Consider the following 144,179-nt stretch of genomic DNA (forward strand, 5'->3'; position numbering starts at 1 on the left):
TATTCGGGTGAATTAGTTAATTAATTGTACATTTGTAGATGTAAAAATGCATGGTTGTTATGTATTACCTTTACCTGTACTGTCTTTGCTGTTGTGGCACCATCATTTTTTTCATTGTGGGACTAATAAAGGATTATCTTATCTTATGAGTACATCTGCACTGAACAAAAGGGCTTAATGAACTGCAGTCACTACTTTGTACCTTGGTCTTAATTGTATCCAATGCATTCAGAACTTTCTGGAGTCTGGGGTTTGCAGCACCAATCTACAGGAAATTCACACAAAGATCAGAAGCAGTGCATTTTATGTTTTCTAGAAATACGCAAAACCTAAATAATGCAATAAAAAAACGGGTAATGGAAACAGATGTGTCAGTATAAAAGTTTATCACAATGGAGTGGCGTGGAGTCTTTTTTACTTGAAAAATTGGATGTTTGCTTGACGAGAATGGCAATTGTACGTGTTGGTGTCAGAATTTTCAAAATATCACTTTTATTTTGCAAAAAAAATGATGATAACTCATTTAAGTTTCACCTTGAGAAAGACCCCGACCACAGCAAGTCCATCAGGCTTACTGGCAGCCTCTCCAAAGCTCGGGTACTTGGTGTTCCAGTGAACCAGGTGAAGCTAATCACAAACAAAGGCAAAGTTGACTACTCAGAGTGTGGCATATTATCTAACTTGAGTGTCAATTAGAAATATTAGTCATTTTTGCACACACACCAATTAGTGATAGTGAATTTGTCCTCTGTATCTAACCCATCCTAACTACACACTAGTGGGCAGCAATGGGGGATTTTGTGCCTTGTTCAGGAGCACCCCAGCCCTTGACCTAGCAGGGACTCGAACCAAAAATGTGTGGGCTATTTATTTCTTCCTTTATGTGAGCAGAATATGCATCACACAGTATGAGCGTGATGTTTTTGAAATGGTTGGTTATGGTAAGGGGTAAATGCTTTAGCATACTGTGTTGTTCATGTGTGTTAGTGGTTGAACAGATGTAAAACTGTGTCAGCCTGGCATCATCATCTGTAGATACTCAATAATAATAATAACATTATTAGAAAAAGTGGTATATCGTAAGATTTCTGAAGAAGATTTTTGGCATCTCTCAGGAAGCTGCAGAAGCTTCAGTACCTCACAGGGGAAATTGACACCATTGACAGTGTGCTCGGAGCCTCTGTCATCACTGGCTCCCCAGTGGAAGTGAAACTGTCTCAGACGGTATGTTCCAGAAATGGGACCTCCAGTCAGGGCTGCTCATGAAAATACAACACACACATTAGAGTAACTGACTGAGGAAAACTGAGGAAAACTGAGGAAATACAAATAACGATTAAAATAAAGAAAGAAAATCTCTTAATCAGTAACCAGTTGTTTTGCACACTAATGGTCTGTGTCGCCAATATGTTTGCACTGCAGTGCAATTAAATACAGTATTTATTGACAATAAGTAATAAAAAATATATGAGATAATATAATCTAAATGATAAAATAAAAAACCTTTAAATGAAGAAATCAAGTTTTACTGAATTTTAATGACAAGAACACACATTCATAACTTGTAATAATTGGCTAATTCATAAATTGTTTATATTATAAACAAATCCTATTATTTACATTAAGTGACTGGTTGATCTACTTCTATCTGTTACTAAATCTATGCTCAAGATGAATTTTCTTTTACTTTTACTAATTCTCTTTCTTAACTATTCTCTCAATGCAATAATAGCCTTTTTGTGATGTGTCCTGTCAAGATGGTGATGCAAAACTTTCCTTATCATCTGTCCCTAGACTGTTGCTACAGCTTTAAATTACACAGCAATTGCATATAGTATCATTTATGAATTTTTTATAGATCATAACAAAATAGGTATTCAATTTCATTTGCACTCTTTAATGAATGTTGCAAAAAGCCTGTCAGTGCAGCAGGGTGAGGCTATGCAGCTGATTTGTCCACTTGCAGATAATGAAGCACACACTTATCAGCTGTGGTGCATACAGCAGGGTGGAGACTCAGATAAAGTTAAGTTGAATACATACACAGCTGAATAAAACTAAGAACACCCAGTCGGAACAAGCTTGGGTCTTTCTGCATGGAGTTTGCATGTTCTCCCTGTATGTGCCTGGGTTTTCTCTGGATTTTTCGATTTCCTCCCACAGTCCAAAAACATACAGATTTGGGGATTAGGTAAACTGGTAAACCTTAGGTGTGAGTTTGAGTGAATGGCTGTTTGTCTCTTGTGTGGTCCTGTGATGCGCTGGATCTATCCAGGGTGTGACCCCCCAACTTCATGTGGTGGATAAAGATGAGTTGAATAACAACTGCTATGATTAAAAAGTAAATGTGCCAGCAAATTAACTGAGCTGTACTTACTGGAAGTGTCAGCGTCATCCATGAAATCCACCTGGAAGGAGTGTCCATTGTTGAGGATGCCCTGGGTGTTGCAGGGGTCATACCTGAGTTTCAGGGCTCTCAGAGAAGAGTCATACTGAGCCTCGTTGGGGACAATGTTGATGGGCGACTGTCTGGCCCCATTGGCGACCGGAAAATCTTCCGCCCATTTGTGAGGTCCTACAAATATGTATTCAAATCATAAATGTGTGTTTCGTGTAGACCATTAAGGTTTTAATACCACTAGCGAAGTGCCCATAGGAAGTATGTGCACACCGCAAATCAAATACGCCTTGTAGATTCCAGCGTAGCTGACAGTCACAAAACAGCTCGCTATGCTAATGCTAATCGTGAGTGAGTGTTTTAAAAATGCATGGATGTGGCCACAATGGCTCTGCAGGTCGCGAATAGCCTACTGCTCTCTTCATATTGGTGAAATACCCTGCAATAATGTAGACAATAGCCTACTGGTAACAAATGATGTTTGTTAATATATTGACGCATGTCATAGCCTAGCCTGACAGTTTTCATTAGCCCAAATAGCTCGGCAGTTGAATTTTTGAATTCATTTTACGTAGGACGTGTATCGCAGAACGTCGCTGTTTCCAAGGGAACACGTTTCAGGGGAGCGCCACCCCATGTCTAATTGTGTAGATAGGTGCATAGGTCTCACTTTGGTGAAAGTCACGCCAGGAATACACTATCAGTAACCCAAATTGCTCTGGATTTCCATGCCTGAGTAATCTCATCTCATCTGTAAATCTATTAACCCTACCTATCTTGCGAGTGGTTTGCTGTTCGAATAATATTTGAATAGTTTCCAGCGAATATCAGTGTTCAAATGTGTTATGGAGCTGCAGACGTTGGCGTGCTAATAAGAGATTTAGCTTTAGACGTTGTAGTGGTCTTAGCAAGCGGAGATTTAGCTCCATACGGGCACTGCACTAGGCTTATTAAATATGAATATTTTCTGGTTTCTTTGCTCCAAACAACAAAGAAAACTGATTCAGTTTAGTTTGTAAACAAAACAAGACATTTGAGGTTTCATATGCAGGTTTTGAAAACACTGATCAATATTTTGTCAACATTTTCAGACATTTTATGGACCAACTGATGAATTTAAACGTAATTGACAGATTCAACCATAATGACAATAGTTGTTAGCCCTACCCAAGTGCAATTAAATTGTTACATTTTGTAATTGCTAAACGTGTTATCACTCCCCTTTTGTTTTTACTCAAATCCTCAGTCTCGTCTATTCAAGTCAAATTAATTGCTGGTAATTGGACTCTGGGCTCTGCAGATATTGATAATTATTGTGTGTGTGTGTGTGTGTGTGGAGCCAAAGACAATATACCGAATAATGGGCAGTAAAGTTTAGCCTAATCTACCCAACCTAAGCTATACTGGCCAAACCAACGTAATCTTAACTACAACAGCTTGTTGATTTCTGTTGGAATCTTTGCTCCATGAATTAGAAACAATTCAGAAAACAAAGTCTGTTGCCAGCTGCTTAACACAGACTTGCTCGTTTAATTTCTGTACATTTTTGTGTATGTGAGGTTGACATTTATCTTGCACTATAAAAATGATCAAAGTGGTACAAACCACAACTAGAAGATTGGCTTTGTTTCAATTAACAAAGTTAAAAGTTTGTTTAAATAAATGAAAATTAAACAACATTTCAGTGACATTTGCTACAGTGGTGCTTGGGAGTTTCTATGGAATGTAACAAGTTGCAAATTAATTCCAGAATGAGGTAAATTGTCTGAATGTGAAAAATGAAGTCTGAATAAAGCCTGTGAATCCTCACCGTTAGCTGCTCCGTATCCCCATCCATGAGACATGGCTTTTCCTTCTCTTCTTTGTCCTCGCAACTCAGGAGAATGATAGTACAGCTTTGTGTGCAGGTCGAGAGGGTGGTGATCTGGGGACAGCCAGCCCTTTATGAAGGAGTCATACAGGTGGGTTTGGCTTCTACAGCACTGGTACATCAGGAGAGCAGAGATGTGACGGTCAAGTATCCTCCTCTCCTCTCCTCTCCTCTCCTCTCCTCTCCTTTCCTTTCCTCCTTCTACCCTTCCTCCCCCTTGTGCTTTTTTCGGGAATATTCATGCTTTTATATTCAGATAACCTTCCTTGTATTATGTTGTACAACAAAACATATAACTATTAAGTCCAAAAATGGGTCCAATAAAAACATTTCTTGCTCATGCATAATATATATTTGAAGTAATACAGTGAGATAAATTGTGTGCAAGAAACAAATCTCCATTCTATTCTGTTTTGTTCATTAATACATTATTTTTTGAGCAGACACGTGACATGGAAGTGCAGCACCACTGTGACCATCTCCTATGTAAAAGATAGGCATTACAATGAAAACGGCATTATTTTTATGAAATCATGGCTATTGTTTTAGCGACTTCGCTACTTTCATGTGAGCGTGGCTACTCTGTGACTGAAGCAAGCTTATGTGTGATTAAAGTGCTCAGAAACCGATGATGTGATTTGTTGTTTGAAATGATCACAAGCTTGCTGCCACTTTTGTCTTGTATTGTTATACACTGATAAACTCAACCACAAGATGGCCCTATAATGAAGAGCAAAGATAATTGTATCAAGATACATGTGGATTTTTTTTCCCTTCTTAGTTTAAAGAATAATTTAATAATTAAAAAATCAGTTTAAAATAGGTTATCAGAATTAACATTATTCTCAAGTTATGATCATTGATAATATTAACTATCATAATATGTCATGTAAATGTATTTATACAGCCCTTATTTATTTATGAGCCAACAACATTAGATTAGAAAACATCAGATCCACTCTGTAAACCCTGCTTCAATAAATGCATGAGAGATCACAACTACCATTGGTGGTTATTATTATTATTATTTGTAGTAGTAGTATTATAATTATAATACTTCATTAGCATTATTGTCATCATACTATCATATCATTATTGTAATAATAATAGTACTATAATAATAATAATAATCATAAAGATCACTTTACATATTAAATAAGAACACAAATCAAAAGTGAAGATACAATAAAACAGATAGCCGAAAAAAGTTAATGGTACAAAGTGAAGATGTAATAAAATGGACAAGACCAACACAGTAGATAGAATAGTAGAAAAAATAAAAAAAAAGTGCTTAAAATGGTCATGATGGGTAGTTAAATGGTAAGCACACACATGTCTTAATAATGGATAAGCTGTTTAAAAAGCGTTTAAAAAGGCTTTGCGCGTGTGTGGTGTGAGAGAGAGCGAGAGCGAGAGAGAGAGTCTGTCCATCCTATCTGTCTGTCCATTCATCCACCTACCTATCTGTCTATGCACAGTTAACCCTTTAACACAGGGAGGGGCTACTTGAGAAACATAAGATATTGTTGAGGGCTGGACCAATGGGCTGAACTAAATTCTGCTCAATATTCATTATATCTCTTTATAAAAAGCAGTAAATTGTTTGGTTTTGGTGTAAATTGGGAGGCATACAACCACACAATAAACTCTATTATTGGAAAGGAAGACTTTATTGAATTATTACAAACTAACTTGTAAGTGATTATATTGTCTGGATGATGCTGTTGGAGGACCAACTGGCTGTGGGCAGCATTAGTGTTTACTGTGGTCTAGAACTTATATCGGGCCCAAAAAATCAAGCCCGACCCGGTGCCCATGCACGTTGTGTCCGAGCTCGGCTCCGACACATTAACTGTAATTACGTTATTAATTAAATACTTGAACCATAAATGTACACGTACGTCCACGACCTCCTCACAGTGGGAGCTTGTTGTAGCTGCTGCCACAGTCTAATTTACAACAATAACAGAGCCGCTGTGATCCGCTTCCATGAACGCATATGCTGTTAATGACGATACGCTTCCTGGTTTTTAAATGATGTATAGTTACAATTGTTTAACACACACACACATACACGCACACACACACACACTCAAAATGTTTTACACTCATGGCTGACTACATATGCAGCGTGATTAACAAATGTGATATTTTAGTTCTGTAGACATACCTCATGCATTCATCGCTATGAGCTTTTATGTGTGCAAAAGGAAACTCCTCTCCGCACCCGACACACTTCTGAGGTGGTCCAATTAGCTCATTACTGCAATCTGGTCGACTTTCCTATAAACAGGATCATTTTAAAGGTTCAACAAAAGCAATGACTTTGTGACTGTCATTCACAGTCTGCATTTTTTAAAATGGGAACACCAGTTGAAAAGTGAGGAACTCACAGGGTCCAGATTCACGTTCCTTTGGAGTGGTCGTATGAAAAGAGTGGCATGACCAATCTGGGTTTGGGGATCTTTCAAGTGTCTTACATGATAACACTCATTGGGACAGGGGATGAGGATCAGGTGGCGACTGCGTGTTGTTCCAGAGATTTTGAGCAACTCAAATCCACCCCCTAGTCTGAGTTTTGGATAGGCTTCACACAGAAATTCTTTAAATGCATTTGCATCTGTATGGCTACCTGAAAAGAGAAGATGATGATAAAATAAAAGGTCGAACTAGACCGTATGGTGTCAGTAGTCATCATGATGTCTGAAATACCTCGAAATGTAAGACGTTTTTCCCCTAAACCTGCTGCAGCAAGTCTGTCTTTGGTGTTTCGGTTGGGGACTAAGTCCACGTTTTTGTCCACAAGACAGCAGAATGAATGTGTGTAGGAATGAAGTTGTGCGGGCCCAGTAACGGATCGCCGTCTTGCTGTCCTTGACCCCCCTATGTATGGCCCAAACAGTCTTGAAACCTCGGCTAGGATCAAGTGAAGAGGACATGCTCAATGTTAGAAAATAATATAGATTGCAGGGGAAATATATTGGCTAATGTTAATGTTAGCATCGCACGCTATAGCAATGTGATCTGTAAAATGCTAATGCACAACGCCACTAAATAAATCACTCATCACTGGCGATAGTAGTTTTGTCTATAGATGGGATTTACAATCAAAAACTGTTCCCTGCAGAAACCTACTGTCCACTGGGTGTCATGCTATGTGTCGGAGGAGGTGGTGAACACGGCGCGTTAGCGGTCGTCGGTGCTGTAAAGTAGAGCTGCAACTAACGATTATTTTCGTAATCGATTAACCTGTCGATTATTTTCTCGATTAATCGATTGAATGGGTTGGTCCATAAAATGTCATAAAATGTTAAAAAACGTTGATCAGTGTTACGACCCGGCTCCAGGGGAACAACATGTATTACACAAACAAGGTTAGATGCAAGAAAACTAAGTTTATTGTAACCAAAAGTAACAAAATGGTGTTTGGATACCATGCTGCTGGTCCTGGCTGCAGGCAGAGAGAGAGTGGGTGGAGCCACACAGGGCTTTTAAGTCCAGCAGCAGGTGTTGAGTAAGGAGGAGGGGGAGGAGAAACTCCAGGTACCCTGCAAAACATGGCACAACAGGTCTTGGCATAACACACCCCCCCCCCTTAAAATGGTTGCTCTAATGCAACCTTCCAAACTCTACAAGGTCGTACAAAATTAATGAGTAGCTGTATGAGAAAACGGAGACTTACGACCTTGAGAGGGCATCAGCGAGAACATTGTTCTTTCCCCGGATATGCTTGATGTCTAAATTGAATCCTTGCAGGAACAAGCTCCATCGCATCAAGCGTTGGTTTGGAGTTCCTCATCCTGCTGAGGAAAACCAGCGGGTTATGGTCTGTGTAGACCACCAGGGCCTGACTGGAAGAGACATAAACACTAAAATGGACGAGAGCAGAAATGAGGGCCAAGGCCTCTTTCTCAATGGTAGAGTAATGTCTCTGATGTATGTCAAACTTCTTGGAAAAATAGGAAACGGGGTGCTCGACCCCTGAAGAGTCATCTTGAAGAAGGGCAGCCCCAACCCCAGCGTCGCTGGCATCGACGGCCAGTTTAAATGGCCTGTTAAAGTCAGGGGCAGCAAGGACTGGAGCACTAGTCAATAATGCCTTCAGATTCTCAAAGTTTTCGTCAACCCTGGAATTGACGATGTTCTTGAATGTCTTGTTTTGTCCACAAACCAAAATGATTCAGTTTTAATGATATCTATCTTTGTTATGTGGAGCAAAGAAACTTAAGAAAATATTCACATTTGAGAAGCTAAAACAGTCAGAAATCTTGTTTTAATCATGAAAAAAGCTTCAAAGCGATTATCGATTATCAAAATAGTTGCCGATTAAGTTAGTAATCGATTAATAATCGATTCATCGTTTCAGCTCTACTGTAAAGTTACACAAAAATAACAAAGCAGTGAAAATGACATTGGTGCCAAGTTCAAATCTTATTAATGCTCAACAACTGCTGTTTTTAGTTATACTTGTCACAGACAGAAGAAACTCACAATTTTCAAGCTGGCCGGCCACATCCCGCAGCAGATCTGCCAGTGGCCTCCCGGTCGAGGCCATTGCACTGACTGGAGCTTATTTGCAACGTTACAGGTAGCACGACTCGGGATGGGAATTGTTTGCTTTTGTCTGGCCCTCCGATTTGACCAATCATGCTGTCTGACTGAGGTTAGCATATGGACATTAACATATGGGCACAGAAATAAATAAATAGATAGGTGAACAGAAATAAATAAATGTAGGTGAACGGAAATGTAGAAATAAATATAAAGCATTTATTTTTTGCATTTCTAGATTTATTTCTGTATTTATTTATGCATTTATTGGTGCATTTATTTATTTATTCCTGTATTTATTTATTTATTGATATGTCAGGTATCGTCCTCCATACACCCAACCTGCCTCCTCGAAGTTTATACCAAAAGCATAATACGAAAGGCCATATCATGTGTATATATATATACACATATATACATACATACATACACATACATACACATACATACATATATATATATATACAACTCTGTCATACATACATATATATATGTATACAACTCTGTGCTTTTAATCTGTAAATTACCCTCCTTATTCCGGTGTCATCCTGGCTCACTGTCGTGAACTTGCTGCAGCGCGCACCGCAGCCAAGCGCCACCTAATGCCCCCACATTTACGCAAGCACGCGCGCACACAAACGCACACACACACACACACACACACACACACACACGCGCACACACATTCCACCAGTGATTGTTCTTGCAGCGTCTTGACGTGCGCTTGGATGTAGCAGTGAGGCTCCGCGCAGCGGTGGTGTGAGTGAGGAGACGCTACAGGTAAGCTGAGCTCCGACACGACCAGTGCCTGTTGACCGATGACTCAGAACACCAGTCTTTGTCATTAACAGCCGTATTTGCCGCTGCAACGCAGCTGCAGTGCCAACCCAGCGGCGAAAGCGGCTGCAGCAGCAGCAGCAGCAGCAGCAGCCCCCGTGAGCAACATCCTCGTCACATTCCTCGTCACGCGAACGAATGTCTCATAATATGTCGTGCGAATTATTCGAGCGCTGATTTTTAAAGCAATCAAAGTTCACGGATGGATTTTGACGCGGTGACAGTTCGGCGTTTACCGCCCCTGTTTTTGCGCAAACATGTGGGAGAGCGCGCAGCTGACGCGGAGTTGGAGCACGATAAGCGGAGGTGTGCAGCTGCTGTGCGCGTGTGTGTGTGTCTGAGAGAGAGAGAGAGAGAGAGAGCGCACTCAGGCGTCCAAGGTTTGTGTGTGAGAGAATGGTGGTTTGACATTTTGACAGTCTACCGGGCCGAGGGTCTTGGTACTGCAGGACTCGATGTGCATTCTGCACAGCTGTCTGCAGGAGACAGCTGTGATAGAGCGATAATTAGCACAGCGTCGAGAGAGAGAGAGAGAGGTAAGGTTCGTGTAATGTCATCGGGGAAGCTATTGCCGCTCAGAGCAGGGGGTTTGTGGGTGTGCGCTGAGTCTTCCGCTTCGGTGAGAAGTTGTGAGCGTCAGTTGTCGCCTGTGGCTGTGGATGAGCGCACACACGCAGACTACATAGGTTTCTAATTCAAGATGACAACAGTGAGCACCTTGTCATCGTGTGTGGCAGAGCTTCAGCAAAGGAGAACCATCTATATAGTAATAATGATACTTAAAGGGACAATGTGTAGTATTTATGGGTTTATATAACCCAAAATCCACCTTTTTATACATATTATGTGCTCCTGCATTGTCTAGTCGCTGTATAATAGTTTTTGTTTCATTTTCGTAGTGTTTCAAAAAGTCATGTAAAATAACATGGTCGCGGGCCGCGGTTGCATAGCCACTGTTAGCAGCGAGACGCCATGTTTCTACCGGAGCCTGTAAGGACAAACGCGAGAGAACAAATCAAGCGTCTCTTTACTTGTAGCGGAAGTCCCGCCTCCACTCTCTCTCCGCTTCGTCTGCTACGGCCGCGGTAGCTCCGCCCTCTCCCTCAAATCTCACGAACCTCATCTGCTGACACGGAGAAAGACGACGAGGACGACATTTGACCGGCTGCGGATACCGTAGCGCTCAGGGAAGGGAGGGGGTGAGCAGAGCAGCAGTTCTTTGTTGTAAATGTCAGCCTCTCCTCTAGATGGCACTATAAACTACTTACTTCACCTTTAATATTTAGGGATGCACCATTGCCATTTTTTGGGCTGATCTCCAGTTTTTCAAGGAGTTTTGCCTGCCGATGACGATTTTAGCCGATTCCAATTTAATGTTATGTGTGTGTGACCAGCCATGGCAAAACCGGGAACAAGCAGGCCGAGGGACATTTTGAGCTATTTACAGATTCTGAATGTGTGATGATTAATAAGCCTTTCCAACAATGTCTAACACATTTACAGTTGATAATATTTGAAGAAGATGTGGTCATTTTAATGGAGGCACTCCTCAAACGGCTTTAGGGAGAATTTTAGCCTCAAAGATTTACACCTTCTGGGAGCCAAGACGACAGCATCTTCACATTTACATGGTCGAGCTGTCAGTGAAAGCACACCTCTCTGTATGAGCTACACAGAACAATACATATAGGGATGGGGCCGATCCGATCCAGTATCGGTATCGGGTTCCGACACAGACGTAATTGACGGAATCGGAAATTTCCGATCCAACTATAGAGATTTCCCGATCCGTCTCTGTGTGTGTGTCTGCTGAAATGTCTCCACAAGTGATTCCCTGACTGTTCCGGTAGCTGGCTGCAAAAAGGGGGAATGGGTTTCCTGAACTGAGTGTCTCAATGGTACGCGGAGTAATGATGCACGACTCCTTTCAGGAAATCCATTCCACAGTTTACAGCCAGCCAGCAGGCGAGCATGATTGACCAGGAGTTTACCAGGAAGTTCAGCTCCGCCGACGTAATCACAGCCGTCACCGTTTTAAAATGCCTGCTCGCTGAGGAGAACAGTAGTGACAGCGGCATGAAAACAATGAAAATCACAAGTTGTGCAGCAGTGCAAGTAGATTGGTTATTTTTTTCATATATATATTACTCACACTGCTGTAATATATCTATTTTGCACATGGCACTGTATATTTTAATAAAAATAAACTAAACAATTAAGTTCAATATTCAAAACGTGAAGATATACATATATATGTGTATATATATATATTAGGGCTGTCAAAATTAACGCGTTAACGCAGGATGATTAATTTGTTGAATTAACGCGTACATTTTTTTTTACGCATTAACGCACTTTCTCACTTTCATCGCGCTACGGGTAGACGTGCAGTTTATGAACAGGCAAGACAGGCATCTGCATGGGGGCCAACACTCGGAGCCAAATTCCCCAGTGAGCAGCCACAACCCCGTCCCCCTTAAACAACAATGACATCTCAGTAGGAAACCCCCCTAACGGGGCCCCACGTCACCTCACGTTAACCTGTGTGAAGTTATTTTCTGCAAGTTGTAAATGATGCTGAAGGAAAATGAAGAGGAGTTATCAATCAGGAAGTTAGAAGAGGAAGAAAAAAAGAGGATGAAGAAAAAAGAAAGAAAGAAAGACACACAGTTGTAAGTGTCGCTGCTGGCGCAGATAATGATATAATCATAACATTAACTGTCTTTGTCTAACTTACGGGGACACAGACAGCAGCTAACATTAGTGTCAGAATGCTAGCTGACGCTAACTAGTAGAAGCAGGTGCTGATGAGGAATTTACGGCTGTGGGTTTAGTTCCCCCAAGAAAACTATTTAACTTCTGTACTTTATATTTTGTTTATAATGTGAGTTATTTACAGTGCAATGTGTTGTTTAAAAAAAAAAGTTTTTACAAGTTATTTACAGTATTTTATTGTTCTTTACATTTATATTTTCACATACTTTATTTATCTCACCGTTCTTACAACAATATAAGGAGAACATTTTAATTTTTTCTGGCATATTTACAATGGTAATTAATCGTGATTAATCGTGATTAATCCACAGCTACCCTTTGATTAATCTGATTAAAAATTGTAATGTTTTGACAGCCCTAATATATATATATATATATATATATATATATATGTATAGAAATATATATATATATGTATGTATGTATAGAAATATATATATATATGTATGTATGTATAGAAATATATATATATATGTATGTATGTATAGAAATATATATATATATGTATGTATGTATAGAAATATATATATATGTATGTATATATATATATATATGTATATATATGTATGTCTAAGTCCAATATATGCAGTACTGTGCAGAAGTCTTATGCCACCATTAGATTTGTTGTTTTAGCAATGCTATAACGTCAATTGAGGATAATTATTTCTATTTCACTTTACTGGAACACATCCAGAAAATAATAATAATTATTTAAAAAAAATCCAGAAAAATAAAAAAAACCTGTTCAGGTGCCTGTTCAGCGCGATTACACACACGATCAACAACAAAGGGCTTGTGAAGCTTGTGTGGAGCTACAGTGGAGCTGTGAAGTAGTCTGCCTGGCGGGGTGCCAACATTCACGGTGAAATGTGTTGCTATGTCGTCATTCCGAGGGAGGTTAAAACATTGCGTGTTTTATCGCCTATACTTACACAAAGTGGAACCACTTAAACATGACTGAGTCTTGTTTTTTTCACATTTTGGGGACTGGTATGGCCCACTGAGTCCCAAATATAAGTACTAAAAGATTAAAAAGTTGATTTTGCACAATAGGGGATCTTTAAAGAAATATCTGTAACAAACATCTATTTCGGCAGGTTTATTCAACACTTGCTTGAGCATTACATATTGAACTCATTGGCAGCTCGCTAATATATAAGACCAGCTTTAAGTCGCATCACTTCATCCTTCACTTATTTGTTCCACTACATGAATGCTTTAGTAGATTTTGAGCAGTGTTTAGGGTCGTTGTCTTGTTGAAAGTTCCAGCCCCGGTACAATTTCAACTTTGTCACTGATTCCTGGACATTGTTCTCCAGAATCTGCTGATGGAATTTAGTGGAATCCATGGGACCTTCAACTTTATCAAGATTCCCAGTCCCTGCACTGGTCACACAGCCCCACAACATGATGGAACCGCCACAAAATTTTACTGTAGGTACCAAGTGTTTTTCTTGGAATGCTGTGTTCTTTTTCAGCCATGCATAATGCCCTTGTTTTGCCCGAATAACTCTATGTCCTTTTGACTCGCAAATGAAGTAATTCACCCGCATTTGGAGACTGGGGTCTGCTTCTACCGGTTTAGAGGTTTAAAACGAGCTGTCAATCACCCAAATTGACTAAGGAAGGCCAGAGCTATGGCGCTGCGTAACTGAAGACGCTGCAGAGTCACAGAGTTTTTATTACGCACCGCACAGAGAGCATCCATTTACAGCGAGTTTTCGTTTTTTCTTCTTCTTTTTTTTGGTATTTTTAGACCAATAGTGACTTTGGGTTTTAATAATTTGGTACCTAAGAAATACTAAAACCTCTGTAACTTTACTCTGCTTCACTTCAACAGCATCAGACTTTGCACAGCTCATGCCCACGTTACGTGAAAAAATCCTTCAGTTATGCTGTGTGTATGCATTTTTGCTATGACACTTTGGCATCTACAGTGAAACTTACACCTCTGGTGGAATCTCACAAGTGTTATCTGTAGTTTGATACCAAGATAATTCACATAGAGCTTGTAACTGCAGAGGTTTACGCTATTTAGTTTGGGCAAATCATTTTCAAGCAGGGACTCCAAAAAGAGGGTCAGGGAAGAAGAGGTTAACCAACTTTGGGAGAACCATGGGCTAAGGTAGGGTAGGGGTTTAGTTACACTTTAATATTATGTAATAATATTATCTCTTCTAACTCTCTTCTAACTAACTATGCAGAGACTTATATATGAGAAAATATGTTAAAATGGACTCCTTCAATTTCTCTTGTGGTTTTGTACTGAACAAGCTTCCTGGCTGCTGCCTTTCGAGTCTTCTGTTGCCATCACTTCTCCTGTACCACCCACGTCTAAACTTAAGCGGGAGTATTTTGGTGCACTGTGATGAATTATACATGACCTGTAGCTGTGTGTTCCAGAAGCATTCTTGCATTGTATATTGTGGCCTTCATACTGAAAATGGATTTCCCTGCCTTTATTGTGTCCACAGCCTCCCAAGCCTCTGTGCTACACTTTAGCTGTCACTCCACATTTACTCCATTTTAATGTTTTTCTGATTATAGCCAACAATATTGTGACCTTATAAAATTATAATGCTCCGTTCTGTGTTAAAGAAATTAGTGAGACACAAACTTAAATCAGCCCCACCAGGATTTTGTTGGTTGTTTTTGTGATAGATGTGACCGAAAATGGCTGATTTTGTGGCAGTTTTAATTCCCAAAATGTTATTTTTGATATAAAACTTCCGTTGTCAGTTTCATGAGGTTATGGATATATTCCAAGTCTAAGTAAAACTACTTCAAACTATGTTGTCGACATATGTAATGTTGATTATGGCTAGGATAGCCACTGTGTCAGAGAGCTGCAGCTTGCATGTTTTTGAGTCAGTATAAGTAAATGTAAATGTTGTTTTTGGCGATGTATATTGCGATATAAAAAAAACAAAAAAAACAAAAAAAAAAGAATTCTCATAATATGAGGCTTATCTGTGAACAAACAAGATTGCTGGTAATAAAGAAAAGTGTTGAATCGTAATATAAATAGAGGAGAAACCAAAACCTATTATAGAGCTCTGTGACTGTGTGTGCACTGTGCTTCCACAGTGCTTGTGTGTGTGTGCCTCTCTCCCCCTACAGTAACTTTTTTGGTGATGCATTCATCTCTTGGTGTCCTCGCTGTAATGTTATACATGGGTGTGAGAAAAAGCACTTCAGTAGTTCTAATGAAGGATTTATTCACCTTTTTTGTCTGGTGATCGATTAACACACCTGTCAAACTCAAGGACCGGGGGCCAAATTTGGCCCCCCAAGTCATTTTATGTGGCCCGCGAGGTCTATGCTGCTTTAATGCGTGTGTTGACCATAAACTACATTTCACGCAATGCATGGCGATTGTGTTACCGTGAAGTCACGGCATCCTGCCACTAGATTTCAGTGTATCATTGTATATGCATCATGCGACGAATGAAATTGAGATTGAAATATCCACAAATGATCCCAAAATATCCAGGAAGAGAAAGATTGATGCAGATGGAAGGCAGTTTCAGCGTGCCTGTAGTTTGGTTTATGGTGTAGCTAGATCCGGTGTTAGGCCATAAGGTGAACCCTGTTATCGTTTCATCCCGAACTAGTCCCTTCACGGCGTAATAAGATCTTGGTCAAAAGTGGTGCCACAGTTCGTCACGTGAATCGTTCTGGATCAATTGGGTGGCTGCATTTTGTCAACAGAACTGAAACATGGCGGCTGCTATGGTTACCGATATCGAACCAAATGGATTCTAAACAGTGTTGTATGCTTGTTTTATGTCATGTTTGTCATATGTCTATAATACCTCGCTACGTCCGATTTATATTTGCGTTATATAGGCAGTATTTGTGAGAGGTTTTACTATCTGTGCACTATGCTGTTGTCAGTTGGCTGATGCAGTGCTAGACCTATTTCGCATTTACCTTGAGCGTCTCTCAATATGCCATCAAGCTGAATTCATCTTAAAGCTCACATAGAGTGATCCTGTTGCACATATATGTAAGTTATGGAGGTCTACTTACATACATTCACTTGTTTTTATGGTCAAAAACCTCCTAGTTGCTGTAAATGAGCTGATAGAAATCCTTCTTTTCTGACGCTGTGCTGAGCCGTGATATTTCAGACATCAGTTTGACAGACGAGTTTGACAGATCTCGTCTGTCAAACTGATCTGGCTCATCTATCAGCCTCATTGCGACTCCTGCCCGTCTGACCACCATGGGGGCCAGAGCCTTCAGCCGATCTGCCCCCCGCCCCTGGAACTCCCTCCCCCCCGGCATCAGGAACATTGTCTCATTTATTTTGTTGTTGTACGGCGACCTTGAGTGTCTTGAAAGGCGCCTTAAATATAATGCATTATTATTATTATTATAATAAATCTCACCCCCATAAGACAGAGTGTATTGTGATTGGCCAGCCAGCGCAGAGCCTTCCCAACTGTCTTGTGATTGGCCAATACCGAGAAGTTACATATTAAGCACTTAACCGGACCAGGATTTTTTCAGAGATCTCGCTGAGCCCGAGATTACAATAAAACACAGCGTTCTCAGCTATGGCTGAACTGTTTCGAAAGTTCTGGGCTTTGTAAACAAGGTAATGATGCAGATACACACTAAAAAACAGTGTTAATTGGAACCTCCGGTCTAGGTCCTCTTTAAATCACCTTTGAGGCCTGAGCAGACGTGAGGGCTACTGAACGGACACCACCTGAGATGCGAAACATCTGTTGCTGCCCCGTCAGATACCCACCGGGCTGTCGTTAGCTGCCATGCTAATTCCCTTCACGGAGGGTACAGAGTTGATTATCAACATTGGCCTGAGTTTATCAGTGAGAACAACATTCCTGGACTACTATTCGCATTGCTAGGTTCATTGACTGAGCTTGTGGATTATTCCATCAGACTGAGGACTTTTTTGTCTGTCTCTCTGTCTACATAGAAAACTGTACAAAACAGAATAAGGACACTCCTATTCCTCACTGTCAGTATCAGGGCAGTCATCTTTCTCTTCCACTGTTTCTTTTCTGTTTTGTTTTTTGTTGATGTGGTGTTGTAGTTTTTGTAACACTACTAGTTGTTGCAACAGCAAGTGAAAAAAAACTACTACAAAGTTTACTCGGCCAAAAAGAACATTAATGTTGCGATAAAAAATTGATGCTGTTAAAATGGGATGCCGTTAAATAAATAAAATAAATATTGTTTAAATGGCATTGAATTACAGCTTTCTTCATTTGATTTGAGTCCTTGACTTCACACAGTGCAGATATTGATACAATGACAATGCTACTTCAATACATATTTAAATTAATTGTAATGTATAACATAATGATAATGCATCTTTAACATGATGCTGCAGACCTGTTCATGAGGACATTTGTGCCCAGCCATGGAAAAACTAGGAAAATGTACGCTGAGGGGCAGTTTGAGTTATTTATTTTATGATTCCAAAAGTTTGATTTCTAAGCTTTTCCATCAATGTCCAACAGATGGAAATTTTAAAATATTTAAAGAAGATGTGGCCATTTGAATGTAGGCACTCCTCTTAAGTTAAAGGAGACATATTATGTAAAATCAACTTTTTAATCATTTTAATACTTATATTTGGGACTCTGGAGGCCCTATGAGTAGGCAAACTCATGCTTTTGTGGTCCACCTCAGTCTAAGTACAGGAGATAAAACATGCAATGTTTTATGAGACATTCCGTGAATTTCCACTGTTAGCCTGTATCGGCACCAATGGCGGTCATTGTTAACCCAGGGCACCCTCCTCCCTCCCCCCAATTATACATAGATACAATACTTGATACAATACTTCGAGAACACCATAGATAGTAGGCATTGTTGTTGTTTTTAATAAGAAATACATTTTGGTCCATTTGGTCCTGTCACGTCACTTACTGATTATAGGCATCAACTTATTCCAGTTGGTTGTATTAGAATGTTCAAATGTACCTTATTAAATGGCCACAGTGTGTAAAAGTGTGACTCTTGCAGTGTGCAATGTGGAGTGTTATTTATCTATGTGAAAGATGTGCGAGGTTCAGAAAGCACAGTGAGTGAGTGTGTGACAATGTGTCACACATTAATTTCACCATCCAGAGACAGGAGTCGGGTGGATAATCCAGTGAGCTTTTCTTAGATGTAGATCAGTAGTGTCAGACACGCGACCATATGTGGCCCGAGGGACGATATTTTGTGGCCCCCCACCTGATATCAAAGTTTAATGTAAGTGCCGCCCGCAGTGACGATAAGGAAGAATGTCGCAAGAGGGAGAGAAAAAAAGCTGCAGACTGTAGCAGCTGCTGATTCAAAACAGCAGTTACACACACACACACATCTATATCACAATGTGTCAGCTGTTGTCAAGTTACTAAAGCAGCCTATATGTGATTCTGTTTGACCTGTCAAAGGACATAATGTAAATACTATATATATATACATACACATTAGGGCATTAATGACTTCAGTTTTTCTCAAGTCGACCTTTCTGTCAATAAAGTCGAAGTCGAGTCGACAAGTCCTGGCGCATTTGCGCTGCAGGTATCCACATGTGCTGGATGAAGGCTTGCGCGCTGTCTGGTGATGGTGTTCCCGGCCAGAGAGAACACCCTTTCGCTGGGGGTGCTGGTGTATGGAACAGCCAAGTAGCGGTAAGCCAGTTTGGCTTAACGAGGAAAGTCGGCCTGGTTGCGGGCCCACCACTGCAGTGGAGTCTCGCGCCGGCCGGAGATCTGGCAACACTGATTCTGTAAACAAGCGCACAGAGAGAAAGACAAAAAACACACGACTTGTCGAACCCTCTCAGGGGTCGTCGACTTGTGCTACTGACGTCTACAAGTCGACAAGTCGACTTTTCTGTTAATGCACAGTAGAGGTTCGGTTCAATACAATATATACAACATATTTCACACTACATTTCACAAAGGCAAACAACAGTATTTCATTTCAGCCCATCACAAAACATTATCAAAACTTTGTATAGCGGTGCCATTAGATCCACTCAGGAGCAGCACTGTACTCAGTGCCATGGTCTGCTTATGCCGCTTTCAGAGCCAATCAGAACGTCCCTGAGTTTCCCAGGGTGCAGAAATAATGGCGATGGAACAAGAAAGTTTGAAGAGGCACGGTCTTCATTTAAGTCTGTTTAAGTATGGGATTATTTCGGATTCAGCGCAAACTACGATGAGAATGGGAAAAGGACTGTCAACAAACAAACTATGGTGTGCAAGCATCGGTTATGCACTGCAGTGAAGTTAGTTTTAAGTTGGCTATTCGACAGACATTCGCTCCGGGTAAACGTCTTCCTCGCATCACGACGCTGAAGTTAGCTTCAGAGAGTGTTCCCTCAGAGTTGCGTGGATTTTGGGACAAAGGCTTGTTCAGTTGTGCACACATTAACCACTTCTTCCATGACCCTCTTTCTGGAGTCCCTGCTGGAAAATGACTTGCCCAAACTACAGTAGTAGAGTACATCTCTGCAGTTACAAGCTCTATGTGAATTATCTTGGTATCAAACTACAGATAACACTTGTGAGATTCCACCAGAGGTATAAGTTTCACTGTAGACGCCACTGTGTCAGAGTAAATGTACATGGAACACAGCATAAATGAAGGATTTTTTTCTCTCGCCTAAAAGAATATTGCATTTTAAAGCAAATATCACCTTTAAAATATGTGATATTTTAAAAACACATGGAGGTCATGTAACAACATGTGGACATGAGCTGTGCACAGTCTGATGCTGCTGAAATGAAGCAGAGTGAAATTACAGAGGTTTTAGTAAAGAGATGTCTAGGTGTTCTCTCAGTTTGGCACCATCTGTGCTATTTGAGACTATTTGAGAGGTACCGAATTATTTAAAAAAAAAACATTTAATTTTATTTATATGTCACTACAGATCTAAAAAGTTTGTTTTTTCTTGTTTTGAAAAAAACCGCGGTGCGTAATAACAACTCTGTGACTCTGCAGCGTCTTCAGTTACGCAGCGCCATAGCTCTGGCTTACCTTGGTCAATTAGGGTGATTAACAGCTTGTTATAAACCTCTAAACTGGTAGAAACAGAACCTGGTCTACAAATGCGTGTGAATCACTTCATTAGCGAGTCAAAAGGACATAAATGCATATGACACATTTGTGCGGTCATTCGCCTTTCTCTAATCAGAACGATCTAGTTGCTCTGTAATGATCAATCAGACCGGGATTTGTTCCCAAAGCATGCTGGAAAGTGTAGTTCTTCATTAGAAGTGGTTTTGTTCCAGTGGAAATAACTTGTTTTGATAAACAGCAAAGGTAAGACAACATTTCTGCTTGTATTTCTTGAAAGTCAGTTGTTGTTTTGCTCTTATTTTGGGGCTGGATCCGTGAATCTTGGTCGTAGATTTCCACTGGACGCATTACAGCCGCGGAACGTCAGCGGCGCGGTCGCCCTTGCAAATCGCTTCCATTCTAATCAATGAGAGCATTTCCACTGGGCGCGCTGTGGCTCGTCTCAGCAGCGTCCCAGAAGCGGCTCGCCGCGCCGCAGCGCTATCGATAGGTAGCAGTTCTATTTTTGCCGTTGCCGCTGCTGAACCTCGTAAATTCAAACAGAGCAGTTCGCACCAGATAGGAAACGCGAAACAGAATCAAAGTAAAACATTTCCGCCCCCCTTTCAAAATAAAACACAATACGCAGGTCATATAGCCTGTCAAAACTTCTGTAAGAAAAAAACACTGGAAGGTCTTCTTTGTCTTTCGGATTGATACAAGCCTTAGGTTTATTACGTTAAAGGTAATTACAAATATCGCAATTGTTCAATGACAGCATGGTTTACCCTATGCCTTGCTTAGGCATACTCTATCTGGTGTTGTCTCTTCAGTCCTGTCTGAGTGCACTACTTCCTCACAGTGAATTCTCCTAACTCCACATAGTCATACATACATTTGTATACAAACAGTCAATGAGTATCCCCACCCACATGTGCAGATTGGCTGACTCGATCAGTCCCATCATCTCCAGGTCTGGGACTGAAGTCTCCTCCAACGTGTGATCACCTATTGTCTCTTCTAACAATGAACGTGTGATCATCTTTTGTCTCTTACAGGATTCCGATGATTTAATTAAATTCGTCTGGAGCCTCTTCCTCCTTTTATACAATTGATAGTAGTAGATGGTTGAGTTACCATGGAGACAGGGGGCCCAAAAACATTTCAATGAGGCAAGCAATATAAAATGTCAGTATTCTCTTCCACCATCTTCTGAATGACTGAAAACTGTGAATTTTGTTTTGTTGGATTTAGTATAATGCAGCCCTTTATTCTCAAAAATATGTAGAGAGTGCATTTTATATTACTTTATTCAAATTGAAATGAGTGATCATTTTAGAGGGCTCACAAAGTAATAATAATAATAATAATAAATTTTATTTGTAAAGCACTTTTCATAAAGTTATCTCAAAGTGCTACAGAAACCAAAAAACAAAATAAACAAAAGACTAAGAGAAAAATCAGACACGATTAAAATCAGACACGATTAAAATCAGCAGAAGAAAGAATAGCTAAAGGAGGAGAAGAAAGTGCAGAAAAGAAAATAAAAACATCTAGGAACGACCTAGGAAAGCCTGTTCGAAAAGAAATGTTTTAAGCCCTTTTTTAAAGGCATCGACAGACTGGGGTTGTCGTAGGTGTTCAGGGAGGGAGTTCCAGATGTGGGGGGCAGTGGAGCAGAAGGCTCGGTCTCCCATGGTGCGGAGTCGTGTGCGGGGCTGATGGAGGAGGTTGGTACTTTGGGACCGGAGGTTACTGGTGGATGAGTGAGGGGTAAGGAGGTCTTTGAGGTATTGTGGGGCGTTGCTGTAGATGCAAAGGTGGGTGATGAGGGCGATTTTGTATTGGATTCTTGAGGTTATGGGAAGCCAGTGTAGGTTCTGAAGAATGGGGGTGATGTGGTCGTATTTGCGGGTTTTCATCAGAGTTCGGGCAGCACAGTTCTGAATGAATTGAAGTTTCTGAAGGTGTTTGTTGGGTATACCGATGAGCAGGCTGTATACTAGCCTCTGTTTGGGCTAGTTCAGCTTTGTTTACGATCAAAGTTATACAACTCCAATTTAAGTTACTTTGAGGTGCAATAAGTTATACATGGAATGTCAAGTCTGTCTTTTAGCACAAAAGTGTATGTGTCCAAATACACATACTGAGTAGGAGCTACATGACATATGCTAAATCATTTACATCTCTGGTTCACCCCGAACAAAGCTTTACAAAACTTTACATTAATCACACAAAATTGTGTATTCCAAAAGTATGTAATCTTGTCAGCACCAGGAGCAGGTGACACACAGACTGAAGTGATCAGTCAATTTAGATACGGCTCATATCTTTAAAACACATTAACAGCGGGAAAATTGCCGATGTGAGTCGATATATTTAATAAAATTAAAATGTCCTTTGTTTTGAAATGACTTTATTATCTCGTATATTTGCCACTTTTAATCTCGTAAATCTGCGACTCTGAGATGTCTTATGGTCCTTTGAGCTGTCACTCCAAAACTCAGTAGCCAATCAGCTTCCTAAGGCCCGCCCGCAAACAAAAAAACCACGGCAAAAAGAACAAATCGTATCTTTCTTTTTACTTTACCTATCTTTCTTTTTACTTTTTATACTATTCTGCTCTGTAGCACTTTGAGATTGCTGAATGTAAAGTGCCATACAAATAAAATGTGTTATTATTATTTTTATGATTAAATCAGGGAGTGCAAAGAACAAATCAGGGAGTGCAAAGAACAAATTAATGATTAAATGAATGCAAATGTTGGCAAGACTGTTTTAATATGCATCTTTCTGTTGAGGCTGCTTTTGTGTAATGGGGCACACTGCTAACCTCCTCAACAGTCAGAGAGCTGACAGAGTTGAAAGATGTTGCTGTTTCAGCACACTGCATACTAATATTTCTCAGAGGATATGTTGGCTTGACAGGAGGCTTTGTGGATGATTTCAGGAAAGCTCGGAAACAAGTCTGACTGTTACAGTTCTCCCACAGTGTACACTGTCTGTTTAAATACTGCACAAATACTGAACATTGAAATGGAAGACTCCTGGCTTCTGCTTGTGGAGGATGACAGAAGGCTAGCTTTGCTCTTGCGGCAAGCAAAATGAAGCGTCTCCACATGAGCTGCTGCCTGCTTTCCCAGTGTTGATATATTGTGTAAGTTTGGATATGATATGTACGTGACATATGTACGTCATATGGCGGTGGATAATGAGAGCAGGGAGGAGCTAAAGCACATTTGGACAAGCCAACTTCATTTTGGAATACGGTGCTGTGGACTGATGAAACTAAAATAGAGTTATCTGGGCAAAACAAGGGGCATTATGCATGGCAGAAAAATAACACAGCATTCCAAGAAACCCACTTGCTACATACAGTAAAATTTGGCGGTTCCATAATGCTGTGGGTCTGTGTGACCAGTGCAGGGACTGGGAATTGTGTTAAAGTTCTATTAAGGCATTCATGCAGAGGAACAAATACAACATTCTATAATGGCCATCTCAGTCCCCAGACCTGAATATTATTGAACATTTGTGGTGTGATTTAAAGTGGGCTGTCCATGCTCGTGTAGAGGCTTGAAAACATCAACGGTATGAGTGAGGGTTGGGAAGATTCACCGATTTGCATCGGTATATATCGATATGAACATATACGATGCGGTTGCATCGATGGCAAACGTCTGCATCGGTTCAATATCCGAATGAACTCGAGATGTATCCAAAACATCTGCATCGATATAAACCGAATAATATCTATTATTATAAACCTATATAAACTATAAAAAGTGGTCTATTTCTGGTTTGAGGTGTCTCCGCAGCCCAAGAGACAGACACCCCTTTTTTTGTTAATTTCTTATTTTCCTTTTTTGTTTTATGTAAATGCTTCATCACTCATGTAATTTAATTGCAGATAAGCCTACATCATTCATAGTACAGACGACATTTCACATCCAGGCCATAGGTGGCGCATTGCACTTGGGTAGAGAATAGCATTGCTGACATGCAAGAATAAATTCTCCTGCGACATGTGCGTCTTTGTTATTTTCACCCCGGGTCAGTAAACATGCCTTAAAATGAGTGTACAGTGTAAAATGAGTGTACATGGCTCCTGACGGCTGTGCCGGCAGCGTATGAGTGGGTATGAAAGTGTGAGTGAATGGGTGTGAATGGAAACTGTAGTGTACAGCAGCTTTGAGTGGTCGTCAAGACTGGAAAAGCGCTATATAAATACAAAACCATTTACCATTCACAGAGGAAAATGTTTTACCATCATATTCAAGAGTACATATTAAAATAAACAAGGAGCCAAATCTAAAAGCATGTCTAACACAATGCAAACAAAAAATAAATCGTGAAACCTGTAGATTTTACTTTTTTCCAGGAAACAAAATAAAATAAATAGACAACAGATTCATCTGTCAGCATTATGTTGATGTGTACGTCCGTGTCTTTATCAGCAAAAACAACCTCTGTGTGTGTCAGAGCTTCAAGAGATGATCTTTTTCTTGAAAAAATATTTTTAGTGTTAATTTGGAAATGGAGGGTTGGACAATTTCCACAAGAACATTCGGTACACAGCCGTTGCAGAAAACAGAAAATAAAAGAGGAAAAAAAACACAAAGACAAAAAGACAGCAACAAGGACTGCTGATTCATAGATGTTTTAAGATGAAATGGCCCTGTTTGAAATGTTGTACAGTTTATAGTTGGTGCCCTAAGGTTATCTGTGCAGCTGGGAAAGATGACCTTGGTTCCCAGGAACAGGCAGGGATGGTAATCATGTGTGGGAATTCCTTAGACTACAAGTGCATGAAGCTAAGTTCTGTCAGATGAATACAGTATTCAGGCTTTCCACAGTCCAAAAACATGCACAATTAGGGATTAGGTTGATTGGACACTGTGAGAGAGAGTTTGTCTCCAAATGTTGGCAAATGTGAGATGCTATGATGGACTGGCGAGGGCAAGGCTATTATAGTTAATAATACATAATAAAAACTACTATAATAAAAAAGAAAACCTTTTTGGCCTGAAGGACTGATTAGACGCAAAAGGCAAAGGACTAACAAGGAAAGGTTTTTTTTTTATTATTTATTTAAAAAAGAAGAAAAACTAAAGAAGACTCTTGTACTGGAAGATGTCTTAGCAGGTAAAGAGAGGAGGTAGGAACTGAAAACTGAAGGTCTATGATCTGAGAAAAAATACACCAAGACGATGGGTCACAAAACTGGGCAGAGTAGCAAAAAAGGGACTGAAGAAACTAGTTCTAGTTTTCAAAAAGGCTTGAAAACTAGAACTACCACAATGACCTGACATTCTCTGACACTGGAGTGAAGTCTGAGCTTGTTTATACAGGGAGGGTGAGGAGTAGGGAAAGAAACAGGAAAGAAACACAAGGAGAAAAACCAAACAAAAACCAGACCATCACAGAAAGCTACCTGAAGCTGACTCCCTAAAATTGTAGAGAAAATGAGGACTAAACAAATTAAAAACTAAAAATAATGAAAAATCCCAAACTATTAGGACTTTGGTCCAGGGTGCAACCCTGTACAAGTGCCCCTGAGACCCTCATGTGGAGGATAAAGCATTAGAAAATGGATGTTTTACCTTGCAGAGTCAGGCAGATTTATATTGAATGAGTAAAGGAAACTGCGTGTGAGTGCGGCACAGAACATAATAAATACAAAATGGATGGTGATGAAAACCCAGGTGGTAGTGACAAGAATCACACAAGTAGTATAGAACTACCACAACTAAGGTGGGTGATACTTCACATACCTGCCACTAGGCTGACGAACAAGTGCTATACCTAATTAATTATGCATAAAAATATTTATGACCAGGGGTCTGTGTGTGTGTGTTATACGATGAGCAATGTTTATATAGGGGTACTTTATTAGGGGTTAAATAGATGGTAACAGATCCAGATTTTACGACCCATTTACGATCAGACTGCGTGTGTGTGTGTGAGAGAGAGAGTGTTATAGAGAGAGAGATAATTTAATTAAAAAAATCTTTGTTTGTTTGTTTGTTTGTTTTTTTATTTGCACAAGAAAAAATACATAATATTTAATGCGATACACAATAGATAAAAACAGGTGCAGGAGGAGGGATAAAGCATTTATAGCTTATACTAGGCCCTCTAATCGATCTGTCCTCACTCTTACCGCATCCACTAAACAATTTACTTCTACACACATGCATCCATCGGGCACTGTCGCCTTCCAACAGGCAGCTGTTCCTATCCAGTGGAGGTCTTGTCAAGACTTCTTACAGTGGCCGACAGGGGCAAACGCACTGCAAACCCCAAAACACCAGCAAATAAGAAAACGCCAGCAAATAACAAAACACTAGCAAATAACAAAACACTAGCAAATACCAAAACACTAGCAAATAACAAAACACTAGCAAATAAGAAAACGCCAGCAAATAACAAAACGCCAGCAAGTAAGAAAACACCCGCAAGTAACAAAACGGAAGTGCTCCGGGTCTGTGGGGGCGCTGTCGTGTTGACACATATACACATATACAAAATACCTCAAAGGGAATATGAAATTGTATCTCGTCCATCTATTTATCAAAACTAAAATAAAATAAATAAAATCTACAAGGCTTTGTTGAGAATAAATACAACAGTGAAAACAAATCAATCACAACAAGGCAATAAAGGCAAGGTTACAATCGAGGTATCCTTTCTAAATGACGAGATGCAATTTAGGCAACAGCCCTCAGGCTCCGAGTGTCCGGTGCCCCCTATCGGCTCGGGGCCCCAAGCAGTTGCCTGCCTTGCCTGTTCATAAACTGCACATCTACCCGTAGCGCAATGAAAGTGAGAAAGTGCGTTAATGAGGAATAAATATATTAGAATCTTATTAGAATAGCATTTAATAATATTCTAATCTAATCTGACATGAATGTAGATGCAACTGATGCAAAAACATTATGACTGCTGTCAGTGTTTAAACGTAAGAGGCTTCCACTCAGTTGTAGTTGCTCTGTACTGTGTCCAGCTGCATTTCTGTTAAGTTACAGTAAGTGAGTGTATTTGGGGAATAGACCAGACATTTTGATTTACTCTGGATCCAGAGGTTAAGCAGATGACATCAGCATATGATTAGTCAGATGTCTTTCTTCAAGACGGAAGAAAGAAATCCTGTTTAAAATATGATGATTTATTTTGTGTGAAGCTTTTTAAGACTGTCGTTGTTGTTACTCATTTTATAGCCACAGGGGTTATATTTTGTTTAACATAATAATTGATGGCATTAGTAGTTTGATATTCTTTTACATGGTTGAAAACATGTGGAAGCCATTTTGTTTTTCCTCCAAAATGTCACTGGTGTTACTCGCATCCTCGGTAACACAAGTAACACCAGTGACATACCTGTAGAAATAAACCACGTAATATACAAAACCAATGAAAATACCTCCCTTGAATCTCACCTGCTTACTACAGAAAATTTACACTTGAAACTTAATCATTTCATCATTGTAGTATGTAAACTCGTTTTTTTTAATAATCTACAGCCTAAACTGCAAGTGCTTTAACCCATTGACGCCGGGAAAGCATTGCCACATTTCTACCATTGACGACGGGAGAGCGGCTGAGCGTTTTTTATTTTACCATAGAAGCCCGTAAAGTGGTTACGTCAATTGTCGGGGGGGGTATAAGGGTTCCCCGCGACATTGTTTTGAAATGACTTCGGGCAAACATGGAGGACTTTGACAGTGAAGAGATTTCTGAAGGCAGTGATTTTGAGGAGTTTGGTCTTTGATGACATCATGATAACTTCGAACGCGCTGAACAAATCGACCGGGATTTATGGTTAAGACATAATTATATTTGAAGACGACGAGGTCGGCGATAATGACGATAAATACCACCGTAAACGACGGAGTGTTTACAACCGCGCAACAGAGGTGACAGTGGATTTACCTGCAGATGCCACAGTGCTGAAAACACTATCACCGTCACATGTGAAGCAGACTGTTACAGTCATTACATGCTGTTCTTGTTCTTCACACTCCATCAGGACTAAATCTAGGCACTGACACAAGTTGATATTACTTTATTTTCTTACTGTTTTTTAATTGAAAATAGTTATTCACTTTAATTTTACATTTGTGTATCTAAATAAACTAAATTTCACAGGTAAGCCACGGGTGCAAGCTCTCAAATACTTTTTGAATTGTGTTCCTATATCTGCTACAGAGGCTGAGAAATCAGTCATTTAGTAGCCATTGAAGCTCAGGTTTTAGAGACATTTTTTTCCAGGCGCTTCAGGCCTTAATGAGTTAAAAAAGGGGGAAAATGTGAAACACAGCTTAAGCTGTAAGTGCTTTAAAAAAAGAAGAAGAAAAAGTCACACACACACACACACATTAACCCGCTGATGCTTCCGTTAGTTTAATAAACTGTTCATGTTTGAATAATTGAATAATTCATAAATTAACCCACCGAACGAGAAACAGGAGAGACTAATGCTACATGTCCTAACTTCCGTACTCCCTTCCTCGTCCTCGACATGTTTTCTTTTTAGGTACTGGATCATCCTTGGTGCTCCCGTGCCACGCCATTTCGCTCTTGCAAAGATTGCAGCTAACACACTTTTTAGGTTCATGAATGGTAAAGTGTTCCCATACTTTAGAAGATTTCGGCCAAACGGTTTTCTCCATCTCCACCGTTTCAAGTCTAAAATATAAGATGTCGCTCACTCTAAAACTTTGGGGTCTAACCCTTCTCCCTCTCCTGCGCCGTTCCTCGCTCTGCGCTCCTGCGTCTCCAAGCGGTCTCTTCCAAAGCAGCCTGGATAATTTCTCTACGTGTTTTATCCCCACATAAAAATAATGATCTTTATGACTATGATGGAGTACAGTCACGATGAAGTGCAGGTGATCGGAGTGAAATGTGGTGACAGACTATGAAGAGCAGAGTGCACTTTTCATCGTTTTCACTCCTTGGTCTTAATCTTTGTAAAAGAAGACGCTTTAACGCTGTAATTAAGGGAATAACCGATGCATCAGATGAGCTGATGTCTTTAGTTAACTGCTTAAAAGAGAGAGAATGTTCTCTGCTGTGAAGTGAATGTTGCGGGGAGTTCATAATCTGTGCCGCACGCAGCCAAGTTTTGCTTTTGCACAGACTTTCTAGCGTTTAACAGGTGCTGTTCCACCGTGTTGTAGCTGTGTTTCGACCGCCGAATTATCGGTGCATCCCTAAATATAATATCTTTATTGACAAGAATGATGTAACCGTAATAATGACGGACTTGATAGTGTGACTTGGGTTATAATTGACACCAGCTTAGCCTGACTGGGTGACCAGCCATACCAGCTGGCCAGCGACTGGCGCACCAGCCTGGCCAGCTTGGTAAACCAACTAAACCAGCCTAAGACCAGCTAAAACCAGCTAAAACCAGCTAAAACCAGCTAAAACCATCAACCATCCTAAGCTGGTCTAAACTGGTCTAAGCTGGTCTTCAGCAGGGTAAAAGCCACAGATCGAGCAGTACAGTATCACCTCCATGTCCTCCATTGTTTGTGTGTTTGTGTGTGTGTGTCCCATAAGAAGATACACAGCAGCCGTGTTGTGATGATCCACATTGAGGAGGTACTATTTTGTAGTGGAAAATCAACCTAAAACATGCTGTGCTGAGCCAAGTCATGGGCGACCTGGGTCCATAGTGAAAAAAGAGCCATAATAATTGGAAAGGGGGATTGAAGGTCAAAATAATAAACTTGTCTTTTTGTGTCTTTTTCCCTAGACAACTTGGGTTAACATGAGGCCAGTTACACAGAGATGTCAAAGCCTTCTAGTTAGCAACAACTCAGTGGCAATGGGGATCTAAAGGAGGTGAGTAATCATGAAATTGTGTGGCTTGTTTCCTTTAAAAAGCTTTGACATAATTCAAAGAAAGGCTACCCATACTTGAATTTCACTGAGAAACACCTTTGTCTTTCATCAACCTCTCCATCATGAAGTGTGAAAGAGAGAGCTGATGTTTATTCCCCATGCAACGAGACAAAGTCAGAGACGTAAAATAAATGGAGTTTTTAATACTCTCCAAAAAACAGGAAGAAAAAAGAATGTGCAAGGCAAGAGCAAAAGGCACAAGACTAAACTGAGCCAAAAAACTGAAAACTCAATCTTCTAGAATCAAAAATCTAGGCATGGAAACAGGATATACGAATAACGCTAGGACATACAATTTACTGACAAAGAACACAAGGAGACAAACAACTTAAGAAGTGAAGAGGGAACCTGGACCAGGTGCTGACAAGCAGGGAATTAACACCAGGTGCAGACACTCAGAGAAATGAGACAGGACCATGGTAAAGACAGCAACAGTGCAGACAAAAATGGAAAGGGAACCCTCACCAAAATAAAACAGGAAAAGACAAAAATGTGATACCCAAAACACAACTAACAAATTTGCAGATGTCTCCTTCCTGGAGAGGAAAGCACAGGGGTGCTCTCTGTTGGAGGGCAACTGTCTTTGGGGTTCAGGGATGTTGAGGTTGGTTGCTGAGGTGAAAAGCCCCTTTAGCCCTGGAATGAGGTCTCTGCAGCGTCAGTCCACTGGAATAGGGAGTGAGGAGAGGTTAAGGCATGTAAAGGTGCGGCTACTGTGCTAAAGTTATTGATAAACTTTCAATAGAAGTTAGCAAAAAATTGCCTAAAAATTGTTGTACCTTTTTTGCGGTTTCTAGGGGTCGGCCTGGACCTTTACCGGGTCCATCTTGACTCTGTTTGGAGAAATTACAAAACCTAGGAACGTGACATAATTTGCGTAAAAGTCACACTTTTCAGCCTTGACGTATAGCTGGCAAACGTGCATTATGTGAGAGTCTAGATCTTTTGAGAAAATCAATATATCATCCAGATACATGAACACGAAAAGATTGAGGAACTCCCGGAGCACCTCATTAATCATGTTCTGAAACACTGCCAGTGCGTTAGGTAAACCAAAAGGCATGACCCAATACTCATAATGTCCTGTGGGGGTGTTAAAACCAGTCGTCCACTCACCTAGGCAAATTCAAACTAGGTGGTAAGCATCCCGTAAATCCAATTTAGTGAAGTATTTGACCCCCTGGAGCTGATCGAAGGCTGTGGACATGAGTAGAATTGGGTGTCTGTTCTTAATGGTGATTGCATTGAGCGGGCTGTAGTCTGTGCATGGGCTCAGGGAGCCATCTTTCTTGGCTACAAAGAAAAAGCCTGCTCCTGTGGGTAAAGATGAGGGGCGGATTAAACAAGTCTCTAAAGAATCTTCAATGTATTTATTCATGGCGACTCGTTCGGGCTGAGAAAGTGAATAAACGCAACCTTTAGGAATGGCTGCTCCCGGAATCAGTTCTATGGCAAAATCCTATGGTCGATGAGGGGGTAAAGTGGTGGCACTGCCTCCCTCAAGTGGCGATAACAGGAAGGTACTTTTGTAAGGTCTGAATCAATGGATTCGGGGGAAGCCAAAACACGGGCGGCATTAGAACGAAAAGAGTGCTGCAGTGCCGCTCCAGTCCAGCGCCACTGCCGTTGCTCGAAACAAGCTCTGCAGAATCTAAAACATGCAGGGCAGTGTTCCCTGAGGACCAGGTTTTGGAACCACTGCTCTAAGGAATGCCCCCTGGACACAGATTTACAACTAGGAAACTCAGAGCAGACTCTGCATTACTAACTGCAAATAATTCACAATAAGAAAGGATGGATTCAAGGAACTGAATAGAAATGTCAATGGGTGCTTTTACAACAGTATAAATATTAAAAGTGTGTAGGGTTGTGTGAGTAAATGTCTGTGTGTGCACAATCAACATTTCACAAAGTTCACACAATCTATCCTTAGCAAAGTCGTGTGATGCTTTGCTAGGCCCAGTTACCTTACCAAGTCCTTGAAAGATTCAAAAGTGTCCTTTTGTGGTGCTATCTGTTGGTAGACTGTAGTTAGTTGACTGTGTTTCTGGTGTCTGTTTCTCAGGTTCCTCCTTGCAAAGTTAGCTAGTTGGAGCTAACTTGGCTGTGGATGCTCAGTTGATCCTTAGTCAGGCTCTGGTGTCACTGCCTCTGATTGGAGGATAACAGGCTGCTTCGAGGAGGCCTACTTGAAGATCAGCAAAAAGGGTTATCTTGTTGCTGGGAGCTTGTATAGCTCTGTACTGAAGGTGAAGAACTGATGTCTGAGAGGACATCAGTCAGTCAGTGTCCTAGAGTGAGATGGAGAAGAGAATGAGAAGAGCAACCAGGCTTTATATTGTTGGTGACTTAGGGTCACATGTCACAAAGTGACCACTGATGTGGGTTTCACACTGATGTGTGAACGATTAAGGATGTTAAGAGACTGAGTTGTATGGCCGTCTTTGTCTTTGTGCAAAGGGCCATGTGGTCTCTATTCCGTGCACCCGGAGACGACACAGAGGCTCTTCGACAGGTTCTGCGTCGACGCAGAGCACTTTACGCAGGAGTATAAATTGGGCTTTAGGACTTTAGGACTAGCACTAATGGATGTGGCTGCTCCATGGCTGGGGTCAATTTAGAGTGTCCAATTAACATTTAGCTGGTTTGAATCACCTGGGGCCTCATGTACAAAGACTTGCGTGGATTTCCTACTGAAACTTGGCGTACGCCAACACCCAGAAACTGTCGTATGCACAAATTAATTCAGATGTATCAAAGTGTGCGTACGCATCGATCCAAGCACGTTTCTTTTGTACATCCCAAATCAATGTGGAATTGAGCGCACATGCAGTGGTGCCAAACTCCTCCCTGTCCACGCCCCCATTTAAATATGCAAATCAATTTTAATAGGCCCTGAGATTCACCTCTTTGATCAAATAACGCACTGAATAAAGGAAAGAAAAGGAATTTCACAGAGTCTGAGCAAGACATTCTAGTGAATGAATGAAGACGCGCAGGGAGATTTTGTTTGGAGAAGTGCACCACGGCTGACATTTCCAATTTTATGCCAGCTTTTACTGACATGAATACTGAACACATGGAGACGATCAGGGGCTTGTTAGAAAGCTCTGTAGCTCTAATTTAACCAGCAGAAAAATAAAGAAAACCAAAAACATGATATTTGAATGTGCACATGTCCAAATAGGCATGGCACTACTGATCGGGTGGGAAATTGCAGTGCGTATCCGTCACCACGACGGAGAAGTATGAAGGCTCGAGGGGTCTCCGTGGTTACGCAGTCGGAGAAGTATAATGTGGCCCTTACTTGTGAGAGTGTTTCTAAAGAAAGGAGATATTTTTCATGTATTTTGTTGTTTAAGAGGACCATGTAAGTTGCACTTTTTATAAGAGGCACAAACTGTTTTACAGAGTTTCTGTAAAGAAAGCACCTCTAAGATTTTTGTTCCTACGAAAAAAAGATCATTTTATTTGGTCATAATTTGTCTGTAGCTCATTTTGATAAAAAAAAAATGGTGTCGAGTCGTGAGTTGAGTGTATCGTTACATCCCTATTTGCAAGGTGTTAAATGTTCCTACTTAAAAGTGTGTCTCTCTGATGACTACTTGTTTTCACAATATTAACAGTTTCCCAGCATCACCACTAAATGTCGCCAAAGGAACAATAGCTGGAGAAACGTGCGTACCATGAAGTAGGCGTGGGGCACCGCATAGTTCCACGGTCATTTCACGTTTCATACATCTGAACGTGAGCGTGGAAAAGGACGTACGTCACGTTTTTGTGCGTACGCAACCTTTGCACATGAGGCCCCTGGTGTAGATTAAAACCGGAAAACCCTCAGACAACAAGCCACAAATTCATCTGACACCATAAACTTGGTGTCACGTCGTTAACTATTGATGCAGATAAAAATAAACCCAAGTTAGAAGAAATCGGTTTGTGAATAATATGACAGGAGAGAGGTGTTAAAGAAATGATTCACACATCTTTCACAGTCAGCTTGTCATTTTGGTCCCCGGCTCCTTCACACATCCCACCACTGAGCTGTTCCCTGCTATCTGTCTGTCTATTGTGGGCTTCATAGGCACAGGATTACATTTCTGAAAAGAGAGAGCAGCTCTGTGCAGAAGGGAAGGAAGCAGGTATGGAGAGAGAGAGAGAGAGAGAGAGAGAGAGATAGAGACAGTGAGAAACAGGTTAAGCCCACGCTCTTCTCTTCTCAACCCTGTGCTGAATCATAACAATCAGTGGGCGAAAAAGAAAGGGAAAAAAAAAAGATTTCCACACAAATTCTGACGTACATCTCCAGTCGGTTGGGGTATGTATGGATAGGATGATAGCAGAAAAGGGATTAAAGGGAGTTGTTCATTGCCTCCAGCGTTAGACTCCCCCGCTCTCCATTATAATGGCTGCTTTGTCTCTTAGTAAAATCTACATGGCAAGATAAAAATCATTACAATCTTATCCAGTGAAAGAATTGAGTCAGAAATACTTCTATTAAAGGAGACATACTGTATGTGGTCCGTCACGGTCAGCCCCGCGCCAAAACGAGTAAAACGTGAATTTTATTCTTCACGAAATTGTTCAAGTTTAAGTCTTCAATAATTATATAATATAATATTATAATACAATATAATAATATTGTCGGTCACAAGTCTACCGACAGACGTTTGGATTACAGATTCTGAAAGTGTCATTTGTAAGCTTTCCAACAATGTCTATAGGTCATTTGAATGTAGGCACTCCTCAAACTGCTTTAGGGAGGATGTGAGGGGTGAAGGAGAGAAGGCTGCTGCAGATTCAGAGAGTGAGACAGAGGCAGGAGTGACAGGAAGGAAGAGGGTCCTCATCCTTTTAAGTTTGTTTTTTATATTTTTGATTGCTTTTTATTTTAGATTTTAATTTTGCTATTAATACTTTTACTTTTTAAGAGATGCACTGGGCTTGTTCCTGTTGTTCATGATAAAACAGTAATTAGTTTTAAAGTATTTTTATGTTTGTTATGTTAAATCCATTTCAATTTGGGGATTCTTGCGTACCGTCCTCCCATGCCACCCTGCCAAGACCTCTTGCCCCCGCTTTGCCACCCCAGCTTCTTAAATGTGAATATTGTCTGGTTTCTTTGCTCCATTTGACAAAAAAATCATTATAACTAGGTTCCAGGTTTGATAAACACTGATCAACATTTTAATACAACTATTTTTTGAAAAAATATTCGATTAATCGAGAAAATAATTCTAAAACTAAACAGTATATTTCATTAAACACTGAAAAGACATCTCTAGCAGTGTTTCTTTGAAGACCACTTTCACTTCAAGATGGAAATTGTGGCACTGTGGCCATCTCTCCCAAGATGAAAGACTCTGTGAGTAGTGAGTATTTAAATTATTTTTAAAATATTATTTAACTCTCTTACATGTAGGCTACTGCACTTTATTTCAATTTTTGATACAATACTATGCCGTCCTTTGCCCAATCACACCCCTGATTGTGTCATCGATAAATTTGGGCTGACTCAGTATGTGATGGAGCCCACACACAACAAAGGTCACACTCTGGACTTGGTCATGTCCAAGGGTGTTAGCATTTCTAAGGTTGTTTGTAATTGATGTTGCTCTCTCTGATCATTCCTGTGTTTTCTTTGAAAGTGCTATCTCATTGCGGACTAATGTTCAAAGAAAAGTTATCACAAAACGCTATATCACAGAAAACAACTATGGAACATTTATTCAGGCTTTTCTCCTCCACACTCACCCTCCCTTGGGTCTCAGTAAATGATCTTGAAGATAATTTCAATGCAAAAATGACAAATATTATTGATGCCATTGCACCCACCAAGGTGAAAATGGTCCCTGGCAAAAAAAAGGTTTCCATGGAGAAATGGCACAGTAAAAACTGAAAAAAGAGAGAAAGCTGAACGTTAGTGGCGGAAAACACATCTCCAGGTTCACTATGACATCCACAAAAGACTTTGAAACTACAACATGAAACTGGGAAATGCAAATCAATCCTTCTCTCTGACATCATTGCCAAAAACAATAATAATGCACAAGCCTTGTTTACAAACCCGCCTGTGTCAGTGGCCCCTGAACTACTTTCCACAAGCTTAAAAAAGAACACGTTAGACCAGGGGTGTCAAACTCATTTTGGTCCGGGGGCCGCATCCAGCCTAATCCGACCTCAAGGGGGCCGGACCAGTAAACTCATCGCAAAATGACATGGAAGTAATAATAAGTCCACTTTTTTCTTTGTATTAATTACTGCAAAGAAGAAGAATTATAAAATTCTATGTATTAAATTAATTATTCTTTTACAAAATGTTTAAGAAAAGTATGTGCAATTTCAACAACACTATCACTCAGTTCAACATTTATTTCAGTTATACCTGAGCACAGTGTATAACAATTAACAAAACATTTACATTTGTCCCTGAAACATGGCGTCTTTTAGCCTACGAAAGTGCATCAAATCTGTACATATAACAAAAACCTGACATACATAACATGTATGGCATTTATAAGAAAAGGTGCATCAAATGTATACATATAACAAAAACCTCACAACATGTATGGCATTTATAAGAAATGATATAATACTCAATCAAACTCTTTGGTAGTTATTCTGTTGCTGACTAACACTAATTTCACTGCAACTATTTCAGTGCTGCGTTCAAGTCAGCTTCGGAAATCGCCTAATCTTCCACTCAGATAATGTTACAAGGATGCGTTCAAGTACAGATTCCTGGTACCGTTTGATTTTATGCAAATACTCTGTAGTACCGACCCAGTCCGGACCGGGGGCTCAGCGGGCCGGACTGGAGCCACTGGCGGCGTTAGACACTTCACTAATGAATAATTATAGACCAATATCAAACCTCACATTTCTCAGTATAATCATTGAAAAAGCTGTTTTTATACAGTTGAACAACTTCATGTTGATGAACAGCTGTTTTGATGTCTTCCAGTCAGGATTTAGACCATACCACATTACTGAGACGTCTTAAATGACATTCAATTAAACACAGACAATGGCAGAATCTCAGTCTAAAGGCCACAGTATATTCTCCGACTGCGTAATGCGTTATCCAACTGCGTAACCAGGGAGACCCCTCGAGCCTTCATAGTTCTCCGTCGTGATGCCGGATACACACTGCAATTTTCCGCCCGATCAGTAGGGGTTGCTACGCAAGGTTGTTGTGCTTCTTGCTACAGTTGACAATGGCGTCAGAGAGAGAAAGACTGTTGTTGTTGTTGCAGCTGAATAACATTGAAACACGCCGTTTATCGGCGGTGATCAACTCCGCCTCTGTGGACCCTCATTGCGCACAGTGGCCGGCACAGAGCAGCGTTATCTTGGCCTGTCCTGAGGACCAGTCGCAGCCCGTGCCATCTCCGTTGTCCCTTGATGGAGTGACGGACACTTAAAAATATTTTGTGCACCCAGAGAGACTGTCTGCCAGCCTCTCCAGCGACATAGAGGGGTCTCTGTAACTTATGCAGAGCACTTTACGCATAAGTAAACATTGGGCTTTAGTGTTACTCAATCTCAGTGCTGCATTCGACACATTCGATCATAACATCTTACTTGACCGACTGCAAAACTGAGTAGGACTTTCTGCCACAGCTTTAAAATGTTTTGAATCCTACTTGAAGGACAGGGACTTCTTTGTGTCTATAGGTTATTCCACAACTGAGCATGCAAAAATGACATGTGTCGTTCCCCAAGGCTCCATTCTGGGGCCTCTTCTGTTTAACATCTATATGCTCCCACTGGCTCAGATAATGAAAAGCAACAAAAAATGTTACCATTGCTACGCAGACGACACACACATTTACATAACATTATCACCAGGAGTCTATAGCCCAATACAAGCACTGAGTAGATGCATTGAGCAAATCAATGATTGGATGGAGCAGAATTTTCACAGCCACATTAAAACAGTGACAAAGTCAGCCTACTACCACCTAAAGAATATATCAAGGATTAAATGTCAATTGATGGGCTGTAAATGATATTGTTCCATTTCTTTCATAAACGCAGAAATAGTTTTTTTTTGTGAATTTACACTTGTGAATGTGAAACTTACTTAACAGTAGAACTGTGTCCACGTTGATTGTGTGCTTCAAACTTTTCTGTGCAGTTATGCTGTCTTTATGTGTATTTCGTGAGAGTAACTTTCATTTTCGCTGACGACGTCAATATTGAACTAAGCGTCGACACATAGCTTGATGTGTATAGCAAAGCTCTTTTTTTCCTGCATTGCAAGCTCTATGACAGTTTCATCCAGACTAACTTCAAAATGTAATAAATGGGTTATTTAATAATAATTATTGAAGATGCCCAACATGTCCATATTTACTGTGGAACTTTGGAGAAAATCCAGATCAAAAATCAACATTTTGACTCTTTGAGTGCAACAATTGCTGACTTTTAGTGTCAGGCTCATTTAAAGCAACTAGGAGGTTTTTGACCATAAAAACAACTTAATGTATGTAAGTAAACCTCCATAACTAACATGTGCAACAGGACTACTCTATGTGACCTTTAACAATGTTAAATAATTAAAACAACAAAACGCCCAACAATTCTGGTCATGTCTACATGAATATATATAAAAATAACATTATATTGTTATTAGTATATTATTATTATTACAATAATAACACAGGATATTTTTGGTGATTATGGTTCAAAAACCAGCTGTGCCAGGGACCTCACCACAATCTGATCCAAATCCAGCTGTAGCAGACAGGAATGAAAAAGCTAAATATGGCACAGTATGGATACTTGTGCACCCAGAAGGGCCTCACACGCACTGTGTCAACATTAATGTGGATGAACAGCTCTTTCTAACAAAGGCAAGATGCAGCTTCATCCCATACATCGTTTCAGCAGTCACGCGCAGATGACTCGTGGCAGTGTTTTATAGTCTACTCGACCTGGCTGCAATAAATGCCTCAGTTCTTTATAAAACAAATGTGTTAATGACACGGAGAAAGTTCATCATGTGCCTCACAAAATAATATTGATAGTTAAATTATATTTTAATTGTCAGATGAGGCTAATAAACTGGTTGGTAATGTAGAGACTGATATATGGATGGCTTAAGATAATGGAGTTTTTAATTACATTAATTACATAACATGTCATTTCGCAGACATTTTTCTCCAAAAAAGCTCAGTGAAGATGAGGGAAAAGTAGAAGTAAAACAAACAACAACAAAAAAGTATTTATGTTATTAAGGTTGCTTTACAGTGTGGTACTGTTGAATTGTTGAAAAAGATTTGGAAACAATGTTTCTAAATTAAGCATCATAATTGTACTCTTTAAATTTGTGCTAAATACAATGCTGCATGGGTAATTATGGACAGGAATTACAGGAAGTCCTGAATTACTATGTCTCGCTGAAAAGACATTGTATTCACACTGACACCACACTGTCTAAAAATACACTACAGTGACTCAGAGGAGGAAGTGATTCACTTCAAATGACGTGTTAGTGAAATCAGACATTACTGTACAATAGCTGAAATATCAGGACCTTATTTTATTTATTTTTTCCCCAGTGAGAAATAAGATGAAATGACTGGGAGAGGTGGGAGAGATTGTCTATCAGAGATACCAGCTTGGTAGCCATTCTCCTCTCTCCCACCACCTCCACTGGGTCAAGGGGACATCCAAGGACACACTGGAATTTTTAATCAGTCTGTCCAGCCTGTTCCTGTCCGCAGCTGTGATGCCACTGCCCCAGTAGACCACTCCATAAAAGATGGCTGATGCCACTTCTGAGTCGTAGAAGGTCTTAACCACATCGCTGGTCTCACCACAGGGCGAAGATGAAACAGCACCAGCCACTCCAGGATCTTCATTAAGTGGAATGTTAGTGCCACCGGCCCCTGTGAAGGTTTTCAACTGGATGAACTGAGTGCGGCCAGAGAGATAAGATTTAAACCACTCCAGGGGTGTGTCAGACATGCCAATAGATGCCAGTCTGTCGAGGAGGGTGGTATGAGAGATTGTGTCGAAGGCTGCACTCAGATCGAGGAGGATGAGGATGGATAATAGTCTGGAGTCAGCTGCCAAGAGTAGGTCATTAGTAATGTTAAGGAGGACTGTTTCTGTACTGTGACATGGGCGGAATCCAGACTGGAACTGTTCGTAAAGGTTATTGTTATGGAGATGAGCATGTATCTGTGAAGCCACTGCTTTTTCCAGAATCTTGGAGAGAAATGGTAGGTTGGAGATCGGTCGCAGATTGTTAAAGTCACTGGGGTCTAAACCGGGTTTCTTGAGTATAGGTGTAACAGCAGCAGATTTAAGAGTGGATGGTACAGAACCAGAGGTGAGGGAGGAGTGAATGATGGCAGTTATCAGAGGTAACAGGGAGGGGAGACAGGCAGTGACTAAGGAGGTAGGGAGAGGGTCAAGTTGACATGGAGATGTTTTAGATTTCTGGATGAGATCCGAAATGTCAGGAACAGAGGGCAGTTGGAAGCTAGAGAATGCTTGGGAGAAAGGGACATGGAAAGCCGGAGGAGATGGAATGCAGAGGATTTGAGGGGTCAGTTGCTGGTGGACCCTATGTATTTTTTCATTGAAAAATAACATTAGGGAGTTGCAGTGATCTGAGGAGTAGAACTGTGGAAGAAGTGAGGTCGGAGGGCGTAGTGTGTTGTTGAGGACTGCGAACAGGGCTTGAGTATCCCCATTACCAGCACTGATTAAACCGGCATAGTATTGAGATTTAACTGAGGAGATGGTGTCTTTATAGAGAAGAATGTGGGTATGATACATTGGTTTGTGAACAGAGAGTCCGGTTTTCTTGAAGAGCCACTCTAGTTGACGTTCCTTGGCTTTGAGTTGTCGTAGATGGGGTGTGAACCAGGGAGCAGAGTTGGTGAATGACACAGTCCTAGTTTTAACAGGAGCAAGTGAATTCAGCAGGGAATGGAGGCCATGATTATAGTGGGTAACCAGTTGATCAGGAGTGGATGAACAAGGCGAGACTGCTTAACTTTCGTTAGTGTTAAGGTAGCGTTAAAAGATATTAACAAGTGATCAGAAATGGGAAGGTCATCAGCAGAACAGTTAGAGGGAGTCATGCTAGAGCAGCAGACGAGATCTAGGATATGGCCTTTAGAGTGGGTAGGGAAATTAACATACTGTTTAAAATCAAAACTATCCAGGCAGGATGTAAAATCCTTGGAGAGGGTTTGGTTGGGATTGTCCATATGGATGTTAAAATCACCAAGCAGAATTATATTGTAGGAGAGTGGGGTAAGATGGGTGAAAAGAGCAGAAAAGTCATCAATGAAATCCTTATTTGGCTTAGGTGGACGATAGACAGTGACTAAAACAGTGGGAGTTGGACCACTCAGTTGAAGAGCCATGGATTCAAAAGATGCATATGTCGTCGGTTTGACAGACGAGATCTTATCGCGAGACCTCCTCCTCTTCCGGTGAGACAGGGCTGACTGGAGTAAACAAACCCAGATGGTATACCTTCATTGAGCTGGGAGAAATCATTAAGTTGTTGCCACGTCTCAGTTAAACATAGAAAGTCATACTTGCGGTCGAGGAGGAGGTCATGCAGCAGACGTCCTTTGCTTGTAAGCGATTGGATGTTAATTAAACCTACTTTGATGTTGCAAAGGTCGTTGGATAAGCTAAGCAGCGGCAGACAACTGCGCCAGCGTACACTCAACCGGTAATACAAAATGGATGGTGATGAATGTTGTGATCTTGTGGAGGTCCTGTATTATCACTTAACGAGCAAGTCTTTGTGCCATTTACGTACGACAGCCCAAGCCCGGAATGATGGAAATTAAGCCAGAACCTGGCAAAGATCTTCAGCTCTAGCCTGAAGCCAGTGTATGTGTCCCTTGGAACAGGATATTTATGCCTTAATTTCCAAACACAGAAGCTTGCAATGACCATCTTCACCCAGGTGACCATGCTGTCAGTAAACAAAGTGTCTGTACTGCTGCTGCTTGAATCCAGGCTCAGGGTTGTAGTCATTGTCTGAATGAAAATGAAGAACAAAACTTTGAATGAACTCCAAATTATAATTGAACACAAACTAGTTTGCAAACTCTACACTCAACTGACATAATGTGGTGATCTATGGTATTTTCAACACACTCAGCAACTGTAGGTGCGCCTGTGAGTCAAAAATCTGAAATGTTGCCCTGTATAACTTTAGATCTTCCCTCTTCCAATGCTACTATAATTAAATGTCCTGATGAATTACATTCCTGACATATTGGTCTCCTTTTAATTTCCATTATATAACTTTTTTGTTAATTGACGTGACCTTGAGAGGGCTTGTGGTTTTGCTTTAACTTTGTCTTGTTGCACCTCTCTCTTCTTGTCTTCCAGAGTCTAGGGCTCTCCTCTCAGGGACATACTTCTGCAGCCCTTTGCTGACTACTGCCTGCCTGGCATCCTTCATCCATATCATTGCTCTTTTCATCCCCGATTTATTTTCCCTGTCATGAAAGGCCTGTCAAGTAGTCGGAGTCACCATCATGTGGTCTCCTATGAACCATCATATGATCCACCGGGCCACCATGTTGACTACAAGCCATATTTGATCAGTCAGATGGAAATGCCTGTGCCCATCCCTATCCCACATCCATCTGAGCTGCCGTACTACAATGCTCAGCGTACCTCGTACCCTTCTGACACCAACAGCATCGTCCCATATGGAACCTTCCCAAGGAGGTGTCACTCAACCTCCTCATCTCACCATCCTGAGGTAAAGGATGAGTGCGTGGCCATGGTTCCATATGTAGGAGGAGGAGGAGGAGGAGGAGGAGGAGGAGGTGGAGGCTATGGAGGTAAAACGCCCACCCGGGTAACAGCACACTTTGTGGACCCGTTTGAGCGTCAGCCTTCATTTTCCAGAGATGGCTACCATACACTGCAGTACAAACGAGGAGTGCTGGCCCACAGTGGGGGGATGGGGGCCAACAACAACAACAATGACAGCCCAGGGAGAATTCGTCACCTGGTCCACTCAGTCCAGAAACTCTTCACCAAGTCACATTCATTGGAGGGTCCACATCACACACAGTCCTCTAAAGGGGGCAATAATGGGAGCATTAATGGTGGTGTTGGTAGTGGTGGAGGTGGTGGTGGTGGTTCAAGGGCCAGCACAGAAGGTGAAACTCCACCAGTTGGAGTGCGCCATCGGAAGCGCAGCAAGAGCCGTGAGCGCTGTCGTTCAGCCGAGCCCAAGCATCGTAGCCACCACCACCATCAGTTACATGGCTCAGCATCTGCTCCGGGCTCTGGATACTGGAGCTCAGATGACAACCTGGAACGGGAGCTGTGTCTCTACCACCCTCACCACCACCAACCTCCACCCTCACCCGCACCCTCCATTTCCCCCTCACCCATTGCTATGACAATGGGCCGGTACCCCAGCAACAACCCTGACAAGTTTCCCCAGGCTCCCCTCCCCAGTCTCTCCTCCTCGCAATCCCAGCAGTACTTCATGATGGACCCTTACGGCACTCTCAGTGAGCACACACACAGTCACACTCATGCACACCATGGCCATACACACCACCATTCTGCACTCAAAGTCTCCAGGAGCAGCAACGATGTGAAGTATTCAGCGCCATCAGCATGTGTGCCAGTTAGTGGTAGCAGCAATAACAGCGGAGGAGGTATCGGTGGAGGAAGTGGCCCCTTGCTGCCGCTGGGTCTTGTGGACGGGCCCCTTGTGAAGAAAGGGGCATGGTCATCGAGCCTAACGGTGAGCAGGGCCCCAGGGGTCTACACCAACACCAGCATCCACAACCAGCTACGAGCCAGCGCAGGATCCGGTAACCTAAACCTAGATAGAGCTCTAGTCAAATCTAATGGCAGTCAGCAGCAGGAGCTCTCTTGCCATTTCTTACAGGTAAATAATTCCTCCCTGAATCCCATACAAAACCAGTCAAAAACACCCTTTTACCCTTTGTTGATCCCCTTTTCTCCAGAACTTTTCTCACCAATGTTTCCTCTAACACAGTGGTGTCCATTCCTGTGAGACTTGAGGTTTTCAGTCCCGCCAAACCCATAGCTTCTTCTCAAGCCATTCAGTACTTCAGACAGAGCAGAGAAAATCAGTGAACATGATCCATTAGTGGATGGAGCGGGGAAGCCATAATTCCAGAAAATTCAAAGCTGCTGTCCTGTCACTATTCTATATAAGTTACTATACTATAAGTTACATGTGATTTTTTTTTCTAGTTTAGCAGGAGTTACCTATCAGTTATTTTATCATCTAAATGCTTAAAACATTTTGTTTAGCCTTTAAAGTCCCCTTTATTCCCCAATATGTGTATTATTCCCCACACAGAGTGAAGCAACATTTGCCTTGCTTCTTACTAGTATCTAATTAGAGTATTCTGGGGGTTATGTAGTGTACTGAAATAATTTCCCAAAGAGAAAACATAATACCTCCTTATCTAGAGATAACACTCATCAAGTTGAGAAGATGGCAATAACCTAATATTTGGTTGAATAATTAGATAATTGGCCAAGAAACCAGAAATGTTCTCCTCTCAATGAAATGTTGGTATATTTACCAAATCGTGAGCTAAGAGAGCCATCAAAGAAAGTAAAAAAAAAAAAAAAAAAGTGGAAATACCATGTAATACAATGTATGAATATTAGGTGGATAAACTTATCCAATTGTTTATAAAGTAAAAGATACAACCATGTTATCAATCTGCATGTGCTATGTGCCAATCAATACAATGCCCATAAATTAGGCCTCAATTTTGTTGACTTAGACTTCCGCTGCTCAGGTAAACACGATAACAGGCAGGTAGTTCCGAAACTATTCGTGTAAACCTGTGGTGTATTATTTGTAAACAAATGACAAAATTAAACAGAGGATATCTTTAGGATATCACTGTAAATACACTCATATATTTATAATAGACCGGACCTCTGTACAATTTCCATATTCATTTTTATATCACTTTTTTTTTACTTATTGTTCTTTGTTGTCCTTGTTCTTTTGAGTTGAATGTTTGTCATGTTATGTTAAGTTTAATGTACAGTGTGTGCAAAGAAAAAAAAAAAAGTCAAATTCCTTGTTTGTGTTCTCATACTTAGCCAATAAAGCTGATTGAATTCTGATTCTGATAAAGGCAAGCAGACATAGATCAGATTTTTTATACTTTGTAACTGAAAGTGAATGACTACAATAAAAATATTATTTATTAATTAATATTTTAATTATTTGTCTTAATTTAACATGTTACCATGCAATAATAATGTATCAGCTTTCGGGCTGCTTATCAAATATATAATGGATTTTCTGTTTATCTGTTTAAAATATACAATGCAAAACAAACAAACAAACATACATTCCCATTCTTTATTTGCAGACTCTCAATAACCACCTCCTCTTTAGACCGCAGACAAAACAAAGCATAACAATAATGGCTGTAATGGGGATTGTTGCTGGACTTCTTCTTAGATTTGGCATCTTCTCATTTTTGAAAAAAAGAAAAAATACATATAAATAAAAAATCAAAACAAAAAAAACACACAGAATGATTCACTCAAAAGTCTTAAACGTTATATACATGCAAAAACAAAAAGACCAGACACCAAAGCGAGTACTGTTTTTCACTGATATACTAGTGGTTTTGCTGGTTGAGTTGAATGAATAAAAAGTGAGTTTCTGCTCAATTAATAACAGATTTAGCAAATTACCAGATTCTTACAGTGCAATAAGTAATAAATATCCGGAAAGTTGGACCATTGCTCCATCCTAACCCTATGTCCATAGTGTCTCCACAGCTTTAGAGGAAACATCCCCTATTACTATTCGATAGTCTCTTACACTAATCTTAAAGAGCCTCCCCTTTTTTCCCACCACTCCTCCCCCTGTCTTTCTTCCACTCACACAACTCACACCCACGCTTCCTTTCAACCCACCCTCTACCACCCACCAATTCACCTCCTTTGCTTCCTCCTGGTTTGGAGAGCCTCCCTCTTCCTTGTCCTCTTCCTCCTTTGTCCTTCTTTTGAGTTGACGAGAGAAGTAAGTGCAGAGTCAGTAGCAGCCTTACTCTCTGAATGCTAGGAAATCACATGAGCTCATGAAGAATGACATGATTCTTTCCTCTTTGTAGAACTCATTTTTTAGTAGTGCTTCTCCTCTTGGCTCTCTGCCAGTATCATGTCTTTCTTCCATGTTTTCGTCTTGATGGCTCCATGTTCTGGTTTGCTGTGCTGTTTTGTCCAAATACTGTAAAATGTAAAATTCTGTAAATGCTGTGCTCCAAAGTGTTGGACTTCTAAACTTAAACTTTCTCTTCATTACTCTATAGTAAACCACCATGACTAGAGATGCACCGAAAGTTTGGGGACCGAAACATATCAGCCAAAAGACTTTTAACACCGAAAAAACTACCTAAACAGGATGCTGTGGTGACACATGCAAAAACTGTGGCCAGCACAAGCCTGTCTCTTCCCATTTACAGTCTGTCCAATATCGGTTTAAACACCAATGAAACAAGATTTGCGTACACAGTGGAAGAGCACCTATTAAATGCTGGAAAGTCTCTTTGCACAAAAGCGAAACTTGGCTGCATACAGTGCAGATTATGAACTCCCCACAACATTTACTTGGATCCCCTGCACTTTGTTGCGACTGTCCTCGATCCTGGTCATCAAGATCATTACTTGTGGGGATAAAACAGCGCATCGAGAAATGATCCAGGCTGCATAGGATACGGAGAGCCCGCTTGGAGATGGAGAAATGCAAAGTGCAGTACTTAAATATTTACATAGATTCTTAGTTGATTTATTCTTTGAAGCATGAATAATCTATATCTATCTATATATGTATATACAGTATATCATTGCAATGCCTTGACTTTAGTGAGGTAAGTACACAGAGTCCCAGCCATAAAAACAAAATTAGATTAAAAAAACAATGGTAAAGAATTTGGCTTTCGGCCAAGTTTTTCCTGATTTTCGGTTCTGGCCAACAATTTTCATTTCTGTGCATCCCTAGCCATGACAGAACTGTATAGGCTTAATTGACAACACTCTTCCGTGTTTAGACAAATAACAACTTTCTGCCTACGTGTCATTTCCTGAAGCATTAGCATTTACCTAGTTAATAATCTGCCAGATTGTTTAAAGTTTCAAACAATCTGTTTCAACGTCCATTGTGACACACATCCACATTTACTAGACACAAGTTCACTCTAAAGTTATTTATCCAGGAGTAATAACGTATATTGTGGAGAAACAGTGCATAGTAGTTCTGTGTTGAAACAGTCAACGGTACAGACGAAGTAGGGATATGGAATGTTCAATCCTGGATTTATTATTGATTAAATACTATTGAATCCCAGCATTAGGATAGAGCAAAGAAGTATTGCTTTCATTTGTAACAAGATCTGTGTGACAAGAGAGCTGCATTTATCACCGAAACACCACTGTTTTGGCCATTGGTCAAGGTAAATTGTCTAAATACTGAGCCGGATAATGAGAAGTCTGATTGCTGGAGAAGCTAAACGATCTCCCCAACACTCATTGCTGCTGTTGCCTTTGCTGTGCTCATGTTGTGCTTGAATTCATACATGCGTGCGTGTTGTGCATTTGTGTGTGTGGTTATAGTGTGTTTAAAGTAATGACATATTAGATATTATATTAGAATGTCCATCATATAAAAATATTTATAGTAGGTTTGTATTAGAGACTAATCCTAATTTTCTTACATACCTGGTCTGCTCTCATTTTAATTTGGTTTATATTCAATGCACAGTCAACACATTGTCCTCAAACTGCTGCCTTGATAAATTCTGTGAATTAATATTCTCAGAAATACAATAAAGTTGAACAATTACACAAAAGGAGCCACAAAACACCACCACTTGTGGATTACGCGATGTGGACCGGGAAGTTACCGGCAGTTGTCTTTCAATTTGGCTGTAGCTTTAAGTGACTTCCTCCATGGAGGAGCTCCCCTGGTCAAAAGTCGTTAGACACCATTACATTACTATGTTTGTTGACACATTTTCAGTTGCTCTTTATACATCAACTGGATCATTGTCTGTTAGAGAAGAAGAATAAAAGAAACACAAAGTCAATCAGTCAAACAAAATCAAATCCTCAAAATGACAAAAAAGGAGATCCCCTCCATAGCCGGTCGCAGGAACAAAATGAACCAAACCACTGCACTCTGATGTGACAATTTGGATTTATACATGAGTGAACAACGTGTTTCTCCCATGGACCACTCAGCTCACTTGGAGAGATGCAGCCATCTAGCAACCCAATTTACCTGTGAGACAGGGAATCACAGAAAATGACCAAAATCCTTGTTTCATTTCAGTCCATATATAGGGCTTAATTGCTGTATGTAATTTGTGAATCCTGTATTCTTCCCCTTTTAACAGACGTATAATCAGGTTCCCCCTCTAGGATTTGGCAGCACTTTTTTGATACCAATACGTCTTCCATGATTCTTCTCTACATAATTACTGGCAATGGCATAATCCATATTGTGATTTCTGAATGAAGCCTTATGTTCCTCAAAATATTGAGTCCTCAGATGCTGTTTCCCTCCTTACATATAAAATAATTGATATAAATAGGCAACATTGGATTAAAAAGAAAGACACACACACATTGAACAACTAAGCATGACAAGGATAGGAATTATTGCCATAAAATGAATGTATATGCTGTAAAATGAAAAACAAGGTAGTAAACACTGAAACTCAGGTAGGCAAATAGAGTAGTGGTTGTGTTGCTAAAACTTAAAAATGCATTGAATGTCAAACAAACAGCATCTGCACTGATGACAGACTAAACTGCCATGTTCTTCAGCCATTACAGTGGAATGAGTGGCGAGCTGCAGTTGAAATGAGGCTTGTGCGTGGGCGAGAGGCGCCACTGCATCAGTTCTGCAGCTGGTCCTTTCCCCGCATTCTCTTTTTATAGCCAAACTGCTCATTTGTGTCTTTGACGTCACATACACAGAGAGACATGCACACACGCACACACACACACACACACACACACACACACACACACACACACACACACACACACACACACACACACACACACACACACACACACACACACACAAAGAGACAGAACTGTTCACGTTCTGTCGGTGATTCATATATAATTAGTCAGAGTAGCAATGCAATTATTTTGCTGTCTGTCAAATTCTCACACTGGCTGAAGACAGCAAAACCTTTACAACACATGGTCCAGCTGTGGCTGATTCTACAGTGGCTTATAAGATAAGGTAAGACAACATAATCCTTTATTAGTCCCACAATGGGGAAATTTACAGTGCCACAGCAGAAAAAACAGTAAAGATAAAGGTAATAATAATACTAATAATGATAATAATAGAATAATTGGGCTGTCAATTTACTTCTATAATTCCATTCGAATTTCATTCCTTATCAGGCTTTTTTCTCCGACGTTGTGCTCATTTTGAGGGGGTTAACATCAAACTCTTGAAATTTGACATGGAGACTGGGTCGGAAAAATGTGTTAGTGGCCACAAACCTGTTCATAGCCCCAAGGCTCTATAGCACCCCAATTCGAATAGAATACTAGTTCTGGTTCTGTGCTATGATGTAATCTAAAGCCTAATTGATAATCTTCAAACAGGCCATTAATGTGCAAATATTCACATCATTGATTAGCAACTGCCTTTTCTAAGATTTTAGAAATGAAGGGTTTGATATAGGAGATTTGACATAGGTCGGTAATTAGCTAAAACATCTGGGTGAAGGGTCGCTTTTTTGAGAAGGGGTTCAAGAGCGTTTTTTTTATTTACTATAATTCCAGCCGTGTAGAAAATCCTATCTGCTTTAACTGAGGTGCCACGGATAATTAAGTAGCGCCAACTGGGCGAGGATTTTTTCATATGCATTTCAAGTAAACTGTTGCACCACTTATAGTGACAACATATAATACATTATGTATGCTGACCTTATAAGCCTCATCACAGCTGTTGGGACCTAAGAGACTATCCTTGTGCACAAAGTTACGAATTATGTTCTTTAGTGTCTTGTTAAACCGATCCACCAGGCTGTCGGTCTGGGGATGGTGCACACTACTCCGAATTGAGCAGACGCCCAGTAATTTGTATAGCTTGCGTAGTATACCTGACATAAATGATGTGCCCTGATCAGTGAGGATCTCTTCCGGGATCCACACTCGGGAGACAACTTGGAACAATGCCTGTGCAACACTCTTCACAGAGATGTTGCAGGGGCACTGCCTCGGGATAGTGCGTTGCATAGTCCACTAGGACTAACCCAAAGCGATATCCAAGTGCGCTCCAGTCTAATGGCCCGATGAGGTCCATGGCAATCCTATCAAAAGGGACCTCAATAAATGGTAATGGGTGTAAGGGCGCTTTTGGGGTGGCCGGAGGATTGAAGTAGGGGTGGAAAATCTTCCATGGGCAGACTGTAGTCATGGTAATAAAGGTAAAAAATTAATTAAAATGTTGTTCACATCCATAACAATGGACTATTTAATTACCCAAACTCAAATAGAAATTTGTAAAACAATTGTGATTATTTACTGTATTACCTTACTGTTTTTGCTGGGAAAGTATAAATAAACAAAACAAAAGTTAACAAATGCTGACATAACAATATAAAATATATCAATCAATCAATCAATCTTTATTTGTAAAGATTACTTATTAGGATATCCTGACATTAAGGAGTTACAGTAATCCAGCCAAGAGGTTATAAAGGCGTGGATTAGTTTCTCAGAGTATCGTCACAATATGATATTTCTAATTGTTTTGATGTTGCGAAGGTGGTATAAGGCTGTTCTACATGTTTGATTGTGTTCATCTAGTGATAAATCCTGGTCAAACAGGACCCCCGGGTTCCTTACTGTATTGCAGTAAGTAGTGCAGATTATCTTGGTATCAAAATAAAGATAACACTTGTGAGATTCCACCAGGGGGTACGTTTCACTGTAGATGCCACTGTGTGTCAGAGTAAATGTACATGGAACACAGCATAACTGAAGGATTTTTTCTCTCGCCTAAAAAAATATTGCATTTTAAAGCAAATATCACCTTTAATATATGCAGTAGGAGCTTAAAAACACATGGAGGTCATGTAACGACATGTGGACATGAGCTGTGCAAAGTCTGATGCTGCTGAAATGAAGCAGAGTAAAATTATAAAGGTTTTTTTAAAGAGATGTCTGGGCGTTCTCACTTTTGGCACAGCTTGGAACCATCTGTGCCATTTGAGATTTCTTAGGTACCAAATTATTAAAAACCCATTTAATGTTATTTATATGTCACTATTGGTCTAAAAAGAACTTGTTTTGAAAAAAAAATGTGATAACTTGCTGTAAATCGATGCTCCCTGTGCCGTGCGTAATAACAACTCTGTGGCTCTGCAGCATCTTCAGTTACGCAGCGCCATAGCTCTGGCTTACCTTGGTCAATTAGGGTGATTGACAGCTCCTTTTAAACCTCTAAACCGGTAGAACCAGACCCTGGTCTCCAAATGCGTGAAAATCATTTCAGCAGCGAGTCAAAAGGACAGAAATGCATATGACGCATTTGGGCATACATTCGCCCTTCTCTAATCAGAACGATCTAATGTCGCTCTGTAATGATCAATCAGACCGGGATTTGTTCCCAAAGCATGCTGGAAAGTGTAGTTCTTCATTAGAAGTGGTTTTGTTCTGGTGGAAATAACTTGTTTTAATATACAGCAAAGGTAAGACGACATTTCTGCTTGTATTTCTTGAAAGTCAGTTGTTGTTTTGCTCTTATTTTGGGGCTGGATCTGTGAATCTTTGTCGTAGAGTGATACATATGGTACCGCTGGAATCTGTAGATTCTCCGCTGTCTAGTCAACACGTGATTTTTTTGTTCACATAATCACACTGACGCTCCGGTGATGGTTTATTCTGCTCCTGCTGTTTGATCCGCCGGTGTTTTAACTGTGTTAATCATCTATATCTATCTATATATGTATATATATGTATATGTATGTTACCCATTAGAGTTCTTTGTCATCCATGTCTATAAGACAATTGGGGGGTTTGGGTCATCTGGTCGTACAGATACGCATAGCTGCATAGCAATGGACATTTATATTATCTTTCCTGATAGCGTTGCCTTGTGGCAGCATGTATAGGGTAAAAAGAATTTGGCCGGGCACGGAACCCTGAGGAACTCCCTAGTCAACTTTAGTGAGAATGGAGGATTCCTCGTTTACACTAACAAATTAAAATCTGTCCGATAAATAGGACTTGAACCAGAGTGTAGCGATCCTTTAATCCCCACATATTGTTCTTGTCTATGTAGCAGGATCTCATGAGCTATAGTGTCAAATGCTGCACTGAGATCCAGCAGAAGCGGATTCTTTTTCAGAAGCTTTTTCAGAGGCTGTAAGAATATCGTCTTTAACTCTTAGTAGTGCAGTCTCTGTGCTATGGTGGGTTCTAAACCCAGATCGGAACTTTTCAAATAAATTATTGCTATGTAATCACAACTGGGCAGCTACACCTTTTTTAAAACCTTTGAAATAAAAGGGAGGTTTGAGATCGGTCTATAGTTAGTCAGAGTGCTAGCGTCTAGAGACACTGCCGCTCAGTAAAGACATATTTTTTTGATCTAATAGGATATTACCAACTTGTGGTAGAGCCTCTCTAAGGAGTCTAGCTGGTATAGGATCCAACTGACGTAGTTAGTTTAGAGGAGGAGACCAGTGAGGTCAGCTCCGGGAGGTTTATAGGTTTATTTAGTACGTGTATAGCTGGAGCCCCGATTAGGTGAAAGTTATCCGTACTAAACTGTGTTTTGGAGATGTTGGAGGTGCTTAATTCTATCTCTGATTGTTTCTATTTTATCATTAAAGAATGTTATAAAGTCATTACTACTCAGAGATAGAGGGATTGATGGGTTTGTTTCATTGTGGCTCTCTGTCAGCCTGGCTACAGTGCTGAAGAGGAACCTGGGGTTGCTCTTTTTTCTATCTATTAATTCTGAGTAATAAGAGGTTCTTGCATGTCTCAGAGCTTTTTTATATCTAACAAAGCAGAATAGGGGTTGGGTGGGCGGTATAGAATAATTAATTGGAGTCTGTTATTTTGTTTAATGTTTGGGTCAGACAGAGAAAGGTGCTCAAATATTTATAAGTACCTGTCGGTCGGGGGGTGAGAGAGAGCGTACAGTTAAATATTGCTGCGATCCCTCCACCTCTGCCATTTTCTCTGGGGGTGTGGGCATTAGTGTGTGGGGGGGGGGGGGGGCGTTGCTTCGTTTATGGATACGTCTTCATTAACTTGAAGCCATGTTTCATGTGAGCTTTTCCCACTCACTGGGGTTCAGGAAGGACGAAGAGATGGCTTTGAGTGAGTACAGTCCGGTTTATTGTAACAGAAATAATCAAAACAAACAAAGGGAGACAGCTGTTGCTGCTGTGTCAGCGCTCTGCTGCGCTCTCTCTCCGTGACTTTTCGGTCTCTTTCTCCGTGTCTCTCTCGCTCTCTCCGTCTGTGTGTGGACCCAGCCTACTGCAAGAGACCAGAACCAGGTTACAAACGTGCTTATATAGCTGACTGATTACCTGATTCTGTCCAGCTGTCTGATCACCGGATACTCCTCCCTTCCCTCCAGCAGCCGCTGATCTAACCATAATCTATGTTCATATATAGCAGTGTTATTATATGTAGCATAATCTTTATCTTCGTCTTTAAAATATATTGAATTATATACATTTACTGGCCAAAAGGCAGTGCAGTCTGAAGCCAGTGTATTTGTCCCTTTGTATCAGGTGATCATGCTGTCAGTAAACAAAGTGTTTGTACAGCCACTGTTATACCTGACTCAAGATACTCAGAGATGAGGAGTAATCCTGTGAAAGACTCTAACCACTGTTACACTGTAAGTTATTCACTTTGAATCAACTAGAAAATATAAGTGAACTCCAGTTCATGTGCAAACTCTACATCATCTGTGGCCAATATCTGTAATGTGACTCCATCCACAACAATTCATTCAGTGTGTCATGTTTAGTGTGCATGTGTAACCGGTGTAGTTTTGTCTGGGTTGTGAAGAATTTCGTCACTCGATGATATCCTTTGGAGACAGTCTCCGTTTATTTCTGACGCAGGGTAAATAAAAGAAACTCCCATCAGCATGTGAACCACGGCGAAAATGTGCCCTCTATAAAATAAACAGGTACAGCGTGTCAAATGTAGCATGACAATCTCCATACGTGCATAATGACAATGCTAAACAATATGGAAATCACGTACCTCTCCCACAGTGTGCAGCGGCAAAAGGGGAGAGGTAAGGGCTAGACACACACATAAGTACCTGATGGGCACCGAAATAAGTGAACGTCCATCCATCCATCCATCCATCCATTATCTACTGCTTATCCGGGGCCGGGTCGCGGGGGCAGCAGTCTGAGAAGGGACGCCCAGACCTCCCTCTCGCAGGACACTTCCTCCAGCTCTTCCGGGGGGACCCCAAGGCATTCCCAGGCCAGCCGGGTGATGTAGTCACTCCAGCGTGTCCTGGGTCTTCCTCTGGGTCTCCTCCCGGTGGGACATGCCCGGAACACCTCCCGAGGGAGGCGTCCAGGGGGCATCCGATACAGATGCCCGAGCCACCTCAGCTGGCTCCTCTCGATGTGGAGGAGCAGTGGCTCTACTCCGAGCTCCTCCCGGGTGACAGAGCTCCTCACCCTATCTCTAAGGGAGCGCTCTGCCACCCTGCGGAGAAAACTCATTTCAGCCGCTTGTATCCGGGATCTTGTTCTTTCGGTCATAACCCAAAGTTCATGACCATAGGTGAGGGTAGGAACGCCTGTCAATCTCACGCTCCATCCTTCCCTCACTCGTGAACAAGACCCCAAGATACTTAAACTCCTCCACCTAAGGCAGGATCTCTCCACTGAACCGGAGGGAGCAACCCACCTTTTTCCGGTCGAGAACCATGGCCTCGGACTTAGAGGTGCTGATTCTCATCCCAGCCGCTTCACACTCGGCTGCAAACCGCCCCAGCGCATTCTGGAGTTCCTGGTTCGTAGGAGCCATCAAGACCACATCATCTGCAAAGAGCAGAGATGGAATCCAGCTGCTCCCGAACCAGACCCCTTCCGGCCCCCGGCTGCACCTAGTCTCTGGATGCTGTAGGGCTGTCCTGGTTGACACGTCTCTGCAGCATTGCGTGGCGGTTGGGGACAGTGCCTCTGGAATGGCAGACCGGGGTGGTGGTCCCTCTTTTTAAAAAGGGGGATCGGAGGGTGTGTTCAAACTATCGGGGGATCACACTCCTCAGCCTCCCGGGGATAAGTGAACGTGGGGAACAGAAAAGTCACAAAGGTTCCACATGCGAACTTAACCTACCCTGTCAGGATAAAATATACAAAATAAAACTTTACATACATTTTGTGTAATTATAACACGAAAAGGAAAAATAAAATAAATATCAGGTGTAACAAATTGCAGTATGTTACAAATATGCTGTAGTAACTGACCCTGTTACACATGATTTACATGATCAGTACGTATTTAGTCCTCTCGTCACTCTTTTCATTATTTAACAACATAGACCTGCGTCCATAGCTTCTATGAGCTCACCTCTAAAATCCGACCACCCTCTTCTGTGGTGAAATGAGGTATTTTCAGTAATTCCATGAGCTCATTATTATACTTAAGAGATAAAATAAGATAGTCCTTTATTAATTCGATATTTACATTATAAACAACGTAAATGTCAATCTAGTGACGCTTCTGCACAGCTACAGTTAAAGCTACAGGTCTGGCTTCAATGACATGAGAGTGGGAAACTGTCTGTAGCTACTGTGTGGTGGCGACGGAGAAGTATAAACCTCTTTTTTTTTTTTACTTTTTTCATATAATAAAATGACTTTGAGATAAGTTCAATTAAAAAAAACATGAACAATTACCTTCTCTGACATTTTCTGCAAAGTTATTCTGATCTGAGGAGCAGTGAAGGTGGAGGAGTGCAGGCGGTCTCTGAGTGGTATTTATGACTGTAGGGGCGAAAATGTTGCCCTGTATAACATTAAAATATAATAATCGACATTATTTACGTCCCAATAGTGTGACCGTGTAAACAGATTTAGGTCCCTACAACATGTGTCATACCTGGAACACAAACACACAGTAATGGAGAGCAGTTGTATGAATTAGCCAGAGAAAAAAAATCAGAATTAACCAAAAAAAGGCACATCCACACACATCCAGACACATACTGTTACATGCTAATTAATGGAGAGACTGAACCACAGTGGTGTGTGAGTTGGTGATGGCTGTGTGTGTGAGATTGATGGATGAAGAAAAAAAAATCACCATTTGAATCTACTGCTACTATGTTGTCTTTGTATTGTGCTGTGTCGAGTCTGCAGGAATTAACCACCAGGACAGTGTAGGTAGCTCGTCATCATCCTGATGGTGTCTCTCTGTGTTGTCTACACGGTGATCAGGTGCCCCAGGATGAGTGGAGCGGCTTCTCTCCTCTTGGAAAGGAGGACGACATCCCCTGTCGGAGGATGAGAAGTGGCAGCTATGTCAAAGCCATGGCTGAGGAAGACAGTGGAGACTCTGATGGAAGTCCCAAACCCTCCCCCAAGATGCAGGCACGTCGGGCCAGCTACCTGAAAGCCACACAGCCATCACTGACCGAGATGACCACTCTACAGTAAGATTTCATTCCCTTTGTTTGGATTTATTCACCATGGTAGTGTATTTCAGGTGTGGTCTTTCTATCATCAGTCTCTGTAGATAAAACTTCTAGTGTCATAAAGCTCCAGGATTAAAACACAGGTGTGTTTTTACTTAATTGTGAACCAACTTGAGTCAAGCTGGCTGCCAGACACAGATGTGACTTTTGGGGAGATTTGATTATTTAATGAGTCGACCAAGGATGGAGTTTCCTGGAGTCAGAGATGAGTGTCAAGTCAAAAAAGCTTTGTTGGAAGCAACTCAGATATTAGGAGAACAGACAATGCCGAACATAACACAAATATGGTAACAGTTGGGCATCCTCTGTCAGTCTGTCTATGAGTCCCAGAGTTGGGATATTTAAAGGTGCTTTCTCTGCTGATACATGGAGCTGACCTTGGGAAGGACTGCGCAATAGCATTGTCAGTCGTCTGCCCCAGTCCGGTCAGGCAGACTGGCAATGCTACAACAGACTGGTGCCAGTGCTGTGATTAGATAATTGCGGCAGGCACCATCCTGAGTTGTTTATGTTTGTGCTTAAGACTGCAAGCTGATAACCTTAGAGAAGCCCAAGTAATATGTTTTTCCCTTACAGTGACGTTACATCAACATCAGTCGGATAATCTCAACTCAGTTGCAATTCAATCAACTCAAACGATGACAGGTTATTCACGCTATTCGCAACAATGCCGAAGTTAGCTCTGTTCAAATGCAAATCAGGAGCGTGTTTCTCCGCGGAAAAGATACACAAGTCTCAGGGAGCCATTGAGTTTTGCTCAATAGATGTAAGTTTTGTAATTACAGATTCCCAGCTGTTCATGGTAACTTTACTATGAATGATGAGATGAGATTTTTTATATAATAAAATAACTTGGTGCCTGACAGTTTAAAACAGTAAACATGTTTTGTATTGTATAACAATATCTATATAAACATCCCCCCCAACAGAAGAGAAGGTTCTACATATGAAATTTTAATTTTTACACTTCAGTGGTTTCCAGAGAAAGGGCCACAAGACTTTGTTAACTGCACAGTGGATGTGTACAACGCATCTTCAGGCAATGCACTCTACACGGAGAAACCATTCTGGGTGTGACGTGTCTGTTCCCTGCAAACACTAAACTTCTACTGGCTGTCATTAGAAATGTCTGTCTGGATGGAGATGAAGCCAAGAAACTTGAGCAAGTGTTTTTCAAACTTCGGGCAGTACCATGCTGGACTTAGCACAAGACTTCATCTAAACGAAGGAGCAGTGTCAACAATACCTGGTGTATTTGCCTGCAGCTCAAGTTGTAAGTATTTCCAACAATTAAACTGTCTTTGTGTACATATAATGTCGTGTAGCATTAGCGATAGGCGGCTAAGGGCTAAGCTACACGTGTTTGCCCCGTGTTTCATTTGCGTTTTCATTTGTTTCATTAATTGTAATTTTGCAGAATCCGAATGCTGAAGAGCATAAAATGTTCACACATTGTATCTACTCTATAGGGACCCAGATGCCAAAATGGCGGCCATGAAGCAGTGAGAGGTGCAGCCCGGAGCAGACAGAGACGAAAGAGGGTAGGATTGAAATCAGTGCATGATTTAAAAACATTTTTTGTGACATTTTACAAAACTAACTGGTTAATTAGACAAACACATACATACATACATACGTGTGTGTGTATGGGGCAGCACTAATTGTACTACTTGTGTTTCCAGCTGCTGGAAGCAAGGAGGGCTGTTTTAGCCAAGGATGAGATTGAATTCTGGAGGGGCATCACAATTGACCTGACGTCTGATGAGGAGGATGGAGGACAAACTGTTCTAAAATTGTGGGCCATATAAATAAAATTTGATTTGATCTGATGGCTCAGCTGATGGAGTAGCTGGGTGGATAGTTCAGCCTCCATCCTTCAGGAGCCAGGAGCTGTCAGAGCTGTGTTCTGTACTACAAGAGAGGCTGGAGAGGGATCCAGAGTACTGAACAACCCACCACAGAAGGCTGCATAATGGGCCACCCTCTGCAAGACCTGCTCCAACCTATGACCCTGAAGCAGCCAAGAGAGATGTTTGTTATTTGTGGTTTCTTTTGTAAATAAAGCTTCACTTTCTGTATGTACTTTCCTATGTCTCTTATTCTCTATTGTGACTATGGATCTATGATCTATGGAGTTATCACTAAATAATAATAGCAATAAGGATAATAAGTAGTAGTATCATTATTATTATTATTATTTGTATTATTATAATCATTATTAAAAATGGGAGGGGCAAATGGCCATGTGTTCCAAATGTGACTAATGAGTGAGGGATTTGCTGTCCAATCACAGGGGATTTTACCTTTGAACTGTCTGTGGTTTCATCCAATGGTTGTTTGTGTCAGTCAGCGCAGGTCTGACGATCGCAACATTAATATGCTAATTTTAGCCATTCGCACCTAGCGGGGGTTCGCGAGCGGGCGGCCCCCGCCCCCTCCCCCGTTCGAATTTTATGGCCAGTAGATTTAGATGTATTACATAATGTACCATTGACTGTCTTGTGATTGGCATGTCACAGACCTATTTTTCCAAGGGTGGAAACAGTGAATAGAAAAGACGCTGAAGTGGAGCTCTCACTCTCTCAGAAGACATAATTGTCGCCTTTGTCGAATTAAACTTTCACAGCTCTTTAAATAGTGAGAGTAATTACAGTGACTAATTGAGGGACTTGTGCTGCTGCTCTGTATTTTCTGTAGTCTCGCAAAGGAAAAATGATCCCAACTATTTGTCTGAAGGACTTCAGAGTTTAATTTTCATTTTGTACATTTGTTATTGACAGAAGAAGTGCATGCGTTGTCAGTTGATGTTTTCAGTCATTTTAGGGCTGTCAGAAGTTTTGGTAGATGAAATGGAATTCTGAATCAGAATTAAGGATGCAACGGTACAGTTTCTCCATGGTTCGGTTTGTATCACGGTTTTGGGTCCACGGTATCGGTATAGTTCGATATCTTAATATACAACTGCCCAGACTAGCAAACACAATATTACATTGTAAAAATAATTAAAAGCACAGATATAATCGCACCACAAACTTTATTTAATCAGATCATATGAAACAGCAAACATGAAATCACACAAATTAAAAATAGATAAAGTTTAGTGCTATCCAACAAAAATTAACACAATTTTAACCTACTCACATAAATTACAACTACAAATACACAATGTTGCTCCAAGTGAAAGAGACTGGTGATGACGATGTAAATGAGAGGCTTGCTCTGGGTGGCGCTGTAGAGCGAGTGTCAGTCGAATATCCAACTTCAAATTGACAAACTCTTATCAGACTCAAATTTTGATTTTTTAACATGGTTAACGTCAAATTCGCCGGACTCTGTGTATGCCATAACAGGATATAATGTTTTTAGGCAAGACAGACAGAATGGAAGAGGTTGTGGCCTGCTATTGCGATGCAATTTGGGTTCAGATCAAATCACTCTACAGATACCGCTTTATGCTATTTTGTGGAAGAACTGAACTCCAATTTAGACAATAGGGGAGTGGTTGGAGAAATATTTCTATATCTGAAGAAAGCCTTTGACACCGTAAACCACAATGTTCTAGTTTCTAAACTGTCCACTCATAATATCTCAGCCGACACAATCAAGTGGTTTACATCATACTTGATGAAAAGGAAGAATTGCACTAAAATGAATGGCACATTTTCCAAAGAAAATATCTGTTCAAGGTTCAATCCTAGGCCCACTACTGTTCAGTATATATATTAATGATCTTCCTTTAGTATGCCCAGGCATTAACATCCAAATGTATGCCGATGACACAGTCATCTATGCTCATGCAAAGACAAAACAACAAGCGGCACACAAACTCAGGAGCAGGAGCAATGAACAAAATAGTCGAATGGCTGGATTACTCTTGTCTAACATTAAACACCTCAAAAACAGTTTGCATGTACTTTTCTTCACGAAAAAATACTACGCAACAGCCTGACATAGCTGTCAAGGGTCAAAAACTCCAAGTAGTAGATGATTTTAAATACTTAGGGGTCATTGTTGACTCAAATCTAACTTTTAAAAAACATATTAAAAAAGTTAATGGATGAGTTAAAAGGAATCTCTTCAATTTTAAGCTGATTAGAAATCAGATGACTATAAAGGCAGCTATCCTTTATTTTCATTCTATGATTTTAACACACATCTCATATTGCTTGACCACCTGATCTCAAGCAAATGCAACTACCATGTCATTAATGTATAAAGTGTATAAACAAGCACTGAAAATACTTGACAAAAAATCTCACAGCTACCATCACTGTACTGTCATGCAAAAGTATGGTTTATTTACCTTGGACAATTTTTTTTCTTTTCAAATGCTTGTTTATTTTTCAAAATTATTAATAATCTTGCACCACCACCCCTTAAACAATTTGTGAGCCTTTGTAGACCCACAAGTGACATGAGGACCACAAGAGCATCATCTAGGGGGGATTGCACAAGTGTGTTTAGGCGTTCTACCTTTGGCCAAACAGCTTTCTCAGTAAAAACATCAGGGCTGTGGAATAGCATCCCTGTTAGTGTTAGACAAAGCACCACACTCACCACATTTAAGTTAGGCCTTAAGAAGTGGTTGAAAGCAAACCAACGTTGTGAACAATTCTAGTCATTAATTAATTTTTCTTTTTTTCCTTTTCTCATTACTCAATTGTATTACTCTGTATCACTGTGATGTGTGTTTGGGTCATTGTCCCAAATCATTACATTTTGCCTTTTAAACTGTTTTATAACATCAACTACTGTACAGGGACAGCAGATGTAAATTAGCCTTGTGGCTATCTGGCCAAATTATATATTGTGCATTGTCCCTGCCAAATAAACGTAAATAAATAAATAAAATGCTACATTTTAGATTGTTTTCTTTTGTGTTTAAGTCGCACATAGTTGTTCCATTCCATCATGATTTCTCATGATTCATTGTGGCTCAGTAATGTCACGATTCTGACCGCGCTGGGCACCAGAGCTTAAGGGATAACTCTGTTCTCTGTCGAATCACGTGCAATGAGGGGACTAGGCATGTGGGAGAATCTTATCTAATTTTTGAACAAATACTGGACACTCTAAAGTGAGTGTGACATTGAATAGCTTGTTTTTTTTGTCTCTTTGTGACCCTGTGATGGACTGAAAAGTCACATTTACAAAAACTTGACACATAAATGAATTCATGGAATTTGGCACAAAGTGTGTCCCTGAATGAAAATAAAGCGGGATGACCTTCAAGTGATGGAGATGGTGAGGTCAGGGAACTGCTGTCCCCGAGTGGCACAGGGCGAGGGCTCGTAAGACTCGCAGTCCTAGTTTAAACTTTTTTTTATTGTATCTGCCACATCTTGTTGGTTTTATGATCCATATTTGTGTATCCACAGCATACACTGGTAGCCTCTAAAGCTTGTGTGTTTGTTGAATAAATGGAGCAGCTGAATCACTGTAGATTATTACATGAACTGTAATCTTGATAATGAAACACAGGATGTCCCTGTTGTCTTTGTGTGTCAGGATTTCCACAGAGCACTCTCCCAAACTGCAGATCCGCAGCCACAGTTACCTACGTGCGGTGAGTGAGGTTTCAATCAATAGGAGCCTGGATACCCTGGACCCCAAAACCTTGCTCGACCCCAAATCACTGCTGTCCTCACCCCAATATCGTTCTCGCAATGAAAGCTACATGAGGGCCATGAGCACCATCAGTCAGGTTGGTTGCCAACACTGCTTATATTTACAATATTTTCCTTCTGGTCCTGGGAGGTGCACTTCTATTCATTTTAAGAACAGTTGTGTTTGTTTCTCTATCACTGTATTACTTTAAGGGATGGATTTGCTTTTGTCAACACAAGTAATTGCAATTATCTAATGTCAATTCTATTTTTTTCCTGTGGCTTATTCTATATTACTGTCACATGCATTGTGACTAATGCCGTGGTTTCACTACATATTCCCAGCTTGTCTTGGCTCGCCTCGCCCTTCTACATATTCCCAGCTTGTCTTGGCTCGCCTCGCCAAAAATAATAATAATTGCTAAACCATACAGTCATGTCCATAAATATTGGGACATCGATACAATTCTCTTCTTTTTGGCTCTATACACCACTACAATGGATTTGAAATTAAACAAACAAGATGTGCTTTAACTGCACACTTTCTGCTTTGGTATGTGTCTCCCACTTTTTAGGGGACCAAAAGTAATGGGACAAACTAAACAATCATAATTCAAACTTTCGTTGTTTAATACTTGATTGCAAATCCTTTGCAGTCAATTACAGCCTGAACTCTGGAAGGCATAGACATCACCAGACACTGGGTTTTATCCCTGGTGATGCTCTGCCAGGCCTCTAAAAAATGTGTGATTATTTGTGATTAATTGCGAGTTAACTATGACAGCATTTTTGACAGCACATTTTTGACAGACGTTTGACAGCACTAATACAGACACAAGTAAAATAGCATGGAGATAAGGCATTACACCATCATTTGCTTGACATCTCAACAAAATCTTGACGCAGGGGCCTTACATAGTGACCCCACTTAGACCATAACTTAATGAACACTGCTTTCTTAAGACAGAGTGAAAAAGTGATCCCCTCTCTAACATAAACATTTACTATATTTATCCATTCCTGAATTGTGGGAGGTTCAGGGAGTAACCAATGTCACGTGAGTGCTTTTTTACAAGCAAGTGTCAAAATGCGAAAAAAATGTATTGATCTGCTTGTCCTGTTTTAAAATCAAAAAGACCAAATAATAGAGTGGGAAACTGAAAGGCAAATCAATATCAAACTCTCACTCACTCACTCAAGGCCGCATGCTCCCAAGGGGAGCGTAGCGCCTCGGCATATGGTCCTCCAGGAGGATCTGTCTCTAGCTGCCTCCCAGGCGGTGTTCAGGTTGAGGCCGACAGCCAGTAGGACGTCCTTCAGTTGGTCACACCAGGTGCGTCGTGGTCGCCCTCTGGGACGGGACCATGTGGTGGGCATCGGCTCTCTCAGCAGGGTGGCTGGCTCCAGGGAAGGGTCCGCCCGCGCAATGTGACCAAAGAGGCGGAGCCGGGCCGACCGCATCGTGTTCGTCAGGGGCGGCTGCTTGGTAATATCGTGTAGGGTGGCGTTAAAAACCAAGTCATGCCACCTAATCGCTAGGAGTCTTCGTTGGCACCTGGTGTCAAAGGCATCCAGTCTGAGTTCCTGGGTAGCTGTTAATGTCCAGGTCTCAGAACCGTACATGAGTATGGATAGGACGAGACTGTTGTAGAGCCTGAGTTTTGTTTGAAGGGAGAGCTTCCTGTTACCATATGTTGTCCAGACTAGCCATCGCGGCAGCGGCACGACCGATTCGGAGATGAGTGTCGGAATCACTCCTGCAGTCAGATGTGATTGTGCCACCAAGGTAGCAGAACCTGTCAACAGCTTCAACCTGGTGGGCGTTGATCACAGGTCCTGCTTGGGGGGTCTCATAGTCGCAGAGGGACTGTACCTTGGACTTCTCCCGGCTGACCATCAGGCCGAGCGGTTGTGTTTCCATGTCCATGGCCTGCAGGGCAAGTTGGAGAACTTCCATGACTTCGGCCAGGATTGCAACATCATCCGCGTAGTCCAGGTCTGTGATGGTGACGTCACCAAAGCTGGCACCGCAATCACACTGGTGCACTGTCCACCCCATGACGTGGTCAATCGATGTGTTGAACACTGTTGGGGCCAGGACGCAACCCTGGCGAACACCGCAGTTGATGTTAAAGCTGTCAGACAGCAGCCCATTTACTCTGACACAGGAGGATGTGTTGGAATAAAGTAGTGAGAGAAGGTTTAGCAGCTTGGCCGGGACACCCAGGACCTTGAGTAACTTCCAGAGGGCTGGTCTGTCCACGGAGTCAAAAGCCTGCTTCAGGTCCACGTAAGCTGCGTAGAGTGGTTTCCTGAACTCCCGTCTTTTCTCAGCAAGCAGTCGAAGGGTCAGGATTCTGTCCACTGTGGAGCGGCCTGGTGTGAAGCCGCTCTGCTCCTTTCTCTGCTTGCGGGTGAGAAGTGGATGCAGTCTCGCAAGAATGACATTGGCAAACACCCTCCCTGGAACACTCAGCAGGGTGATCCCTCTGTAGTTGCTGCACACGTCTTTGGGGCCCTTCTTCCAGAATGGGAGGATGACTCCAAGCAGCCAATCTCCTGGGACAATCTCATTACCCCAGATGGCAGCAAACAGCTGTTGCAGTTGGCCTGCGACTGTGGGTCCACCATGTAGCAGCAGCTCTGGGGTGATGCCATCAGCCCCAGCGGCCCAGCCAGGTTTAAGCTTCCCTATAGCCTTGACCACTTCCTCCAGGGAAGGGGGACCGGTGGGGGCAGAGTCGTCCTCTGAGTCGCATGGCTGTGGCTGCTAGTGCTTCCAACTGAGGAGAGGGGGGTGGCGCTGGGCGGTTGAGCAGACTCTGAAAGTGCTCCCTCCACCGCGCCAGCTGTAGTTCTGGTGTGTCTGGGATGGTTCCGTCCATGGCTTTCACAGAAGCAGTGGGTGGTGTTGATTTCCCTGAGAGGGTCCTTAGGGTCCTGTAGAGGGAGCCTTGATCGCCTCTGCGGGCAGCTGTCTCTGCGGGCAGATGTCTCTGCTTCTTCCGCCAGGTTGTCAAGCCAATTCTGCTTATCCTTGCGGTGTAGCTTGTTGCATTTGGTGTTAAGACGTCTGCATTCCGTGAGGTTTCCTTCCAGTCTTGCTTTTCTTTTCGCCTCCACGACACTGAGGGTTTCCTCTGAGAGGAAGTCCTTTTTCTTCTTCTTTCGTTTGTGCCCGTGCACCTTGGCTGCAGCAGTGCTAATGTTTTGCTTGAGATCTGACCAGAGCTTCTCCGGGGTGTCCTCATCTGGGTCTGGACTTAAGGCGGCGAAGCGGTTGTAGAGATCCAGTTGATAGCAGGCTACAACTTCGGGGGACGGCAGATTGGAGACATCAAACATGCGCAGCGCTTTGCTGGTGGAATTCCTTTGCAAACGAAGACAGACTGTCATGGCGAGCAGTCTGTGGTCAGAGTTCCCCAGCTCTGCACTGCGGTAGACACGGCAGTCTGTTGAAGTGTTCCACCGTCGGCTGGTGAGGATGTGGTCTAGCTCTTTTCTTGTGTGGCCATGATTGCTGATCCAGGTCATGCTGTGGATGAGCTTATGCTGAAAGAAAGAGCGCTCTGTTCGCAGGTGGAAGTTCAAGCAAAATTCCAGGAGCCTCAGATTGTTGTTGTTGCAGGTGCCAGATCCATGGGGGCCTATGGCGCTCTCAAAGCCGGTTCTATCTGACCCAGTTGTAGCGTTGAGGTCTCCAAGGATCCATACGATGTCATGTCTGGAGATGTCGTTCATGAGCGAGGACATTTGAGAGAAGAACTCATCCTTTTCCTCGTCTGGAGCCATGTTTGTTGGGGCATAGGCTACGATAACAGAGATTCTCCCGTGGGTGTGACGTAGACGGGCAAGGAGTAGTCTAGAGCTCGGGAGGCAGATGGGGCCAGGGCAAGTGCAACTCCTTGGCAGCGCTGGCCATCATCCCTCTCCGACCAAAGGAAGTTGTAGTCATTCGTTCCATGAGAGCCAGAGCCAGGCCAGCGTACTTCTGTAAGACCAGCTACTGCGACACTCAGGCGTGCCAGCTCGTTGGCAGCCAGCTCTGCTGATCCTTCCCTGTTCATAGATAAAACCAGGTTGCAACTTTCATTGAGGCAGTTCTATTAGGCTTATCTCGTAAATCCATCCGGTCCGAAGTCAGGGTTCCAGTAAGATCCGTCCTATTTAAGTTCCATAAGCGAGGTTTCGTAGCAGGTTTCTTTTATGTGGTGGGTTGCTGACCCGACGCACAACCCCGCCTGGATTTGTAGGCCGCCCATCGAGGACTGTTCAGATTCAAATTCAAAAAATCGAGCGCAGATACAGGATACAGGAGAATCTTTGACAGTGCCTTATGGGAAGACCCAGAGACTGGAATGGCGTGAGCAGCATGGATTTGGCTGGGACACATACGGTAATGACGATTGAACAACCTCAACCACAACGATCTTTTGTTTAACTGTTGTAGATGTAGCTACTTTGTAGAAGCGTTTCGTCCACGAGCAAACAAATCATGTTTACGATGACATTAGACGACTAGCACGTTAGCATTGTTATTGTCATAGCGTTGGAGCTAGGCTACAAACAGCACTGCGTAGGCTACAATAACGTTACATTTTTTTTTTTAACTGTCAGAAAATAGCACCAAGTGAAAGTCAATGTTTTCTGTATATCTAGTGACAGTGATAATGTCGTCAGCTCAGATTAGTACCGGTAAATTTAGTTAGAAGACCTAGAAATAGAAGGCATCAGGCTAGCTTCTAACTCGCCAGTCCACCTGTGGCTTGGCTCCAGCTGATAAAATGGGTTGCATTACTTGATGATGTATGTTAACAATTAGTTGCATGCTTCTGCAGAACATTGTCATTCAGGAGTGCTTAGCAAGACTGAGGGAAAGCTGCAGTGTGCCCTCAACAACAATCCTCCTGATCTTGATTATTTTACACAGTGACCCAAGAGAGGACCTTCATCAGTGCAATGGAGAATGCAGCTCTGCCTAATGATATATGTGAAGCTCTCCATCAACTGAGCAGTTTGTTAGACCTGCGGAATAAACCAAGAGGTGTCTTGAAGCAGAGGGCCACCATGTGCAATGGACCAGACTCAAGGCCTCTATGCACAGAGTTGACACAGAGGGCATCTTGTCAAGAATGACTGCGCTGGGCTGTGTTGTTCGGCAAAAATACTGTGTTCAAGTCCACATATTCTGCAACACATAGACACCAATCATAAACTCATTAGGTGTTTATTACATTTGAATATAGCAGGACTTAAAATGGTTACATAGTAATTATTGTCTGTGGGTGTTAGGGTTATGTCCTTTTTTTTCCACTAGATATAACATGGTGATATTTGGTGGCATTGATGGCTACTCGAGGAAGGTAAGTTTCATACTCATGAAAATATTGCTGGTATAATCCATCATTTTTGCAGGGTGTCATCCTATAACAATCATCCCATAACTATAATTAGTTTACTGCATGGCTCTTCAGAGTACTGCAGAAAGTTCCATTCACATGAATGGACATTCCCAACCGCCAGAGGTGGACAGTAGCTAATTACATTTACTTGATTACTATATTTAAGTATGATTTTTTGAGTATTTGTAATTTACTTGAGTATTAATATTTTTGGAAACTTGTGATTTTACTCCACTGCATTTGAAAGACAAATACTGTACTTTTGACTCCACGACATTTGAAATACAAGGATGATGCACTTGTTACTTTTATTCACAATTGATTCTTTAAATGCAATAATGAGATAGACCATCTTGAAGTTCATTTTTTTCAATAGTTAAATTTGACCTTGACTGAATTGGCTGTGGTAGTGATGGTGACAACTGATTCTTCATCAGAACATCCTCCATATAGCCTGGGAGAACCCAGACGAACCTGTTAACAATTGACATTTGAGAAGTGGTATGGTGTTAACCAGGCTATCCTCCATGAGCATTGCGAAATTGGAATGAAATTAGACAATCACTGAAATTCACCACATAGCTTGGTAACTTACATTCTTTTCTCGTTTTGGCAAGTAGCCGTATAATAAGTGGGATAAATAGTCCGCCGGTAATTATCATTATCTCTTACATAACTCCATAACTTACATAACATAACATGACATAATGTCTGTTTTCCACCATCTAGATCATGTACCTCAATGCTGGATCTAACAACACAGCAAGTACTGCACTTCAGTTTTTTCTGGATGGAGTGAGGAGATTTGGATGGCCTTACAAGTGAGTAATGCTGCAGTAAATTTATTTAGAATTATGGTTATTGTAGTATCCTTTAAGCAATAGAACTGATTTGTCAGATGGTTATGAAACATGAAACTATCAGTATATATTCAATGCTCCATTTAGTTTTCATGAACCCGTGAGAAAATTATCCAGTATTTTTAGTAAGGTTTTGCGATTCAGTTGTATGAATACTAAAATCTGATGTGTTGCAGGGTAAGAGGTGACCAGGGTGTTGAAAATGTCAGCATCGCCCAGATGATGTTCACTGTGAGAGGCACAGGACATGGAAGCTTTATAAGTGGAAAAAGTATGCACAACCAGAGGTGAAGTATTCATTTTGCAATAATAATTATCAAATTACCTCAGGATTCAAGTAGGTACAGGACATGCCTTGTTATTGTGGTCTTCAGTGTGATATTTACTCTGCTGTTTGGCTATTCTGTTACATAGTTTGACTGACCCATGGGGATTCTATGTATGAATTGTAGAATCGAACATCTATGGAGGGACGTTTGGACAGGAGTTACACACATTTACTATGACATATTACACAGCCTGGAGGAAGATGGATCCCTCGACATCTTGGATAATCGCCATCTCTTCTGTGCTCAGTACACCTTCCTCACCAGACTCTGATTTGGAGGCTGATTTGGCCAAGTTTTCTGCTGGATGGAATGATCATCCTATCAGGACAGAGGGCTTCTGTTCCCCAAACCAGCTGTGGGACTAAATATGACTTTCTCAATCTATATGATGATAATACTATTTTCTTTTGGTTTTAGGAATACCAAATTGAGGATATTGACTGGGAGAGCTCAGGGCTGTCTCATGATAACTCTGCCAACCCAGGCATTACCGTGCCAGAAATGGAATGTCCATTGAAGACTGAGGACATTGAAACTCTACGCCTTGCCATTGATCCCCTTTCTCATTCCAATAGCTTTGTCAGAGACATTTATTTGACCACACTCGCACATGCTATGTACCTATTTCACCATCATCCAGTCTAGGGCCCCATGTATCCAGGCACCTTGTAGTCCACCTTCTGTTCACAGTAAACTAATTGTAACTAAATAAATATTAACAAAATGCCACAAGATTTTGTATTTTACTTCCAAAATGTTCTATTTTTAAAAATGTCAACATCAATCAAGTCATCATGCACCCTGGGTCATTAAATACACCCGTGTATAGAGAATAGGGTGAACAGATACAAACTGGATTTTCAACAACAAAAAAAGACTGCACAAATATCTTAACCCAATGTATAACTACTTGAGCCTGAATGTATATGCATTGTACTTGGAACCATGAAAGAAAAATATTCAGTAGTCTAATTTGCACTGCATATTTGAAACAGCATAATTGCACTTAACCCTGATGAAATGCTTGCCCTAAATGGAAGGCCTCTGTCATCACTTGTTTGAACTCGAGCAACAAGCGAGGAGCGAGCGTTTTATCATAAATGAGTGGCTGTAAGACACACAATTCTGTTCTCTCAGTAAATATCAAGATGTATCATAATGTATGGTAACATTAGCTGTTGACTAGGGATGGATATATCAGATGGAATAACTTTATGCATGATATTTGACAGAACTGTCCTTCATTTTTGCCTCCCCTTTTACAATGTTGTATAGCAGGGCTGCCAACTTCTGACAAAACCTTAGAATGAGACAACGTGGCATGCAGGGCAAATTACCACCCAATATATTTATGGTAATATTTTATGCATTGCAAGCTTATTAATGCTTTATACAATAATAAGGTAAATAATCAATCCTTCAACCTTCCCGACACAAGTCCACCTATTTAACCACTCGACTACCACCTTTATTCTCTCCATGCCTGTCAGAAGAAGACCATTAGGTTAGATTAGAAAGAGACTAAAAGACGCATCTCTGTGTCATCTGAACTGCCGCCGCAGCCCGCACCGAGCATAAACAGCCGCTGTCAGAACAGAAATGCTGATGGTCCGGGATACAACCTTCGCCGGTCAGCCCGTGCGTCAGTACGGCAGCCTCCAAAACCGAGGGCACAGTTCAAAACAGAACTCGACAGTCAAGCTATGATGCAGTAGTATGATGAAGTAGTTAGCCAAGCTGAACTTCTTTTAGGTTTCCTTTCGTTTCATTTCAATTGTAGTTACGTAACTGGCAACCCATGGCGCCTCATTTAATTTGGATAACGGCAGAAATTAGCTCACATACATGAGCAGGTGTGGGCTATTCCCTCGCTATGTCATCTTCAATTAAGCAGGTAAAAGTTCTAGAGTTGATTCCAGGAGTGACATTTGTATTTGGAATATGTTGCTGTTAACTCTCAATATGAGATCCAAGGATCATAAGTTCATCATTAGCATGACAAATCAAAACAAACCCATCAGAGAAATAGCAAACACATTAGGTGTGGCCAAATCAACTGTTTGGAACATTCTGAAAAAGAATGAATGCTGAAGTGTTTCGAGCAATATTGGTTTGGTTTTGTATTTTGCTTTTCCAGTCTTGATGACCACACAAAGCTGCTTTACACTACAGTTTCCTTTAATTTGAGGGTCAAATCAGGATAAATAAGTGGAATGTTATGCAATTGCCAAGTTGATCGCCGGACCTGATTCCGATTGAGCATGCATTTTACTTGCTGAAGACCAAACTGAAGGGGAAATGCCCCAAGAACAAGCAGGAACTGAAGACTGTTGCAGTAGAGGCCTGGCAGAGCATCACCAGGGATGAAAACCCAGTGTCTGGTGATGTCTATGCCTTCCAGAGTTCAGGCTGTAATTGACTGCAAAGGATTTGCAAGTATTAAACAATTAAAGTTTGATGTATAATTGTTTAGTTTGTCCCATTGCTTTTGGTCCCCTAAAAAGTGGGAGGCACATACAGAAAGTGTTGAAATTCCTTCACCGTTCACTTGATTTGGATATAAATACCCTCAAATTAAAGCTGACAGTGTGCACTTAAAGCACATCTTGGTCATTTCATTTATTTTAAATCCATTGTAGTGGTGTATAGAGCCAAAAAGAAGTGAATTGTGTTCATGTCCCTGACTATATGCATTATCATGTGGACAGTGTTAATTTAAGGTTTGAATGCACCTAAAGCATCATTATAGTCTCAGATCTAATTTTATTTTATATGAATCAGTTTTCATATATTAATTTATTTGCTGCCACCACCACAGAATTAGCACTGATCGTCACATGATTTCTTCTTTCTAATGGTTATAATAAGTTTCATGTTACAGCAGCGTGAGTAGGCCTACCTTTGATTCACTCACCTCCACCAGACTATTTTGACTCTGACACTGATACTAAGTATTGTATTATCTCATCCCTAGACCCTAGTTAAAACCAAACAGACATGCCGTGAAATCTGATCTGGCGAAGATGCCAGATCATGCAAATGGCATTTGTTTACATACAAATGCCATTTGTATGTAAAGCTGTCCACTTTGAATCACTCAGGACAGACAGATGCTAATTTCACATTGGTCTGGACAGGGAGTAATATATTCACAAATTTTATGAGATATTTGAACACAGCTCAGCCAATCAAAGACTGGAACTGGTTTCTACAGACCAAGAGCAACTACTAGCTCGCTACTTACATACAGTATCTATATACAATCCAGCAGCTGTTAAATCTAAGAGGACCAGAAAAACAAAATTGCCTGTTTTTAAAGAATATCAATAAAAACATTTAAAAAGCGTTGATTCAGTGCTATGTAAGGATTTAAAACTGGATTGGAACACTTCAAGAAGACTCTTGTTGTTTTAAAAAGCTTAAGCTTGCATAAGACAAGAGTACCAACTGTAGCTTCACCAGTGACCAACAGCAGTTTTTCTTCACTATCTCCTCTGTGTTTCCTCTTCTTTCCTCCAGCTGAGTGAGTTGGAGGTGAATGGGCAGATTGAGCAGATGTGTGAGCAGGTGTATAGTGCATTGCAGTCCCAGGCCATGGAGACTGCTATGGACAGCATGGATACCATGGACACCCTGCCAATGCCAGGATGCTTCCGGATGCGGAGTCACAGCTATGTGAGGGCGATTGACCAAGGTTGTGCTGGGGAGGAGGAAGGAGAAGGAGGGAGACCACTGCTCCTGCTGCCCTCCTCCCCACCACGGACCTCTGCCACGACCGTCAGGACCATCCAGAGCAGTACAGGTAAGGCACAGCAATTCAGAAATCAATGTGCAGTGTATCAATCAATGTGCTTATAAATAGTTTTTATGATTCTGGAGCAGAGGTACTATGTTTGTGTGCTTGCTTATGTGTTAGGTTACCTCTAATAATAATAATAATCATGTGTTTGATCATGTTGATCATTGGATCATCACTGAAAAAGTGGAAATAAGTAGTTTCTGGTGACATCTAGAGGAGAGGCTGAAATGTTCAACGTAAAACTGCTCCTCTGCTCACCCCCTCCCTTCCCTGAGCGCTACGGTAGCCTCCCGATCTATGAAATACATTGAAGTGGCTCTGTGGTGTAGTGTGGATTGATCAGTCTGTTCCTGTATGAGCTGATGATGTGCTAACTCTCAGCTAAATTATTACATCAGTAATACACAAAGCTGTGCCATTCACACATGATTCAAGCACATCAGCGCATGTGGAGCTAGTTAATGACAATGCAGCCTCATAACGTTCTGAAACGCACTGTGGATTATTAAAAGAAAAAACGTCCCTGTATGTGACTGAACACTAATGTTATGTAGATTAATGTTAATGAAAACTCACCATAAGAACGTGGCGTCACGTCATCATCTCAGACAACTACTGTGTGTCCTGCTCTCTGTCGGCCGCTGAATAATCCATCTGTTTGTTGTTTTTGTGATGATGAAGTCTGCTAACACGTTAGCATAAAGATCGCTAGCTTAAAATGCTAACGAGTCCACTCACATAGCAGAAGTGAGCTCTGTGTCTGTCTCTGTCTTTGTTAAGAAGTACAGCCACAGTTTAATCATTCTCCGGTTTTCCTTGTCTTCTTTTGGTCAACAAAGCTTTGATGACGCTTATATGATTTACTTATATAGCAACTTAAGCTGGGTCACCTCTGAAGTAAATGGTGTATATTGTACCGCTTTCCTGTTTAATTCAGGGTCCTAGTGATATTGTGGCTAATTGTTAGAAAATGTGTTTGTTCAGCTTGTTTGGACCACAATACAGACACACTTATGTCCTATTTTATCTCTCATTCCTTTCCAGTTTCATCTTGCATCACTACTTACAAGAAAACCCCTCCACCAGTGCCACCCCGAACCTCCACCTGCTCTACAGCCTCCAAGCCCTACATCTCCATTACAGCTCAGAGCAGCACAGAGTCTGCACAGGTACAGTACAGAACATCCAAACATCCACTTTATATGACGAGGGTAGATAACAAGGCAACAATAATGAACATTTGATTTTGAATATTTGATTCTGATCACCTCCGACAGCGCCGCTGTCATACTATAAATACGTCATATCTTATAACACAAACCACATGTTTGGATTCTAAATGACTAATTTCTCGCCTCAAATGATTTCAAAACTTCGTTCCGGGACACAGAAATATATTTATTTCAGGTTTATATTTGTATTTTATCCTGCTATGTTCTGCCGAAATGCATTCTGGGATAAATGGCTTTCCCAAGTACGCTCAAGTCACCACCCGATGGATACTTGGTAAAATGGGCGGAGCGAGAACACTTCCGGGTATGAGAACCGTACTCGCTGCTCGCGTTCTTTAGAATTGGAACAGAACTTGGACTGAGGCTGATGACGTTTTCACAAGTACAGGAGTACACAAGTACGCACAAGTATGGATATTGGGGAACGGCCACAGTTCTTCTTACGAGTCACTCCCTCCTCGCTCGGCGAGCGTTGGCTGGCGTCGTTTGCCGAAGATTGACGAGTGATTCACAGCACGCGGCAGTTCCACTCCCGGCCACCAAGCGCACTGCTGAGCTCAACTGAACTAAGAAAGGAACGAATCAGTACATGAAGTGAGAGAGAGCTGGTGTACTGTGGCGGAGGAACGAACTGGCACACAGAGAGCTGGTGTACTGTTGCTGAGGACATGAATCTCGTTCGCGCTGTCACTCACTCTATGACCCGCGGTGCGAACGTACTGCCCTCAGGGAGGACGTGAGTCACGTAGCAGGGCACTGGGCTCCTGCTTAGCACTGAACGATTCGGTGAACGAATCTTTTGAACGAATAATTTTAATGAACTGATTCAAGTGATTCAGTACACCCAAATGAACTGCAGATCCCATCACTAATCTCAAGGACAATGTGTCGTTTGACAACGCCGTTATGCCTGGCCAGAGGTGGGTAGTAACGCTCTACATTTACTCCTTTACAAATACTTGACAAACTTTTGGGATAAATTGTAATTTTAGGAGTAGTTTTATTGCAACAAACTTTTACTTTTACTTGAGTACATATTTGAAGAAAGAACGGTACTTTTACACCGTTCCATTTGGCTAAGTGACAATCGTTTTCTTGTATCTTTTTTTATTACATGCGCAATCCATTCCTCTCCCTGAGGGACATCTTCAGCCACCATTTCTATAACGTGACTATTTGAACCAATAAAAACATTACGTTGGCTATGGCTGACAAAATCTGGCCAATCAAATATAGCCAGTTGAGTCACATGACAAGTGTCACGACAAGTGTCATGACTCTGTGCCGCGGCACCAACTGTTAGCCGCTCAGCTGTTATATGCAGATTTCAGCTCCAAGTGGACTTAAAACACACCAGCAGCTTGTTGTTTACTGTGTCCAACACCAAGGCTCTACTTTCAGGATTTCTGTTTTACACTCAGGACGCTGGGTTTTTTGGTATTTTGTCGTGCACTCCCACCACACATTGTATTTCTCAAGCTGAAAAAAAGTATTATATACATTTATTTTATTAGGATTTACAGGCAAGAGGCTCTGATAATCTGGAGACACAGACAACAATACTTACACAGATACAGTATGAGAACAGTTCGGGTCAGGTGTGGGTAATCAGTGAAAACTCTAGGGCAGGATACCCAACAAGATAAGAGTCCACAGAGGCCAATATAAAATGACTTTGGCTAAAACACACAATTAAAATGTCATGAAATATGTGCTATGAAACATAATGGAGACACTGAAATATTGTTTTGAAAGCAATGGTTTTCTGAATCCACCCAGGATGCATACATGGAGGAGGAAGGACCCAGAGGTGACATGACCATCCAGTCTGGGTTGAGCAACTCTACAGAAAGCATTGACAGTATGAAGGCATTAACAGCTGCTATAGAAGCAGCTAATGCACAGGTCAGTGATTTAAAAACTTAAAATTCATTATTGATAAGCATTTTGCACTTAAAATATGCCTTCATAATTCTTATGTAGGTCCATGGACCAGCCAGTCAGCATGTCAGTAACAGCACCATGACAGTCAGCACCCCCATCTCATCAGTCCGGAGCAGGGGGCCACTTGTTGAAGACCACCAGGATGTACACAGGAAAGAATTGCTCAGGAAGGGCAAATGTCTCTCTATAGGCATCCAGGTATTTATAGAGAGAGCTACCAGTGATTGTGAAAACACAGAAGGAGGAAATTATTAGTTTCTTGCATATTAGAGCCTAAATAACCACATTTCATAATATCCATTCCTAAAAAGACCAAACTCCTTTCTATATAATGTAGTCTGCTTTTGATCAAACTTTGGCACCCACAGAGCGAAAACCTTGGACATGCCAGGTTTGCCAAGCTAACTTAAAGGTGAAGTAAGTAGTTTATAGTGACATCTAGAGGAGAGGCTGAAATTTACAACAAAGAACTGCTCCTCTGCTCACCCCCTCCCTTCCCTGAGCGCTACGGTATCCGCAGCCGGTCAAATGTCGTCCTCGTCGTCTTTCTCCGTGTCAGCAGATGAGGTTCGTGAGGCGAGGGAGAGGGCGAGCTACCGCGGCCATAGCAGACGAAGCGGAGAGAGAGGAGGCGGGACTTCCGCTACAAGTAAAGCGACGCTTGATTTGTTCTCTCGCGTTTGTCCTTACAGGCTCCGGTAGAAACATGGCGTCTCGCTGCTAACAGTGGCAAAGCAACCGCGGTTCGTGACCATGTTATTTTACATGACTTTTTGAAACACTGCGAAAATGAAACAAAAACTATGATACAGCGACTAGACAATGCAGGAGCACATAATATGTATAAAAAAGTGGATTTTGGGTTATATAAACCCATAAATACTACACAGTGTCCCTTTAAATAATATTAATTTCCCATTTGTATTTTATTCCCTAAAGTTAAGCACTAAAGTGATCTTAAGTGCTTTACTTAAATTAATTTTGTTACGTAAGCCTGACCTGAGAAAAGAGCATTTATTTGTAATACAGTGCTTATTTATAATCCCTTCAATTCAATCTGAAAATGTTCGAAAAAAAGAGGTAAAACTTAATCTCATTATTCTTTCTTTATGAAAGTATATAAAAGTAAATTGTTGAATATACAGACACCCATACAAAAGGTTTATACAAACATTGCTCAATGATTTTTTTTCTCAACTTGGACCACTCAGATTATTAATTCATGATCTCTGCTCTAGGTGGATGGACCAGAGGAGGTTCCTGATTCAGAGGACCCATCTAAGTTTACGTCTGTAGGTGTTCAAGTGGAGGATGACAGAGGGTGAGTCACACATTTCCATTCTCTCTTTATGTTTCCTTTAGAACAGGGGTCTCAAACTCAATTTGCCTGGGTGCCGCATGAGTTATGGCTGGGACTGTGTGTACTGACATCACTAAGGTCAAGGCATTGCAATTCTAGAGGGTGCCCCTCATCCTTTTTTTTCTCCGCACCGCCCCTGCTGACTCTGCTCTTCTCTCTCCTGCATTGTGCGCAGCTCCAAGCGCGCTCTCGTGTCCAACTCTGAATGGATAATTTCTCTATGCGCAGTTTTATCCACACATCCGAATGACTCATACATAATGATCTTTATGACGAGGATCGAGTACAGTCACAATGAAATACAGGAGATCCGAGTAGATCTTAGTAAAACATGTTGACAGATTCTCAAGAGCGCACTATTCATTGTTTTCACTCCGGTCTCAATCTAGAAGACGCTTTAGCGTTGTAATTAAGGCAATAACAGATGCATCAGATGAGCTGATCTCTTTAGTCAACTGCTCAAAGAGAGAGAAGAGTTCTGTCGCGGGGAGTTCATAATCCGTGCTGCAGCCAAGTTTCGCTTTTGTGCAAAGAGACTTTCCAGCATTTAATAGGTTCCTCGCGTCTTGTTGCAATCGTTTTATTGGTGTTCCAAACTGATCTTGGACAGACTTTAAGCGGGTATAGACAGGTGTGGGCTGGTCACAGTTTTTGCATGCGTCATCACAACATCGTTTCCGTGGTTACTGGGGGAAATGGGAGGAAAAATAGGGTGTTTTATGGCGCGCTTGGCTCCTGTCTTCTTCACATTACCACAATCCCACAGTCACCGTCTTAACTTCCCACTAACGGTCCATTGACTTGTTGAACAAAGCGGTTTTATCCTGGTTGCAGCAAGTGATATGTCCTTCCTGGCATCTGCGGCGCAGCCGCTGAGGATGTGCGGACGCACGTTTAAGTGGACACAGAATCACATATAGGCTGCTATAGTAACTTGACAACAGCTGAGACTTTGTGATATAAATGACATTTATATCACAAACATATACACACACATTGTGTGTGTGTGTGTGTGTGTGTAACTGCTGTTTTGAATCAGCAGTTGCTGACTGATTTGCAAGCAAAGTTTTTTTTACTTGAAAGCAAAGAGACTGATTTTTAAGCAAAATGGTTTGTTTTTACTTACAAACATTAGTTTTTGATTGAATTGGAAGAAATATGTTCTCTGATATTTATTTTTTTTCAATTGCAACCTGTTGTATTACGATCTCAAATTATTATTTTTTTATTGCAACTTACTGTTTTTTGCTCTCAAATCTCTTTTTTGGTTTCAAATCTATTCTATTTGTTTGAATTATAAAGGAACAGAATTCTCTCCATACTATAGCGAGAATTGGTTTGGTTTTATCAGGGTGGAGATGTGTGTGGTCCAGGTTAGGTCCTCGGAGATATGGACACCGAGGCACCTGTAGCTGCTGACTCTCTCCACCAGGGTTCCTCTGAGCTCCAGAGAAAGGTGAGGGCTGCTAAACGGCGGTACAAAGATAAAGTGGAGGCATCCCTGAGCGATCGGGACATGTGGCAGGCTTATGTGGCAGGGACTTCGGAATATCACGGACTATAGAGCAGCGGTCCCCAACCTTTTTTGCTCCACGGACCGGTTTAATGTCAGGAAATATTTTCATGGACAGGCCCCCTAACGCTCTCTGGTCGCTATGGTAACGCTTAAACGTGCCTTCAAAATAAGATACACAAAACAGCTGTAAACGGCAGCAACACAAGTAACTCTGTCAGGCCAGATTCGATGGGGACAACAGACGCTGGCCATATCCTGTCTCGTTGATTCTGGGGCCGACGAAAGTTTCATGGACATCAAGTTAGCGGAAGAGGCCGGAATTCCAACAGTTCCACTTCTCCACACTAAGACTATTTCCGACCTTAATGGAAATCTCCTGGCTGAGGTAACCCACCATACCATTCCCATAACCCTTATTCTGTCCGGTAACCACCAGGAGGAGATTCAGCTGTTCCTGATCCCCGCTTCATCTGCTCCTGTGGTCTTGGGTCTCCCGTGGCTCGCTCTACACAACCCATCTTTTAATTGGTCCACGGGGAAACTATCCGGCTGGAGCATCAACTGTCACTCACGCTGCCTCAAGTCTGCTCAACTCATCTCTCCAAGCTCGCCTGTTCCTGCTCCCGAACCACCAGATCTCTCCGAAGTTCCAGAGGTTTACCACGACTTAGCTGAAGCCTTCTCTAAGGATCTGGCTCTCTCGCTACCGCCTCATCGCCCGTATGATTGCAGCATTGATCTACTCCCAGGAGCTACATTACCATCAAGAAGACTTTATAACCTTCCCAGGACTGAGAGACAGAGTATGGAGGACTATGTAAATCAGTCGCTGGCTGCCGGACTTATCCGTCCCTCCTCTTCTCCTGTAGTTGCGGGTTTTTTCTTTGTGGCGAAGAAGGACAGTTCCCTCTGACCCTGTACAGATTTCTGTGGATTAAACGACATCACAGTCAAAAACCGCTACGCTCTGCCCCTCCTGGACGCGGCCTTCAGCCCCCTCAGCAAGGCACGTATTTTCTCCAAGTTGGACCTGAGAAATGCTTATCATCTGGTTCGCATCAAGGAGGGAGACGAGAGGAAGACGGCCTTTAATACACCTGTGGGCCACTTCGAGTATCTTGTGATGCCTTTTGGCCTCACCAACGCCCCGGCCGTTTTCCAACACTTGGTAAATGACATTTTGCGCGACATGCTGGACAAGTTCCTCTTTGTCTACCTGAATGACATCCTCATCTTCTCCGAATCCGAAGAGGAACAAGTCCAGCGTGTCCGCCTGGTACTTCAACGTCTTCTGGAGAATAGACTGTTTGTCAAGGCAGAGAAATGCTCGTTCCACACACAATCTGTAACCTTCCTGGGATTTATAGTCGAACAAGGCAGCCTTTCACCTGACCCCAGCAAGATCTCCGCCGTAAAAGACTGGCCTACACACACCACCAGGAAGCAGCTCCAACGCTTCCTGGGTTTTGCAAATTTCTATAGAAGAAATTACAGTCGCATTGCAGAACCCCTAACTAAACTAACATCTCCTAAACAGGCTTTCTCCTGGTCCTGCAAGGCCGAATCTGCGTTCCTGCGGCTAAAGGAGATGTTCACCTCGGCACCCATCCTCTCCCACCCTGATCCAGAACATCAATTCATCGTCGAGGTCGACGCTTTGGACACCGGGGTCGGGGCGGTCTTCTCCCAGCGAAACTCTGACGACCAGAAGCTCCATCCCTGCGGCTTTTTCAGCCGCTGCATATCCCCTGTTGAGAGGAATTACGACGTTGGCAATAAGGAGCTTCTGGCGGTCGTGCTGGCGCTCCAGGAGTGGAGGCACTGGCTGGAGGGGACCGCTCAACCTTTCATCGTGTGGACCGACCACAAGAACCTGGCCTACTTACAAGACGCCAAAAGACTGAACTCAAGGCAAGCCCGGTGGGCCCTTTTTTTGGGACGATTCAGGTTCACCCTCACCTTCAGGCCCGGCACCCGGAACGTCAAGCCAGACGCCCTGTCCCGTCTCTACGCTCCCGACCCTTCAGCCCAGGAGTCAAAACCCATCCTACCCCCATCATGCATCCTGGGCGCCGCGGTTTGGCCAGTGGAAAGGAGAGTGCGACAGGGTCAACGCACCGAACCTGATCCCGGCGGCGGACCTCCCAACCGTCTGTTTGTCCCCACCGCCGTTCACTCAGAGGTGCTCCAGTGGTGTCACTCATCCAGATTCGCCTGCCATCCTGGAGTCGCTCGCACCCTGTTTTTCCTCAAGCAACGATTCTGGTGGCCTTCCATGACCCAGGATGCAGCCCGTTCATCGCTGCCTGCCCTACTTGCTCCAGAGGGAAGTCCTCAAATCGTCCTCTGACTGGCCTTCTAAATCCTCCATCCATCCCCCACCGTGCCTGGTCACACATTGCAGTCGATTTTGTTACTGGTCTCCCCCCTTCTTTCAATAACACCACTGTTCTCACCATTGTCGACAGGTTCTCCAAGGCGGTCCACTACGTCCCTCTCCCGAAATTGCCGTCTGCCTTGGAGACCACCGACATCTTGGTTCAACACTTCTTCCGCCTCCATGGCTTCCCCGGCGACATCGTCTCAGACCGGGGTCCCCAGTTCGCTTCCCTGGTCTGGAAGATGTTTTGCTCGGCCTTGGGAGCCTCTGCCAGCCTTTCATCTGGATAACATCCCCAATCCAACCGCCAGACAGAGAGGTCCAATCAGAGCATGGAGGTGGCTCTTCGATGCTTCGACACAGAGGACACTGTGGATTCCTTCTCCTCCGGGATCACTTCCACCTTCTGCTGTTTCCTTCTCATCACCTCCTCGTCACAGAACTGTCGCTACTCAACTGCACATCGTCATCTGGGATTCCTACTCGCTTCACACTGCCACCTTGAAGTGAGTTTGTTCCATCGGAACCGCCTGATGAACTTTGTTGCCACTGTGGAGTCGCTGACTGTTCCGGACATAACTGTTAGCTGCTACTTAGCTATTCCTGACCATAGCTACGTACGCGCTAGCTTTCTGTACACAAGGGTAATAAAGCTGTGTTTTATATACTTACCTTGTGCTGTTGTCTGCATTCGGGTCCTCCATCTCACAGTTGTTTTCCCTTTAAGGGGAAAACATAACACTTAAGTTCATAAAAAAGAACTAGTCATTCTTATCCACCAAGAAAAAGTTATTCGCTAAATTTCGAGAAGATTCTTCTAGCGACGTTGTTTTTTGCTAAAAGTAGTGCCACGGTTCGTCACGTGATCGTTCTACACTAATTGGGTGGCTGCATTTTGTGAACAGAACAGAAACATGGCGGCCGCTATGTTTACCAATATCAGACCAAATGGATTCTAAACAGTGCTGTGTGCTTGTTTTTTGTCAAGTTTGTCATAAGTATTTAATACCCCACTACGTCCGATGTATTTGCGTTATATAGGCAGTGTTTGTGAGAGGATTTACTATCTGTGGCTAGCGTAATGTCAGTGTTAGCAAGTTGAGCATCTCTCAATATGCCACTGAGCTGAATTCATCTTAAACAGACGTGTTTTATTTTCACTGCCAAAAATCGTAATTACAATTCCAAATTCTGTTTTCAAAGCCAACTATTAATGTCTGGGTTCTGTCCCCATATCTGCCCCCAACTGTTTCTGCATCTGGGTGCACAACATATATCCACCATGTTCACATTTTATGAAAACAGAACAGTGAAGAGACTAATTATCTAACATGTTGTCGGGTATATATGCTGCTGGTTATATATATGTCTAGGGATATGAACAGTGTCATTGCCTGTCACAATGACATTACCTGTTGCATGACAACGGAGCTCGATATATTGGAACTGTATAGTATATAAATAAGAGCATGTCACAGCTGAATCCCTGCATTTTGTAAATTATTTTTCATGTAAAATAATAGAAACAAAATATTTTTTGTTAAAGTTACTATTTATGGTTTGTATTTGTCTGGTGGTCAGGTATCGTCGGTTCCAGCGCTCCAACAGTGTTACAGCAGCTGTACAGGTAAGCCTCTATTATGACAGTTCCTTGTAGACTCAAGGGAGAAACAAAATGATCTCTTTATCATTCAACAGTAAACCAAATACAAAACAGATTAATTAAATTATGTATCTCAATATTAAAATTTTCTGTAATGCAATCCATAATGACATCAATGTAGATGACAGCATATTTACATGATACATTTAGGGCTGGGCGATTAATCGAGTAATCGATTTTAAATTGAAATTGGATTTATTTTTTTGAAATGAAATGAAAATCGATTTTTCCTTTTTACTGCTCTCTCTCAACTTCCGTTCCCTTTGCTCCATTTCCCTCCCCCTCCACCCAGTAGTTCTCTGACAATATCAACATGGCAGCATGCGCAGAAAACAGTGAGAGTGACATCACAGGAAGAGACGTCCAACACAAGGATCAAGCCATACAGTGCCGAACTGTAAATCAGTTAAAAAGATTTAGGGACAACAGCACCATATAATAATTATTTTGTATTTAGTATAAAAAAAACAAAGAAAAAACAATTAAAATCGAAATTTGGATCTGGTATAAGAAAATCTGGAATTTTATTTTAAGGCCATATTGCCCAGCCTTAGATACATTTAATACATTTGAAGTTGACTGTCCATTTGACACTTGATATAATGCATTTGACTCATGTTAGAATATATTGGATTCCTTTCACAAATAACAATAAAGTGGATTCTGCAGTTTTTCAGTATGTTAAGGTAAGAATATCTTTACAATACAGTGTGTAGTATCATTATACTATACATTATCATTTTTGAGAATTAAAATCTGATTATTGCTGATGGTATTTCAGTGAAGTCTGAGAATCAAAGATGACCTTTACTTTTACAGATATTGCATTAGGTGTCTCTTGTGTCAGTTCAAGTCCCATAATGGACAGTGCATTTCAAACTGTGTTTATGTTAAGCCCAATTTATACTTCTGCGTAAAGTGCTCTGCGTAGGTTACGCAGAGACTCTGCGTCGACACAGAGCCTGTCGAAGAGCCTCTGCGTTGTCTCCGACTGCACGAAATATTTTTAAGTGTCCGTCACTTCGTCAAGGGACAACAGAGACGGCAAGAGCTGCGATTGGTCCTCAGGACAGGCCGAGCTAAGCTGCTCTGTGCCGGCTCACAGTGAGCACCGAGCGTCCACAGACGTGGAGCTGATCCCCGCCGATAACGCCGCTGCCAAACTATAAATACGTCATATCTTAACACACACAGCACATGTTTAGACTCTAAATGGCCAATTTCTCGCCTCAAATTATCTTAAAACTGCGTTCCGTCACACAGAAAAGTGACAAACGGCTACTGTTCCAACAACAACAGTCTTTCTCTCTCTTTCTTTCTCGGACGCCATTGCTCACTGTAGCCTGAAGCAGAACAACCTTTGCGCAGCGACCCCTACTGATCGGGCGGGAAATTGCAGCGCGTGTCCGTCACCACGACGCAGAAGTATAAAGTATCCACACACACATTCACTTCACAGATATACTTTCCGGTTCATATGTTCATTTTACCTTGCACTTCATCTCATACTATTAATGTGCATTATCTGCGGCTACTCACCTGTAAACACAGAAACACGCCCGTTTCCGTGGCTCCGTTCATTCCTATGAAGCTGCTCACCCAGCGCATATGCCAAAAATGTTTCTGACTTCCGCGTTTATTTCTGGGTTATGGGGCCCATAGAGCGCAGTAGTGTCACTCCCACAATGCCTCGGCTATGCGAACGAGCCGCCCGCGTTATCGACTTGCTCGGCGCGTGCAGCAAAAGGCATGATGGGAGTATGCTAATGACGTGCGCTAGCGGATTTCTTGAATACCGACGTCACGTTAGCTTCAGCTTCAAACCATGGATTTGTAAATAAAGGCAAAACCAACGATAGTGAAATGAATACAGTAAAATTATCAATTTAATGGTTTATTTGATAGTCCATGGCTATTAGTGTATATGTGTTGTTACAGGAGTCGTGTTGTTTTTGCCTGATATCCCTTATATAATGTTATCATAATTATTATTAGGAACAATAGCAACATGTTAAAAGTAGTTTCATAACTCTCGATTCCTTCACTCAACCTGTTTCTCTTCAACTCTAATTTGCGTGTTCATCACATCTAACAGTAACAGATAGTGGGGATAAGACAAGCAGCCTCCCAGTGCATCACACGGTCATAGCTCCACAGTCCACACCGTCATTAGTGTCACGATGACATCATCACACAGTCACAGCTCCACAGTCCACAACGTCATCAGTGTCACGATGTCCGGGACTGAACATAGTGATCAAGTGCAGCATGTCAGTCTCTCCTCAATGAATCCACACAGCTGCTCGTTAATGCAGTATATAAATAATAAGTTGAGTGACGAATAAATAACTAAAGCCTGCTTTGTCGCAATACTTTCAAAAATGTACCTCATTGTCTTAATTTATTCAGATTTCTCATAAAGTGTTCACATCGTACGGTTCCCTGACAGTAACAGTAACAATGAAACTCCATGAATTAAAAATATAGAATATAAAGATCTATAAAAGCCTGTGTCCATCAGACATCCTCGAGGTGTCCTGTGGACACTTTTACAGGCGTCTCTTTTACTATTGTGGTAAATAGGAAAATTGATTTTTGCGCACCATGAGTATTTTTTGTTTTTTGTTCCATCCAGGCAGATCTAGACATGCCTGACTTACTGGACACCGCTCTGGACTCCCTTGACATTGATATGGAAGTCCTTTCATCCAGTGCCCTTGCTCGACAATACTCCCATGATGCTGCCACCTCCACTGTCAGCATCCAGGGATCAGGGAACCACTACCATGCCTGTGCCTCAGATGAATATGATGATGTGGGCTTTGACCCGTCCATCCTCCCTCCTCCAGACCCTTGGATAGACAGTGTTACAGATGACCCACTCAATGTCAACTTTAAGAGCTCTTCTATACTAGAGGTATGTGGGAACCAATGAAATGTTTACAGGTTAATTTGTGTTCAGCTCAGAAGTAAATGACTGCATGTCACTGCTTTTGAAATTCGAAGCCATAAAGTAGCATAAATCTGCACAAATTAATGTAGATACAGGGTTAGCAAACTCAATTGCAGAGGGTAGTAATTTAATATCTGTAAAAGTAATGTTATATCTGTAAAAGTAATATAACAGGATAGTAATTATTAAAAAAAGTAAAAGTAATAAAAAAAGAATAGTAATATAACATAATTCAGAGCGAACCCAGTTTATAGATTAAACAAAGAAACAAATCCTATGTGTCATGTTAAGATATATTACTGAACGCAATTGATACTCTTTCATAATGATTTACCCATAAATAGCCTCAGAAGGGCTAAATATGAACACTAGACTACTGTTTCAAAGTTATATCAGTTAGAGTACTCACAAAAGAATATAAATGTAGAAGTGAATATTGGTTATTGTGGTGAATATTATAAAAATGTATTCCTTTATTATTCAATCAAATAAAATAGATTTGAAACCAAAAAATAGATTTGAAACCAAAAAAGAGTAAGTGGCATCCAAAAAAACAGGTTGCAATTGAAAAAAAATCAAATTCAATCAAAACTAACACACAACCATCAGTCCTCTTTGCTTGCAACTTCTAAAGTTTTCGTTGCAAATTCAACTGCACTTGATGGGTGGGGCCTCCGCTGGTGGATGGGAGTAGAGATTCTATTGGTTGGTTTGACCTGGCACCAGCTACGTCTTCCTCATTACACCCACTGAACAGAAAGTACAGCTGACGTTCTGCGATGAGCAGATAACTGGGATCGAGGGATATGACATCCTTGAAGGGGCTGTACCTATGTTCCCCCGGGTCCATAGGAAATCCTGCGTCGGTATGATGGGCGGCTCCATCATTACCTTCATTAAACAAAGAAAACTATGGCCTATGGATGTTTCCGTAAAAAAAAAAAAAAAAGTGCCACACTCTCCTCCTGATTCACCTGCAGCTCATAGAAACAGCAGAGCTGCCACGGAGCGCTCTGCTGTTTCTATCAAGATTACACATACGTCTACTTTCAATAGATGTGTGACATGTCCTCAACACTTTTTGTCAATAAGTAAATAAATAAATAAAGCGGATCATCACAACGGCAGCCGCGGTTGCTTTTTAGTCCCAGTCCGTCCCTGGTTTCATCTGTGTTCATTCAGTCTGGCTCTATTACGCGTGCAAACAGCCTTTGATCTGACATCAGATGCGACAGGACAATCGATATAGGTATAAATCTATGTGCCGATTTAGATAGTTACATTAAATAGGGCTTGTTATTATTACTTATTGCATTTAAATGTGCCTGGAACTGTGGAAACCTGCCTGTGAGGTTTTGGTGACGTTTTGCGCACTGCTCAGCCAAACTACCACTGCCGCCTGCATTTGCCGTGCACCGAGAGTAGACCAGGTTGGAGCTGGACCCGTTAAGGAACAATGGGGGGAGGGGGAAAAAAGAAAAAAAAGTGTCCTATGGGGAACATAGGTACGACCCCTCCTTGAACCACAAACTGCAGACCAAGGTAAGCCCATACCAGTACAAACAGGCATGCCTGATATCTATATTTCATTTATTCAGATAATATCTGAATAAATGAAACAGATGACCAAATAAGAAATGAATGTGCGTCATCTGTGAACGCGTAGTTGAACATGGTCTGGAAAAGCGTAATTTCCTTATTTACAAAAAGTATTTTTGTTGATGGATTTCACAGAAGATTAGCCATTTGTGCGCACCACTGTGCCAGTTAAGACCTGCCTTTCAAACATGCTAATTATAGACACAAAAATAAGCACCGCAATCAGTTTCAGGTTTGATAAATCACTTTGCCTGTGCTAAAATAACATGTTTACATTTTCTCCTCCCAGCACACGCAAAATTGCGTGTAAACGCCCCACATTGCATATGCATTAAGGCAAGAACGCTAAATGGTTCTGTAAGTAGATCAGCATAAACCCAAATTTGAGTGTGCAATCCAGTTTGCGAATGTTTTTTGCATGCACAAAGCTTTAGTAAATCAGGCCCTTAGTGTTGCATGGTACTCTCGGTGGCCAAAAGAGAGTATTAGGGCCACACAAGAAGAAATTTTTTTTTTTTGCCATGACAAGATTAAAGTCGACATGTCGACATTAAATTTGAAATGTGGAGAATAGTTGAAATGTCATGTCGACTTTAATCTTGACAAGTCGACATGATATTAAAGTCGACATGTCGACTCCAGCTCCTGGGTCCCGGCGGCTGCTCACGGCGGTAGTCCGCGAGACAGTGGAAACTGGCACCACGTTCAGCGGCTGCTCTGCTCAGGCTGTGACGAGCAGAGACAACCATGTTGCTGCTCATCAGTGTGCTTGCAGCAGCAGGGCATTATAATTCATTACTTGTGTTGTTGTTGTTGTGAATGTACCGCAAGCAGTAGCCAATGATATATAGTGCAATTCATTACTTATGGGAAACGTTTCAAGAGCAGCAGCTCAAGGGAGAAGTGAAAAAGACGTAGCTGGTGCTGGAGCCAGGTCAAACCAACCAATAGAAACTCTTCTCTCATCCACCAGCGTAAGCCCCGCTCATCAAGTGCTGTTGAATTTCTAACCAAAACTTTAGAATTTCGGACAGAGGACTGATTTGCAAACAAAACTTTATAACTTGCATGCAAAGAGGACTGATTTGCAAGCAAAGGCTTTTTTTTTTCAATTGCAACTTGTTCTGTTATGATCTCAGACTTTTTTTTTTTTGATTGCCTCCTGCACTTTTTTGCTCTCAAATCTCTTTTTTGGTTTCAAATTTATTCTATTTGATTGAATAAAGAAACAAAATCCTCTCCATACATTTCATACAGAAGAGCACTGGCATTTACATATTGGTATCTCATAAATGACTGTAAAATTAAATAATGATAATATACAGGAAAAACAAAAATATCTTTGAGGGAATCAAATGATTTTTCCATGTTGCTAACTTTGTAACATCATTGTGGAAATTGAATATACTCCAGGTGGTGCAGCGTTCAGTGTGTCAGAGAGATGGACGCTGGTTCCTGAAACTGCTGCAGGCCGAAACTGACCGCATGGAGGGCTGGTGTCGACAGATGGAACTTGACCAGCGAGAGAATGACTTGCCTGAAGACAGTATGTCTGTGTGTATGTGTGTCCATCATGTCCCAGTGGATCCATGTATAAGTCAAGAAGAATCTGCAATTAAGATTCATGATACATTAAAAAAATCAGGTACCAATAAATACTGTCTGGTTGCAGGTAGTTGTAATGTAAGGAACACACACACACACATATATATGTATATATGTATATGTGTATATATATGTACACTCAACAAAAATATAAATTAAATGCACAAAGAAAAACTTGTAGTTATTGTTATATTACAAAACAGAGTAATTATCCAAAAATAACAGTACAGCTTTATCAATAAAGTGGCTTTAATTTGCGTGCAATTAGGATCAATTTCTGCTAGGCTGCTGTGAGGTCAAGATCCTGGTGTGGTCGACATGCTCGGAGATTCACCTCCCGCAGGTGGTTCCTGACTGTCTGCGCTGAAATCCGCCTGTTGTGCAGACCAACAATCTCACCGGCAGTTCTGGTTGCTGGGAGGAACCGATCACATAGGTGCTGGAGCCGCATGTACTAGTCTTGAGCGGGCATGGTAACACGTGGCCGTCGGGCATGTGCACGGTTCCCTGTCGTTCCAGTCTCTCCGAAACGAGTCCACAGGCGGCTGACAGTGGAATGATGCACATTCAGTTGTGTTGCCACAGCTGTAACCCCCAACTCAGCACTCAGCATGCCAATGGCACGCTCCCCTCATGATTTGTGACATCTGTGACTTATTGACAAGTGACAAAAGTCCACATTTTGGTGTGCCCTTTTATTGAGCAGACCATAAGGAGTGTCTGTGTACTGGTCACACACATTGACCACCACTCTGCCATGCTCCATGACTCTCTTGAGTTGAAATACTCAATATGAGATTGTAGTCAATAGGAGTGGCCAAATGACACTGGACTACTGCATCAAGAATCTGAGCAAATGTCATGACATTCTATTTTTGTTCACCATTTCAAGTTTGTGCGTTTCTATTTTTGTTGAGCATATACATATATATAAAACATTTTTTTTAGGTTTTCAGATTTTTGAGAAAATAAAATAATATAATAAACATGTATATACAAATAGCAAGAACAATCAGGTTGACAAGGATGACTTAGGCCATACATTAGAGCAACATGGTGGGATCTTTTACACAGACAATTGGTCAATTCTCATGCAATACGAAGTCCACCTTTCCCAGAATTGTGTATACTGATCAGTCTGTAATCTTAAGGAGAAGGTCGGTTTTTTTCAAACAATGATTGTGATCCAGTCATTTCATGATGGCAGTTTTGTCTGCAACCATTTCTGTTCGCAGCCAGGAGCACTTTAGATAGGTTGTTGTCCTGGGGCATAAAGGCCACATTATACTTCTCTGACTGCGTAATGCGTTATCCGTCTGCGTCACCACGTAGACCACTCGAGCCTTTATACTTCTGCGTCGTGGTGACGGATAGGCTCTGCAATTTCCCGCCCGATCAGTAGGGGTCGCTGCGCAAGGTTGTTGTGCTTTTGGCTACAGTGAGCAATGGTGTCCGAGGGAGAAAGACTGTTGTTGTTGAAACAGCGGCCGTTTGTCACTTTTCTGTGTTTTTGGAGTCACAAAAAATCTTATTACCTTCTTTCAGCAAAATTCTCGCCAAGCGCTGGAGCTAGTTGTCCTAGCTTGACCCACCCATATAACTCTCCACTCATTTTCAGGTTTCTCCAGGCCAGACTATACATTTATAATATCAAATGTTTACTTTCTTTGGCCTTATATGTATCTGTAAATATACTGATCAATTTGGAGTTACTGTTGTCTATTTGTTTGATTTCCTTTTTGAAATAGTCTCTGACCTGGAAATACCTGAACCGGTCTTCTCTCAACATGGTGGCCCAGTGGTAGTAGTAGTAGTAGTAGTAGCGGTTAACTGCCTCACAGCAAGAAGGTGCTGGGTTTGACACCCAACAGCTGGTGTTTGAAAACAAACACACAGTTCTAAAATGAACAGCTGTGAAATATTTATATTGTCAAAAAGAACAATTGTACATTTAAACCGTCAAAATTATAAAGTGTAAGAGTATAAGGAAAGAAATAAAGGCTTTTAAGAATAAAGTCATATTATTATTTCCAAGCAAAATCTCAGAACAGCTGCAACCTGAAGTATATGAAGATGATGTGTCTCGGTAAACAGTACGAAAACGTTTTATGTTGTACATTTTCTCAATAACACATTGATGGACTGTGTGAGTCTTTTTCTGAACACTGTTTTGCTCACAGTCCTGGGGAAGATGAGGAGTGCCGTAGGGAGTGCTCAGCTATTGATGTCGCAGAAGTTCCAGCAGTTCAGGGAGTTATGTGAGGAGAACCTGGTGAGTTCAGCAAACATGTACTCAATCACTCACACTTTCTCTGGGATAGACTTTTAAACCATCAATATACGTACACTGTCCTTTCAGGATTAACCATTTTTAATCTGTCTATGTCTCTGCTCCTGAGGATCTAATCACACAGCGTTGTGTATTTTAATACAATTTGACTGGCTGAAACGTACCGAAACACCGTTGTTTACTATTGCTTATTGAACCGAACAAGGTGTACCAAACGGTTCGGTAAAATACCGAATATCGTTGCATCCCTAGTATCAATAACTGTAACTTTTTGTGTGAAAATAACATTGTGTGAAATGTCTGCCCTGAAAAGGAGAAGCTCTCCAAATCTCTTTGTACACTGTATAATGACAATAAAGGGCATTCTGATTCTGATTCTAACAAGAGGGGCAACACGGTGGTGCAATGGCTAGCATTGTTGCCTCACAGTAAGAGTGGGCCTTTCTGTGTGGAGTTTGCATGTGTGCTCTTGGGGTTTCCTCCCACAGTCCAAAAACATACGTTAACTGGATACTCTTAACATAAGTGGCCAGCCATGACAAAACCGGGAACAAGTACAGTTTCAGTTGTGCTCATAAGTTTACATACCCTGGCAGAATTTACCATTTCTTGGCCATTTTTCAGAGAATATGAATGATAACACAACAACCTTTCTTTCACTCATGGTTAGTGGTTGGCTGAAGCCATTTATTGTCAAACAACTGTGTTTACTCTTCATGTGTCTAATCATGATGACACAAACTACCCAAATGAAGCTGATCAAAAGTTTACATACCCCAAACTTCCTACAGCTCAACCAGGACAATACTGCAGTTTTAATTATCGATCCTAAGGCGGCTCAGAGAGAGAAACTTTTATCAAAATGGCAAACATTGTCCATAAAACCTTCCAATCAGCTAAACAACCTGGGCGTCATCTTTGAGCTTGACCTGAGGGCCGCAGAGAATGTTAATAGTTTTAAAAGCAGGCTCAAGACCCATTTATTTAATCTGGCTTTTAACTATTATCTTATCTTCTTTGTCATTTTTTTTATAGTTTAATCCCCTGTATCTTACATCAATACTGAGCTAGCCAGAGCCAGCCCGAGGCATAAGCGAACTAAGCAGCTGCTTGAGGCCCCACTGATGGTCGAAAAAACAAGTAAAGTAAATGACACAGCTATAATATAGTTCTAATTCAGCTTTGGGCCCCATAAATATTTATGCTGGCCTTGGAGCTAGTGAATAACAATGCAGCCACATAACATTCTGAAATGCACAGTGGATTATTAAAAGATAAAACATGTTTTAATCCCTGTATGTGACTTGGAATGAACGGTAACATAACGTAGATTAATGACGTTAATGAAAACTCACCCCATAAGAAGATAAAAGGTTGGCGTCATGTCATCATCTCAGAAGTAATTACTGTGTCTGTTCCTCAAGGTGTCCAGTTGTTCTCATGCCCTGCTCTCTTTCATCTGCTAAAATAATCCATCTGTATGTTGTTTTTGCGACGATGAAGTCTGCTAAAGTTTATGCTAATAATTTTCCTTGTCCATCTTCATTCAACGGTGAACACACACAGCTCCACAGCAGCTGTGAGGAGCCTCCGCTGCATATTAAGTAGCCATGTTTTTTCTCCGAGTGGAGCAGCTGATTTGCCAAACAAACAACAAAAGCACTGATATGTGATATCACCACACCCTAACTAGGAATCGATTCACAGCGATCAAACAACCCTTAATTCAAGTTTATGGTTTTAAGACCCACAATACTTTGAAGCATGTAGTGGCTTCTTTGAAACTTCAACTTGCACAACTTTGAAAAAAAAAAGTTATTTGTTTACTCGTTTTGCACTTGTTCCCTCTTTTGCTGTGGCAGGCCACATATGTGCGAATGCGAGAGTGAACAGTTGTTTGATTCTATATGTTTGCCCTGTGATGGTCTGTTGACCTGTCCAGGGTGTGACCCCGCCTTTCAGCTGGGATTGGCTCCAGCCTCCCAAAGGCCTCATTTTGAGTATAAAGCAGTAGAAAATCAGTGAGAAACCTTAGGAAGTACATTTTTCCCATCTTTTCCAACATGCTCTGATGTTGTGTCTACAGAGCAGATGAAAAAAATGGTACGCATGAATGGCAATAATGACAGAATGCTATTACATCTATACATTATAATTGTTTTTTGTATCGTGCCAAATCACAACATACATTATCTCAAGGCTCATTCTATGATCTGAAAACATATTTTTACTCCTTCACCTTATTGTGTTTCTACTGTGACAGAACCCAAATGCTCACCCTCGACCTGTGGCCTCTGACCTGGCAGGGTTTTGGGACATGCTCCAGCTGTCGATCGAGAACATAAGCCTGAAGTTTGATGAGCTTCACCAGATCAGAGCCAACAACTGGAGACCTCTAGATCCACCTGTAAGAAAGGTACACATACACACACACTCAACACACACACTGATTATGTGTTCACCCCCAAGGGATGAAAATGTATTATATTTATTATTATTATGATTATTATAAAAGATTTCAATCTGTTCTGTGTTTGAATCCCTTATTTGACCCTGATGTGAAAGTGAAATAAGTCACAGGACTCCCCATGTCATCTTATCAGTCCCTCTTTAACTCAGAGAAACACCAGACAGATGAAGCATCTGTCAACTTAAAATTAATAAAAGATTTGGACACAGGGTGCCAGTGCAGTGATTTAAGAAGAGGTGTGGTATGGTCCATTTTTTTAGCTGTTGGTCAGGACTCTGGCAGCAGCATTCTGTGAGCTGCAATGAGCTGCAGCTGCTTGATGGATTTTTTTTCTGAGACCTGTAAAGACACCATTGCAAATATCTAACCTACTAAGAATAAATGCATGAACACGTTTTTCCATGTATTGTTTAGAAAGAAATCCTTTTATTTGTGCAATGTTTTTGAGATGATAATAAGCTGATGGTCTTTATGTGGCTGTTAAAATTCAGGTCTAAGTCCATAACTTTTTTCAGTTTTCTGCCTTGGTCTGTGTCATTGCGTCAAGTTGGCCACTGACCTCAAGCCTCACATTTTTGGGACCAAAAACAGTGACTTCTGTCTATTCTGCATTGAGCTGGAGGAAATGCTGGCCCATCCACTGATTGACTTGTTGGATACACTTACTCGGCAAGAGTTGTGTGTAGAGTTGTGTGTCATCAGTGTACGAGTGGTAGGAGATGTTATGATACTCAATTATCTGCGCCAGTGGGAGTGGCCCAAGAATGGAGCCTTGAGGGACCCCATGTCATATTTGTTCGCTCAGATTCACAATTACCCAGTGAGACAAAAAAAGTCATGATCTTCTAAGTAAGATTTGAGCCAATTTAGCACCGTACCAGAAACTTCTCTAGTCTTTTGAGCATCATGTTGTGATCAACTGTGTCGAATGCAGAGATCCAGGAGTACCAACATTAAAGTTTTTGATCCATCAGTATTAAGATGTATTTAATTTAACACCTTAATAATTGCAGTTTCAGTGCTGTAGTGTGGTCTACTTGACTGGAAAGCATTGAAGAAATTGTTTTGCATCATGAAAGAATACATTTGTTGAGAAACAACTCTCAATGATCTTGGACAAAAATGCAAGGTTTGTTATGGGTCTGTAGTTACTTATTAATGAGGCATCCAGATTAGGCTTTTTCAAAAGAGGTTTGATCACTGCAGTTTTTAGGGCATTGGGAAATTGTCCTGATAGAAGAGAAGTATTTATTATCTTTGATACATTAGTTTTTACACAATTAAAAACATATTTCAGCAAGCTTGTAGGTAGCACATCAAGACAGCAGGTGGTGGATTCTAGATTCTAAACCGTTTCTGTCAGAGATGTGCGGTCTATCAGTTTAAATTTTTCTCGATTTCTGAAAGACTGAGGAGGAACCGGTGACATAACCAAGTTTCCTTGAGAAGGATTTCCGCTTACTATGAGTCGTCTTCTGGGCGAGTCAGGGCCTGCCGCTTCAGCGGTTCGATCCGTCGGTCGATGCCGGTAACAGGGAGAACGAGCAGGCACTTCGTTGCGCGCCGGGTGTGGCTGTATGATCCAACAACTCACGACAGGGACAGCTGGTAGTAGGAATGTGCGCAAACCGCCACTTCCTCTTCTGCAGGTATAGAAGGGGTATAACTCACAGGGAGAGTTATTCACAGGATCCTTGAATCAAAAAACAAAAAGGGGAAAAAACAAAAATAGGACAGGAATAGACAAAGGAAGAATCTTCAAGACTCGGCCAGCAATACTGGGGGGCTGTTGGTCTCCTCCTTAAAAAACAGACGTCCGCTCACACAGACATGTCAGGTTTGAAGGGAATTGCTGGCGGTCGTCTGTGACTTTTAAAGCTTCCCCTTGGGGGTACGACCCCCCAAGGTTTCCCACCAATGGGTGAATGGCTGTCTGCTGCTGATGTCATACGCCGCAATGGCTTGTGGGGAATGAGTCCATCACAGACTGGACCCTCTGGTGGGTCAGGATTTTCCTTTGTCTTCAACATGTGGGTTTTAGGCTTTTATGACCCCAAACTTTAACAGTGAGGCCTCACAGTCCACTCATGCTGGGCCCAACAACAGTAATGATCAGAAAGAGCAACATCAGAACATCACTACAAACAACATCAGAAATGTTTAGACCCTTGGAAATAACTAGATCCAATGTGTGGCTCTTTTTATGTGTTGGAGCTGTTACATGCTATGAAAGTTCAAAGATATCTTAAGACACTTGTCTCGTCACATAGGCACAGACAGATGACCTGATATAATCTGTTCAACTCTCCTGATATTGATTTTTATTGTGTTTACTACCAGTCTTTCTCTTTTGCTGCATTTCAGCTGTGTGTGTCTGTGTGTGTGGTGTCTGTAAATCATTGTGAGTATTGCCTCTGATGGCTTCACCATTTGCTCTTATTGTTGTCTTGTTTCTGTCCTGTGCTTTTTTTGTGTTGACAGTGAAGGCGCTTGCAAACAGCCACACATCAGCATAAATGCAATGCCAAAACCACAGGGCCTTGACACCTCTGGGCCTCCGTGGATCTATCACATCTGCCTTTGCATTCCTCTGGCCTTCTTTCCTTCCATCCTTCCATCCTTTCTTCCTTCCTGCAGCTGCCTCAACATGTGCATATTTTTTTTTTCTTTTGCATGTTGTTCCTGCTGCCAGACTGAAGGGAAATGTACAGCTTAGACCGTGGCTGAAGTTCCTATACATTTTTAGATTCCCAAAGAACATTTGGCAACGTGGATCAAACTTGACACAGCAGGTTCACCTGATATGAAAAAAGAAACACATACATTAACTATAACTGTAAAACAACAAAAGGCAGATACAACCAGTACTCATTGGTGTGTTTGAACTGGTTTACTTACTGACAGATCTGCAACCTACAGACTCTTTACCTACTTAAACTGTACACACAACTAGAGAACAAGTTAAGAATCTCAACAAGAAACATATCAGTAACACTGGGCAGCACACACCACACAAGCACACACATACAAACGCATGTGTCTGTGTTTTCCCTGAAATGTTCTGCCCTCCCTCCCATATCGCCCTCTCCCACCAGGAGAGGAGGCTTCCACCTCCAGTGCCAAAAAATCCACCCAGGGGGCCCCACCACCACCACCCTCCTCTGACCAGAGACCGTTCACTGGAAAGCTCAGAGAAGCAGCGGCAGGAGGCCAGGAAGCGTCTGATGGCGGCCAAGAGAGCTGCATCTGTACGACAGAACTCGGCAACAGAGAGCGCAGACAGCATTGAGATCTACATCCCAGAGGCTCAAACAAGGCTATAAGGATGCTACCAGAAACACACACAATAACAGAAGGGGTTCCCGAGCTTGGATTAATTTTCCCCACCAGGATATAAAACCAAGCCAAACAACTAGACGGTTGTCAACACCACAGTAGGTTGGTTATATGAATACATTATTCAGATACATGTATGTCCAAATAATCTGCTTTTAACAAAAATAATTTATAATTAATTTATTAATTTATAATTTAATTTATTATTTATGTTTTACCAATTTATACTAGGGTTGGGTAGTAGGTTTAGCATTAGTCTGTAATGTGTTTTCTAAAAAAACATTTTAGCTGATTTGTTCAAATCGTCCTGATAGCCATAATAAATAAATAAATAAATAATTTTGTTGTTTAGGGAAATGTTTAGTATTTTCTTCAGTATGTCAGTATCCTCCACTTTGCTTGAGGCAGTGTGTGTTTTGAGGGCAGATAAGACAACTTACGTATTTATTTATTTATTTATTTATGGATAGCTATCCGTTAACACAAAAAAGTGTTCCAGGAACAAATTGTGGACTCAATCTCTCTTTAGCAATGGAATTCAAATGCAAATCAGAACATGATTTTTAAGAATAACTTATGAATAACCTCATATGGGATTGTTTCCTTCTCTCTGTTACACTAATACTGCACAAGACAGAGGACAGATTCATGATCAATGTGGCTAATTTAAGATGAATAAATGACAATCTTTAGAATTAAATACACCAAACAAAAAAATTAAATTATTAAGTTCATTCATCCCTCAATACACATCCTAGTAACTGTACATGTTTGTGAGTGGCTTTTGTTGACCATGACCTGTAAGAGCTGACCAAACCTTACTAAGACATATGAGAGATACAGTTAAGACCATAACTATTGGGAGATCAACACAATTCTCTTATTTTTGGCTCTATGCACCACTACAATGGATTTGTAGTTAAACAAACATGATGTGCTTTAACTGCACACTTTCAGCTTTAATTTTAGGGTATTTACATCCAAATCAGGTGAACGGTGTAGGAATACTTTCTATATGTGCCTCACACTTTTTAGGGGACCAAAAGTAATGGGACAATTGACTGAAAATCTATTTCATGGACAGGTGTGGGCTATTCCCTCGTTATGTCATCTTCAATTAAGCATGTAAAAGTTCCAGGAGTGACATTTGCATTTGGAATCTGTTGCTGTTAACTTTCTATATGAGATCCAAGGAGCTGTCAGTGAAGCAAGCCATGATAAGGCTGAAAAATTAAAACAAACCCATCAGAGAAATAGGAAAAACATTAGGTGTGGGCAAATCAACTGTTTGCAACATTCTTTAAAAGTAAGGATGCACTGGTGAGCTCGGCAACAACAAAAGACCTGGAAGACCACGGAAAACCACTGTGGTGGACGACAGAATAATTCTTTCCCTGGTGAAGGTGAAACCTGTTCACAACAGTTGGCCAAAACAAAAATGACTCTCCATGAGGTAGGTGTACAATGCCCCAAGAACAAGCAGGGACTGAAGACTGTTGTACACTGTTCACTTGATTTGGATATAAATACCCTGAAATTAAAGCTGAAACTGTGCAGATAAAGCACAACTTGTTTGTTTCATTTCAAATCCATTGTAGTGGTGTCAAAGAGCCAAAAAGAACTGTTTCTATGTATATCTATAATTTTTTTTTTTTAATTAAGGTATAGACACACACATTGATACACACAAAATCACCAACAACCAACACATTTTAGACTGCTTAATAACATCAAGTTGTCTTTCCATCCAGAGTGGGAATGAGATCTGATCTGTACAGTTCAAAGCTCTTTGTCTTGATTCAAGGTTCTTCAGCACAGCTCAAGGTTCTCTTCCCAGCTGCTTTCTTGTCTCCTCCGTCTCTTTTTTTGTCACAGTCTGAAGTCCGAAGACCTCATTCTCATCCTCAATCTTTTATCCTCGTACCATGTGAGATAAAGCACTTTGATCTGTGATGGGAAGCTTTGAAACACCTGTCCTGAAGAACCATCATAGAACAGTGATCCAAAAGGATCAAGGAATGGGGAAAGAATAGGTAGGAAAACAGAGGGTGTTGAAGAACTGTGATATTGGTCTTCTTATTCGACTTATTGGAAGAAGAAGAAGACTTTGACTTTCAGGAAACTTTATTTCGGAAACAATTTTCCAAAACAAGTTCATCAATAATAAAAGATTAATTAATTAATTCACTCACTTACTCCCACACATAAAAACTAAGCTAAACTAAAAATTGAGCTGCATTGACCCATCCTCAACTACCGAATACAGGACCTGTCTAATGCCCCACACTTCCGCAAAAACTCCCAGGTTACTGGTCAGTCTGTAGAACACATGCTCTATCCTGGCTGAGACCAAGGCCTTCAGACCAGTGTTGTTTTCGTCAACAACGACCTTTTTCGTTGACGCCACTTTTTTTCATGAAACTTAAACAAATCTGTCAAACGAGGACATGAATCCACCAAGAGCTCTAAAGTCTCTGTCTGCCCACAAAAAGGACATTCCTCCCCAGTGCTGGATTCCAGTCGAGCTCTGTATCTGTTTGTAGCTATAGCTCCATGTATGATCCTCCAATGGAGGTCAGCAATCAGTTTTTCAATAGGAGGCTTATACAGGAGCTGCCAGCAGCCTAGGGGAAGAGTCTGCATCAAAAACGTCTATCCATTTGGATTCCTTTGGCCTTGCAAAGAACTAAGTGTCAGCACTTTCACACAGCTTAGGTACAGCTGTTTTTCCCACAGGCAATGAAACTGCCAAGTACTGGAATCTTCATTGAGAGAAGGAAGCCGCTCTTCTCTCTCCGCTGTCCCACAGCAGGTCTGACGGCGAGTGATGGAAACACATACTGCGCCGTCCACTGGTCAAGCAAGGTCTGGTCCTGGACAAAGGCCAACATTAAGGGACACAGTATGATTGGTCTGTTCCAAAGTATCTCATAGTCTGAGCACAGCAGAGCAACTGGTCTCCAATTTGTTTAAGGATGTGTAAAAACTGGCCACTTGTCTCCCGATCTCAGCCCGATCTGTTAAGTTAACTTCCCATCAGACAGCTGGAGACACACCATCTGTTTCCTCTGTGCCACCGTCCTCTCCAGGTTAAAAAAAAGAATCTGGACAGTGCATCCATGTTGTTGAGGTGCGTGAATCGAGCTCAGACCGGGGTACATTAGTTCTCCTAATATTAGCAGTGGAGAAGGCTGTGATCTGCTGACAGAACACCCTGATATGACCTTTCCCAACCTCCCACCACTGACTCAAGGAGGGGAAACACTCTTTCCTTGACCTCCAGTGTGCCCAGAACAATTCAAAAAGTTTTACTAAAAACACAGTCAAATACAAGTTTAACATTAAAATGCCAAAAGGATTTGATGTTGTCATTGGCAGTTGAAACAAACTCCATGAAGACATCATGGTGATCAGTAAAACCTACTGGGAGAGTGTAGCATGTGGCAACTCTGCACTGACCACACTCTTACATCTCTATCCAGGTGTGTAGAGACCGAAGGCTGCTTCATCCTCCATATATCCACCAGGTTGGCCTCTACTGGCAGCTGTTTTAAAGCTGCAGCTGACTGAGGATGAAGCTCCTGACCAGTCCTGTCTACAGGATCTGTGCAGCAGTTCCAGTCGCACACCCACATCTCCACACTCAAAACACTTCATGTTTCCAGAGCTGGCAAACACCATGTAGTAACCATTCTCATGTTTAACACGGAAAGAAACATCAAGTGTCTGAGTCGGCGATGTCTAAAAACATTAACACTTCTTCTGAAAGACTAAACATGTACCCGGAACTCACTGGCAAACCGAATCGCTTCAGTTCTTTCTCCAGCGCCTCGTTAGACACAAACAGAGGGACTCCGAACACCGTTAATCCTTGTAGAGCAGCCAGCGGAGACACCTGGAGATACTCCTCATTGAGCCTGAGACCATGAGCTTAGTTACCACGACTTCATCTTTTTAAAAACGTGACAACTGCTTTATTCATGCGGGAAGCATAGCTGATGTTCTTGTGTCCAACCTGATCTCTCACCACCAACAACACCTGTTCCACCATCAGACTGGACAGAGGAGCAAAACGAAAAAAAAGAAAAAACGCACTCTAAAACTCCAACACAAAAATCACTTTATAATAACAGGGACCATCCATCCATCCATCCATTTTCTACCGCTTATCCGGGGCCGGGTCGCGGGGGCAGCAGTCTGAGAAGGGACGCCCAGACCTCCCTCTCGCAGGACACTTCCTCCAGCTCTTCCGGGGGGACCCCAAGGCGTTCCCAGGCCAGCCGGGTGACGTAGTCACTCCAGCGTGTCCTGGGTCTTCCTCTGGGTCTCCTCCCGGTAGGACATGCCCGGAACACCTCCCGAGGGAGGCGTCCAGGGGGCATCCGATACAGATGCCCGAGCCACCTCAGCTGGCTCCTCTCGATGTGGAGGAGCAGCGGCTCTACTCCGAGCTCCTCCCGGGTGACAGAGCTCCTCACCCTATCTCTAAGGGAGCGCTCTGCCACCCTGCGGAGAAAACTCATTTCAGCCGCTTGTATCCGGGATCTTTAACAGGGACCATACAATGAATAAACAGTTAGAAAATAAGAAGTATTTATAAATAGAGTTATTATTCCACTCGCTCTCTCTTCCCCTCTCACAACGACACACCACATGAAGAAGTAGAAGAAGAAGGAGGATGAGAATGAAGGACAACCTTGATCTGTGTTTAAGAACTATGAAATGTTCAAAATGTGATTGGAAACTTCAAACTGTGGAGGCAGCATTGCACATCTTAGTGTACGGCCAGCCAGAATTTATTGAAGAAGAAAAAGAACACATTAATAAAGCTTTTTTGATACCAGGTATAAACAGGGTGAATAACTGTGATCAAAGGTCTGAACAATCCACCTGCATGAGCCCCACATGGCATCACAGTTGTAGTTACATCTTACAGGACATGGTTTGACATTTTATTTGATTGTGAGGCTGTTTTGTGGGGGGTTCATAAAGTTATGTACAGAGGTGATGGACAATCAAAAACACACAAATGCTTGTAAACACACAAATACTAAAAGGTATTACGACACCTCAGTCTCTTGTGAAATAAGAACAGGATCGTTTTCCTCTCTGTGGAGAAAAGAACGCCATGATCACTGTTTCTCTTTCATCTGTGTCCATCAGTTTTTGTTCTTTTTTATCAAACCGAGGAACTCTTGCTATCAGTAACTTCTGTCCTTCTTCTTTTTTTTTTACATTTTAGTTTTGGGTGCATCACACAGGGACAATCAGACCAATTTGTTTCAAGCTGCGTTCATGTTGACCTATCTACAGTATATCAAACCAGTGTCTCACCTTATAATGACCAACACAACACAAATACACAATCAATAAGTGGGTAAATGCAAAACATTTTCCTTGAACCCTGCTTGTGTAACATATACAACCATGAAGTGAGATTATCAAGTGCTGATAGTGTCATAGAGTTTTTGAGAATAGAGAATTGTGTGTTTGTGTAATTGGTTTCATCTTCACCTCCCTGCTCCTGCTTGGTATTCAGAGGGATTTGTCTTTTACAGGGTATAATTACAATTAAGCAATATTTAGTGGGGGAAGTGGACTTTATGGAAGTTTTTAGAGATGTACTATGTAACATTATTTTAAAATGATGAGCTGGAATCAGACAGATATGGTCAACTATGCAGTGTAGTGTTATTCACATGGAATCTAATTTCTTACTTTTGGGATTTGTGACAGGCAGTTGAAGTCTGTTTTATCATTACTGATAACATTTCCACAAAACTATATAAATGTGTTCATAGCTGCACAGACATGACACTAAAGCCCAATTTATACTCCTGCGTAAAGTGCTCTACGTCCGTTACGGAGACCCCTCTCCGTCGCCGGAGAGCCTGTCGGAGAATAATGTGGCCTTAAGTTAACCGACACTGCATATTTGACCAATTTACCAGAACAGCTGACAGAAAGTCATTACTGTGACATAATGATCTATGAGTGTTATTACCTGTTTGTTTTGTTTTTTTGCGTCACTGTACTTGTTTGAATGTCATTTTTTTTTGCCTGACAGAGGCCCTTGTCACATCAACACCAGCAGCACATCATTGTGATAACAAGCTGAACGATTGACCATGAACCATTTAGAAGCTGCTGAGCTAAACTCAGCTCTGGAACTCTGGACCACTTTACATTTCTGCCACATGTTGTTTGGCAGAGAGATGGCAACAACTATTTAAGTTTAAGAATCCAAATTATATCAAACATATTTTTGTTCAGTCATCGCTATAATATTGTGAATAACAACTATGTTGGTTAATCTGGATAATCGTGACATATATTGTCCCACACCTGTATTACTCAACATCCTCTGCAGAAAACTACACTGACTAAGATGTGCTCGTAACTCAACAACATTTTCTGTTTTATATTGTCATTATTTTATTTATTATTATTGTTTATTTATTTAGTCCAGTTCTGGGCATCCTCATCCTTCCTCATCCATCAGAAAGCCTAGTGCAACTTGAAGAGATGTTTTCATCTGCTGTGAAAACAGTGAACATGTATGATTTTTCTCTTCACATGACTTAGATTAAGTGGGAAATAGCACTGCCATCAGTGTCGGTGTGACCAGGCTCTCAGTTACACAGAACTCCTGTGAGGAGTGAGTCATCTTCTCAGTGTCTGCTGATACTTGAAATCTTACTCCTGTGTAGACCATCTGAAACAGTGGAAACCAAAAACCTGTAAACATCATGTGTTGGTGTTTGTACGACTCAGTTAAATAGGTAAACAACAACAAAAAGGTTACAACTCGTCATGCACCATTTAATGGCTGCATCAGAACGACTGGAACAGAAATGGAACAAACTTATAGTGTGAATGTTCTTGTTATATATTGACTATATAGTTAGGCTTCCTTCTTCTGAACACCAGGTGATGAGATGATGATGTAGAATGAGACTCTGTGACACATGACTTTTCACCAAACAAAGTGATCTTTATTCAGTTACAAGTCAAGTGTCAATTCCTGTTTCTTATGGACAATCCATGACGAGCACAGAAGTCCAATAACAAAGCGCCACTCGGGTTCAGATTGGGGGGGTGTGCACCCCTCGAGGCACCACTCCAGGTCTCACAGTAGAACGAGGGAATCCCCAGCAGGTGCACTTTATAGCGCCCCCTCCAGGGACTCCAAAAAGGGTGGCTACGTTCCCCCCACCCAAAGGGCGGAGGGGTGAACCCCAATGTACAGGCCCCGAGCTGGGGAGCAATGAGTATGCCCACACTTGCTCTGCGCTTCTCACCAGGGGCAACTCCAGAGTGGAAAAGAGTCCTCTCGAGGAGACTGGTTCCAGAACACAAACTGGGAAAGGAGCCTGAGCTGGTCCACGAGCTTGAGAGGTTTCGACTAGATATCGTCGAGCTCACCTTGTGCCCCAGCTCAGGCTCCTTACCTGCCAGAGGGGTGACGTTCCACATCCCTAGAGCCAGATTCTGCAGCCGAGGGAGAGTGTGGTCCATTTGTTGTGTTCTTCATAGAGGTCTTTGAACCGCTCTGTCTGGTCCCTCACGTTTGCCTTGGGTAACCCTACCAGGGGTATAAAACCCCCCGAGAACTGAGCTCCTAGGATCATTGGGACACACAAACCCCTCCACCACGATAAGGGTGTCAGCTCCCGGAGGGGTAGAGCCATTTGTGAAGTGGCTTAAATCAGTTTTTCCTTGTGTCCAAAAGAGCAGAAGGGTTTTACAGACAGACAGACAAGGTTTGCATTGTGGGAAATACAAGATCTGAACCTTGAGGTGAACTATAAAGTCATGGATCTCTCAGGATGTGCTAATTCAGTTTGACCATTACTTTTTTTTTATCTATTGCTAATGAGTACTCCATCTGTATGGAATATTAAAATTGCTGGAATACAATGAAAAAGTAATCAATTAAGATGTACAGCAAACGTTGATTCACAAACCTTTCATTGTACATAGTGAACAGTGGATAAGGTGAATCCCTCACTCACGTCTGTTACTGCTAGTGTTACACTTCTACGAAGACACTGTACATCCAGCAGGGTTTCATGATCTGCTCAGTATCATTTTCCTACAGAACAATTTTATGCTGTTTATTTGTGACAATCTCATTTATAGAAATGCTACTTATTTAACTTTTGTACAGGATCTGATTACCTCTGTGTTTAAATGATGATGACAATGACAGTGAGCCATAGTCAATGTGAGATACCCTACTTATCAACAAAAGGGACCTACAGATGCTGTTTTTTTTGTTTGTTTTTTTTAATAATTTGATCATTCATTCATTTTAATTTTAATGTTGAAGTAGCAAGTGAGTGTGTTTATTTGTATTATAGTTGTATTATATTGGAAGAACAGCAGGTTTGCATTAATATGCACATTGTGATTTTTTAATGAAACATAATTTTTTAAATTTTAGACTGTGAAAGCCTGTCAAATTAAAAATAAGGATTGATGATTCACAAAAAGAGCCACTCGTAAGTAAAAGTTTGACAACAAGCAGAATGTAAAGTCACCGTGTCATGAAGGACAAATGCAATATAAAAGCAAAAAGTTTTTGGTTAAGGAAGGTCAGAGATGAAGACAAATCAAATGAAATAACAATTTCAATGAATTATTTGACTCAATTTATTTGAAATTTATTGACTAATGCATTTTAAGAATTTCATATTTAGAAATAATAATTCATTTCTACCTTAACAGAATCCAAGGTTATTTTTTATCATGTATTTATTATCATTGACGTCAAGCCCGATGTGCAGAGGAAAATGAAAATGTAATTTTATTCATATCAATTTTACAGAATGGATTTTGCTTCACCGAGAAAAGACATGGAATCGTGCTCACAGCATTGTGACATGTTTGAGGTGTAATTGTGTTTTTTTCCTTTCCTTTTTAATTGCTCAGGTGTTCCCTGTTTGTCAGTGAAGAATGGCAGTCCCCTCTTTGACTGGTAAACGTGTGTGTGTGTGTGCGTGTGCGTGTGTGTCTCATTTGTACATATTAACATAGTGGAAGATGCAGTGTGTGTGTTCTCCAAAGTGCTTCCGAAGTCCTTGTTTCTATGTCAGGCCTCTCCTCAGTATATGGTCTAGTAGCCTCATGGAATCCTTCTGTATATGAACTCTCCACTTGTACCTGCACCTGAATTCTTGTGTTTGTACAGCAAATGGTTGAGGGTTGTTTCCTGATGCATGCAGTAGTATTTAAGAACCTATATCTAAGTTGAAGACATGTTTATTTATGCTCTTATTTGTTTTTCCTTTTTTTTTTTAACTATGAGATTCTGTTGACGTGCTCTGTCACGCTCTTCTGATCTTATGTTGTACTGTATAGAGATAAATATATGTCCAAAGCTTTTGATGAACCCATAATAAAAATTATTGTCAGATCTTCTTCATTGACTGAGCTATATGTTAATATTATTGAAAATTGAAATGATAAAATGTTCAACTTCTATGACATTCAGTATATCAGAAGGATTCTTTAAGTCTCATTGGCCACTGTTTTATGGCCCCCTCCACTGGTAACCCTATAAAAGCAGAAGAAAAACATTTTTCTTTCTCTTATTTTTCTTTTAGTCTTTTTGCCCTTGTCCTGCTGGTTTCTCTCAGAAGCCGTGCCAGTTTCACGCTCGCTGTCCTGAGTGCGAAACTTGTTTTGCGTCTAACCTCACATCCTTCCAGAACCGAGATGGAGACTCTGCAGCCACCAGCTTCCATTCCTCCGCCCGTGAGGTCTGCACCATGGGCCAATGCATCGCTCCATGCCTGGTGCCGGAACTGCTCCTTACCAGAGGATCAACAGCTGTCTGCTGTGAGCCACACTCCACGACTCCAACGAACTGGACCGGACCGAAGGATAGCCTGCACACCTTGGTATCGGCTTACAGTAAGAGGCAAAAGTGTTCTGGGCAGAGTTAGATTAAGGGTGAATTCCAATTCCTTGCTTAACCCTCAATCTTAACCCTCAATCTCAAAAATGCGCGCTCCCGCTAGTGCAAGTGCTGTCCCGAGAGGCAAGTTTAAGGACTGTATCGCCCTCAATATTGAGATTTTCCAAGACCACCCTTGGGAGCAAGGGCTACCCAGAATGCATTGCGTGTTTTGACATAACAAAGTAGCGAAACGAACGAGTACGCTACAAATTAAGTATTTTCTTTGTTAATAGAGATACAAGAATTATGAAAACCATTGTAATATCTTAGTTTACGATCTTTTGTCAATAGTGTCAATGTTTACTTTTCAATAAGCCGTGGTGTGTGGTAACTGTCATCTGGATATTTGTATGAGTATCATCTTATAACTAACTGACAACCTAATAACTTGACTGACAAACGGATCGTAATAAATAATCGTGACGTAAATGTGTTCTTCTTCTTTTTTGGAGTTGACAGACTGGACGCAGCTTTCGCGTTATTCTGCCCCCCACAGTCTGAAGACGTATCTGCATTTAAGGGGTGTCCCATCTCTAAGTGACAAAATAACCCTCAACACTTGGTTTTGAGGGACAGTTAAGATTAAGGGTTGAGCTTGAGCGTTAAGATAGGAATTGGAATTGGCCCTAAGTTTCTGCGTTGTTGACTTTTCTTTGTGTTGAATGTGTTGGATTGTGTACCCACAGGTTCGTATTGCGTTATCTCTGTAACTACTGTATGTGTTTTCTTTGTAACAGTATCACAGTATGTTTGTAATTGTTTTGCTGCTGAGTTCGGAGCAAACCTCTGCTGCAGCTCTGTGTGTCTCCCCCCCGCTGTGAGAGAGTAGACAGGTCACGTGGCGAGATGATGGCCTTATAAATGTTACAATTCACAGACTGACCTAGCTTTGCCTGTGTCAAGTCTGTGTGGTTTAGACTGCCATCAACTCTTACGTTGCACACGATCCTTTGTTTCATTCACAGAACACGCTGTGCTTGAAACACACTGTTGTGGCCAATTTGGATCTGTGTGCTTGTGTGAGTGAATGTGGGTGTGTCAGTGGTGAAGGCACTGGTTGTTATGGGTTACTTGCACACCTGTGAGCATGGGTTGGGTAATTAGTCACACAAAAGTTAGATAGGGGAGACACAGCTGAGGAGGTGGAGGGAATTAGGATCAGGAAAGCCACACAGTTTTCCAACCGTGTCTGTGTGTGCAGCAATTGAACCATGTCTGTGTGTGTGCAGCAATTGAATTGTTTTGTGTCACATGTATTAGTGTTTTTAGTCTTTTATACACAAGTCTGGTTTTAAGTCTTGTGGGATCCAGCTTTTGTAATTGACTTTAAAAGATTTGCAAGCTAATATAAGTGTCAAACTCAAGCCAATGGAGGACATCATTGTTGTACACCATCACGCGTTAGAAATGGCTTCAAATTCACTCAAGTGGCCTTTTGGTAGCAAGAATGCCACTACACACACTTTAAGCATATCAACATATGGAATTTAATATATTGTGTTCAATGTGCATGTGAAATTTGAGCTTTCTGGGCTTTAGTGTTGTGTCAGTCATGAACAATTTGTACGAAAGAACTGATCTTTTGAGTGAACGAACTGACTGGGATCACTTCATGAACTGATTCGTTCCTTCCTTAGTTCAGTTGAGCTCAGCAGCGAGTGAATCACTGGTGAAGTCGTTCGCCAGCGCCGTCACTCAAACCCACAGTATACTTCTCCGACTGCGTAATGCATTATCCGACTGCTTAACCACGGAGAACCCTCGAGCCTTCATAGTTCTCCGTTGTGGTGCCGGATACGCACTGAAACTTTCCGCCCGATCAGTAGGGGTCGCTAAGCAGGGTTGTTGTTCTTCTTGCTATTTTTATTCCCCACCAACAATTAAGCTTTTTTTTTTTTCATTCAAGAGATAATAAGGGCCTGTTGCCACAGCTTAGAAAAGATTGGCACTTACTATAATTTTTTATTGTTTCCGTGTTGAGGAGCTGGAGTTTTACATTAATCTAAAATACAACTGTAATACAATGCAATTCTATCATTGCAGTTTTTTTAACCCTTCATATCATTTAGATTTATTATTTGGCTTAATCAGGGATGTTTTACAGTATGGGTATAAATAAACAAAACATGTAAATGTCCATACAGTCTTTTCCAAACTTTTATTGCTGGTATGGGATTGAAACACTTGTCAGTGCTTCAGTCGAGCTCTTGAGGGGTTGCTATGGCTTCAGTTGTCCACCAGATGTCAGCATCACTGAAGCGCTGAAGCTTTGAATCTTTTTCAACACAATTGTTAGAAAAGCCTCAGTGCTTCATAAGACTTCACTTGCACACCACAAGAGAATATGCAAACTCTCCACAGAGAGGCCCTTGGTTGAATCAGGATTTGAACCAGTGACCTTCTTGAGGGAAGACATCAATGCTAGCCACTGCCCCATGGATCTAAGAGAGAGATCAGTGGATAATGATTTTAAATAGATGAAATAGCCTGTTTTCACAAGCAAAATCAGTAGTTTTTTGTTTGTAAAGTGTACATTTATGATCTAACACTTGGGTGGACATTGAGAGCTGCTACATTTTGTTGTACTTGTGCAATGAGAATAGAACAATTAATCTCAATCTCAAATCTCAATTTATTTTGTTTGACATCTAATCATTTTATCAGAGTCTGACAATGAAATGTAATTCTTGAAAGCACTCCTGCAAAACAATGACCAATTGCTTGATTACCAATTAACTATTACTTTTAATCTTTATGTATAAATAAATGAAAGAAAACTATATATAACTGTCACCAAGCAAATGCTTAACTCCCAGTCTTCCCTTAAACTCCATTGAATAATTTCATTTGAATATGTGTTGTCAGTCCTGTTTTTTGTATCCTATGTAGCCACAAGGTCAGCTTGCTGTTACTTCCTGTCCTCACATGACTGCATGGGATTTGTCATTTATTAAGGAATGTACTGAACTTCACAAAAAATCTGTTTAAACTGGTCCAGTCATCAGCCTGCATTTTGAATAAGAATGCATTCTCCTCTGTAACCACACGGTGGCGGTGATGCACTTATACAGTGGTATGCAAAAGTTTGGACCCCCCTGTAAATGTTCATGTTTTTCCTTTATAACTCATTGGAAGAAATTTTAGTTAAATATATGATATAGGTGACAAACACAGTGATATTTGAGAAGTAAAATAAAGTTAAAATGATTTACTGAAAATGTGCAAGAATTATAAAAAAAAAAAAATAGGCATGTGTATAAGTTTAAAAATAAACATTTTGTGCATCCTCCTTTTGCAGAAATAACAGCCTCTACATGGTTCCTATAGCTTCCAATTAGAGTCTGGATTAGGGTGGAAGGTTTTTTGGACCATTCTTCTTCACAAAACATCTCCAGTTCAGTCAGGTTTGATGGTTTCCGAGCATGGACAGCCCGCTTTAAATCACACCACACATTTTCAATAATATTCGGGGTCACTGAGATGGCCATTCCAGAACGTTGTATTTGTTCCTCTGCATGAATGCCTTAGTAGATTTTGAGCAGTGTTTAGGGCCCCGGCACAACTCCAGCTTTGTCACTGATTCCTGGACATCGTTCTCCATAATCTGCTGATATTGAGTGGAATCCTTGAACAAGATTCCCAGTCCCTGCACTGGCCACACAGCTCCACAGCATGATGGAATCACCACCAAATGTTACTGTAAGTAGCAAGTGTTTTTCTTGGAATGCTGTGTTCTTTTTCCTCCATGCATAACAGCCCTTGTTTTGCCCAAATAACTCTATTTTAGTTTCATCAGTCCACAGCACCTTATTCCAAAATGAAGCTGGCTTGTCCAAATGTGCTTTAGCATACCTCAAGCGACTCTGTTTGTGGCGGGTGCATTACTCTTCCATACAGCATCTCCTTGTGTAAAGTGCACCGAATAGTTGAAAAATGCGCAGTGACACTATCTGCAGCAAGATGATGTTGTAGGTCTTTGGAGCTGGTCTGTTGGTTGACTGTGACTGTTCTCACCATCCTTTGCCTCTGCTTATCTGAGATTTTTCTCGGTCTGCCACTTCTGCCTTAACTAGAACTGTGCCTGTGGTCTTCACATTCCTCACAATGTTCCTATATGTTGGTTTTTTCCCCTGTCCTGTCCAGTACCTAGAACATGCAGTGTGGTTGACTGCATGCCTTGTGGTGTTGAAGTGATTTGCACAGGAATAGTGTAACTTGTAATTATTATTATTTTCATTATTATTATTTTTTTATCAATTTTCTGACTGTGTGATGTAGGATAACCAGACCGGACAGGGGAAGAGAGAGACAGCATATGGATATTCTGACAAAACAAAAAACCAGATGTGCATCTGTGATGCTGTTGAATTCAAAGATTGTGGAAATGCGAAATGCCTATGAAACGACAGCAAGTTAATGAAATTCTGCGTGTTCTAACAGAAAATAAGATGTGTTTTTTCAGTTTATTTATTTATTTATTTTTATTATTATTATTATTACAGTCCTGTGGCTTCATGATATGTACTTTTATTTGTATACTATATTGAAAGACATGACTTGGATGTTTCATCCAAGTCAAAGTGGAACGCAGCTTTTATTCTATAAAAAATACTGTTCATCATTAAAACTTCAAAGAAAAAAGTGACAGACTATGACTCAAATGTGTTTATTTTAAGACATGTATAATGTGTTTTGGTGATTACATTTATTGTTTGATACATGTTGTAATGACAGTTGAAGTGTTTGTTTCAGTATACATTATACATATTCAGTTCCCAACAAGTAACAATGCTGAAAAGAACTGTTGTGTGTCAAAAACCTTTGAAATAATATAATATATATATTAAGAAAATTATATAATGATAATACCTTTACCTTGGAAAATAAGGGTGTGTGTACTTGTACATTTTCTAGCACTAACACTGACCATGTTGGGACCACTAGTCCTCATGGAGACCAAAACCTGGTCCTAATGAGGCAGAATCTAATTTCTAAGGAGCTGGTTAAGTTTAGAGCTAATATTTGAATTATTTAGGTTGTCTAAATGAATGGAAGTCAATAGTCCTAAAATGAATAGCTACACAACTCTCTCTCTGTGCATGCGTGCGTGTGTGTGTGTGTGTGTGCATGGCTATCCAAATGGCCAGGTAATGTTTCTCTTCTAATCAGCAGTAGCACACATAGGATGAAGATTATATTATATTTACACATTATATATTAAAACACTCCATATTCAGCCATGATTATAAAAACGAGGAGATGAGTCTGGCTGCAGGGGACTCTTCCTATTTCTCTTTAACTTTAATTCAAGCCATATATACCAAACAGAAGATGTGGAGGATGAACATTTTAAATAATTAAACATTTTATATTATTAAAAACAAAACCATTTATCACAGTCAAGAAGTAACATAGCTTCTAAATATCATCAGTTACCAATTCAATTACCCGTTTAATCCTCTGAGGGACTTTTTACTCCTTAAAACTATTAAAAAATCCCAGTTAAGGCCGTTCACAGCCCCTCAACAACATGGAGCCACCAAATGATCAGGATTTCCCACAGTTCTCCAAACCACACATTGTATGCAAAATTGTTCCGATATTGAACTAAGATTTTGTTCAGATCACAGACTTTTCCAAGAACGTGGCCTTGTAGCAGTTTCTCCAACTGCGAAACAGAAAAACACTTGTTTTCCAAAATCTTCACTAATCTTATGCAATCCTCTGTGTATCCGCCTCCAGGCAGAGCTGGACTCTCTCCAGTCTCCTCAGTGGCTCAGCTTATAGTCTGGAGACACCAGATTAACACTCAAATCAATTAGAGCTGACAGCAGATGAGTCAATTATCCCCCTCCAGACTGAGAACCCACCCCCACCCACCCAGCCAGCACCTCCAAGGACCTTTGACGATTATTACCCAGACTTCAGTGGTATTTTTACTTGCAGGGAAAGGAAAATGTAGGAGTGGTGGGCCTTTAGGTCTCATAATGTTGTGTGTTTGTTAGAGGTCAAAGAGGTGAAATATTGCCTGGATCTGTCTGGCTGGGGAAAGACCTCCCCACCCTATACAGCTAATACTGAGGTACCCTTGAGCAAAGTAATGATCCTCTTGCTGATTCAGAAACGCTGCGTAGAGTTCTCAAGATAAATTACACATTTAACCACACAGTTTACACTCAAAAAGGTTAAGACCACACAGCAGATTTGCAGCGACAAATGGCTGGTTTGAATCCTGGTTTTGGCTGAGAGACTTCTGTGTGGAGTCTGCACGTTCTCACCAATTGTGTGTCGGTTTTTGTTTCACTTCTCCCACAGTCCAAAAACATGCAGAGGTTGACTGGACATTTTAAACTGACTGTAGGTGTGAGTGAATGATTGTTCATCTCTGATGAACTGGTGACCTGTACACGGTGTATTCCGCCTTTATGTCACCTGGGATTGGCTTCAGCTTCCCTGTGACCCTCATGTGGTGGATAAAGCAGTAGACAATTAATTGATAATAAAAAATGTCCAACTCCACCATGGAGATTAGGGTTTACGTAAGCGCTGAGTCTTTCACTCAATCCAGAATGGATAAAATATTTGGGAAGACAAGAAGGAAACGTTACTGGTAAGAAAAATATATATTTGAGCCTTTTAAAAGGTTAATTGGTCACAGAAATAACCAACTTTTTTTGCTCCAATGATCACTAACAAATTCTGAAAATATTGCTGAGGCTACTATTCTGTCACCTAAAATTAAAAAATTAAAATTGCATGTGCTTATTCTCATTCAGACAAATGACAAGACATGTCCATCCAAGTAGATGGTAGTGGATTATAGGAAGCAGCAGCACTGCCACTCCCCTCTCTTCGTTGACGGTGCTCCAGTGGATGTGGTAAATGACATCAAGTACCTCAGAGTTCAACTCTCGGATTAACTCACATGGTCCATCCACACTCACACCCAGGTCAAAAAGGCGAGACAGGTTCAGGGTCTCCACTAAGATCCTGAAAACCTTCTATACAGCTGCTGTCGGGAGCGTCTTAACAACAAGCATATGTTCCTGGTTTGGAAACTGCACAGCCCAGGACCGTAAGGCCGTGCAGCGAGTGGCTCAGATCTGCCCTCTCTGCAGGACACTTGCAACAAACTGTTTAAGCTTCATCCATTATCTACCACTTTATCCTTCACCAGAGGTTTCGCTGTGCCTATCTCAGCTGACATAGGGCGATAGGCGGGGTACACCCTGGACAGTTGGCCAGTCCATCGCAGGGGCCACATATATATAACCATTCACTGTCACATTCACACCTACGGTCAATTTAGAGACCAATTCACCTAATCCCCAAATCTGCAGGTTTTTGGAATGTGGAAGAAAGCCGGAGAGAACTGCAGAAAACCCACACACACGGACATGCAAGAACATGCAAACTCCATCCAGAAAGGCCCTTGTTCAAACCCGGCTCGAACCCGGGTCGTCTTGCTGCAAAGGCAAGATAGCTAACTACTACTATTGGTGGGCGGATCGATCCAAAAATATTTCTATATCGATCTAATGTTGGTTTTGTTATTGATCAATACCAGCGTAATAATATCGATATTTCAGTTCCTTTTCTGTCCGCACTGTCGCAGAGGCGACCTGTCTGTCTGTTTCTGTGTAAGTGTCGCTACTTTGAGAGCACAGCCAGGCAGGCGCACACTCTGCTCCTCCTCCGTCCTCTTGTGCTTTATTATCGCGTGACCCACGTAAACGAGCAGGAAGTGCTGCTGGCCAGTGGCAACTACTCGCACACATGATGAGAGACAGACGCGGAGGAATGGCGGACAAGAGAAAGAGGAGCGCAGTGTGGCTTTATTTTGAAGTCACAAATGAAAACAACAACAAAGTGTGTAGTTTGTAAAATGCCTGTAAATTACAGTGGCAGTACAACTCATTTATACAAACACATGTCAAACCACGCCAAGGAAAATCTTCAGAGACGGAGAGAGGAGAGACACCCCCCAACCCCCTGGCCCGACAGACCCACACCACTGACCCAGAGACAGCGGTCATTAGCCAAGACCTTTAAATAATACATTCATAACGTGTTATTTTACGTGTGTTTTTTATGTAACATTTGGTGTGCAATGATAATTTACACTTTGTTTATTTAAGAAAAGAAGTGCACTGAAGGGAGATACTTTGTTTGAATTTGTTCTCAAGTGACAATTGTGTGCACTGTTTTAAAGTATTTTACTTATAAACTGTCCTGGATGGATTACTATTAACTCATAATTAACAAATTAATAATCCAAACGAAAGGACGGAGCAGCGTGAAAGGAGCGCCGTAAGTATCGGTATCGTATCGGTACTGCCGATACTGACTGGTATTGGATCAGAATCGGATCGATACCAACATTTGCAGTAACACCCACCCCTAACTACTACGCCAACAGTGTGGCCTCCAGTTTTAAGTATTTCTATTTTCACTTATAGTATAAATCCCTGGTAATTTGTCTGGAATATTAGTCAAAGTTGTAATCAGAGTCACTTTTTGTTTTTAATTTAAAGCTATTTTGGAAAAAAAGTTAACATTAGTATTTTGATGAAAATACACTGTTTGTAAGTTTGTATAGTAACATCAGTCAGTATTAGCATCCACCATGTTGTTGTGCACAAAGTTGACCTGGAACTGAGGTCATTCCCTTGGCATTGTCTTTATTCCACCCACAGTATTTTCATTTGTGTCATGCTGCAGAGTGAGCAGCCTCACCATGTCTGCCCCGTGTGCTGTCATGCCTCCATGTGGTGGGATTCCCAGACCTCCGTGGTGCTGCAGCTGCATCTCGCGCACTGATCGTCTTGTGACCTGCATTTAACCAGTGTTTGAATGCATGTGTAAGGAAGAGACGTGCAACGAGAGGAGGTTGTTTGAATGCACACGGGTATGTTCAGTGAACAGGTGTGTGGAGATGATGGTTGTTGACTTCTCCACACAGGGTTTCTGTTTGGGTTTGCTGTTCCAGTCAAAGTCCAGCAGTTATCAGGCACTTTTTTTTTTTTTATCTCTTGTTGTTGCTGAGGAAACGATCCCGCCTAGAACAAAGACAGTCACTGGTCAAACTGCATCAAAGCAGCTGTGTGTTTAAAAGAAAGGTCACATTATAGTATTTATTTGTCAGGCTGCTATGAGATGACTTTGTGTTTGACTCTGGACAGCAGGGAGCGTGCTCATAATGGTGATCAAACCACTAAGAATTCATGAAATTAAACTCCTCAAATCACTCATCAGATCTTTATTTTCCCAGTTATACATACGGTGCTGTGCATAATTCTTAGGCCACCATTAGATTGGTTGCTTGAGCATTACATACACATGTTGCATGAGTTAAACTCATGGACAGCTCGCTAATATATAAGACCAGCTTTAAGTCGCACCACTTTATTCCAAATTCACATGATCACAGAATTTGACAGACAGAAAAAACAAACAGAGCTGGTGGTGCCTGAAACTTTTGCACAGTACTTTACATATTATTTAAAGTTTACATAAATTATGCTGATCAAGATTAAAAAAAAAAACACATCAAGGGGCCAACATGGGGGTTTTTTGGAATGTATTTATTTGGTCGAAAATCCAAATTCATGATAGTGGTTTTACTCCTCTCTCTCACTCTCTACCTGTATATTTAGTTAGCAAACGCGTCATTAATGTATTCATCTATCCCTTTTTATTTCGTAATGTATCTCATAATATCTCAAAATTATCTCAAAAGTGAGGACTTAGTTTCACATAAATATTAAATATTATTTTATAATAATGAGATTCTAAGTCATTATTGTTAGATCGTGTCATAATTATGAGATGCTAAGTATTTATTTATGACTTATTATGACTCGGGTAAGCATTGGGTGGCAGAGACAGGTTTCCATACTATTCAAATTGATGAAAACTTGAATTCAAAAAAAAAAAAAAAAGTACATCTTTTTTTAGTTACAGTCAGGGAAACATTTTTATTTCATTTCATTACTTGTGAAAACTAAGAGGTGGGTGGCCATTCTACAGTAAAATAAAATAAAATATCACTCATGGAACATGGTGAAGAAAGGGTATTATAAAATACACCACTGTTGTCCCCTAAATTAGCACTATGGGAAATCACCTATTTCACCTATGATTTAATTCAACCCAACTTTACCAACTTCGGTTGAATGAACTTAATTAATTTAGATGTTAGCAATTAAAGTGCATGTTCTGTATTCTAACCTTAAATGTTTCTTTGTACCATTGTGTGGCCGAGGTCAGCACACCAGATGATTCTCCAATATTCGCCATATTTAGTTACTTCTTTCTCAAACATTTGTACACAGCATCTTTGAGAGCAAAACTATTTGTCAAATTGTCGGAATACTGTTCAATCCAATAGGGTTTACTTGTAATACATAATACATCATCTCTGAACTCCCAAAAAACTCCTCAATTCTTTGAGTTTCCTCTATGATGTGACCTCAAAGCATTTACATAACATGGGTTTTGTGCATTACTGTCTTTAGATTACATTATATAAACTACGATCAGATTAGATTTATCGATCCCACTCTGTGGGCACTTGCTACAGCAAAGTAAATCAACGTTGGTTGCTACAGCAAAGTTTCAAAGTTCCACTGGAATTTTGAACAAAGAAGACACAGTATTTGAAATATTCACATTATTTAATCATGTCACAAACTCAAAACTCAAAAATCTACTGTAAAGTGGCCACACAAACACTGTGGGTTGTTTTAGTCATGTAGTCATCTCAATAAATAAATAAATAAGAGCAACTCATGTTGAACATGAAACACAGATTATGGCCGAATATAGATATAACATGTAGACATATGTGGCCTCCAAAGGCAAAAGTCAGATAAATGCTTGTTTGTCTTCAAGTGGTAAACAAACAAAGGTTATGGTGAGAGCTGAAGATGCATCTAATCATCTTGTTAGATTACTGCTTAGTAAACCCCTTTAATTTGTTATAGTCATCCAGACGGATAATCCTTTGTAGCCATGAGATTAGAGGGATTATCTCTAAATCACCCACAGAGAGGATTAGCTCAACACGTCTTTTCTGTGTTGATTCCTTTTCTGGATTTCCTTTTCTACTTCCTGGCAGGAGATATGCTCAGAGAACTATTTCTAAAAAAAAAACTGAATGGTCACAGTTATATATTAGAATGCTTTTAGAAAACACTATCCAAACTATTTGAATAGAAAAATGAGACAAATTAAATAGATAGAGTAGAATACTGGTGGATAATATTATTTTGAACTATACAAATAACATATCATATAAAATATATATAATCAAATATGAAATTAACATAATATAAAACAAAATGTGTTTTTTATTATATTGTTTGATGTAAAAACAATATATCTATCAAAAACGTTCAGATATATCTGTTTTACGATTGTTGACCAAAATATTTCATGGCAAACAAGTTAATGTAGAGTAAATTCATATATGTGTATTCATAAAATTGTAAATCACAAATTGTTACTGGAAGAACACATGAACTGAACTTTACTTTCTAGGATTTTCCCGTCAATAATAACTAATAGAACTGATCCTACAAAGTGAATTATTTTATAATTATTTGCTGATTATTGACACTAATAAGTCATAAACAGCTGCATATATATATATATATATTTTTAAATGATTTTTACATTCATGAAAGTCGACTTTAAGAGTCACAGGAAACTAAATTATGTCAAAATGGAATAGGGTGCAAATAGCTTATTATCCTAAATAAGTGTGTAAATATTTCATCAACTTTATTTATTTATTTGAGCAATAATGACAGGTCTAAGTGCGACTTTGTTTGGTTGTTTGTTTCTTTGTTTGTTTGTTTTTTTTTTTTTTTTGCGCGTGTGTGTGCGCCATCCAGCCTGCTGCATGCTGGAGACAGAGGCGCATGGGAACCGAAACACTTGGTCAGTTCAGAATGACCACACGTTCATGGGCGTCGTGGAGCGGGCGGTCACGGCGCGTTAAAAACCTGCATGGTTCGAATTATCAGTTGGTATTCAGCAGCGAGACACGCACAAACACACGCACACACTCGCACTCGCACACGCACACACACACAGGTTCGAAAACTACAGTCTCATTCATTTGGACAGCCTAAAACATGTTATCCCTAACCTTAACTTTAATCTGTCTTAATAAAATAATCACATTGTGGAACCCCAAACAAAGACGTGAGGTCCTGCCTCATTAGGACCAGGTTTTGGTCCCATGAGGTCCACTGGTCCTGACAATGTCAGTGTTTATGCCAGTTTATACCTCAAAAAGTAAATATGAAATAAATGACTTTCTTTCTTTCATTTTAAAAGGGGAATGTATGAACATTTTATGTTGTATAATATCCTTTGTTTGGGAAATAATTTGAACATATTTGATGAAAGCAGCAGCAGTGACAGTATCAACAGTAACAGCAGCATTAGTAGCAGTGATAGTAACAGTAGCGGTAACAGCAGCAGCAGTAACAGTTACATCAGCAGCAGCAGCAGAAACAGTTACATCAGCAGCAGCAGCAGCAGCAGTGACAGTACAGCAGCAGTGACAGAAACAGCAGCAGTGACAGAAACAGCGGTAGTGACAGAAACAGCAGCAGTGACAGTACAGCAGCAGTGACATTAACAGCAGCAGTGACAGTACAGCAGCAGTAACAGAAACAGCAGCAGCAGTTACAGCAGCAGTAACAGAAACAGCAGCAGTGACAGTTACATCAGCAGCAGCAGCAGCAGTGACAGTACAGCAGCAGTGACAGAAACAGCAGCAGCAGTTACAGCAGCAGTAACAGAAACAGCAGCAGTGACAGAAACAGCAGCAGTGACATTAACAGCAGCAGTTACATTAACAGCAGCAGTGACAGTACAGCAGCAGCAACAGCAGCAGTAACAGAAACAGCAGCAGTGACAGCAGCAGTAACAGAAACAGCAGCAGCAGTTACAGCAGCAGTAACAGAAACAGCAGCAGTGACAGAAACAACAGCAGTGACAGAAACAGCAGCAGTGACAGTTACATCATCAGCAGCAGCAGCAGTAACAGCAGCAGTAACAGAAACAGCAGCAGTGACAACACAGCAGCAGTAACAGAAACAGCAGCAGTGACAGTACAGCAGCAGTAACAGAAACAGCAGCAGTGACAGTACAGCAGCAGTGACATTAACAGCAGCAGCAGTAACAACAGGGTTCTGTCGTGTTTGGTGTCGTGTTGTTGGTACTTGGATGTGAGTGTATTGTGTGTCTGCTCTGAGTAACGACTTCATTATGTCGACAGCATCTCAAACCCATTTATTACACGACGTGTTGCATTGACTGGCGAGAAGGACACAAGTGTCTTTCTTCCCACGGCCACGGCATGTGTTGCAGCTCTCTGTCTCACCAGTGTCCACAGAGGCGCGGTGCGCGCACACGCTGCCCGCCCCGTAAAGGCTCCCCCTTCTCATCAAAACAAAGTGAAGCCTTTCTTTTCTCTGAATGGACTGAATAGATGCGCACTTGCACCGCTCACATCGGTGGGCAGCCTCCTCCCCGTATATAACCCAGGAGTGTTAATTTGTCGCGTGAGGTGTCAGAGAGGCGCGCGCTCCGAGGGCCCACTACTGTGCTTTTATTTGTCAACCAGCTCTCCACTCAAAACCACACTGGCTGGTACAAGTGGGTGCATCTACCACTCTACTGGTGCATGTATTTATGATGCAGCCCTACCCACTTACGGCGGAATAAATGAGGGAGCTGCTGCTCATCACTGATCACATCGTCACTCACTTATGTGTGCGTCATGTTTAGATGACACCCCCACACACACACACACACCGCTAAAAAAACCGCCCTCAAAATTAGGTCTGCAACGATTAATCGAATTAGATATAATTAATCATTACTAAATTACTTAATATATTCGATAATGCTTTAATTTTTAGTAATTAAAATAAGCTCACTGATTTTTCCAACTTCTCAAATGTGATTTTTTTTGTTGTATTCCATAAAACAAAGAATCATTCATATCTGGTCATTTTGATTTGTGTAGAAAACAAGACATTTGAGAACATCGTAATTTGAAGGTCTGATGAATATCAAAATGTTTTCGATATCTAATGGACAAAATGATTAATCGAGAAAACAATCAACAGATGAATCAATTATGAAAATATTCGTTAGTAGCAGTACTCCCCCCCCTGTTCACCCCTGGTTTTGTCTGTGTAACGAGAGCAACGCATCATTGTCATTATCATTATTATTGTAGGGTACTAGTAGAATGTTGTAAAAGTAATACAGCTTCAAATAGTGTAGAAAGGGAGAGGCGAATGAAGAGGAATCCGTTCAATATACCATGGTTAACCATGCGTCGACATATTTGGCGAGAGTGCACGCACCTGTTGCTATTTCATATTTCTTTATCCACAAATTATTAATACAGTCTGAAACAGCAGCGGCCTTAATTGCACATTGGAATTATCAGTATAAACAATTGCATGTATGAAACACTGGCTCATATAGTCTGGAAGTTACATTTAGGGGTGAGGACCAGTGGACCTCATGGGACCAAAACCTGGTCCTAATGTCTTTGTTTGGGGGCCACAATGTGATTATTTTATTGACAGATTAAAGTTAAGGTTAGGGATAACATGTTTTAGGCTGTCCAAATGAATGAGACTGTAGTTTTGCAAACCTGTGTGTGTGTGTGTGTGTGTGTTTCAGGAGCTCAGCGCATATTGTGTCTTGAATGGAGTGGAGGGCAGGGGGCGTGGCCAGCTTGGAGATTTTCCTCAGTGTGCGCCTCGCGGACAGAGCTATGATTGGTTGACCACCCAGCAAACGGCACGCGACTGTGGATGTCGCTATAAAGAAGCATCGCGTGTCCAATTCCAACTTAAACCAAGTGTTGAGCACAGGGCAGACAAAAAAATACAGACAGAGAGAATATAGACACACACACACACACAGAAAGAGACACGCAGAGACACACGCACACTTACACACACACAGACACACGCAGAGACACACGCAGACAGAGAAAGAGAGAGATGGACTGTGTGTTGGACCCTTTCTCGGAACTCGACTCTTTCTCCTCCCCGCCTTATTTCGACGATGACGACTTTTTCACCGACCAGTCCTCCAGAGACGGACACTTGGACACAGATGACTTCTTGGACGAGGAAGTAGACTTCCTCAACAGCAATTTCCAAGATTATTACAGTAGCGGCAGAGCAGCGCCTCACGATGGAGACTATGACATCGGAAACTTGTCCTTCTCCTCCTCCTCCTCCACCTTCTCGTACGGCTGCGCGGACAGCACTCCGGACATGTCCCCGCAGACGGGCCATCACCACGGCGCGTCCTTGCTGAAGCGGCGGAGGCGTATGCGCTCTGAGAGGGAGATGCAGCAGCTGAGGCAGGCGGCCAACGTCAGGGAGCGGCGGAGGATGCAGTCCATCAATGACGCCTTCGAGGGCCTGCGCACCCACATACCCACACTGCCCTACGAGAAGCGACTGTCCAAGGTGGACACTCTGCGGCTCGCCATCGGCTACATCAACTTCCTCGCCGAGCTCGTGCAGTCCGACCTGCCAATCAGGAACTCCAGCAATGAGATGCACGTGCAGCCCAAGAAGGTCATCATCTGCCACAGAGGAACAAGTAGGTTTATTTATAAGATCGGAATTATTAATGATGACCATCATAACTGTAATTAAAACACAAACAAACAAAACAGAATTCTCATGATATTGCTTCTCTCTACTTAGGGTCTCCGTCCCCCAGTGACCCGGACTACGGGCTGCCTCCACTGGCCGGCCACTCTCTGTCCTGGTCGGATGAAAAGCAGCTCCGGGAGCAGAACATCATCCGTACCGCCAAAGTGTGGACACCAGAAGACCCCCGGAAACAGCACCACAAAGCGGGCCTCACGGATATTGAAAACGAGCCTCCCCTCGGCCTTGTGTCATAAATACAAACTTCTTCGAACTGCTCATGTATGAAGTGGACCATGTTCACGTGTTTAAAGGCGCACATGTAAACTTGAAGTCATTGTACAGTATTAGGTGTTGTACATATTGTTTTATCATGTTGATAATTTGATTGTTTTGTAATTCAAGCATCTGGCAATCATGTATTTATTTTTCTTTTGTTGGCAAGTGATACTATATGTTTTAATTTAATTGAAATGAATGAAATATTTTGTATTGTTGTACAATGATTTGTATTTATGTAAAATCTACAGATAAGCTGCCATTATTATTATTATTGTTATTATCATTATTATTATTATTATTGTTGTTGTTGTTGTTGTTGCAATTATTATTATTATCATCATTAATAATAATAAAAGAGATTTATGTGATGAAAATTATATCTGGCTTTGGTCAAAACGACTAGGATGGGAATTGGAAGCAGATTTCCGAAAAGCAGAATTTGCTTTAAATTAATATCACGTGACAATAATAACAATTATATATATATATGTCTATACATATATATATATATATATATATATATATATGCTTATATATATATATATACATATATACATACATACATAGAAGCTGTAATTTACTGGATTGTAGTTCAACAATTACAAAAATCTCTCCACAGATAAAATGTATCTGTGGAGATTTTTGTCATATTGAACATTTGCAAATATTTAAGAACTACGTCCAGTTACATATGTTGAAATGACAAAATGTGATGACATTTACGCATTAGATAATGCTTCATGTACAGAAAGTTCAGATGCAACAGGTTTTTGCAGGACAAACCAAGTTGAATATTAAAACAAAACAGCAGTGACCCGGCTGAAAATTCACATATGAATGAAACTAAATGAAACACCACAGTCCTTAAAAGGATGCAATGAACCGTGTCAGCCGCCGTACGCAGGACATTTTGAGTAAAACCAGCAGAAGTGTTTAGGAGAGAACCTGACACTTCACTCAAAGTAATTGCCCGACACCGTGACATAAATATGCAAATTGGATGTTAATGAGGAGAAACTGTATACCCACAACAGCTGAAGGTTTGAAGCACACATACAGGCTGCAGTGTGGTGGGAAGCTGCTGAATGCTACTGAATGATGCTGCCAGGTGCTGCAGGGACATATTTTCCCGTGGTAGCGGCATCTCTCTAACATGTCCCTGTGCACGCCCACACACACACACACACACACACACACACACACGCACACGCACACGCACACACATATGCAGCAGCTCACTGCAGCTAATATGACCCATGAGCTCCAGAGCTGCAATCACAAGACTGATAAGACCAGCACCACATAAGATAATGACAGTTTGGATTTTAAAGCGGCGCAACGCACAGGTGAGTCAGCTATATTATTATAAGATCAGACAAGAAAATATTTGTTTGTCCCGCAGTGGGAAAATGTACATTGTTATATTATTATTATTATATAATAATAATAATAATAATAATAATAATAATTAAAAATGTTATTTAAAAAAAATAAAATAATAATAATAATAATAATAATAGTAGTATTATAAGTAGTGATAGTGAATCTAACCCAGACTTATTACAAACCAGTAGAAATAACACACAACGCCGAGCATTGGATGTCAATGTAAAAGAACACAAATATTTGTATATGTAAGTGTATGTAATCTCTCTCTCTCTCTCTATCTCTCTCTCTCTCTCTCGCCCTCTCTCTCTCTCTCTGTGTCTCTCTCATCCGGGAGCATGTAATCCTATTACAGCCATTAGAAAGTCAAATGTTTGGGAGTCAATGGCCGCAGCTTCATCTTTGGCAAGAGTCGCTCGCTCTCTAATTGTGTTAAAACAGTTGTAACATTGTTGTTTCCTCGCACCTAAACGCTTTTGTGTCGCGCACACACAGCGCAGAGCGCCTCTCCAAATCCTTTGGTGCAGTCGCAGCCAAGCGGAAAGGACACGCTGAAATATTCCCGGCTATCTTGTCACTCTGGCTCCTTGCTTGGCAAGGCATAAAAGGACACGAGCATTTAACTGTGTGACAGGTTTTATTTCCTCCAGCTCTCTGGACGTTATAGGCCACGCCAAGCGGAAATTTGGATAAGAAAAGGGCCCGACGCTGAGCTCAAAGGCCGCTGATTCACCTTACAGAAGGGAGACTTTGTTGATATAGCGACTATATCGAGAAAACAACAGAGCCTTTACTGACCACACCACTAACGTAAGGCGCATACATTTTCTATTTATGACGACTTCTTAATATATAATATACAATGTAATATTTATAATAATGATAATAATTATAGCTATATGTCTGGCTGCGGTTAGTCAAATATTTTCATATCCATCAATATCAGTTAATAAAATGTGAGAAACATCTACAACAGGCTAAGTGTATCGTGACTGACAATACTTACTTAAAGACTCAGCAGTAAAAAAAATAAAAATAATAATAATAATAATACGTTCAGACTATTGGGGTTTTTGTCAGAATGTGTTTAATGTCTGCAACAGATTGCTCCCTCTAAAAAAAACTCGCTCCAAAATATACATAATGTGACAGAAAATAAATGACATTCATTTCCGATGGAAACCCCTGCCTCTAATGCTTAAGAGCTGCAGGTTCATTCAAGCTAGTCCATACTAATATTAGATCTGTTGGTTTTTGACCATAGTGCTATCAGGGTAATACAATCTGGCTTTGTTGTAACAGGAAATGTTCAATTTATTTTTATTCAGGAGTCACGCAATATTTGTTTCCCTGTTTTTCCTGTTAATTTTTACAGTCATATGTTTGACTTTTTTTTAACAGCAGAGATTTGGAGCGGTGCTCTCTCTCTCTCTCTCTCTCTCTCTCTCTCTCTCTATCTCTCTCTCGCTGCGTCAGGTCAGGTGACTTCTCAAGTGATTGGATTAGGCGAATGGCACTTTTACGCATCAATGGAGTGAGTGGCATCTGGAGGAAAATGTATTATCACTAAATCAAGAGAACATGTGAGATCAGGGCCACGGCCAAGTGAATTTCTCCTCTAACGCGCCTAATAAGTTGCCTCAAATCGGCGGGAACTGCCGCAGTTATTGACATCATTAAATATTCCGATTCCAGAGTTAGTTCTGAGGCTGAGCACACATGGACCAGCTCCACTGGTCACTCGGTCGGGGTGATCTGCTGCTCACCAACAGGTGTCTGCTGCATGTGTTCACACTGACAGGGGAGGAGATTAAGGATCATTCGTCCTTCCCGTGCGCGCTCTTCTCCGTTAGATGTGACTTTCCCAGTCTGAATTACATCTTTATGAGCGTTTCCCTGTCCCGCTGGAACAGATCGCTCACCGCCGTGTTTGCTGCGGATGCACCTGGACCTCAAACGTTGTCTCTTTTCATGTGATCGCGCCGAGTCTCTGCACAGCAGCTGCCCGAAAAGCAAGCAAAGAGGGAGGCCCTTGCAGTGTCTTCGAGACGGGTTGGCACCGTTTTCTACGTCTTTAATGTTCCATCAGCCTTTGTCCGAGGCACAATATGGCAACTGTAAAGCATGACATTTTGCAATAATAAAACACATTTTCAATGATGTGACGCCAGGCGCGTTTGTTTTGTGCGCTCTCAGCCAATTAACAGCGAGGTCTTTTCGCCGCGCCTTGATAAGCCAATTAAATTTATGTCTACTTTTTAAAGGAGAGAAAGGACGTGGATTTGGTGTTTTCTCCTCCTTGGAACAGCGATTTCCTAGCCATCACCTGGCGCTCTTTGCACAAGAGAGCAAACTATCCGGGTGTCCCCGGAACCATACGGCTCTCACCATCCTGCACCATTGTCTCCCGCGTTGATCACCCGTTACAGGGATTTAACAAATCTCCTGTTAGCTACGTTTTGTGTCATATTTTCACCCGCAACATTAAGCAGATGCTACGATTGTAACATCCAAACTGTAGGGCTACTCAAGACTGAATGAAAGACTGCCACTCCGTGCAAGCGGGAGAGAGTAAAAAGCTTTGGGCACATATTCAGAGGAAAAGAACATTTAAAAGCCATAAACAGACTTCAACCTGCTCCATTTCAGCCTTTGTGTTGTTTGTGAATAATTAATGTTAATAGGGACAGGTTTGTATACTTTGAATGCGGGACCACAGGTGCGGAGTGACAGGATGAATAACAGGCCCTGATTTTTGCCAAAGCTCGAGGGCTCTTGTCCAGGGTCTCCAAGCTGATGGAAAATATTGTCATCTCTTTGATTCGCAGCATTACTTTCACCGAGGACAAAGCCGGGTGATGAAAAGCTTATGTTAGAGTGAAACGGGGATGACGGTGGTGGCTCCAGACTCCTAAAAGAAAGAGAAAGGGGGCGAGTCAATGGCAATGCGCGCTTCTGGTTTTGTGCGCAAGTGCTCCATCTAACTCAAATAAAAGAGCCTTTCCAACTTTTTAAAGGACCACATTTTACCTTTGATAAAGGCTGGACGGCTGTTGCCATTAAGCATATGGTGCTAAGGCGCTGGTCTTTTGTCCCAGTCAAGCCCTTGAGATACTAACTTGTGTTCTTTCTGGGATATTTAACTTCTTAAAAACGCCAACTTTATGCGCAGGCAGCAAGTGGCACCGGGGCGCACGAGCAGCTTTTCCCATTGAGCTTATCTGGGCGATTCAAACAACAGGATTCGTGGACAAATAATACAATTATGATTTGTTTTTCTTTAAAGCATGCAAGGTGGTGCAGTTTAGGGAAACGACTTTATATATTTGGTGACAGAAGCGTTACCTTAGATTTGAAAGTTGATTTTGCGCACGCATAAACATGACAACGCACGACTTAACCAGCGGATGAAATGAGTACACTCTCCATGTCTCTCTCTTTGTCCGACTCAAGCTTTGTAAAATAAACATCAGTTTACAGGAAATACACTTCAGTTGTGTACTTTCCTGGTGATAAGGTGTGTGTTGTCCAGCTAATATTATATACATATAACACGTGGGCTGGAGTAAAAGAGGACACCAATAAATACGTTTTAAAGCATATTTCCCCTTAAAAAAAAAAAACAACATTCCCCACGTTAACGCTAATTTTTCGCGCCGTGGGTTCATGCGTAAAAGCTTAAAGCTTGTTTCCAGTTTTACCTGTTGTACAATAGCGCGCCTGTTGCGCATGGGTCTGATCTAGACTTATTTGATGTGGGCTACACAAAGAAATGTTCCAATACACTATAATTGAGCCTGGGGGAGAACCAGAGGTTTCACAATCCTCTCTGTGACTTAAACTTTACTTTTTAACTCTCTATTTTTTTTGTAATTGTGTATTGTATGTTTTGGGTAACATCTACGTCTGTCCGTCCAGGGCGTGGATCCCTCCCCTGCGGTTTCTACCGCTTTCTTTTTCCCTGTTAACATCGTTTTTTCCCTGGTAGTTTTCCCTTACCCTGGTCGAGGGTCTATTTGATAAACCAGCATTCCATGAGTGCGGACCGATGACGTACGTTCCAACGTATATGATTATGGTAAAAAGTAAATGGTATTCAAACGGCGCATTTTCTATCAATCATCTTTCATACCAGCTGTCAGGAGCAAGGTGGGGTTAAGTGCCTTGCACATGGGCACATCGGAGTCAGGAACCGAACCCACAACCTTCGATTTGAAAGACGACCATCTGCCACTCACAGACCACATCAGTTTAAATTATATGCATGAACATGTCACACTGAATTGACATAGTGGTGCAACACGTGGTCTGATATATAAAACGTTTTTAAAACAAATGATCCGATTATTATTTGGAGTTGTGGGTTAAATATGGTGAACATAACCGAGTTATCTGTACAACTCTTCACATTTAACATATTCAACTGTCTTTTAGTCATGTTTCAATGAAAATCAGATTAATTAAATGTTATTTAAACCTCACCTTAAATCAGTCAGACCGTGTGTGTGTGTGTGTGTGTGCGCGCGCGCGTGCGCGCGTGTGTGTGTGACAGAGCCAGCTGGCTGCCTCTGGACTCTGAAAACCCCCCTGGAGGACGGAACACGGCGGCCTGACCTCAGCGCTGGAGGACGGGAGATGCGCCTTTGACTGAATTAGCCACAAAGACGTCTTGCTATGATCTTTGTTGCAGCTGAAAGCAGGGTGGATATGAGAGGCATTGTGCACAGCTTTTGCGTGCCCCATCATGAAATATTACAGTCTATTCACGAGGAAGCTGCTTTGAAAATATATGGAAATTAAGCAGACTGCGCTGGTGTCGGGGTGGATGGGGTTTCAAGGCCAGGAAAAGACAGCAACGCAACAGAAATGAATAAACATTCACCCACTTATTGTATGTTTATACAATAAATAACACTTGATGCATTTGTATGCAATAAGTGAAATGATGTGAATATTCCACCATCATGTTTACTCGTTCACTCATTTATGTTCTGCAGAAAAAGAACTATCCATTGACACGATAGAGTCCCTTTTTTTCATTCTTAAAAATCCCCAAATTACGCCACAAAAAAAGTGATAAATTACTAATATGCTAATTGAAGTCACGGCCGTTTGTACGTGTGCGTCACCATCCATCTCCTACATTCTGCGCTGCTGATCCCCGTCGCGCGCCAAAGGACACTGTGCCGTTCAGCCAGGGCCTCTTTGTTCATACTGACTTCAGCCCCATGGAAAGGAAGGTTTTTCCCTCTTCTTCTTCTTCTCCCCTTCAGCCTCCTGACCCCTCCCCTGTTATGTCAGTTGCCAGGATTCAGAGGTGTAAAAGCATGCATCATTTTTCACCAGCTCTCCGTGTTCATATCGACAAAAGCGACTGCTATGGAACAGCCTCTCCGCTTGTTCGCTGGCTTGAACTTCACTGATGTCCGACTGATCTCTTTTCCTCGTCTGAAGGCGGCGCAGCGGGGATGGATTTGCAAGACAAATGCAGCTGTGTGTGAGAGAGGGAGTCAAGTGGCACAAAAAGGCCGTTTCAGTCAGGCGATGAGATGGAGAAAGTCAGCATTATGCGGACGTCAAATCAATCAAAAACAAAAGCCGTATGCAGGAAAATGCTCGGTTTATGGTGCTGAAGCCACAGCGCAGGCTTGCGAAAACAGTCTCACTGGTGTCCAGGAAAGAGTTTAAGGACACATTATCATTCTGGAAGTGCCTGGAAATGCATTCAGGATAAACACTTTCAGCCGGTGCATATCATCTTTGCCCAACAAGTGGACGTTCTTCCGTGACATTTTCAGATTAGGAGGGTGATAAAACCCCAGTTTTCCTCCCCAAAAAAAACACAACAAACGGAGACTGGCCTTGATATAGAAAAGTCCACATAATAAAGTAAAAAAAAAAAAAAAAAAAGATTCATGACATTTTTTTTGTAAGAGTGATGTTCAGATGCCTGAAAAAACTCTTGACTAAAGTTGATGGATGTGTTAATGAGTGATTTGTGATTTAATGTATACATTTGTTATTCTTTCAATTCAAAACCCACCTTTGAAATTACAGGACGCGTGCACAAAAAGTGATAAAGTAGTAGTAGTATAACCTTTATATTACTGAACAAAAGTCTTATTGAGGTTAAATATGTCTTCCAACAAAAGGGTCCTGAGCTACAGAGGAAATAACAAATAACATAATTTACAGACTTTAGATATTACATTCATAGAATAGTATTCTAAAATTGCTAATAAAACAATTCAGATTAAATCTTTCATCAAATAAAGTTTCTCCATCAATGCTGAAAAACACTTTTAATATGGATAAATCCAAAATCAATGCAGCATATACCCAAGACATTTAATTAAGGCATTTGGCATTTTGTGATCATCAATATTACGAGAAAAAATATACATATAACAGTGTGTCTTCCTCTCCCTGCAGCTGAAACCCATGCAGCTGGCTGTGCTGAGCAGTGAGTCAGAGCTTCCAGTGGCTGGTGGCCAGTGCAGACTGGGAAATCTTCCAGCATCAGAGGGACTGTGATTAACCCAGAAGCAGTCAAACTCGGCAGGAAGTCCCGCACAACCAGTCACTGCTATTTATCCACTTTCCAATGAAACCAATTACTTTTACAGAGGGTTTTGGTGCCTACACTATATGTGTTGTTCTTGCAGACCAATAGAGTATAGCTGTGAAAGGAGAGGCAGACGTGAAGTAGGAAACCCTTCTGAGCTGCTTCAGCGGGCTGTAAAATTTAAGTCTGTTTCCATGGAGACCCACTGATGTGTGAGGGCAGCCTGAGGGACACGAGACATTCAATAAAACTCCACAATATTGTTATTGTTGTTTTTGTTATTCTTATTCTTATTATTAGAGTGGCTAAACTATTTAAATGTGAACAAAATGTAAACATAAAACCAGTTTACACAGTTTTTTATTTTTGGCACTGAAGTTGCTCTTTAGATCAGGAACCATAACTGAGCCATTACTGAATCACATTTAATCAAGTTTAACCAAAGTATCTCTGAAAAATGTGATGGCAATGCATATTTCACTGTAATGAAGTCATGGTATTGACTATATGTTGTCATTTAAATGTTTTACAATGTCCCCAGTATGATTATTTCCTTAGAACAATGCTGATATTATGAGACTAGTAGTGGAAGTATCATTCTGTTTAGCTGAGGTGCATTATGTGCTCATCCACCAATGAAACTGCACACCCTTCATATCTCACTACATTCTGTTATGATTAATGAGACAATGTAATCTCTTCATTAGCATTTTTTTTTTACACTTTTTACAAATTTACAAATGTAAAATGTTTTTTTCCAAACTGGTTATTTTAAATAAAACCTGAAACAGTGGTATGCAAAAGTTTGAACACCCCTGTAAAGTTTCATGATTATAAATTCTTGCTTGTTTGAACAAGACATTTCAGTTAAATATATATTATAGCAGACCAGCACAGTGATATTTTAGAAGTGAAATAAAGTTTCTATGATTTACAGGAAGTGTGCAAGAATTATTTAAACAAACAAGGCATGTGCATAAGTTTAGGCACCACAAAAGAAAACATTTGTGCATCCTCCTTTTGCAGAAATAACAGCCTCTAAAGATCCAGCCCCGGCACAACTTCAACTTTGTCACTGATTCCTGGACATTGTTCTCCAGAATCTGCTGATATGGAGTGGAATCCATGCGACCCTCAGATTCCCAGTCCCTGCACTGGCCACACAGTCCCACAGCATGATGGAACCACCACCAAATTTTACTGTAGGTAGCAAGTGTTTTTCTTGGAATGCTGAGTTCTTTGTCCTCCAGGCATAACGCCCCTTGTTTTGCCCAAATAACCCTATTTTAGTTTCATCAGTCCACAGCACCTTGTTCCAAAATGAAGCTGGCTTGTCTAAATGTGCTTTAGCATAACTCAAGCGACTCTGTTTGTGGCAGGTGCAGAGAAAAGGCTTGTTCTGCATTACTCTTCCATACAGCATCTCCTTGTGTAAAGTGCTTCACCTGTGTATGGATGTCAAGGGTTTTGAGTTCCAATAATTAGTGCTAAATGTATTGAAATCAATAAAATGACAAGGGTGCCTAAATTTATGCACATGTCTAATTTTGTTTAAATAATTCTTGCACACTTTCTGTAAATCATATAAACTTTATTTGACTCAAATTGTGTTCACATGGAGTTATAATGAAACGACAAAGTCGGTGTCCATTCACCAATATGCAAGCACATATTTATTTTGCATTAGCATGCAACTACTTAGTGGCTAACTTGGCGAACCTGTTTCCAAAGGTAAGCTAGGCTACAATTAGCATTAGTGTAGGGCTAACAAAATACAAACACTGTGCAACACAAATGTTTTAATTTTCGATTAGCATTAGCGTAGCTAGCTGTTGTGAGTGTCAGCCATGCCAGTGCCTGATGTGGTTGCACAGTGTTTGTATTATGTTAGCCTTTACTTCCTTATCATGCATTAACATAACTGAAAAATCTTTTTCAGCTCCCACTATAGGAATATATACTTCCTACGGGCACTGCATTAGTAAATACAAAATATTGATAATAATCACATTGATTATTTAATGAAATGCAGATGACAGGTGGACTAGGTTATCATTCATGGTGCATTGATAGCGATACCAGTATCTGGTCAGTATCTTTTCTCTCAATTTTCTCACCTAAAATGTTATTTATTTATTTCTCCATGTAAATACCTGGAAGTAAAAGCTGAAATACTGATCTCTTCTTCTATTTATCTTTTTAAGTCAAAGCCAAATGTTTTACAGCATAAATAAAGGAAGGGTCCTCACTCTTCCCATACTTTAACTGTTTAAATGTACAGCAGTAGTCGTATCGCATGGTGTATGTTGTTCACAGTCAAAGTGAGGTGAAGGAAATGTGTTTGCAAAATGTTTTTTGCTAGAATGGTATTATTAAGTACACATTTTAAGTAATCATACTTGCACTCAGTCAGAAAAGTAGTATCACTGTATCTCTTATTAAAACAAAGGCTTAGGGGGCAATAGGTGCTGAAGCAGCATGGAAACAGGTCACAGATATAGGGGTGCAGATATATCGAAAAGCTGATTCTCCTCACTACAATCCACATGTCAGAAGTCAATGAGTCTTTTACTGTGATTTAATCGTGTTGTGCTGTCATTTGCAGCAACAGGAGGCATTAGTCTAATACATGTCAACGTGAAATGTTATTGGGTTACTTGTTGTCGGTAGTGTAGTAAGGATTGGATGACAGCTAGCTCAGCTAATAAAGCAGTCATATCCCAATCACTGCTCAGACTAATTGACAGCCACATGAAGAGAGAACACCTAATTGATTATAGGCTTGTCCTATTCCAACACACCAGGGGACTGATGGGAAATGAACAGAAGTAAAACTGTGTGTATTAGAGAGAGAGAGAGAGAGAGAGAGAGAGAGTACAATTGATGTGGCTGTATATGATTAAAGAAGTGAGGTTTGATTGTTTAACTTTAGCTCTCAATGTCCTTAATATGGTTAAATATAGTGAGGTTTTTATTATTTACTCCTCCTTGCTGTGTAGGTTACTAAAATACCCTCTTTTTGAAGTACCATATTGGAATTCTTATGTGCTATGTAAAGAGGCATATAGAAGGAACAACTCGGTTTTCCAAAGTAAAGAGGGTAGACTTTGGGTAGGCCCTGGACAAAGGTGAGATCAAAAGCCTCCTCATTCTTTCTTTTTGGATTCCCCCGAAGAATTCATGTGCAGATTGATCAAATCTGTTTCAATTTCTGTTATTTTTATGTAAAGTATATTAAGTTGCCCCTGTGAATGAAATACATTATTCAATCAAATTCAAATCAAATTGATGGTGTAAAGTTCTTTAAAAGAACCACAGTGGACCAAAGTGCTGTACAGAATATAACATAAATAAAAGACATTAAACTCACAAATAAATTAAAATGTATATAAATTAAAATACATAAAACATACATACAATAGAAAAACAATAATACATCTAAAAAAAAAAAATAAATAGAAAATATATAAATTCAGATTCATACAAAAAAGCCTAATAATTATAATAGTTGTATTAAAGCAGTGTTATAATTGAATTTATTTGACACATTTACAAGCTATTTGCCCGACATTCCAGAGATGAATTGATAAGGGAGTGGACTAATCGAATGTATTTAATATAATATGAATAATGTAAAAAATACCAAATAAAATGCATAAATACAATTGAGGGACAAAATAACCTTAAAAACAAGAATTATGAATGACTGTGTTAATGGTCCTAAGGTGGCAATGTTTCCAATGCTGTCCAACAATGAATGTACATCAAGTCTATATAAATTATAAGTGAACATATGCATACAGTTTGCAGTGTAAAAAAACATGAAATGTTGTCCCTCAGCAAATAAATAGGTTAATATAGAAAAATCCCATAAGATGTATTTGTTTAGTCTTAATACAAACTTGTACAAAACCTTGGACATTTTTGCAAAGCTTTCCACCGTTGCCCATCACTCCACATCCCATATATGGTAAAACAGTGAATGACCGCATCCTCCACTTCAAAGTATGCCGTCACAACACTGTTCCACCATAAATTGTCAATTCATTGTAGTTCAGAAAAGACCCATTGGCTTAATCCCACCCCAAGTCATTTTTTGTTACCTATCAAAGTAGATGTCAGGTCCAGCCCATGGGAGGGGCGACATGACACTTCCACTGCAGCTTCTAAACAGGTCAGCCAAGAGAACCATGGAGTCCAAAGCAGTGGGAGGGGGACACTTTCAACCAAAACCGTGTAACTGAATCTGAACCAGTGGTTAAACCCATTCAGCAGTTCAGGAATGGGGAGAGCACAAACAATACAATACCATTCATAGGCTAACACAGCCAGTGGAACACAGTGGAATGATCAGGGAGGGGTTTCATTCAGGCAGAAAGGCTCTCAGCCAGCCAGTCAGTCAGTCAGTCAGTCAGTCAGACTACAGAGGCTCTTGCTTCACAAAAGGACCCACATCCTTACACCTATATGTATTTGCTTTGGACTGAGAGATGCGCACCTCTGTCATTCTTTCAGAAAGATAGATAGAAAAGAAGAAACATAAACGCGCTTCAGTTGGCAGTGGCTGAGAGGTGTGATAAAGTGAAAGGGGAGTGAGGGGAAAGAGAATGGCCAACTGAGAGTCAGTCTGCCCTCAGCCTGACCTGCAGCTTTCAGGGGGCTTGAACACATCAGAAATCCCATTGTGGGAGGTGATTAATTGAGAGTGATAACTTACCATGAACAGAGATTGTTACAGGCTTTAACGTGGTCGGCCTGGCTTTTTAAATACTGCTTTCACGTAGCTTTGTAGTCCAGCATATGGGCCCAGACGTATTCACTGACAAAAGACAGAAACAGAAACAGAAATTTATCACACTTGTATGTCCTGCTAACAACATGTTCTCTCACTTTCTGTTTAAACGTTGATTCTTTTATTTCCTTCTTTTTTTTTTATGTGCCTTTCTAGACCTTCTGAACTTTAAACACTGATGGGAAAATTCAGTCACCTTGAGGCAATAACACGTTTTGGTCGACTGCAATTCATGATTATCTTCATTAGTGATCTGTTTGTTTTGAACTATTCAACCAGCTTGAAATGTGATATCATAATAGCGACACACATTTCTCAGGTCACAGAACATTTTGATCCAAATCCTCATGATGTGGAAACTGTGAAAAGTTAATAATCCAGTTTGAGAACATTTTCAATTATGACTTAAACTATTTTAAACTGTGTGGTAAAACAATGAGCTATTACTACATTACCAAATTACAATTTTCTGTCATCATTATGTTAATCACTGATAACCGAGATGGAAGTTTTTTACGAACAAAATGGAAAAAAAACAAGTACTTATGAGATGTTCAAATAAGCAGCATTAAAACTACATTAAAAAAGTAATAACATATTAGCCTGACACAAATGGAAGTTTTTCCCAATAACTTTAAGGTCAGCTTTAATATTTCCTGAATGTAAATGTGAACCAGCTTGTCCCATTCTTTGTTCCACGTTTCAGAAGCTGACCCCAGGTAAATCCAAGTCAATCAATATATATTAATTATCATCAGTCACTATGCATTGCACTTGTTCAGGGAAGTTCCCTTGATTCACATATCATGTTGCGTGGAGATCATGCAATGTACGGCAAAGTTACATTTTACTTCCTGTTTCGGGCATTCCACTTCCTGTCGGGAGGTCAATCAATCAATCAATCAATCTTTATTTGTATAGCCCACAGTTTACAAAACATAGTTTGTCTCACGGGACTTCACAGGGTTGGTAACATCCTCTGTCCTTAGACCTTCGACCAGGGTAAGGAAAAACTACCAGGGAAAAAACCCTTATAATATATATACGTGACGTCGCGGCTGTTCCTCGTCCAATCAGTGCAATGGTTTGATTTCAGCAAGCCAGATATTATGATATCGCAGGATTGTCTCTTTTATGGTCGTCTTTTGCTGACATGTTCAGGGCGGGTCTGTGGTCTCACATATCACGTATTAGGTGGATACAACAATGCCTCTTATAGCAGCATAAAGAAGTGTGAAATGCAATGTTATGTCCAGCAATCAGGGGGCGCTGTTTTTTAAATTGAATATTTTCATATGGACTTTTTTAGGGTCGGACTGTCATCAATCCAAGGAAGTTTGGTTCAGATTGGAACAGGATTTGCAAAGTGTTAACCGCCACCTGGGCCAGGAGAGACCCGCAGCCGCCAGTCCCAGGGCCAGCTGCAAGTCCACCCTGCATGAGACCAGAGTGGGGAGCCGCAAGGTCGGAGCCCCCCCTGCATGAGACCAGAGTTGGGAGCCTCAACGGTCGGAGCCCCCGTTGTCGCCTCCTGCCCCCTTGGGGGACAACACCACGGGCACAGACCAATCCACCATTCTCGAAAACCATCAAACCTGACTGAACTGGAGATGTTTTGTAAAGAAGAATGGTCCAAAATACCTTCAGCCAGAATCCAGACTCTAATTGGAAGCTATAGGAAGCGTTTAGAGGTTAGAGGTTATTTCTGCAAAAGGAGAATGCACAATTTTTTTCTTTTGTGGTGCCTAAAGTTATGCACATGCCCTAATTTTGTTTAAATAATTCTTGCACACTTTCTGTAAATCATATAAACGTTATTTCACTTCTCATATATCACTGTGCTTGTCTCATATATGATATATTTAACTGAAATTTCTTATCCAAACAACCAATGATTTATAAAGTGTCATTGCTTTATCATCTAATGCACAGTGGACACAACATGATTGAGGCAAAACATGAATCAAAATCTGATTAAAGGGATAGTTCGGAATTTTGAACATAAGACCTACTTTCCAACTCAGCCGGTGTGATGGAGACGTCTGGAGACGCTTTCAAGAAATTTCATTCAGTTCTTCTAGTTGCCGAGTTCGCTGATGCTATGGCTAGCGCAAGTCAATGATACAAGTTAGCATGGCATTAAAAACACTCATACCGACTCCACAGTGCACCCGAGGCAAATCGATTGTAACGACAGACGATCGATGTACATATCTGTGTTGATAGAATAATATTTGAAACAAAACTAACGTCGCATCGCATGAATTTTTGAGGGACTACTTTCTCAGCACTATACTTAGACTGATTCCGCTGCCGGAAGTATGACGTGCTGCTGCTGCTGCTGCTGCTGCTGCTGCTGCTGCTGCTGAGACATAAATACTTCAAATTGCAAGGTTGGTTTTATTTCAAACATTCTATCAACACAGATATGTACATTGATAATCTGCCGTTACAATCGATTTGCCTCGGGTGCACTGTGGAGTCGGTATGAGTGTTTTTAATGCCATGCTAACTTGTATCATTGACTTGCGCTAGCCATAGCACCAGTGAACTCGGCAACTAGAAGAACTGAATGACATTTCTTGAAAACGTCTCCAAACGTCTCCATCACACCGGCTGAGTTGGAAAATAGGTCTTATGTCCAAAATTCCGAACTATCACTTTAAAACTGAAGAATGAATTGCTGGTTTCAGAACAAAACACAAACAACGCTCCTTTCAGTTCTATATGAACATACACATGATTATTAATGTTATGAGCAAACATATAAGGTCTTTTGTTCTTGCATCTCTGCTCATGTGGTGTCTCAAAGGTGAACAGTGAATAATGTGTTCATTTTCTGAAAGGGTTTCAACAGATGGACCAACAGCCACAGAGTAACAGAGGAAGCTAGAGGCAGCATGGCCAAAAGAACTTGTGTGGTGAAACGCAGTGTTTGTTCTGGTGGTTCAGGAACTCAGGGTCTTGTCGCTCATCCTTATCTATCCCAGCTCAATTGCTCATGTGTCAGCAGTGATCAATGAGCTATGGAGGGCTGGTGGTGGGGGGCCATGGTGGCAGTATGAGCTTAGATAATACCCAAAACTTGTCGCAGTAGTGGTGGTGGTGTGCATAAAAGGGGGGGGGGGGAAAGATGTTGGTGGCTGGACTGGCTTCTGTGCATCTGATAACAGATCCATAGTGTCAGCTACCATATTAATGGAGGAGGGGAAGGAGTTGTTTAAACACCCCCCACGGACTTATCTGTTAAAGACATGTAAACTATAAGCCCCATCAACCCAAAGACCAATTACCACTAAATCAATATGAGAGCAGCAGATTATCGCAGTTAACTCTGTTCAGGTGTTCAGGTCAATGTGAGTCTCAGCTTCCTCATCAGGAGATTCAGGAGGAGACACAGACGTGATCTTTGCTCTTTTCTCACTTTATCTTATGCCCAACGAAAACACTGCAGGTGCCACTGTTGACAGGCAGTGTGGACAAACCCACATTAGGTTGTGACAGTATAACTGGCTTTAGAAAAATAATGTTTGATATCAGTATTGGCTACAATTGGCTGAAGTTGTACACGCTTAGTTTTCCCCTTTTTTAAATAAAACAATCACATAATAGCTCACAAGTTCAGCCGTCTGCTGTAATGATGTCAGTGTCTGTCTAATGGCCTTTAAGATGAACAGTAAATTAAAAACAATGTTAAAATCATAGTGGTATTATAGTGATTCGAAATCATACTTTATCTTTTGTCCGTTTCTCCTCTTCTTCTTTTCTTCTTTTTCTTAACTGGGCACCTGATAGCTTCTTTGGTCTTTTACTTTGATCCACAATGAAGATGAAGACTCGAATCATTCACGCTCGCATTACCTTTTGCCAACACCGTCCGTTTGCCCGTAAATCAACCGAAGTCACGTATATGACTGCACAGATTTTTTTTTCCAATTTATTGTACATGTAGGTAATTAAAAAAAAAAACTTGCCCCAAACCCCGCCACCAACACAACAATATATTATTTTATTTGTGTTCTTTTATGATATATAATGTTAAATACAAAAAGGTAACAAGAAAAGAGAAAAAACAAGATAAATAAATGAAATACATGTATATATAGTATACAGTATATGGGTCTATGTTAATTTTAGCAATGAAATGCAATTTATTTGGAAGCCGTTTGTGTTATGTCACCTGGGATCAATCAATCCCCCGCCCCCCTCACCCTTGCCTCTTCTGACACACACACAACCTGTATGACTCAGCAAGTTGACATGACGATGAGGGCACCCCTGTGCCATACTTGATATGGAAATGAGCGGTAGTCTAGAAAACTGGCGAGTTTCTGTTTTGAGTTTTAATCTACCAAATTACTGTTTCAATCATTACGACGCCATTACCGTTATGGACAAAAAAAACCGGCACGCCACTATAATTAAGGTCATTGAAACCGGGCACTCTCAGCCATGCAGGAGCTGCAAAGTTGTTGTTGTTTTTGAAGGGGGGTGGGACAAGCACATAAGTAAAGATGATGGTCCCACCCCCCTATCTGTGTGTGTGTGTGTGTGTGAAAGGCTGCCTAACTTTGCCTCTGATTGGCTTACCAAGGCAGCCTTTCACATACACGCACAGTCGCAAACACACAATCAAGAGACATGTAGCAATGTAGCCATTTAGGCTATAATGTATATGTATATCAAACGTTGTAAAACATCTGTTGTGTTCAATCATTCTACTATTATAAACATAGAAATGATAATAACTACAATAATGTTTTGCATTTGATAGGTGTCCCTTTGTCCCACACAACATTGAAATAGTGTAGATTAGTGTACAATGTTTTTGGGTTAATACTTTATTCTATTAAAGCAATACTACGCCGATTTGGCTTTAGCTTTATCTTACTAGAATGGTAGTATTTTTGACTTGGTCATTTGGTCTGAGCCTTGAAACTGCAACGCTAATTCCACACTTTGTAGACCCACCCGTAGGGGGACGGGAACCTCATTCCCAGGACGTAAACAGTGTCCGCCATCTTTGCTAACACGTAACAAGAAAAACAAGAATGGAGATATTTCTCAACTCAGGGGAAACTGAGGTTGGAAAAGCACAATTTTACTTTGGAAGACACATTGTACGAAGCGCGACACATTTTTCTATACTCTGGTTGAAAATAATGTATGGAAAGTGCAAATTGGGAAATGGAGAGCAAGTTGAGGAGATAATATGTTTTTTAACAGTTGAGCAACCTTTGCAGACCCGAAATCTGGAAATGACTAAATGAGTCACAGTTTTCAATGATCACAAATACCACACACAAACCAAAACCACATACAGACACTACAAAACATGTTATGTATCTTGACCAAACAAGCACTGGATCATACATATTAACTCATGTGAATATGATACTTTAGCTTCTAACCGCTACACACAATCTTTCCACAAAATAACTGTGTGTAGTGTTTTCGGTGAGGCAGAGAATGTGAATATAGTTGTGAAAATATTTAAATAATTTATATTCTGTGTATTACTTTATATATATTAGTGTAACAAACCCTGAAATGTCTGAGAATACTGCTGCTGCTGCTGCTGCTGCTGCTGCTGCAGTTTGATGCCTAAGTTAAGGACTTTAATTTGGAGGTTATATGTCCTTCATGTCCGTTTTCCAAAAGCCCAGAAATACAGCAGGATTTTTCTTATAGAAAGCCTTGTGATGTCTGTCTGTTTGACTATTGAGTGACATCTGAGAAAAGATGTCACTAAGTCCACATCCTGATTATGGGGGTGTTGCTTTGTATGTAAATCATTTGTGTGTTTTTCGGCCATGGCCAGGCTCCGCCCAGTGAGTGGCAGTATTTGTGCTTTAAATGCATGCTGTTTTATTTGCCTCAGCTCCTACAAAGAGCCCTGCTTGACCTGGCAAGTGTTCTCCTTTCTGTCCCGCTTTGTGAGCGTGAGTACTGGCCTTTCTTCAGGACCTTCACCCAGTATTGTGAAAGGACCGCAGTGGCTGATTTAAAGCTTGTGGTCAGAGAAGCAGGTGAAGGTCAGGACAGCAGAGGTCAACCCCCGGAACATCCAATTTACTCAGCTTCAATATGCCTGCAGTCACAGAAATGGAGCTGTAATGACCATTAGAACTGGAGCAGTCTGCAGGACAGCCAGCGCACTGTCACACACACATGATTTAGAGCTTGAACTTTATTTTAGTATACTGTTCCAAGACATGTTACACCAACCTCACTCATATCCTCCAATAAAAACTGTTAAATTTCAACTTAGTTTGTCATTTGAAATATTGCATCATGTTCCTTTCTGCTGCATAAATCCTTAATCCTACCACGTCCTAAAAAAAGGATCATGTATCCATCCATCTTCTACCACTTTATCTTCCCCCAGCAACCCTCATAGATGATTTGAATGTAAAAAACGTTTGTTTATATTTAAAATGTACAAAATACAACTTTGTCTTATTCTCTCGTTTCTCCCTTTAGGGGTCACCAAAGCTGATCTTCTGCCTTCATCTTGTCCTCTCCCTTGTATCCCCTTCTGTTACATGAACCATCTTCAACCTAAGCTGTTCCTCAAATATGCTCATTTCTAATCCTGTCCATCCTGGTCCTCCCCAGCATCTTCAGCTCTGCCACCTCCAGCTCCACCGTCTTTTTAGATAATGCCACTGCCTCTCAGCCATACATCATAACTGGCCACACTACCGTCTTGTTAACCTTCCTATTTCACTTCCACTTACTTTTGCTGCTATAGAATATATATGTAATTAAGGCAAACCAGCATGAAGATTATCCCAGTAAAAAGGCTGTGGTGTGGAAGGGATTCCCATTATATTTCTTGTCACATCGACTGGAGTGAAAGCATGTGTTAAAAAGGCTTTGAGGACCACTGGGGTGCTGGGTGTGTGTGCGTGTGCGTGTGTGCGTGTGTGCGTGTGTGCTTTCAGCCATATTTTGGCTCAAAGCCATGCTTGTGAGAACATTTAAGCTGACAACTTCAGCAAACACTTTAAAGGGGTAAGACTTGGTGTTAGGGTTAGACTAAGGTTTAGGTTAAGATCAAGGTTGGTGTAAAGCATTTACCTGTAATTGAGATGGTGAAAGGCAAAGTTCAGGTTATTGTTTTTTAAAAGTTTAAGATTACCCAGCCTGAGACATAAATGCTCCCTCTCGCTGAAAACAAGGCTGCCTGTGGGGATACAAGGAAAATCGGATTGTAGCAACTTAAAAAAGGACTCATGAGAAAATGTCTCTACTCGTGGAAGTCTATGGCGTCGTCAAGGGGCAGTGTGTTAAAATTTTGCAAAACGTATACATATTCTTGCTGTGTGTTTGTGTGTGAGTGTGTTTGCGTGCGTGCGTGCATGCATGTGTGTGTGTGTGTGAACTAATGGATAAATTACTGAATGAATAGCAGCCAGTGCTGTCAGATTAGTCATGGTTGGAAGTGTTAGTGGGTATGTGTTTTGCACTGGCCCGAGACAAGCTGTCAAAGTGAAACTCTCGGTTCTCTGTTTCAGTCCGAGAGGATATAAAAGAAAGAGAGAGTATAAATGGAGAAAGACAGACAGACAGACAGACCTCCTGCTCTTCCACTCTCTGCTGAGCTTTGTGCTTGAGGCAAAAACAATACATGTGTAGGTAATTGTGGTATGTGAGTTTGATGTTTCACATCCTACAGTGTGTTCAAAACCATCTGTATGACACTCTCACACACACACAAACAAACACACTCACATTGAAAGGTGATGTGACATTTATTGACATGAAATAGTATGTTATACCAATAACATATGGTTCCTCTCCATGTTTAAGAAAGCCAGCATCATGCTATTGCTGTAAGTGTAAGGGTAGGTCACACTACATGATTGGCATTTTAACCAGGCTGTTCTGGTTTTCCTGAAAAAATATTCATTTTAAAATAGCATACATGTTTCCCATATTTTCTGGGTGTGTTCCGACAAAGTGATTGAGAAATAATTATACTGTATGATAATTACAGCA

General features: G+C 41.2%; 3 protein-coding genes across 3 annotated transcripts in view; 2 read left to right on the top strand and 1 right to left on the bottom strand.

Annotated features, from left to right (window-relative positions):
- The window catches only part of cahz (carbonic anhydrase), a gene marked incomplete at its 3' end in the record, with an annotated part of 12,908 nt that extends 8,663 nt beyond the window's left edge, over positions 1 to 4,245 (bottom strand). The window contains exons 1-5 of the mRNA XM_083907881.1: positions 4,209 to 4,245; positions 2,378 to 2,575; positions 1,138 to 1,256; positions 535 to 627; positions 203 to 265 (exon numbers count right to left, since the gene is read on the bottom strand). Coding sequence (XP_083764007.1) covers positions 203 to 265; positions 535 to 627; positions 1,138 to 1,256; positions 2,378 to 2,575; positions 4,209 to 4,242 — 507 coding nt within the window. The 5' untranslated portion in view covers positions 4,243 to 4,245. The remainder of the gene's footprint in view (positions 1 to 202; positions 266 to 534; positions 628 to 1,137; positions 1,257 to 2,377; positions 2,576 to 4,208) is intronic.
- Positions 4,246 to 42,867: 38,622 nt separating this feature from the next.
- On the top strand, positions 42,868 to 97,463 carry dlgap1a (discs, large homolog-associated protein 1a; the record flags this gene model as incomplete). The annotated part of the gene is made up of 14 exons (XM_083907622.1): positions 42,868 to 44,283; positions 56,876 to 57,090; positions 62,641 to 62,836; positions 72,849 to 73,131; positions 74,173 to 74,297; positions 76,140 to 76,265; positions 76,344 to 76,502; positions 77,543 to 77,625; positions 83,142 to 83,187; positions 85,859 to 86,110; positions 89,189 to 89,321; positions 91,561 to 91,652; positions 93,934 to 94,086; positions 97,236 to 97,463. The coding sequence occupies 14 exons, from the start codon at positions 42,868 to 42,870 to the stop codon at positions 97,461 to 97,463; spliced, it is 3,507 nt and encodes a 1,168-aa protein (XP_083763748.1).
- A 25,021-nt stretch (positions 97,464 to 122,484) lies between these two features.
- On the top strand, positions 122,485 to 123,407 carry ptf1a (pancreas associated transcription factor 1a; the record flags this gene model as incomplete). Its single annotated transcript, XM_083907924.1, has 2 exons — positions 122,485 to 123,097; positions 123,205 to 123,407. The coding sequence occupies 2 exons, from the start codon at positions 122,485 to 122,487 to the stop codon at positions 123,405 to 123,407; spliced, it is 816 nt and encodes a 271-aa protein (XP_083764050.1).
- Between the last annotated feature and the right edge of the window lie 20,772 nt (positions 123,408 to 144,179).

The sequence above is a fragment of the Microchirus variegatus genome (assembly GCF_963457635.1).
Source record: "Microchirus variegatus genome assembly, chromosome: 21".
Classification (NCBI taxonomy): domain Eukaryota; kingdom Metazoa; phylum Chordata; class Actinopteri; order Pleuronectiformes; family Soleidae; genus Microchirus; species Microchirus variegatus.